This window comes from Manis javanica, chromosome 5 (genome assembly GCF_040802235.1).
Source record: "Manis javanica isolate MJ-LG chromosome 5, MJ_LKY, whole genome shotgun sequence".
Classification (NCBI taxonomy): domain Eukaryota; kingdom Metazoa; phylum Chordata; class Mammalia; order Pholidota; family Manidae; genus Manis; species Manis javanica.
This window is the reverse complement of record NC_133160.1, coordinates 65,832,265-65,976,443: the sequence shown is the minus strand read 5'-3', so window position 1 is coordinate 65,976,443 and position 144,179 is coordinate 65,832,265. Positions and strand designations below refer to the sequence as shown.

Here is a 144,179-nt window from a genome sequence, read left to right as displayed (position 1 = left end):
AAAATATCAAGTAACCCCCAGAATCATCCAGAAGGCTGGAAGATCAGATACGGAAGCCAAACAGGAATCAAGAAGGGATGGACAATACAAAAAACACAGCCAACTTAAGATAAAGCATAATCTGGTAGGTTCTCTTCCCCATTGCTACTGCCTCTGGTTATTTAAAAATTCATGTGCTAAACTCCTAAAACACGTTGAGTTCTAGATGCTTCCACATTGTCATAAACATTTTTCCAATTCTTCCTACGTCTGTACATCATTCTCTTCCCATTCAAACTCCAAATGTGTGAACTTAGTCATATTCCTATATTGAAACTTCCAAAGGATGAGAGAGAAAGAACCTGGCCCCTTTGGTTTCACAGTGAAAACCAGGGTAGTGCCACCAGTCAATTCCCACATGGTAGAGAATTCCTTAAAACTGATGGGGGACTACCCAGCATTTCCCTATGTAAATGTCAATAGAAGGAAGCTACTTCTGGTGTCTCAGTGGGACATGGAGGGGCCTTGACCTGGGCTTGGAAAAGAGTATAATGGAATATTTGAGTGTGGCTGTGGAAAGAGATTGTCAAACCTTTTCTTTACCATTTGTTCTGTGTAATATTGAGCAACTTACTTGATCCCTCATTTCCTTAGATTCTGTATCATTTCCAAAGAAATACTAGCATTGGCTATTAGAGATAATGGGAGGATTGTAATTATTATTCGTGTATGTGCTTAGTGTTGGGTGTAGCGCTTAGAAGTAAGCACATTACAAATCTTAGCTACCATTTTTATAGTGGCAAAAGTGAGTATAGAGAGACGTAATGAATAGAATAATAAATATTGGAAAGAGAGTTTGCAGGAATCACTTATTGGTTGACATGAGATGAAGGGAAGGGGATCACGAATGCCTCTAAATTAAATGGTTTCGGCAAGCATGTGTATTGAGCAAGTGCTGCAGTACCATTTACTGAGACTATACAAATCTCCATCCCACCAGTTTCCCAGAGTTTGACCCTAGTGAACTTATGAACATTTGTATAAAAACTCTCTGGGTTCTACCCAGCCCTAGGGATACTCCAACATACTTCCCAAACTTGAGGGCATTTCACACCTGCCCCAACACACATACAGGACACAAAATTGCTGATTTTATATCTGTTCATCTAATATTTATATCCACCTTGTATCAATATCTATAATAGCAACTCAGAAAATATTGGCCTTTCAGGAACTTTCAGCAGAGTTCTATGACTACCATCTGGCTCTTTCCAAAATAGAAAGGGGTTAACTAATATTTAATACATATAATCTAATAGAATCTATCTCAAGCTTTTAATCTTTCTGACTTTTGCTGTATAATGTTAAATATTCACAGGTTCCATTAATAAGGATGTAGACATCTTTGGGAGACTATTCTAACTACCATGTCTTCCAAGAAGCAATATAATAAAACATGACTAAACAAAGCAAAAAATGACTAGTAAGATTTCAGAATGCTCCTTTTAAAAGGTCTCTGTAGTAAAATAGGATGCCATATGCAAGGTAATATATTTCTTTGTAGTTTATACAATTCCATTGTAAATATTATACCATCTTAAATACTGTATTATGAGCAAGTTTATAATGTGAGAAAAGACAAGAAAAAATTTACTAGAAGAAACTTTTATAGATTGTGCCTTAGACAAATGTGGCATAAATACTGAAAAAAGAAAGAACAACTTTCTTAAAAACTAGGCTATCCAGTAAAAGTTTTAAAAAATAAATACATGAAAAACAAGAAGAGCTGATTTAAAGAAAATTGTTTTTTAATCAAATGTGTAAATCTAAACAAAGATAAAATACTGTAAAATCTTTAAAATTTAGACTACAGAAAATATGAATAAATTTCAGGAAAGCTTCTCTCTCTTTTCCTTTGGTTTTTAATTGAAGACTTTTTTTTCACAATGCATATCTGCCAAATGAAAACAGGAAAAGCAATGGAAATAGCCCAAACAGTCCCAAGCTTCACGATACAAAATTAGGTTGATAAAAGTTACTGTAAAAACAAGACCAACCCAGAATATCAAAACTAAGTAGGACTCGCTTTGATTTCCCTAAGTTACATTTTCTTTTCTGATTTAATATCTAATGAAAATTGGATAGCACTAAGTTTTGGCATTTGTCACGTGAGGACATTTGGTGAAAAGTCATGTATTAAATGATTAATTCTTCCACTGAAGTAGTGAAGGAAATATTGAACCATCATTAATCATATCAAAGTAGTATATTATTCCAAAAGAGAAAAGAATACTCTTATAAAGGCAATATGAAGGCAATATTAAGAGTCAAAGTCTAATTATAATAGCTTTGAAGTATAAAAACAGCAACAAAGGACCTACATGATCTTATTGGAGACAATTTCAAAAAAGAAGCTACATTTTGAATAAATTAAAACTTTGCAGATATGTGTGTTTGTGTGTATATAAGGGCATTAAGGAACAGAAAGTTCTAAATAGTCATCTCAACTCATACCTTGTCACTAAGGAAGGAGTTAAGTGACCCCACTATAAAAATGTACTACTTTTTCTCCTAAAAAGTAAGTAGCAAAAGAGTCATATCTGTTCACAAACTCAAATTCAAAAATGAATATGGCAACATTGAAATAGGATCCATAAAGATTTGTTTATCACCTTACACAAATAGGCAATCAAAAATATTTGTTGAACAACCTAAGAAAAATTATCCATCAAAAATGATGGGTATGTATAACAAAATTTTTATAGTTAGTGTACCATCTTTCAGATAGAACAGTCAACGTCCCAGGAGAAGAGAGAAAAGGCTTTACTGGGGAGACCTTGTAGAGGGTACTATTTATAAAGATTATTTGCAGGGCAAAGGGAAGCCAAAACTTAGGGCTAACAACACTCCAAGATCTGATGGAATAAGGGAAGAATAGCAGCTACTGCATCCAGGGAAAGCTTAGCTTAGCTTAGCTATGAGAGAGGACTCCCACGAACAGATCCTGAAACTGTAGGTAAAGTCAATCTATAAGCCAATCCCAACTGGAAGCCTGAAGGAAAGAGAGGCTGCTTGGTGCAGTGGCTGCTATGGGAGCACAGCGCAGGAAGGAGAAAATAGGGAATGGATAGGGATGGCAGAGGCAAACAGAATATTCAGCATGTTTAGAGTTCCCCTAAATGTCTTCCTAATACCATCCCCTCAAAGACCCTTTCCTGAGCCACTAATCTAAAATAGCAATCGAATACATGGGTGCTTTATCATGCTACACCATTAGGATCACCCAAAAAGCAGCTGTTTCTTTTTTTATGTGCTCTACATGTTACTGAGAACATTTGGCTTTTTAACTAAAATTTCTAGACCACCTTGACAATGCACCTAAATATTATAATTATTACTATGGACAGTGTATTTTTCACACAACTGATAAAACTAAAAAAAGTAGACATTGGGAAATTTAACACTGGGCTTTTATGAAAGCAGCTTTAGGGCCTACAACACAATGAGGGTCAAGGTAGGCACTAAATAAATAAAATAAATGGCTGCTCTCAGTATTGGTTTATCTGGTAAAGACATTAAAAAGTTACAGACATAGGCTACTCTACAAGGCCATGGTGTTTTTTTATCATTGATGGGATTGTTGCTGTTCTCCTCAGCTCACAGAAATTAGTGAGATTTTTGAGGAATGCCCTCCCTTCCCCATCAAGGATCCTTTAATTTTCTGCCGTAAGAGTTGCCATCCAGGACTGCACAAATTAACTGACACCATGTCAATGACTATGGAGTCATGGATAACCATGGAGGATTCAAGATGAATGTTCTTGCAGATGGAGATTCTTGGGGTTGCAATACTGTTACCAGGCCTCCACTTAAGCAATGGCAGCAAGCCAATGCCTGAAATGGAGTTCATCAGATAGGAATGTTTTGGAAGCCAGCAGTCATCTACATAAACATCAAATATAGAACATGGGAGTTCTCTACCTATAGCAGGTAAACAAGATAAATAAAATAAAATAATACTCTTCAGTTTCTAATGCAACCGAATAATCCTGAGGAAATTTTTTATGGGAGGTAAGAAAAAAAAAACAGCAACCTGGATTTCCTTCTCATGAGAACAGATGAGATTTCAGAATTGCAGAAATTTGCAGTCTAAAGTAGAATCAGGAACCTGACTCCATTTTTTTATGTTTGCTGACAGCTGTTAAGCCTTACCACTCCCTCTTCCCCTTGTGTCCTGCATCTGGCATGATGGTTAAAAAAGCCTGGCTTCTCTGTCTTTTAGCACCTGATGGAGATTAAAAACAAGCAAGCCCATGTCCATCATGGAAACAGTCACTCTGGCGCCACTTCCCTGCAGCACCAGGCCAGGCAATTCCCCTGCTCTTACCCACAATCCTCAATTACGTAAGAGTAAAACCTTTCAAACTTTCTTGGGGTGTGTGTGAGGGCTTCATCAGTCTTAACAGGAACCGAATTTTGGGTGGGGGTCTGTCCTGCTTTTACAGATGACCATAACACAAAGGCGATCTGCCCTCATTTTCTATTTCTACTAGTGAAGAATTCATATAATCCTCAGCCTTCTCATTCTCTGAAGTGTAACCATTTTCTTCCCAGCCTCACCAGTTCCTCAAAAAACTTAAACTCCTGTCAATTATAGCATGTTTAGTTAGTCTTACTGTGAACAGAGTGATCACTACCAAGCCCTAAACAAAATTGAAGTGAGGAAAATGAAGTCACTGTGACCAAAACCAATGGATTTGCTTCAGTGTGTGAGATGTTCACAATAGTGAGGTGTCAAGTTTTCCACATTAATAATACACATGCAAATATCTTCCAACAACAATGTTCTCTAATTCAACCCATTCTAATTTCTCACCTCTCTCAAATGCCTGTTACTAATTTAACTGGAAATTGTTTAAAACTATATTCTGCCTGCCCAATGATGTTATGTACTTACCTAGTAGTACAGTATGGCTATGTTAAGCTTGATGTAGAGCTGAAGATTAACAATGATACATTTTCTCAAATAATAGCATCACCTATTGTGGCAATCTATACAAGATAATTCTATTTACTGAAAAACTTTCCTGTATAACCACAGTTTATTTCAGTTACTTAGAGATTCATTCACCTTTGAAGAAAATGGTAATTGAAGGAAAAGATGGACATCACAGCAACACATTTTGCTTTTTATTTTGTTGCTCAGAGATTTTGCAAAAAGTCCATGATATTGGATAAAGAAAATTAAGTATCTGGGGCTACTAGGTATATTGGGACAAGTGTGTAAAATGGAGGGGAAAGAAAGAATGGTGGTAGGATTCGTTCCTTTTAAATGATAAGTGGGTTTTTATTTTTAAAGGATGATTTTGTCAAACAGCAAATACTGTCAACTACACAAAAACCTCCTGGTTTCTCACCTCATCATTACCTCCATGATGATAGTCTTTCTTTTTAGATTTGTTTTAGGTACCAACATTTCCAGTTCATTTGGCTCTACCCCATGGTCCTTAGCAGACCCCAAAAGCCCTTAAGCACTTAAAATTCAAAGACAGCATAGATTTCTGCCTTGAGCCAGACCAGCCTAGAGCTAGTAATAGGTTGTTAAGATTTAACAAGGAAAAGTAAGGGACCTGTTAGGAGGTTAAAAAGGCTTGGCTAGGAAGGGGAAGGGAAAAGATGGAATCCACAGTTTAAAGAAACTGGAAATAGCAATGTTAAAAAACATTTTAACAATGGGGTTTAAAAATGTATTTTATTAAAATTCTTAATAAAGCATACTGCAGAAGTAAAAGTTTTAAATCCCAAATCATTAATTACATATTATAAAAAGTAAATTTGACATAAGGTAACTTTATACCACCTGGTTAATGCATATTCCCCATATTTAGGCATCTATGTGAAAGTCTGTGCATATATTCATGGAAAACAATTGGCTGTTCATGTCACAAGAATAGAACGTTTAAATAAAGTGTAAAATTTTTCAAGATTTTTGAAGATTGGAAGTGTCAACTCATCTGCCTTTTTAAATGGAGGTGAATCCAGCTTTTTGGAGGAACATGAAGAATAAAACTCAAGAAAGTTAAATCACAATGTACCATTTATATTACATGCTAAATTAAACTATTTGTATTGTTTTATTTTAATGTAATTTTCCTTAACTATTCTTAATCATAGCATTAATTTTATTAATTTTTAACATATTCCTTAAATATGTAATTCAATACATTATACAATTAATATTCTTTTGTGACAGTTAACTTCTGAGATGCTCAGAACAATGATATATCTAAGTAATCTAAAATATGTAGAGTAATGTTGTAACTGAGGTTTAATTTACCAGAGTAAAGTTCACCCATTTTAGAGTATTGCAAGTTTTGACAAAAGCAGTCATGTGATTAGTACCACAATTGAGATATAGAACTGTTCTAGCACTCCCCAAACTTCCCTATAACAATTTAATAACAGCTACTACTTAAAAGCCTGATTCATTACAAAAATTCAAAATCTTACCATGTTTACTTTACCTTTGATTAATAGAGGACATTCAATTATAGGATTATTAGGCATAAAATCAAATACAATTATTGGACAACTCAATTTTCTTGTCCATCAGAAGAGAGGACATATATTGTGTATATTTCTCTTTCTTTCCCTCTCTCCCTCCCTTTTAAACTGCCCCCACCCCTAACATATACCTTCTTTCCAATATAAATCAGGATGTTATATTTTTATTTTTGTTTCTCTTTGCTTCATACAGACAGCTACCCTTCTGATTTGTATTAACAGGAGAGAAAAGGCTCTCCAAAACGACATTACCTCATAAGCAAGAATGTAGCACTACATTAGTTTTTCAAGATTGGAGAAAGCATGTTTAGGTTAAATGTGGACATCAGCAATTTAAAAACCCAAATCTGATGCATCTGGCACTCTTTATTGTCTTTGAGGTTTCATCAGTGGATGCTTAAAATCTTTCTTCTGGCAGCAAAGTTTCCAGTGAGGTTTTTATGTGATTTGCTGAGAAATGCTGGGTTTCAGAAGTCATTCCTTTCAATCCTCAGGGATGCATGGCTGCTAGAGAAATTCTGCCCTTGAGCTACCTGCTAAATGACTTTGGAAAATCTTCTTATACAGAAACAATATTTGCATTAAAAAAACAGTTTGAAAACCTACTTTTACTTTGTGCATGGTAAGAGTTCAAACCTGGTTTTGCTAGCTGATAAGTATTTCAGATTTTTTGTTTTGTCTTGTTTTAACTTTTTTTTTCCCTTCATTAAGGATGGGTAAATAAAGAGAGTCCTTTGGGGAAGTAGTGAAGTGTTCCGTTTACCATAATAGTCTTGGAGTGGCTTCACATTCTCCTGATCCTTCAGTGCAGAGTGCTATTCATGAGGTGACGAAGGGTTAATGCAGGGAAGCTTACAGTGACTCAAACAGAACAGAAGCTTCTTGAGGCTCGAGCACTATGCGGGGGATGCATGAATTCTGAAGGGTGCCATGAAAATGGACTGGCCAGCCAGGTAGTTTGATCCTTTATTCATGCCCCACGTCCTATACACTTTTACACGGAGTCTCTCTATAAAAACTAGAATCATTTACAATGGTTCTTTTTAATACCTTTTTGTTTTAAGTGCCAACTCATTTGCAGTAACTCAGGTACTAAACTTCCTACTCGTATGCTAATACTCTGCAATATGCTAAATTCAGCTGGCTTTTTTCCTTTTAATCTCTCACCCCTACCCAGATATTCTTAGGTAAAATCTCAGTCATTTTAGCCTCTAGTAAGAGTTTATAAAGCTTCAAGTATTCTTCACTCTTCATAGAATCAAAGTAATATTCATGGAATGCTCCTTTCAGAAACTTTATACCAGTGGTTCGCAAAATTTAGTGTTTGTCAGAAATATATGGTGAGTTTATTAAAACACAGATTGCTAGGCTCCATTCCTGGAGTATGTGATTCACTTTGGGTGGCCCATGATTTTGCATTTCTGGAAATCCCCAGGTGATGTTATGCTGCTGATCCAGGAACCATACTTTAAGAACCAGTGACTTACATCATCCTTTCTGATAAGTGAGTAGGCCAATTAGTAGAATAAGAAACACCATTTTTGCTTTGCATCTTTTTTTTTTTTCCTTTTCTCCATCACTGGATGGCCATTCACTGCTCAATACCACTGTGTCCTTAGAGATTTCTACTTGTTACCTATAGAATTCAGATAAGCTAGGTATTGCTTGTTGACACTCTGGTTTAATCTCCATTCTTCTAAGTTTTCTCCTGGACTGGAAAGACTTAAAGCCCACAGGTATTTTACAGACTCACTCACCATCAGGTTTGTTTAGACTTGGCTAATGAGATGTGATCTTTGAAGATTTTAAAGGAAAAGACAAGAAAACACTATTATGTTCTGATGGCTGTTGTGGAAAGGCCTGTGAGCACTGAGAGACGGTAGATGTGGTGTCCTGCCCTCCGTCTGGGGAGTCTCGCCACACATACTCCGGGGCTGGGGTGTCCCATCTGCTAGTGCTGGCTTCCTGTGGTCCTCGCTCTTCCAAACACACTGAAGGTGGCCCTTCCCAACTTTTGATACCTCAGAATTCCTAAGTTTGGATATGTTGCTGCTTATTTCATTTTTAAACTAATTCCTTCAGAGTCTAACCATAGAAGGTATTATATCTAGACAAAAGATGCAATGGTTAGAGAGACATTTTCTGATATGGCTTCTTTAACCCCTTTCATGAAAGTAAGGAATATGGAGTAATGAGATTTCACCATTTTCCCTCTCCACAAAAGAAATATCAGACTTATGACTATGATGAAATCCCTGGAAGATTATTGACATTCATCCAGACTTGTGGGTTAATATTGCCAGAGAAGTTTGAAAACTAAAAACTACCTGAAATGTATCTTTTCAAGTGATTGAAAAAAAAAAGTGTTTGTGTTATAATAATACTTTCAGTGGGAAATTTTAAAAACCAAAGGCAGAAAGCAAGACCTTTAGCAAGCAGCTAAACCTGCTGGAGAAATGCTCAATATTCTCTCTCATTTTAGAGAGTTTCTTCACTAAGATTTTAGCATACTAAAGTCTCTGAAAAATTCTTTCAGTACCTATCCTGGGGTATTTACCCAATTTAGATCCTGAAAGAATCCTTCTATATAACACTCAACAACATTCTCAGACATATTGTTCAACCAAACCCCATTTCCACATTTTAGTACTCAAAAAAGAATTAAAAAAAATTGTTACTAGGGTTTAATAGGGAGGATGAGGCAATAAAGGAAGATCTCTAATCTAATCAATAGGAATTCTGAAGACATATTGAAATTCTTAATAATAAAGGTGTGATAATTATGCAAAAACTGTCAGCTCAGTTCTATTTATTAACACATTGTAGTAGCAAAATTAAAACTTTTATTAAAACTCTCAGCAATTTTATTATCTATCTCCTTGTGGTGCCCTCTGGATAAATTATTAGAATATCTACAAAAGGCTCTGTGGTCATTCTATAATCAGAAGTATGAGGATAAAAAATGGATTCTATCCCACAGTAAAATGGGGACTTCAAAGGAAAACAATCAGTATTTTCCATGGAAAGAAAATGGAGTTCATTACTTGAGAGAAAATAAGGAAGGAGAAATATAGCCAAAGAGCAGATTGTAAAAGAAACTCAAAGATTTTATATAAAGGGGGGAATCTGGATTTCCCAACAAATCCTCATTATGCCTCATGTCTAGTGCCACATGGATTCTCTATGATTTCTTCTTACTCTTTCGCCTCACCAGTATTTTTATTTTCCCTGCTATAATTTTACCCCAACTATACTAGCTACCAGTAGTGATTTGGAGCTAAGAGAATATGTGATTGTGGGATTTCTATATACAACTCATAAAAATCTTTAGTCTTTATCCTAAATTAAGGTATAATTTTAAGAAAATCTCTCTAAAAGTCAAAGTTCATAATATAAATCCTTAGCTCTTCATTAAAGCTCCTAAGTTTTAACTAAGCTTCCCATCTCATGTCCCATCATCATTTAATTTTTGCCTACATTACAGAAACTGTAAATAAACTTGTGACCAATCCTGCAGACACTTTGCCAAGAGCCCAAGGAAAAGAAAACAACAACAAAAGAAATCCAAAAGTCCTTCATGAAAGATCTGGTTGACTTTCCACAATGAAACATATATTAAAAGAGAGCCTCTTACAGCATTAAATTTAGGGGACCAGAACAAAGGAAATTGGGTGGTCCACAGTGGTTGGATCCTGGAAGCAACAGTTATATTACCATTCCATAAAAATAAGACTCTTCTTTTCTAGGCTTGTGCTACTCTGGGGCTAATTAAACTTAGAGGCTATAACTAAAAGGCAGGAAAACATGTTTCTTTTGCCAAAAGAAACATATTTGGCCAGTTCATCTCTACTGAGACCCATCTAAGTACAAAATTAAGGTCATTAGTTACAAAAGACAAAGTATGTGTTAACTGTTGTGAAAGGTTTGCAGCAAAAACGCCAAGTTCACATGCATGTTTGTTCATCTACTTACTCAACTAATTTGTCAATAAGAACTCATTAGATACCTACTATGAATCCTGGAATAGGAGCAGTCCCATGCATTGCTCAAATCCATAAAGCACATGTTTAGAACCACTTGATGATTCTTTGTTTATACTTTCCCATATTTCTTCCTAATGCTGACCAAGGACCTAAGTTTCACAGCCCATTGCTCAAAATTCCCACATTGTAGAACTCCTTTTGTGTCATTTGCTCTAGAATCCCTATATCTCTAAATACTCTACCCATTGTTATTCTCTCCATCCTTTAGCTACTCATTTAATAAATATTTGAGAACCTACAATATGCTGGATGTTAAACAATTATTAATAATAAATATAGCAATAGTAAGGAGACTATTCCTGTCTTTAATAAAACAGAGAAGTTAAAAAGCAACTATAAAATAGTTTAATAAGTATTTGGAAAATAAATTAATCTTATGTTGGTAAGATAGTGAATGAGGTCAGTGAATGTTTCCTAAGGACACGTTTCCTAGATTAGCTCTTGAAATAAGTGTTAACTCAAAGGAAGAACAGGTGAAAGACAATCAGACATCGAGAGAATATTGCAGAAGCCCAAGAGGAAGCAAAAATCAGGTGGCTTCTGCTACCAATACCACTACTGCCAGCCCACAGGCACAGGAGCAGGTGACCCGACATGGGATGTGGAGCCTGGTCAACACTCTCACCATGTCCAACCTTGCTTACCAGTTGCCACCAGAGAAAAAAGATAGCCTCAGCCTCACTCCCATGTTCAAATCCCATGCTAAGACATCTCTGGGTAATGTAAGTTTATCCCTTCAAAACTGAAATAAACAGAGAAAGGTTTAGGAATAGAAGTCACATTCCTAACAGGCTATACTAACCAATGTAGTGTCCATTGACCATACGTGGCTATTGAACACCGAAATGTGACTACTTTAAATTAAGATATGGTGTAAGTGTAAAATATACACCAGATTTCAAAGACTTAGTAGATAAAAAAGAATACAGAATATTTTGTAAATTGTACTTATATCAATTACATATTAAATAGGTAAGCAAAACAATACATAATCAGTCAGTACCTACTAAATGGTAATATTTGTATATATTGGGCTAAATAAAATATTAACATTAATTTTATCCACATTAACATTAACATATAATTAAAAAGTAAAATTGTTTTTACTTTTTAAAATGCAGTTACTAAAAACTTTTAAATTGTATATGTGGCTTAGAAATATTTCTCTTAGCACTGACATAGACCAATTTCAGTGCAGTGACGATGTATAAAGGGTTAGGCTAGAAATAAAGAGGTGCAGAGCATTATGGGTGACTGAAATGGCAAAAAATTAATGGCTGAAGGCTTACATTTTAGACATTGACTGATGAAAACAGGGATTGAAGAAACAGTAGACTTAACAGTCTTAGAGGAGGGCTAGACTCTGGGCCTGGTAGCAGAGAACTTGATGCACTTGTTTTACTGATGAGGGACCCAGAAGTTGGAATTTCACTAAGCTGTGCAGCATCCCAGGGGATGATTGGCAGAAGGAATGCTGGATTTTTTATTTCAAATCAAGGTTTTCGGCGCTAATAATAAAAACAAAAATATTGGTAAACTTTAAATAATTTCCTTCAAGGAAGCACATATTAATTTTTGTACAAGATAAAATCCTGAGTCTGAGTCTAAACCCTACAGAAACTCACAAAAATTTTAAATGACAAAACTTGCCTTTGGAAGATAAATGTAGTCCAATTAGACTACCAAATACGGAATTAGGCCTGGCTCAGTAAATTGCACAGCAGTCAGATAAATTAAAAAATAGAAATTAAAAAAAAATATGTCACAAATGAACTTACTCTTAATTGTAATCAGGAATCCAGAAATGTGACAGTTATTCACATGAATATATTTCAATAATAGTAAAATTAAATTATGTCTTTTGACACCTGATTCACTTTGCTACACCAATTCTGTTGAAAAAATTAGCCAAGGAAAAGTGAAGCTGGGGAAAATTGAAATAATTTCTATTCAGATTAACCATACAAGAAAATGGATAAAAAGCAAACAAAATCTTGAAGGTAATTAAGACTATAGATATTATTCCTTCAGGATTCTGAATAATAACATCCAGTAGGTCAAGAAGGACGTTACCTCTAGATCACTGGATTAGTAGATCAGAGTGCTGATGAGATTTGAGGAATGCTGAAGGTTATTTTGAGATGGATACCTAAGCAAGGAGAAACTGGATTTTGAAAATTCTCTCTCTATAATTAAATCATTCTCCTTCAACAGAATTCCCATACTTTCCTGAATGGTAGAAAAAACAGAATAGGGTTCAAAAGAAGAATCATTCAGAATCTTGAGATTACACTAAGTATACTACAAAAATCTCATTGTTAAATAAAATATATGCCACCTTTTATATTGGACTTGAAATAAGAAATCTGAATGGGACTAAACATTTCAGAAAGTCTAACATGGAAAGGGAGGAAGGGAGTGTGGGAGTGAGGGAGGAAGAAAGAGAAGGGAAGAAGGATGAAAAAATATATGGGGGCATTATTATAACTACAACAACCACAGAACAAAGGATTTTTAGTCCTACCTAAAAATAATCCCATAATCTATGATAAGAGCTCTGTACCCAATCTTCTAATATTACTCTACATGACCCACAATTGAGCCTAGGTATAATCTGAAATAATTTACATTTTGCTTGAAACAATGTTACTTTCCATATAGGTGGCTATAAAATTTTTTCATTAATCCTATCTTTCTACTTTAACATGTCTGCTCATTTTAAAATTTTTTTCCGCCAATGTCCAAACAAAAATCTTTCTGTATTAATTTTATTGATCTCTTTCATAGTTTTGAAAAACTCAGCAGCTCATAATTTCCAAGAATAATCACATAATCTGCTGATAAGAACACTATTTTACTTGCTATCCATCATATGTAATCATGACTCGCATATTGTATTACTGCTATCAATTTGCTTGCCTCAACAGAATGATTTTGTGTAAAAAGATTCCTGAGGGAGGAGAGAGAGTGAAAGTGATCATCCGGTAGGTGCTCTGCTTGTATGTCCGCAGCCCAGCATCTGGTCCTTTCATCTGTGACTCTTCATCCAGGGCTTTTGGCAAAGGGGCAGCTCATTGGGTGGGGAACTAAGTCCCTCCCAACCATGACAGCTTCAGCCACTGACAAATGGGAATTGAAGAATAAAAAATACCACAGTTTCTGCTTTCCTTAAGTGGGGATGATTCTGAGAAGTGCTCTACACTGTACTGGCTGTTGCCAACAGTTCTAAGCCTCATTTGCCCACAAAAGCACCATCTCACTGATACAGCATATCATGAATCCCCTCCTTGTCTCTCTCCTCTCTCCTGCTGGAGCTTCCTGGGGTAACTCCAAACTAACACTCACACTGCTGGAGAGAAAAAATGAAGATTAAGATAAAGAAAACTAAGGAATTTCCCTGTCCATCTGTAGTGGAGAACTGTTGAGGGAAATAAAGAGATACTATAGATCCCTTCATGCACATGATATTAAATATCAGAAACTATGTTCAGGTGGACAGGAAACCCAAAAGAGAAAGATTTTGCTCATCTTGAGCCATATTAAAAAAGAAAAATATATTTAACAGTTAAACATTTGCCTCTTCATTTCTTCCTCTTCTGGATTCAAGAATATTTTAAGAAAAATGTTTTTTATGATTTTTTTCATAGTTTCCTGATAATTAATTGTGTTTTATATAGTATATAATGTGCGGTATAGGAAGGAAAGCTTTTATTTTATATGTAAATAATTTATATGTTTCATTTATAATTCACAAATTTTCATTATGTTTTACTTTATCTCATTCTAGTTAACAGTGTCTTACAGTTGGTTCACATACTCCTCTCATATTTATTTGTAAAAGTATGAATGATACTCCATACAAAGGATATAATTTGTTAAAATCTAAAATCTGTTGATTTATATCATATTATAATTATATTCAAGGTAATTGAATTTCTTTGGGAGTTATATATTACTTCTTCTTGATCCAATAGTTGTATATGTGAGGCAGGTCCAAGATGGTGGTGCAGAAAGATGTAGAGCCCACCTCCTTGCATGTACACAGCAAATTTATGCATAGAGCAATTGATCCCAAGGAGGAATGGAGACCTGAGTAAACACCACCTGGGCAAAAAGAGATAAAAAAAGACCATATAAAAAAAGGCAGGAGAAATGGGGACATGGTAACTGAGAGAACCCCACGCCCAACATAACCCTGTAGTAGGGAAGGGTATCACTGGCCTATTAGAGCACAGACTCATTTGTCCTTGAGCACGGAAAAGATGTTGCAAAGTTAGAGGGTTTAAACCTAACTGCCAAAGGCATGGGCATTGCTAGAATTCTCTCCAGGATCAGAGGAGCTGGTAAGGACCATGGTTTACATTCCCACACCATACACTGATATCGCAAATGCAAGCAGGGTGAGTGTGATATTGGTTGCATCCCCCAAGCCGCCAACACACACTCTCCTAGCACAAACAGAGGCAGGATGAAGGCCACTGTTTACATTCTCCAAGCACACTGACAGTGTGGACAAGAGCATTGTCAGAGTGAACACCAGCTTCAGAAGTGACTGAGGTAGCCTCCTGGTCCCCACCACACCCAAACATGCCTGTTATAGATCCTAGAGTCCCACTAAGTGGTACTAGTGTGATTCTTATAGGGGTTCACTCTGCTCATGCCCCTTCCATCCCCAACCACCCTGTTTGCATGGCTCCAGTCAGGTGCCAACCCAGGAGACTCCCAGACTGCACCCAGCCACCCCATTAATGTGGTCCCAGCTGGCACCAACCTTAGAGATCCCCTAAGAGTGACCCTGCACACCAACCAACACACCAGAGAAGGCCAAGTGGTTGCCCACCTGGGAACTTCCCAGATATGTGCCTCTGACACCTTCTACCCTGCCAGTTCAGCCCCAGCTGGCAACAGAGAACACCCCTAGCACTGGCACATATCTGTCTCATGCTCATTCAACCTCCAAACAGCCAAAATCAGGCACACACAGTCTTCCCAGGGCATCTTCCTACACAAGGCCAACCCTTCAAGACTGAGAGAGGCAACCTTTTCTACTAACTCATAAAATCAAGCATAGGAAGTCAAGCAAAATGAGAGGCAGAGGAATATGCTCCTAATGACAGAACATGACAAAGCTTCAGAAAAGACAATATATTAGAATATATTAGAAAATATTCTAGAATAGAATATAGCAGTATTAAGCTAGATAGACCAATAATATTTTTTCATTGTGCATCAGAAAATGAAATGTGTTTCATTATGTGACATTAACCCAGAGGGTATGACAAACCTTACCATTTTCCAAAAAAGAAAGGTGTCATAGTTGGTTAATTATAGTGCCTGAAACAAGTTAGGAGACATTAATAATAAGGTCCTGAGTTTTCAAGGGTAAGAAGATTATATATATTTCTTTCAGACTCTATAATATGCCCCTTATTTTTCTTCTCTGTCCAAGTTACACTAAAATCCTTTTCTTACAGACTTTTCCCTCTCTTCCTTGGTTTAATAAAGCTGGGTGTCATACATGTAAAACCATATAAATTAGAAACATTATGAGAAAGTGGAAATGAGTTATTTATCAGAAATAGATTTTTAAAAGATAAGACATGTAAGGTGAGAAAAGAGAATTTATAAAGGAAACAAAAGATCCAAATTCTTTAGTTTCAACCCAATTAAAAAAGGATAGCATACATCACAGTTTGGGCTAATGAACAAAAGACTTTGGAAGGGAAAAACATAAGGTTCCTATGTTTTTCATGTGTTCTTTTGCTCAATTATTTTTGGAAATTCATGTTGATGTGTCATCTTTACCTTTAGGCTGGCTTAATCATAAAGCCTTCAGTTGTCTATTTAATATTTCCTATTTATGGTTCACAGGAAGCACAGTCATGGGTAATAAGAACACGTTTTCCATCATCTAGCTATTGTCCATATTGATATATGAAGACTGAAAACAACCTGACTTTCATAAGTTAACATAATCATGTAGGACTGATGATGGAGCACTGCTTTGACTACTAATGAGAAGTCACAGAATCACTAAATGATTATTTTTTAATCAATAACAAAAGTAATTTTGCTTCATACATACACATTTAACGATAGAATAAATAACATAATCTTATCTGCTTTAAAGTTAAAATATTTGCAGATGGGATGATTCAACTTGAAAGCATTATACATTTTATGTATAAATGACTAAAGATGTAAATATTGAAAGATGGTCAGTTAATGGTATCTTATAAGTGAGTTTCTATTGGGTATGCATATAGCAGTTAATTCAGTCCAGACTAAATAGTACTTAGAGAAAGTAAAATCAGCTTTCGTTTTAGTGTGCGCAACATAAATTCTCTTTGCCTTTTGCCTAACTAAAGCCATTTTGGGTGGCCTGCCATTTTGACAATGCTACTTTTACTCTTCTATGCAAAATTATTGAAAAGAGGGTCATTTCTTACACAAATAACTGTTTTTTAGAATTTAGGCCCCCTAGTCCAAGGTACAATAAGTGTTGAGAAAGAAGAAAAAACATTCTCCACACTATCAAGTCATTTGTCCAGCAGTCATATGTAATTTTCTCATTTCTTCTAATAAACTAACTTGTGCACCACTAAGATCTATAGTGAATCACGGTTAGTATAGTGACTTATCCAGGTAACACTGCAGGTTCACTGAACACAGATTCAACACTGCAAGCAAAAATAATAAAACTTTAACTCTTGAAATTACTTCTTAGCTTAAAAATGCAAAATAACAGAGACATTTTTCAAATACACTAAGGAATATTTCCCTGTTCACCTACTTTAAAACAAAAGTCTCTGTCAGTGAATTTCTGAAACTAATGTCATTAATGAGATATTGATGAATTAGTATTTTAGAGATAGGAGGGTGGTGGGAACTCAAATTAAGGTATCTACTCTCTGACTCAGCAGCAGAGCTCCAGACCATATACTGTCAACATATAAATTTACATTAACCTAGTTTCCTTGGTGAGATCATGGTGGACTGTCTCAAGTCTGCAACATTTTATAATAATTCATATAGACATTATAACACTCTACTATCATATGACATCATCTCCTGTGTGGCTAAAGGACACAAGTAAGTCCCGGTTCCAAAAACAAATAAAAGAAATGGAGGGAGATAATTTAGAGAGATTTATAAAAATGTTTTAGTAAAAATTTTTGTTATTTTTAAAGCTTTTTTATCACTCTGCACCTCTTGATCTATAATGACACCCTTAATTTGGCTTTCCTGCTGCTCATTCTAAATTCAAAATAAACAGTTATTGAAAAAAAATAATGAGGTTCAGATCAAAAGTCCACAGACAATAGCATAATTAAGTATATTAATAAAATCTTGAAAATAAGTCCTGACCCAGATGCAAAGGAGCATAAGGTAAATAGAATGAAGATCTAGGAAAATCAGGCACTGGATCATAGGAAATGCAAAACAACCCTGACTCTCTATGATGATCCTTATTTAATCTTCTTTAGAATTAGATCCCTAGGGTAATTTCAAGTATGTATTCTGAAGTTAATTGCCCTTCTTTTTTTTTATACAATGATTGGATGGTAGTGGGAAAAACAGAACATTAAAAAATATGTGGAAAATACTCAAATTATCCACATTTAAAGGTTGTTTTCATACACATTTAATGGTTTTAGTAAAATCACATTTGAACAACTAATCTATTGAATTCAATTTTTCTTCGAAAGCCATTATCCATGACAGTGATACCATTAGAGTTACAGTGTATGCTTCATTCTATAGAATGTTCCAAATTAATATTTAATTTTACCCAAGTTAATAATGCAAAGCTCGGGAAAGTCTTGGGGAGTACAATGTATAAATAAATACTAAAATTTCAATTCAATAAATAAATAATTTCACAATGACATACAATGTTAGAGAGCATATTTAGTAGCTTGAAAGAATCTACTAATCTAAAATCACAAACCAACTTGTATTTTCTAAATGATATTTTTCCATGCAAATAATTTCAATTAAAATTAGCACTGAATTATTTAAAGAAAGTTTAATTTTAAAACAGTGTATGAGACAAGTTAAGTAGATAAGATTGCTCATCATATTAACATTTTCAAATAGAAACAAGACTAGATCAGAGTCAAGCAATGGGTTCTAATGCTGCGGGCAAATTACTTAAGTGTCCTAACACACTTTTTTTTCTAAAAAATAAGATTTGGAATAGACGATTTTTAAGGCTGTTCTAGCTTTAAAAACGTTTAGGTATTAAAGAAAAATTCCCACACCACACCTATCAGATTGATGATAACAAAACTGCCAAGTGTTTGGAGAAGATTTCAGAAAACAGCTCTCACACACTGCTTATGAAAATGAAAATTTGTAAGACCATGTTAAAGAGGGATTTCTTAACATCAAGTATACAAATGTTATATGTACATTTTACATATATTATATGCATACATTTTATGTATATATAATTATTACATATATGTGTGCCTAAATGTGTTGTATAATTAAGACAGTGTTAGACTAAATAGACCAAATTATTTATTAAAATTAGATCCTCTGGAATAGTAGAATTTACTATATCTACAATGAGAAAACCTTTTCTAAATTTAAAAGCATATTCATAGTTATCTACCACTCTGTAACTCAATTTCCTCATCTGTAAAACATATATTCTTATGACTGATATAAAATATAAAACATGCCAAGTGCCTAGCAAATGACTCTATAAAGAGACAGCTACTTGGGGGGAAGAAAAAGAAGTTTCTTGGAAAGAATGTAGGTTCAGAACCATATAAAATTGTCAACAAGACCTTAAAACTATTAAACCAGTTAAGTCTCATCCATTTTTTTCTTTCTTCTTACTTATCTTTAAATATGATGTTTTTCATTCTTTGCTTCAAAGTAGGAATATCACAGCTAATTTTCCCCAATCTGCCATTGAACACCTGGCTTCTGATCTCAGAGGTCAGCCAGACGGATGCAGGAAGTGAGTGCCTCTTGTGAGCCCTCCTGCCTGTTAAGTATTTAGATATTTTGAGTAACATCCATTCTTGATCAATACTAGTATAACCAACTTTTTTTATTAGCTTGGGCAGACAAATTAGTTTATGGATAAGTCAGGGTAAAATGAAAAAAAATAATAAGCCATAAAAATTTCTGTAAGTCTGTGAAAATATCTATACATTAAAGGTCTTTACTTGGGGGTACACAGAATAAACCTCAGACACCCCATATGGGTATGATTCTCCCCTTACCTAAGACTAGTAGTCCAAAGAAACACTCCCATTCCCGCTCTGCCAGCCACCTCTTCTCAAGGAGGGGCTCAAAGACATGGAGCCCATTAAGGAAGGAGGAGAAGGGAGAAGGGGATTGCCGACAAAGTGGACAAATTCAGCTTAGAATGAGTAACTACTTATTTTTGTTGTTTTTAACATTTTTCTCAGAAATACAAACTTTTTACTCAAAATTCAACCTTAATACTCATAAACCTATACCTAGATGCACCTTTGGTTGATATTTTACCCCATTTGCTTTTTCATTCTCTACCTATTTATACATTTGTATGTGTTCATATGCTAGTGTACACACAAAAACATAATTTTTTCTGGACCACTGAGGAGTAATTTCCATTTATCATTGTCTTTTTCTCCTAAATACTTCAATGAGTATTTCCTATGGTAAGGGTATTCTCTTACATAGCCACAACTGTCACACTGTATTTATTGATAAAATTTTATTTAACAACACCTATAAAATACTTAGTCTTTATTAGGCATTCCCTGAAACCTGGTTCCACAAATTGTTGACTATATGACAAATGACTTAACTATCTGTATCTGAATTTGCTCATGTATAAAATTAGGATGATAATAGTATGTACTTTGAGTGGTTCCCAGAGCAGAGTAAGCATTATATAAGTGCTGCTAGATATGATTTAAATTATAAGAGTAGAGTTTTAACTATGCTTTCAATTAACAGTTATTTGGGTTGTCCGTGATCTTCTTCACCTTATTGTAAAATGCCAAAGCTCCTCTCCACTCTCACACTCCATGTCAGAAAGTATCACTGGAGAAAATATCCAAAATCCAGTGTTCCAAGGCTCATTCCATTCACTATGCCTCTGCCTCTAAATTCTGATAGTTTATTTATATTCTCTTTTAGCATTCATTCCCATGTTTTTATAACAGTGCAATGAATCACCTGCCACTTTTTAAGTAACTAGAATAAAACTACAAATGTGTTAAACATGTATGTCATTATAGAGATTGCAGTTATGAAGACAGCAAGGTATGGGAATTGATAAAAGCATCCTACAGCCTTGTTTTTGACCTCCAACTCCTGCCACACTACTATGTATTTCATTCAATGTTTTAATCATTATTTTTTCTGTTATTAGTTTATTTGATCTATAGATCCTTGCAGTTACCAAGTGTCCTGAAGAAAAGAAGAATGCCTTATTTATTATTAATCTAACTGAGGTGCCTTTCTACAATATTCTGTCATACAAAGATAAAAGAGGGACAGACAGCCTGATGAATGAACCCAGACTGAGGACGATCTTCAAATGAAAGGAGAGGCATGAAATTTTGTAGAATTTGGTAATGCATGGGATAAGCTAGGGAGTAAGAAATGGAATGGAAAACATGTTATATTGCAAGGGTTACTGATGATGCCTCAAAGGTCAGGAATATAAGTCATATATGACATTGCTTGAATAACTTGAGGCCCTTCTAAACAGATAAGTCCGACAAGGAGTTGGATGCAGATGCAGAAGCTGATGACAGGTATATAGATTTAGGAGTTCTCAGTATCTAAGAATTATACCAATCCAGGAATAATAGAAATACAGCAAGGCAAGACTAAAAGAAAAATGTCTGATATAAATGAAGACAGGCTAATAAAGAAGTGGAAAAGTTAGACAAAGGAAATAAGAAAGAAAGGCAGATTATAAAGGAACAAAGGTAAGTGCAAAGACCATTTTAGGAGAAAATGACCCAAGTTGACCAGCTAGAGAGTTGGCAGGGCAAAGGCCACTGTGTCAGGACCGGGGAGGAACAGATCAACCCCAAGACTATTTGTCCATTAAAAAAGAAATGCCACACATGAAACATGTTTATGTTTTTATAGTTTAGAGTGTCTGTAAAACATTTCTCATTATATTAATTTCCAGTGGAAACAGTAATATACTTTTCAAAACACTAGATTTGTAAATGCTTAGGAAAATCTAATTTCTGCTACCCTCATAATGTCTTGTAATAAAAGATGAAAAAGAGGCTTTTACAAGATGTTTAGAAATAAAATAAGCATTGAGGAGAAAATTTCCTTTCCTTTTAAATAAATTTGAAATTGGGCGTACTTCCAACTAATAGAAGAATGTTTACTTCTCCTAGGACTATCAAGAAAACCATGGTTGCAGCCATCGGCAAGCTTACCAGTACAATTCCTTGTCTCAGGAATATTTCATGTCAATCCCTGCTACTGATAAGATACACAGGAAAACATGCATGCAGATAAACACCTGACACTCAAAAAGAACATGACCAAGAATGGGTATGTGTCCCATTTCCATTATTATCCCAAGAAGAGCCACTTCTACTCATGAGAATTAAACTTATCAAAAGCAGCCTGATTCATGTCAGTGATTCATCCACAGTTAAGAATTAGGGATACCATGAAGAAAAGGGCCAGGGCTTACTTCTAATTCATTACCAAATATGTCACAAGTCATCCACACTGTATCAGTTAGAACTAGCCATGAATTTAGGGGACTAAAAGAGAGAATCGAATAAGCACAAACGATTAAGCATGCCTTCTGTATTGCAGCCTAACACATTTTGTTAATTAAAGAGCTGATACCCATGGGTATTGACTGCACTGTAGGAGGGTGTGGTAGTTTAAAGGACATGAGCTAGAAAACAATCCATCCAGGTATGCAGCCTGGTTCTGTTGTAATCTGTGTATAACCCTGAGCTAAGCCCTCTGTGTATACAATGTTTTTAATGGTAAAATGAGCAGAATGGACTCACTTGTCTTCTCCTATAAAAAGTAGCATTTTTTCAAGGAAATCTTATATGGAGACCAAATTACTGAAACAGTGACTCTGTCCTCCTCAGGTGGACATAGGGAGACCTGACCACGGAGCTCCCTCTCTCCAGCAGCCTACCACGGCGACCCCAAAAGCTCCCCCATGAGATGTGAAGGGTTCATTAGAAAGCAATTTTAAAAGTTGCTCATTTACTCAAGAAATCTTATGAGCAAACCATTTGTTAACTGCAAGGAACACAGTGATGGCGAGAACACTCATCTTGACCTTAGACATCACTGGGTTATATGATGGCTAAGTTCTAACTGGCCATTGACTTGCCGATGTTACTCAAGTACCAAAACAGTCAGAGGCTGGTGGAAGTAGGTGATAGGCTCAGAGTCTTGGTGCTTTTCCTTTGATGGAGAAAAATGGCTCTGCAAACAAGTAAGCATTGTTTCTCTAAACTTAACTGTAGGGCTCCTCTCATTACACCTAACTCTAAAGTATTGTCCAGATTGCTATAAATTTATTGAAATTTTGTTCATTAAATTTCATTTAGAACCAGTATGCAATTGGCAATTTTAAGATTCAAGTTTTTCTTCAATTCCTCTTTACTTTTTTTCCAGATTTCGAAAACTTGGTCCCCTCTTCCTACTTCCAGATACTGAGATTGCTGTTATTGCTCCCCACCTGAGCCTGCCTGTTTGCAATCTCCCAGTTTCCTACACCTGCTTCTATCACATAGAATATATGTGTTCTGATTCTTGTTTCCTCTCAGTCCTGTTATCTCTTGGATGTTGACTAAGCTGACAGACTAACTGAAGCTAATGAATTCATGTATACTCAGGGAAATAGGACAGCACTGTACGATGAGCTTCAAGATCCCAATGAAACTCAAAGAGGTGACTAAAAATGTGACAATTTCTGGAATCCTAGAAATCCAGTTACATAGGTACTTTGAGCCATCAATGACTTTGGGACCTCACTCAAATTCTGTCACATATTCAATCATTAGTTTTGCTTAAGACTTTTTTCCCTTTGGAGTGAAGTTTATAATATAACAATCCTTTTCTTGGTATTTTTTGCAAGGGAATGTAACCACTGTCAAGGGGGATTTCTTGTTTTCTTGATACTACTAAATATGTAGAATCTTAATTTCATCCTTAAGTGGACTTTTATATGTCTATAATTCTCTTTTGTCTTCTTATGACAATTCACTATTAACTAGGTTTGCCTAATTGCTGGTCACATTAAACTAAGAGAAGAACCAATTAAGAAGAGAACATATTAATACTAAAATTGTCTCTACCTAGTGATAAATCACCTATATCAAAGTCAACCTGGAATTTTAAGTGACCATAGCTATCACATATTATATTAATTTACAGGATAAAACAAGATCATCCATCCTAATGTCTAATTAATACTAACCTGTAGACTTGACCAAAATGATGCAGAGCCTTTAAACATTAACCACACGCTTTTAAATTCTTTGATAGCCATAAAAGACTAAGATTTCCAATCACTGTGCAGTTCTCTGCCATATGCCCAAATGTGACAATCTCATTCTCCTATTTAAAACTCATTAACACAAATAATGAAAATTTTTCATGATCTAGACTCTGCCTATTTCTACAGCTGTATCACTTTATATGCCCTCCTTCCATTTCCTCTAGCCATTTGTTCTCCTGCGTCTTGGCCCTCAGATACACTGCTCCTTCTGCTCTGCTTTGCCTCCTCACTTTCTTCTCATCTCCCACTTTTCTTGTCTAGCTAAAAATGATTCAAGTTTGCAGGACTCAGTAGATAGCACTTCCTCAAGGAAGTCTTCTGTGCCTCCTCAAATGGCTTAAGTGTCTTTTCTAGTACCCTCTGCTTACTCCACCAGCAGTTCTCACAAGCTATTGCAATGGCCTATTTACTACTCTGTAAACTGCCCTAATAGAGTAAGTAACCTGAAAACAAGACCATGTTCTAATAGGCCACTTGGTATCTTGGTGGTTAGTGATGACTAGCATGCATTAGGGAATCAAAAACAAATGTTGAATAAATAAATGAATGAGACAAATTACATTCTACTTATCTTTTCCTGAATTTTAGCCATTTTCAGGTTCACACACATATATATGCACATACATATATACATGCATATATAGACAAACATACATACATGTTGATAAATAATATAAATATATGCATGATGTGTACACAAACACATATATAAACACATGCATGTGCAATCAATGCCTGTATGTAGACAATGATAAGTAATTTGCACATGAATTTACATGTATGCATGCACACACATATGATAAATGCCATTTTCTTACCCTAGGTGTTACAAAAGTTTCTGTTTATTTTTCATATAGCTGTAGCCTTTTTGTTTTATAGTTTAGGAGCAAAATGAAACTATAAACAGTCTTCGATATATTTTTATAGGGGAAAAGTTTTAATTAAGAAACACAACTTGCCTCAAAGAATGGAAATACAGTTTTATTGAAGTTGGTTCGCATGATGTATTTTAAATTAAAAGTTAGTTTGCATACATCCATTTAAAAATTGTTAGATTCCCCTAAGCTAGGAAAGAGATGATGTAGAAATGTCTAACAGGCCAAGGAGAAAATGAACCACAGCCTACCCAAAGTACCTTATTTTGGAGCTCTTCGTGAAGAGGAGAAGACAAAGAAAGAGGCAGTACCTGCAAAGCTGTTATGTTGTTTCAGTGTGAAGATCCCTAGATCACCGGAAAGCCAGCTTTGGAAATTACTCGTCAGTGCCAAAAGAGCACTGTTCCAAAATTAATAAAAAATTGCTTAATATTTCTTCCTTCTATAAATTTACGTTCATCCTGTAAGTGTAGACCTATTTTTGAAATATTCCTACAAAGAAAAGTTCCCACCCCCACAACTGTTTGTGAGCGTGTCACGTGAAGTGCCAATTGAAACAGGAATGCAATAACATTGTGCAATCGCATTATCTGTCAAGTTTGAAAGCTTATTCAGGTGCTTATTTAAACCTCTGCAGCCCACAGGGAAATGAACAGCGGATGGCTTTTCATTCAGGTTGCCACAACATTTCAGTAGTGAAACTCCATAGTGCTCTATCAGACACCAAAATTAAAGTTTCAGCAGTAAAACAAGTGTCAACAAACCTCACGCTCCTGTGCAGAAATAGCAGCTACTAATAAGGTAACATCAGTACAGTATAAATAATCCCTGGGACAGTCTCAAAAGGGGTCTACAGTATCAAACACAGGCAGCAGAAATAGAGTAAAGGCACCTCCGAGGCCATCCAGGAAAGGCAAAACAGAGCAGTTTATAGCACAAGTTGTCTGAAATATGCCTGTCAGCTCCAAGTGCCAACATCCACACTTTGGAGGAAATCACCAGGACCTTTCATTATTTGATGGAACAAGCAGACAACAGGAATGTCTCAGTGTCAGAGCATTTAGTAAAAGAAATTAATATTCATCAACACATCTTAACTCGGTCGACAGTTTAAAAGTTGGAATGAAGCATGTCATTCAGGCTAGGAGGTCCTTGGTCCAAGTTAAACAAACTCAAGGAGAATGTCTGGTTTTAATACTTGTTCTATACCCTAGTAGGACTATGCTTTCAACATTAGAAATACCCAGGTGCTAACTTAACTTTGTTATTTTATTTTGAATGACTTAGTTACTGGGTAAATTTATTCAGATTAGACAAATGTGATGTCAATATTTAGTGGCAAACATATAAAAATGATCACACTATTTAGGTGCTTGTTTGCTGCACCAGACTTTGAGTTACTCCATTGTATATACTGTGTCTGGTAAGATATGTACCTCACATATACTATGCATTCAGTTAATGTTTGGAGAGTAAATAGAGGTTGGACCAAAAAAAAAGTTGTCATCAATTAAAAAAAACTTAAGAAAATAAGACTACTAATTTGTGATCTATAAAAAGAGTAAAGATTTTCTTTTGTAAAAATCAGCATAAGGCAATGTCATCACAATGCAAAAACGTCAGGATAAGGAATGGAAAACTCTGCTTCTCCATACAGCGATTTTTTAAATGGGCAAAAACCATCAGAATCAACTTTTCAGAACTCAACCAAAGGCTTGAAGAAACCCAGGAACACTTATTCAAAACAAAAACAGAGAAGCTGATTCTTGCGAGAACAGTGCACTTCACAGCTTTGTAGCCTACCCCAGTCTCATCTTCCACTCCCCAGCTCGGGCACAGGTTATAGTCACGGCCTGCATTCCCAGTACCAGAGGGGGCAGAATGGACCTCATTCACAAGGGACTATAGTTAATTATTTGTTCTGATCTGTCTGATGACTCCTAGAAGACTAGCATGAATGATTTCTCTTTTTCTCACCTACTAGAACTGACTAACTTATTTTTTTGCTATTTCTGAGGGAAACTGTTAAAAAGATTTACAATGTGCTGATAACACCTGAGGCAAACAATGGTCTGAGCAAAAAGCTTGGGAGGAACGTCTGGTGAATGAGACGTCCGTTAAGGGCTTTGAAAAGTTTTAACATTTTCCTGGGAACCTAGACGTCTAGTGAATGAGACGTCCGTTAAGGGCTTTGAAAAGTTTTAACATTTTCCTGGGAACCTAGAAGTTCATGCACATGCTCATAGCTGTGCAGGTGCTCAGGAAAGACCTGAGAAGTCTTTCACCTAAACTGCCATCTCCTGAAACTTCAAGACTCTAAAGAAGGAGGAAGTGAAGGCTAAGGCATGATTTTAGACTGCCTAGATGAGTGCTCATGGTGTGACCAGAGCACACAGAGCTCCCTGGGAACTAAAGGAAGATTTTTTGGGTTTCAGATGTTTAATGAACTCTCAGACATAATAAAGTATTTAGAAATAAAATTAACCTAAAAAATGCAAGACTTGTGCAGTAAAATTACAAAGCATTATTTGAAGAAATTAAAGTCAATCTAAGTAAGTGGAAAGAGCTTCGATATTCATGGACTGGAAGAGTTAATATTGTTAAAATGGCAATACTCTCCAAATTGCAAGATTTGCAGGTCCAAGGAAACCCACACCAAAATTCCAACTGCACTTTAGTCATAAATGGATTAGCTGATCCTAAAATGCATATGGTAAAAGACATAGAATAGCCAAAACAATCTGTAAAAAGAAATCACTGTAAATGAGTTAGCCTTATACTGTGTTTTCAAAATATGTTACCTGAGTCAGTTGGGAATAAGAATAACATGCAACGGTTAAAAAGTTTACATTATTGTTTTCTATAAGCAGATTTTGCCCTCCCTTCTAAATGAAAAAATGCTATGAAGTTATAAACTTCAATTCTATTGAGTAAAGTTGATCTATTCAAAAACCTCATTATCCCCCTTCTTCCTTTTGAAAATACTACAAATGTTATTGCATTTGGTACATCTGTGTCCCCTGCATGGTGCTATTTTCTTAATATTTCTTCATAAAAATACAAATGCTCATAGATTTTCAAGATGAAAGTAGAGGGTACAGATGATTCCCTCCATTAGGCTGGCCAAAATTAGAAATGAAAGCTTCATATATTTCTGTTTTCAAAACACAATTAGATAATTGTGGGGTGTTTCTTTTTGTTTTTGTCTTTTTGTCTTTTTTCCCCTATAAAAACAAAGCAAAATGAAAATATGGATGTTTACCTATGGCACTAGGAAAGGCAGCTGTGCTTATGAAAAAATTTCAATAAATAAATATTGGCATTTCACAACCAAATTGAAAGAAAATTGTAGTTACTGTGAAGTTAATGTCTATTTATTCTAAAAGTTAGGACACATAAGTAGTAAGTTCTTATACTCCAATGACGATGTCATATCATTTTGTAAAGTACAAAGAAACAGAAATTAAGTGCTTAAAAGTCAAGAACACCAATTATGAATTCAATGTGTCCATATATGTTTACTTTTCCCTTGGTCAGGGCCTTAAAGATTCAGTTGCAAATGGACTTCAGTTGTCTATATCCTCACTTACCCAGGTTGTTTTTTATAAAGCTGAGATTACATCTCTCTTGGACCCAGTCTGTTACCATTTATGAGGAGTACATTTGGCAATATCTTTTGTGTAATATATACATCTAAAATAACATCTACTCTGGGAACTGCCAAAATGGGTATAGATGGCATTTTTCATGCCTACCAAGCTAAACATATCATGATATTAAGGAATCAGGCAATGGTTTTAGGTTGGCAGAAATTTCTGTTTTTAGTCACATCATCTAAAAGCTTTCAAAATTATCAACTTGTATACCTCTATCTGGGCTCTGCTTATTTCCAAACTCCCATCAGTAGACATCCTGTCAGGTAAGATGAAGCAGAAGTATGGAAAACTGGGCAATGAAAGTTAGAAAAATATTGTAAGAAGTACACCATATTTCTTTCTCAACTCCCTTTATATGCTCTACTCACCACCTCTCTTCACCCACACTCCAGACACACTAGATTTTAATTTTACACAGTAGAAGTTTCTCCTTCTGGAAAAGTAGCCTGGTTTTGGTTTGGTTTGTTTTTTGATAATATGAAGATTTTGTTGAAACCATGCAAAGTAAGTAAAGGATGAATATTCTAATAAAATATCTAGAATTAGTTTCAATAGTAGATTGAGAGTACAGAAGAAGTAAACCTGTGTCATAACCTTGGAGAAAGCAAATGAAGAACATATCTGCAACATGAAGAATTCATTCTGATTTCTAGTAAACAACTAGTTAAAAGGTCGAACATTTCCTAGGGAATGCTTAGTGCCTGGGTAGAAATTTTGATAAGAACAAAGAGTCGTTTTGTTCAAGCTTTAGCTTCAATAAGTCAGTGAGAATAACCACAACAATTGAGAAAAATTCAAATACACATTGTATTAATTTTTGAATCCTTTTAAAACATCTTTTGCTTTAAAACCTCTTGTGAATTCAGTCAAGTATCCTATAGATTTCAAATGAATTGCACATATTGGATAAATGAAATGGCAAAGTCAGTCTTCAGTGTGCTATTTTTCCTTGCAAAGTGTGACTGTAAGTTATGGTCATAGCATAATGATTTAATTATTAATTAACAGACCAAAGCCTAGCAGCTTATTTGTTCAGAATCATCTGCTGCCTGAGCTTGCTTTCCCCTAAATCACAGGTTTATGCACCATGACACATCTCCCTTGAAGCCCTTGCCAGCAGAGTTTCGATTTAGATTCAGCCAGTGGGAAAATGTGAGTGAGATTTTGAAAGTGGAATGGAAGTCAAAGCTATTACTTCCTCATTTTCTGCCTGCATTCTCCTGGTATCACCCCCACTGGGTTGTGCCAGGGCCTCTGGGTGTTCTAAAAAGCATCCACATCCACGCACTTACTTGCTTCAGACAGCTTTGGGTAACATTAGCTATTGCCTCCAGGAACAGACTGGAAGAGCACCATCTTCCTGATTACCTGGAAACTGAGCAAACCTGACAAATGCCTGTTGTCTTCCTTTATTTGCTCTCCAGTGGCCCCCATCAACTTTAGAAACACGTAATTCTCCATATTAAATCTCCTGCTTCTTGAAACACTATAGTATTCCATGTTATAATGACTGAAACTTTACTAGTAATCACATGTCAAATGAATGATTATAGGTTGCATTAAGGAAAGACAATAATGTGTAGGTAAACTTGAACTATTTTGGAAGGAATAACATACATTTAAATGCCATTACACAAAATTTATTTTTAAAGTCCTATTATACCATTTTAGGTTTGTATGAAGAATATATCCATGTAAAGAAGGTTTAGATATTTATCTATTTATCTTTTGAGATTTTTGCCTTTATTCTAACGAGATGGCACAGTTCAAAATAACTTTTAGAATGATAGCCTAAATGAGCCTCTCAATCTTTGAATAACCTTGATCAGAGTGTCAAAATTTCATAATTTGAGGGTGGACTTGATTTTTGGAAACAACTGGAAGCTGCATTAATTTAAAAGTGTTAAGTATCCTAAAGGACTAAATTGTGTACCCCCACAACCCAAAACTCATATATTGAAGTCCTAACCTCCAATATCTCAAAATATAACTGTATTTAGAGATAAGGTCTTTAAGAAGGTAATTTAATTAAAATGAGGGCATTTGGGAAGACTCTAATGCAATGACTGGTGTCCTTATTAGAAGAGAGTTGGACGGACTACATCAAAAGAGGAGATGATTGCCATCGACCAGCCAAGGAGAGAAATCTCAGAAGATACCTCCCTTGCCAACACCTTAAGCTCAGTATTCTAGTCTCCAGAATTGTGAGAAAATAAATTTGTGTTTAAGCCATTCACTGTGTGCTACCCTGTTACAACAGCTGTAGTAAAAAAAAAAAAAATCAGTCATCAGCCAAATACTACCTCTTTGAGTGTGAAAATATGTATAACTGTATGCTAAACTTCACTTTTAGAAGAGTCTCATAAAATTTCTCTAAGGATAATTCTAAAAGAGAATTATAGGTTGCATTAAGGTAAGACAATAATGTGTATGTAAACTTGGACTATTTTGGAAGAAATAACATACATTTAAATGCCATTACACAAAATTTATTTTTAAAGTCCTATTATACCATTTTAGATTTGTATGAAGAATATATCCATGTAAAGAATGTTTACATATTTATCTACATATGTATAATATAAATTACTATATCACTATTTATGGAATACAGGGAAAAAATAAAGAAGCATTTTAAAATTAGCTAATTCATATTAAAGAGCTGGAAAGAAGAATGGACATAGCCTAACTGAGAGCTGCTACATAATTGCAAGAATGTAATTTGAGGGTCATTGCCATCTTTGTTTTTCATTTCATGATGAAAAAATTTGGCATGCTGTCATCCAATATAAAATTTGATACTGCACTAAGGACAGACTACTGAAAAGGCAGTGTTCTAACCATGCTTATTCTTTCTTGAAAAGAAAAATCAGAGAACATGGTCTTTGTAGTAAGGAATTTGATCAATATTGTCATTTGTGAGATACAAATATATCTTTATAACAAGATACATAATCCACCAAATCAGAGAGAATGAAAAATAACTAAAACTTTGGCACAACTCAAAATCAGTCTAAGTATTGATGCTTTCCTTTATGCTTGCAGTTTGAATATTATTTTTGGATAATTCAAAAAGAAAGTATAAAAAGTTATGCAAAGCCTGTCTCCCATTCCTGTGCCACCTGCCCCTTTTCCCTGGCAAGCCACTCTCCTGAGCTTCTAATTCTTCTTCCATAGTTTTTCTATACACACATGAACCGTTACGCTTTTGCAAGTTAATGAAAACCAGTGTTTTCCATTTGGTCTTGAAGTTAGCATATACAATAAAAGCAAAAAAAAAAAAGTGTTCCAATGTAATCATTTTGTGTGGGAAATAGAGCCCTTGGTACAAAAAGCATGTACTTATATAGTAGTCCCCCTTATCCATGGTTTCAGTTACCACTGGCTAACCATGATCCAGAGCAGTTGGTGCTCCTTTTGATGTATTATCAGAAGGTCAGTAGTAGCCTAACACTTCCTCATATGCCTCTGTCACACACCTCACTCCATCTCATCACATAGGCATTTTATCACCTCACATCACACAAGACAAAGAAGCGTGAATACAGTACAATAAGATATTTTGAGAGAGAGAGACTATATTCACATAATTTTTATTACAGTATATTGTTATAATTATTCTACTTTATTATCACTTATTGTTATTAATCTCTGTGACAAATTTATAAATTAAACTCTATTATAGGTATGTATGCATAGGAAAATGCATGGCATAAATAGGGATCAGTATTAGCCACAATGTTGGACCTCCACTGGGAGTCTGTATCCCCTGCCAGATAAGAGGGACCTACTGTATGCCACTATGACAATCCCAAGTGACCAACACTTTCAATTCCTGGCCTCATCCTATTCTTCATGAAGATAAGATTATTTGGTCCATTCTGACTTGAAAATAGAGCCAATGGTGTATATCATTATGCTTCATTTCCGTAATGTCCCAGATATCACAGGGGCTAGGTTACTTCATTGTCATATAGCCATTTCTTAGGTTGCAAACTTTATTCTTCAACCAGCCACAAGTGAGAGTTCATATTCCCTCAGTTTAAACAACTGAGTTGCAACTACATTTTAACATACTCTCAAAACTTTACCAAAGAGAATAAAGAATCCAGTAAATTTATTTGTAGTTAAGTTTAATGTAACAGTCTTCCTAGTGTAAGCAATGAGCAGCCTTTTAGATCATAGTTGGCCTACACAGCAACTCTCTCCCTTCCCTTTGTGAAGCACTACTTGATGAAGTAACTATGTGACCTATGCCTTCCTAGATGCAGGAATTTCCAATGAGGACAGTTTATGTCTCTGCTCCAGTGCAGTTAATCTCAAAGTCCCTCAAGTCTTAGGTGTGAGTGATGGCAAAACCCCATATTAGATCATCCAGACCATCCCTTGACAAGGCTCATTTCTGCAGTATTTGATGTCTGTTTTTCCCTATGGTGTCCAGTCGTATTCATTGACTTCAACATTCTAAAAGTTGAAAAATACACCAGGGAAACCCCCAAATTTTCTTCTTCAAAGAAAATCAGATTATAAAAACTTGAAAAAAATGTAAGAACCTTATTTTCTAAATCTCAAGTGACAAAAATATTCTGTTTTAAGTAGAATGTTTATTTATTTATATTTCTCCTAGAGATTTTAATCTAATATATTTAATTGCAGACTATTTTTGTGCTGACTGTAATATCTGTTACTTGTTTATGTATTAATTGACAGCAGTATTCTAGAAATTTTTATGGTGATAAACATTTTTGAAATTGCTCTTTTGACACGGAGAAGGTGGTTGACACACTAGACATGGAACAATGAGACCAAAGCATCTGAGGCAGAGCACTTTACGGCCGGAAGAGCGGGCATTTAATAGCAGTAACACTTACAGGGGTCGCAGACCCAGTATCAAGCGCATGTTGTAAAAGACCGGTAGAAGTTGAGTAAGAATTCCTGAGAAAGCTGAAAATCCTGACCACCCATTTTTTGTTAGTGCTGATATTTTACAAAGGGTACCTGTAAATTAAGTTCTAATTCAGAGATTCTACATTTACATCTACAGGCTTACAATAATGAAAGCTAAGTTCATGAGTCTGTTTAACAATTTAGAAATGGATATGTGACATAGCATACATGATATCACTTTAAGGTTTCTGCTTCTGATAAAGGCTGTTTAGTGTATTATAGACCGATCCTCTGCCAAGGTAACTAGAAAACCTGGGAAACATTTTAAATCTGTTTGGAAGTATTGGACCACCATTAATGCAGTAGCAATTTGAATGTCATGATTGTAGGGAAAAAAAAGGAAAGCTCAGAGGAGTCAAGGTTGAGATTTGGGGCCATTCTCAAAAGTTTTCATGAATTTCTCAGATTAGAATGATGTGTCACAGAGTATTTATATTTTTGGTTTGGTAAATAATGCCAAAATTTTCAAGAATATGCATATAAGTTTACATTCTGACCAACAATGTAAGGGAGTTCTGTTTGTTCTATATTCAGCTAAGACTTGGCATTTAGAAACTTTTATGAAAAGACAGCAGTAAGAGAAAAAAAAATTACCAAAGAATAGAAGATAGTTACATTGCATATATCTGACAAAAGATTTGCACCCAGAATATACAAAGTGTTCTTATAAACCAATATGAAAATGTGACAAAATGTTAAAAATTGGACAACCTAGGTAAAACCTATATATTTCCTTATACTATTCTTTCAAAATTTCTATAGATTTGAGTATTTTCAAAATGAAAGTTGGAAAAGAAATGAAGAGGGAAAAGACTAATAACAGGAACAACCTGAGCAGATTCAGTACCAAAAGATATGCATTAAAGGAAATATTAAAAGAAGTTCTAAAAGCAGGTAGAGCGAAATTAATCACAGTTGGAAGCACAAAGATGAAGAAAGGAATGAAAAAAACAAAAAGGGCAAATATTTGGTGATTGCAAATTAATATTGACCATAAAAACCATGCTAATGAGTTGTGAGGTTTAAAATACTACAGAAAATAAAATACATTTAAAAAGTCCACACAAGGGGGGCAGAGCCAACATGGCAGCATGAGTAGGATAGTGGGAATCTCCTCCCAAAAACATATATATTTATGAAAATAAAACAAATACAACTAAACCTAAAAGAGAGACCAGAAGACACAGGACAACAGCCAGACTACATCCACATGTGCGAGAGACCAACACCTGGTGAAAGGGGTAAGATACAAGCCCCGACCCGGCGGAACCCGAGCATCCCTCACTCCAGCGCCCGGCGGCAGGAGAGGAGTCAGAGCAGGGAGGGAGAGGGAACCAAGGACTGCTAAACACCCAGCCCTAGCCATCTGCACCAGAGCGCAGACACAGTGCATGCATGGAGGGATGGAAACTAGGGAAACAGAGCAGCAAGACCTCTGAGCGGATCCCGAAGCTGATGCCCCTGTGACAAAGAAAAGCGAGTGCTTTTTGAAAGTCTTAAAGGGACAGGGATGCAACAGCTGAATGGAAAAAACCCAGGTCACAGTCCAGCAGCTGGAAATTCCAAGGAATCCCGGGAGCACTAACCCCCTGGGCAACAGCTCTGAGACCCCTCATAGAGGTAAACAGCCAAACAGGCCCCCATCCATTACCCCTCCGGGGTGCGGCCATAGCAGAGAAGTAGCCTAAGGCTGGCCATGCCCTCAGCAAGGGAGCTTCCTCCATACCAGCCAGGCAGGACACAAAGACCCAGTCTACACAAAAATGCCCAACACAAGCCACTAGGGGGTCGCAGTTGTCCCAGTAAAGATAGACCAGTAGCAAGTGGAAAGTATGGCTCTCCCAGCTGACAGTCAATAGCACATATCAACATGAAAAGGCAAAAAAATCTGATGCAGACAAGACTAACCCAGACAGCTTCGGCATCTGCTACATCTACCCCTGAGGAGGAACCTGGGAAAATAGATTTAACCAGTCTTTCTGCAAAAGAATTCAAAACAGAAGTCATAAACATGCTGATGGACATGCAGAGAAATATGCAAGAACTAAGGAAGGAGAATACAGAAATAAAACAAGCTCTGGAAGGACATCAAAACAGAATGGATGAGATGCAAGAGACCATTAATGGACTAGAAAACAGAGAACAGGAATGCAGAGAAGCTGATGCAGAGAGAGATAAAAGGATCTCCAGGAATGAAAGAATTCTAAGAGAGCTGAGTGACCAATCAAAATGGAACAATATCCGCATTATAGGGGTACCAGAAGAAGAAGAGAGAGAAAAAGGGATGGAAAGTGTCTTTGAAGAAATAATTGCTGAAAAATTCCCCAAACTAGGGGAGGAAATGGCCTCTCAGACCATAGAGGTACACAGAACTCCCTGACAAGGGATCCAAGGAGGGCAACACCAAGACACATAATAATTAAAATGGCAAAGATCAAAGACAAGGACAAACTATTAAAGGAAGCCAGAAGGAAAAAAAAGGTCACCTACAAAGGAAAAACCCATCAGGCTATCATCAGACTTCTCAACAGAAACACTACAGGCCAGAAGAGAATGGCATGATATACTAAATGCAATGAAACAGAAGGGCCTCGAACCAAGACTACTGTATTCAGCACGAATATCATTAAAATATGAAGGAGGGATGAAACAATTCCCAGACAAGCAAAAGGTGAAGGAATTTGCCTCCCACAAACCACCTCTACAGGGTACCTTACAGGGGCCTCTCTAGATGGGAGCACTCTTAAAAAGAGCACAGAAAAAAAGACCCAACATATGAAGAAGGGAGGAGGAGGAATAAGAAGGGAGAGAAATAAAGAATCATCAGACCGTGTTTATAATAGCTCAACAAGCAAGTAAAGTTAATCAGTAAGATAGTAAAGAAGCTAACCTTGGACCATTGGTAACCACAAACTTAAAGCCTGCAATGGCAATAAGTACATACCTTTCAATAATCACCCTAAATGTAAATGGACTGAATGCACCAATCAAAAGACACAGAGAAATAGAATGGATAAGAAAAGCAAGATCCATCCATATGCTGCTTACAAGAGACTCACCACAAACCCAAAGACATGCACAGACTTAAAGTCAAAGTATGGAAAAAGATATTTCATGCAAACAACAGAGAGAAAAAAGCAGGTGTTGCAATACTAGTATTAGACAAAACAGACTTCAAGATAAAGAAACTAACAAAAGATAAAGAAGGACATTACATAATGATAAAGGGCTCAGTCCAACAAGAGTGTATAACCATTAGAAATATATATGCACCAAATACAGGAGCACCAACATATGTGAAACAAATAATAACAGAACTAAAGGAGGAAATATAATGCAATGCATTCATTCTGTGAGACTTCAACACACCACTCACTCCGAAGGACAGATCCACCAGACAGAAACTAAGTAAGGAAACAGAGGCACTGAACAACACACTAGAACAGATGGACCTAATAGACATCTACAGAGCTCTACATCCAAAAGCAAGAGGATACACATTCTTTTCAAGTACACATGGAACATTCTCCAGAAGAGACCACATACTAGGCCACAAAAAGAGCCTCAGTAAATTCCAAAAGATTGAAATCCTACCAACCAACTTTTCAGACCACAAAGGCATAAAACTAGAAATAAACTGTACAAAGAAAGCAAAAAGGCTCACAAACACATGGAGGCTTAACAACACGCTCCTAAATAATCAATGGATCAATGACCAAATCAAAATGGAGATCCAGCAATTTATGGAAACAAACGACAACAACAACACAAAGCCCCAACTACTCTGGGATACAGCAAAAGCAGTCTTAAGAGGAAAGTATATAGCAATCCAGGAATATTTAAAGAAGGAAGAACACTCCCAATTGAATGGTCTAATGTCACAATTATCGAAATTGGAAAAAGAAGAACAAATGAGGCCTAAGGTCAGCAGAAGGAGGGACATAACAAAGATCAGAGAACAAATAAGTAAAATTGAGAAGAATAAATCAATAGCAAAAAATCAATGAAACCAACAGCTGGCTCTTCGAGAAAATAAACAAAATAGATAAGCCTCTAGCCAGACTTATTAAGAGGAAAGAAAAGTCAACACAAATCAACAGAATCAGAAACAAGAAAGGAGAAATCACGATGGAACCCACAGAAATACAAAGAATTATTAGAGAGTACTATGAAAATCTATATGCTAACAAGCTGGGAAACCTAGGAGAAATGGACAACTGCCTAGACTGACCCAGAAAGAAACAGAAAATCTAAACAGACCAATTACCACCAATGAAATTGAAACGGTAATCAAAGAACTACCGGAGAACAAAACCCCCGGGCCAGATGGATTCACCTCGGAATTTTATCAGACATACAAGGAAGATATAATAGCCATTCTCCTTAAAGTTTTCCAAAAAATAGAAGAGGAGAGAATACTCCCAAACTCATTCTATGAAGCCAACATCACCCTAATACCAAAACCAGGCAAAGACCCCACCAAAAAGAAAAGAAAACTACAGACCAATATCCCTGATGAACGTAGATGCAAAAATACTCAACAAAATATTAGCAAACCGAATTCAAAAATACAGCAAAAGGATCGTACACCATGACCAAGTGGGATTCATCCAAGGGATGCAGGGATGGTACAACATTCGAAAATCCATCAACATCATCCACCACTTCAACAAAAAGAAAGACAAAAACCACATGATCATCTCCATAGATGCTGAAAAAGCATTTGACAAAATTCAACAACCATGCATGATAAAAACTCTCAGCAAAATGGGAATTGAAGGCAAGTACCTCAACATAATAAAGGCCATATATGATAAACCCACAGCCAACATTATACTGAACAGCGAGAAGCTGAAAGCTTTTCCTCTGAGATCGGGAACTAGACAGGGATGCCCACTCTCCCCACTGTTATTTAACATAGTACTGAAGGTCCTAGCCACGGTAATCAGACAAAACAAAGAAATACAAGGAATCCAGATTGGTAAAGAAGAAGGTAAACTGTCACTATTTGCAGATGACATGATAGTGTACTTAAAAAACCCTAGAGACTCCACCCCAAAACTACTGGAACTGATATCGAAATTCAGCAAAGTTGCAGGATACAAAATTAACACACAGAAATCTGTGGCTTTCCTATACACTAACAATGAGCCAATAGAAAGAGAAATCAGGAAAACAATTCCATTCACAATTGCATGAAAAAGAATAAAATACCTAGGAATAAACCTTACCAAAGAAGTGAAAGGCCTATACCCTGAAAACTAAAAGTCAGTCTTAAGAGAAATTAAAGGGGACACTAACAAATGGAAACTCATCCCATGCTCATGGCTAGGAAGAATTAATATCGTCAAAATGGCCATCCTGCCCAAAGCAATATACAGATTTGATGCAATCCCTCTCAAATTACCAGCAACATTCTTCAATGAATGGGAACAAATAATTCAAAAATTCATATGGAAACCAGAAAGACACCAAACAGCAACAGCAATCCTGAGAAAGAAGAATAAAGTTGGGGGGATCTCACTCCCCCAACTTCAAGCTCTACTTAAAGCCATAGTAATCAAGACAATTTGGTACTGGCATAAGAACAGAGCCACAGACCAGTGGAACAGACTAGAGACTCCAGACATTAATCCAAACATATATGGTCAATTAATATTTGATAAAGGATCCATGGACATACAATGGCGAAGTGACCGTCACTTCAACAGATGGTGCTGGCCAAACTGGACAGCTACATGTAGGAGAATGAAGCTGGACCATTGTCTAACCCCATATACAAAAGTAAATTCAAAATGGATCAAAGACCTGAATGTAAATCATGAAACCATTAAACTCTTGGAAAAAAACATAGGCAAAAACCTCTTAGACATAAACATGAGTGACCTCTTCTTGAACATATCTCCCCAGGCAAGGAAAACAATAGCAAAAATGAACAAGTGGGACTATATTAAGCTGAAATGTTTCTGTACAGCAAAAGACACCATCAGTAGAACAAAAAGGAACCCTACAGTATGGGAGAATATATTTGTAAATGGCAGATCCGATAAAGGCATGACGTCCAAATATATAAGGAGGTCACATGCCTCAACAAACCAAAAACAAATAACCCAATTAAAAAGTGGTCAGAGGAACTGAACAGTTCTCTAAAAAAGAAATACAGATGGCCAACAGACACATGAAAAGATGCTCCACATCACTAATTATCAGAGAAATGCAAATTAAAACTACAATGAGGTATCACCTCACACCAGTAAGGATGGCTGCCATCCAAAAGACAAACAACAACAAATGTTGACGAGGTTGTGGAGAAAGGGGAACCCTCCTACACTGCTGGTGGGAATGTAAATTAGTTCAACCATTGTGGAAAGCAGTATGGAGGTTCATCAAAATGCTCAAAACAGACCTACCATTTGACCCAGGAATTCCACTCCTAGGAATTTACCCTAAGAACACAGCAGTCAAGTTTGAAAAAAGACAGATGCACCCCTATGTTTATCACAGCACTATTTACATTAGCCAGGAATTGGAAGCAACCTAAGTGTCCATCAGTAGATGAATGGATAAAGATGTGGTACATATACACAATGGAATATTACTCAGCCATAAGAAGAGAGCAAATCCTACCATTTGCAGCAACATGTATGGAGCTGGAGGATATTATGCTCAGTGAAATAAGCCAAGCAGAGAAAGTGAAATATCAAATGATTTCACTCATCTGTGAACTATAAGAACAAAGGAAAAACTGAAGGAACAGAACAGCAGCAGAATCACAGAACCCAAGGATGGACTAACAGGTACCAAAGGGAAAGGGACTGGGGAGGATAGGTGGGTAGGGAGGGATAAATGGGGGGGAAGAAGAAGGGGGTATTAAGATTAGCATGCATAATGGGGGGGTGGGAGAAAGGGGAGGACTGGTCAGCACAGAGAGGACAAGTAGTGATTCTGCAGCATTTTTCTATGCTGATGGACGGTGACTGTAGGGGGGTTTGTGGGGGGACCTGGTATAGGGGAGAGCATAGTAGACATAGTATTCTTCATGTAAGTGTAGATTAATGATAACAAAAAAAAAAGACAGAAACGGTGGTTACTCCCTGATAGGATAAAACTAACTGTTAATCAATGATTAATGCATGCTTTTAATATCCTTAATTTTGATAATTTAAAGGGTGTCAGATGATCGGCTATGGAGGTACATTTTTCTGATAATATTCCTTTCTCTTAAAAAAAGAAAAAAAACAGTTCCTGTGTGATGACCTCCAATGAGTTCTACACAATTGTATAAAGGGCATATCAAAGTGTGGGCAAAGGGTCTGTTTGTGTTTATACAGAGGATCAAAGCCTAATTTGGCTACACAGAAAATGAACTAAGATATGATATGAAGAAGAACTTCCAACATCAGCACTCTCTGGAAGATTCATACAAGAAGATGATCATCAAAAAACCTCAACAAAGATAGAGGTGCTGCTACATTTGTAGCTGCATTCATCCCATCGGTTCCTGGACTTTCCATGGGAATGAAGAAGGAGATATCTAAGCTGGTCTGTGCATACAGTAAAACAACAAATTTGACTGGATCTATACTGTTGGAACTCAACCAAGAATTAGGAGAAGTGGAAGTTGTAGTGCTCCAAAATATTACAACTACAGACTATCTACTGTTAAAAGAACATATGGGATGTGAACAGTCCCCAGGAATGGGTTGTTTTAATTTGTCTGATTTCTCTCAGACTGTTCAAGTTCAGTTGGACAATATCCATCATATCATAGATAAATTTTCACAAATGCCTAGGGTGCCTAACTGGTTTTCTTGGCTTCACTGGAGATGGCTGGCAATTATAGGTCTGCTTTGGTTATGTAACTGTATTCCTATTATGTTAATGTGTGTGCACAATTTAATTAGTAGTTTAAAACCTATACATGGTGAAGTTACTCTACAAGAAGATATGTCAAAGAAATAATCAACTTCCCATGTTTTCTTCAGTCTGCTACTTCTATAGCTTTTCCTTTTCCTTCCTAATTACAACCCTTAAATAGTATTCGTGCCTCATACCGAATTTACCAAGTATCATAATTCTTCCAAGTGGTAAAGATACCTCAAGAAAAATGCTGGGCATAGAAGCCACAGGGCATAAATCTGCAAAGAAGTAAAAAGCTAACCTTTTCAAACAATATTGCTTCTCTCTCACTTATTACCAACTTTACATTTCCCTGTATGGCCCCGGAAGATGACTGGTTAGCCAGAGATGGGTAAGATTCCTCAAGGGAGGAACAACCTAAGACAGGCACAGTCGTAGGGGGGCCATCAGGTGAGAAATTGGGGATCAACAGAGGTGAGGCTTAGAACCTCACCCCCCACCCTGTTTTGAGAGAAATCTTCTGCATCCGTGGATGTTTTATTGCCCTTGTCTAGCTTGGATTAACACTTAGTCTACAGGCACACACCTGATCATCTACCTTTGCTCTCTTACAACACTAAACTATGCTTTCTACCTTTATCTACTTACCACTTCAGCATTTTATTATAAAATAAAAATAATAATAATAATAATAAGGGAGAAATGTGGGATTCACATATAAATCAGTTATAAAAATCAAACGAACAGTCATATTTTACCTGATTGTTTATAGTTCATGATGCGTGATCAAAACCAAAAGTTTCTGTGATGACTGCCCTTGCACTGTTCACCATGTAAGAACTTATTCACTATGTAAGAACTTGTTCACCATGTTAAAACTTGTTCGCTAAGCTTCAGAAGATTGGAGACTGACGAGAATTAGGCTTGGGGTGGATTAATGATTGTGCATTGAGCATTGGGTCCCCTATACAGAATTTTATTATTGTTAACAACCATTTGATCAATAAATATGAGAGATGCCCTCTCAAAAAAAAAAAAAGTTCCACACAAGGCAAAAGATGAAAATGGATTTCAAGTATTCTTAAGTCCTATCACTGTCCAGAAAGTGTTACATCCTTAATTTATACAAATGTGTTTCTTGTGCACTCATTGGTAACCCCCTACCAAAAAAATAGCTAGAGAATGTGTGATGTAAGCTACATAATAGGACATAATGGAATAATAACAAGAACAACAGTAAAAAAATAATCTAATAAGAAGGGGAAAAGGGAAAGAAAAAAATTAAAAATATTAGAGGAGTCAAACAGAAAACAAATAATCATACTAATTACACAGTTGGTTTCAACTCAAATTACTTTCAAGGTAAACAGACTAAGGACTAAATACTTGAAATAAAAGACCAGGATTGTCAATCTGGATAATCAGTTTTAGAAAGTCCTATATGGAAAACCAAAGCCTAATTTTCAGACTTTTCCTATAGTACTCAAAGCACCAATGAAAGAAAAGATACCGGATAGTCAGAAGAAGGTGTTTAATATTTCTTATAATAGATTTTGTAATGACATTTTTACAATTATATAACTTTCTAGAATGATGAATAGGTCTGCTTACATGTCCTGAGTTGTAATAAAAACCAGAAAGACAATTTATTTTCATCTCTGTCTTGTGAATTTGGAAATGGCACACATTTCTTTGTAGAAAATCAGGTCTTCCAATAGGAATCTAGGGAGGGTTTTTAAAAAATATTTGTTTAAAATGCTCAATACTTTTCATGCTTTTATACTGATAACATTCTAATTATATTTAAACAGTACAAATATGGTGAAGTTTAATAAAATATTGCAATTTAGTAAAAGTTTTATGAACTACCCACCTAGGAAATTGCTCTTAAAATAAAATAAGAATATAATCCAGAATGAAATTGCTATTGACCACAATTCCACATTTTCTGTTATAGATATATGTGAAATAAAGTTTTAGAATTATTTTTAGAAACTATGACCATTGAGTTAGATAATGAAGAATTATTTTACTTCAAAACTTCCAAGCTTAGTCTCAAATTTATGTTACAAAGCACAATTTTCATTTCAAACCATTTTGCTTATAAATTTTTAAATGTTACAGTTAAGAAACTACATATTAGAAGGCATCAGGGATTAAAATGTAATTTCTTGGTCTTGTTTTCAAATTAGGCAAACTATTCTATTTAGTCCCATACAGACCTACCTTCAGTAGAAATAATATTTTTTCTTATAAGAATGATAATGATAATAATTAGTTGTGTAACACTTGACAATTTTCAAAGTGTTTCTCACTGTTTTATTTATTCCTCCCAGCAACCTCATGATTCAGAAGAAGAAAACAAAGACAGTTCTCATCATTTGATAGATAAATTAAGTAAACCCAAGTTGGATGGTTATTTATGGATAAACTAGAAGACAATTTATTTATTATTCAACATGTATTAAGGACGTCCAGTGCTCAAACTCTGTTTACATTGTTTGGAAATACTACGTATTGCCCCTGAGCTTTCTTGGTGCTATTGTTGATGGTGACAGTGATGGTAATAATGGAGTATGGTGTGTGTTGCACATACGCCCACAAAGAAAGAGAAATGAAGGGAATTGAAATTAGGTAAAGATGCTAAAATTAGATACTAACTACAGAAAGATTTTCAGAAGGAAGAAATCCAATTACCATAACCAAGAATAGCTAGGTGTCCTTGAAGAAATAAACAGAGTAATTGGAATAAAAAAAAATTAGAAGGAAGACCATTTATGGTTTGCTAAGTTTGCTGAATTATGAAAAAAACAGAATTTTGCTACTAATAAAAATATTTTTGTAGCTAATCAATTACTATGAATGGGAAATGCAAAACCAATGATTTTAATATTGTAAATGGAATATTAGGTTGGATTTTTGAGGTAGATATGAAAAGCGGTCATAAAATTCTTTACAGCAAATAAAAGAGAACTGAACAGCATGATGCGTTATGCCAAAAGAGTAACAACTTAGAAGCGCTACTAGACTCTTAGTTTCCTTTTATCTTCTATGGCACCTGCAGTTTTTTGGCTCTCCCCTTAGACGTTTCAAGGTATTGCTTAGAAATTCATTGTGCGCTGTTGCATGTATATGGGCTTTTATCTAAATACATTAGGAGGTATTTTTTGCCTGTATATGGGCTTGTGTCTAAATATTCAACATCCTTCCTACTTTTTGACTCAGAGGTTGCTGATTCCAACCTCCCACATCTCTTTATTAATTCTATTATCCTTCTTTCAATTCCCTAGCCTTTGCCTTTATAAATCCCACTTAAGATATGTCTCATTTACTTCCTTTTTTCACAAACTGGGAATTATGTTCCTTTATTTTTCATATATTTCATAAGGCTTGATTCCAAATAACCCTGTACTATTCTATGATTTTCTTTGTACCTCTGAGCTCATTTCCTCTCTTGCTAATTACTTCCAATGTAAATGATTCCTATAATGTGATTATAATACAGCAGTGGAAATTGAAAGGGGTGCAGCCAAAGTAAAAGGGGCTGCGGGGCTGTTGCAAAGCTTAGGGTGGACAACCAATGATCATTCGGCTTAAGAAAGGAAAGACAGAAGAGTAGAGAGGAAAAACAGGACAGCATACTGGTCTTAGCGAAATGCAGCTTTCTTACTTTCAGTGGTTTCATAAACTGATTTGGTCATTTGTCCAACTCAGGGAGAGACTAGACAAGAGGCATAAAGCCAAAATTATCCCTAATTCTCTTGTGACATTATCCCTTGATTACTTTCCATGTGGGACAATGAAGTTAAGCCAAGAAAATATTACTGATGCTAATGTATTTGGTCTCTGCTGTGTAGGTTCTTATTATTAAAATGGATTGTTACCAGGAACCAAATTCAACTTTGCAAGATCCAGTTAAAGGATTATATCATGCAATGGTGATTTAATCATTTTGATATAATTAACATAAAAAAAAGACATAATTTCGAGGGTAGAAAAATTCAAATGCATGGATAAAAATACTGATAGGGATAATATTAAAATAGCACCTAACTCCTTTCAGTAATTTTAGACCCTATTCTATCATTTTAGCAAGTCTGATAATCCTTTACCAAAAGGTTCAGGTAGGACACTACCCCCTCACATTTTATTTAATGTTCTCTATTTGGTTTCTCTGCCTCATGGCCGTAGGCATTACCATGCTTCTCATTGATGGCAACTTTTTTTTCTATCATTACTATACTCATATAAACTATACAATATTTTTCCAGAGAGCAAAGAGTTATATAATTAATGGTGCCTTTAAGCTAAATGTACCTAAAAATTGTGTCTACATTATATATCTTTCTCGATTTATATCTAAATTCAGGCTATAAGTATGTGTCACTTAATAAATGATTTTTAATCAGAATAAGTCTCTCTTTTAAACATGGGGTCTTTGTCCAACAGAAAAAGCAAGTGTGTGAATAAGGACACATATTGTAAGGAAGAGAGGAAAAAGTCATAAAGGAATTATCCACCTGAGATAATAAATACTGGAAACTTCATCTATTAGAGAGCCAGCTCTAAGGTGTTACCTTTCAGCATCTTGAGTGTCTGTTCTTTGAGTGTGAATATGATTTAAACAAATATCAAATGGTATGTCATATCAAAAAACAACAGTGATCATTATTGAAGGATCTATGAAAAAGGAAAAATTATATAGATCTGATTTATTTTACAGTACCATCAATTTTCTCTATGTCAATGATGAACATTTAATTTCAAAATTATGATTATTACATGTCATATTAAAATGTGTATATTTCATTTAACTTGTGTGTCCTATATTGATATATATATGGGTGTATATATATATGTGTGTGTATATATATATGTATATATATATATATGTATATATATATATATAGCGTGATCTATAATTCACAACTTTCAGTTATAGCATGACCCCTGCCAGTGTCCAAAGTTCATTTATTGGACACTCTTGAGTTATTTTCCTTTTTGTTTCACTGTTTTTGAGAATTTTTTCATAATGCAACAATTTTAATCCAGTTAAATTTAAATGATTGTTGTTTTTGTTTTGTTCCTTCTCAAGGATTCTCTATAGAATATGAAATAAGAACACTAATTAAAGTGTAAAATATAACTGTACCTTTTAATCATTGATTACTGAAATTCTGAGGTTATACTATCAAGTCTTACTTTAAAAGGGAGAACCATATTGATAATAGAATGAAAGAAATAGTAGAATGTTAACTAGTCACTGAAGAAAGAATGAACAAAATAGTCATCATTTGGCAGCATTCATAGTGGTAGCCAGTGGAAGCTAAATCCAGTGGGTGAAAGTCTGATGAGATACAGGATATTAGAAAATTTTGGAAAATCACCTGCCAAAATATTACTCAAACCAAAAGGGAAAATTGTGACTTTATACTGGAGAAAAAGAACAGATAGCAATTAGGTAATACAAGTTAATATCACAAGTAGTGGGACAGGCTGACATCATGTGCCTCTGTCATGTCTGGGATATTCTTGTGATATTTCTGTGAAGAAAGTATGGCCTAAGTCTGGTCATGAGGAAACATCAGGTGGATGCTGGCTGAGGGAAGGACCCTGACAGAATTAAAGGATTATATTCTTCAAGACACTCAAGGACAGGAGACACAAAGAAAGAGTGGGGAACAATTCAAAGAAAATTGCTGAGACCTGACAGCTAAGTGTAGCCTGTGCTTCTGCAAAGGATCCTGGACCAGAAAGAAAAAGAGAAATAGTGGGAGAGTTGGTGAAATGTGAATGATAATGTTCTATCAATGTTGATCTCTTGATTGGATATGTGCATGATGGTCATGTAGGAGAATTTTGTTTTGTGGGGAAAGAGGGAGAAAGAACAAAAACACATTGTGTTAGGCGGGAGCCAAGATGGCGGCGTGAGTAGAGCAGTGGAAATCTCCTCCCAAAAACACATAGAGCTATGAAAATATAACAAAGAAAAATCTTCCTAAAATAGAGACCACAGGACACAGGACAACATCCAGACCACATCCACACCTGCAAGAACCCAGCGCCTTGTGAAGGGGGTAAGATACAAGCCCCAGCCCGGCGGGACCCGAGCGCCCCTCCCCCCGGCTCCCGGCGGGTGGAGAGAAACCGGAGCAGTTTTTTTTTTTTGGCGAGCGCTTTTTGGAAGCCTTAGAGGGACGGGCCCCCGTTGCTGGGGAGGCAGGGTGGCGGGACCGGTGAGGAGGTGCCTGGGAACAGCGCCGGAGGACAAAGAATATCCCGCGTTTCTCCCTGCGAGACCTGGGGGCGGGTGCCTGAGACCGGTGCCTGAGGACGGAGGAGGTCGCACGTTTTTCCCCTTTTTTTTTTTCTCTTTATGGCAAGCGCTTTTTGGAAGCCTTGAAGGGACGGGGACCCCAGTGCTAGGGAGGCACGGTGGCGGGACTGGTGAGCGGGTGGCTGGGACCGGCGCCTGAGGACAAAGAATATCCCCCGTTTTTCCCTGCGGGACCGGTGGGCGGGTGCCTGAGACCGGCACTTGAGGACAGAGGAAATCGCGCGTTTTTCCCCTTTTTTTTTTCTCTTTTCTGCGAGTGCTTTTTGGAAGCCTAAAAGGGACAGGGACCCCGGTGCTAGGGAGGCAGGGCGGCGGGACTGGTGAGCGGGTGCCTGGGACCGGCACCTGAGGACAAAGAATATCCCGCATTTTTCCCTGTGGGACCGGTGGGTGGGTGCCTGAGACCAGCACCTGAGGACGGAAGAAATCGCGCATTTTTCCCCTTTTTTTTCTCTCTTTTTGCCAAGTGCTTTTTGGAAGCCTTGAAGGGACAGGGACCCCGGTGCTAGGGAGGCAGGGCGGCAGGACTGGTGAGCGGGTGCGTGGGACCAGTGCCTGAGGACAAAGAATATTGAGCGTTCCTTCCCTGCGGGACCGGTGGGTGGGTGCTTTTTGGAAGCCTTGAAAGGACAGGGACCCTGGTGCTAGGGAGACAGGGCAGCAGGACCAGTGCGCGGGTGCCTGGGACCGGCACCTGAGGAAAAAAAAAAAAAAATCGCGTGTTTTTTCTTTTTTTTTTCCTTTCTGTTCCCTCTCTCATTGTTGCTGTTGTTGTTTTGGTTTGGAGAGTGCTTTTTGGAAATCTTAAAGGGGCAGGACAGGTCACTTAGACCAGAAGCAGGGAATCTGGGGATCTCTGGGCACTCTAACCCCCTGGGCAGCAGGGAGCACAGAGGCCCCTTACGGAGATAAATAGTCTCCTGGCTGCTCCCCCTCTAACGGGGCTCCACCATTTTGGAGGAACAGCCCCAGCCAGGCCAAGCCCACAGCAACAGTGGAGATAAACCCCAAAGCAATTGGGCAGGAAGCAGAAGCCCTGTCTGCGCACAGCTGCCCAGCACAAGCCACTAGAGGTCGCTATTCTCCCAGGAAAAGGCTACAAACCAACAAGAAGGGAAGCTCTTCCAGCGGTCACTTGTACCAGCTCTGCAGACTATCTCTATCACCATGAAAAGGCAAAACTACAGGCAGACAAAGATCACAGAGACAACACCTGAGAAGGAGACAGACCTAACTAGTCCTCCTGAAAAAGAATTCAAAATAAAAATCATGAACATGCTGACAGAGATGCAGAAAAAAATGCAAGAGCAATGGGATGAGATGCAGAGAAAAATGCAAGAGCAGTGGGATGAGATGCAGAGAAAAATGCAAGAGCAGTGGGATGAAGTCTGGAAGGAGATCACAGATGTCAGGAAAGAGATCACAGAAGTGAAACAATCCCTGGAAGGATTTATAAGCAGAATGGATAAGATGCAAGAGGCCATTGAAGGAATAGAAGCCAGAGAACAGGAACGTATAGAAGCTGACATAGAGAGAGATAAAAGGATCTCCAGGAATGAAACAACACTAAGAGAAATATGTGACCAATACAAAAGGAAAAACATTCGTATTATAGGGATACCAGAAGAGGAAGAAAGAGGAAAAGGGATAGAAAGGGTCTTTGAAGAAATAATTGCTGAAAACTTCCCCAAACTGGGGGAGGAAATAATCGAACAGACCATGGAATTATACAGAACCCCCAACAGAAAGGATCCAAGGAGGACAACACCAAGACACATAATAATTAAAATGGCAAGGATCAAGGACAAGGAAAGAGTTTTAAAGGCAGCTAGAGAGAAAAAGGTCACCTATAAAGGAAAACCAATCAGGCTAACATCAGACTTCTCAACAGAAACCCTACAGGCCAGAAGAGAATGGCATGATATACTTAATGCAATGAAACAGAAGGGTCTTGAACCAAGGATACTGTATCCAGCACGACTATCATTTAAATATGATGGTGGGATCAAACAATTCCCAGACAAGCAAAAGCTGAGGGAATTTGCTTCCCACAAACCACCTCTACAGGGCATCCTACAGGGACTGCTCTAGATGGGAGCACCCCTAAAAAGAGCACAGAACAAAACACACAACATATGAAGAAGGGAGGAGGAGGAATAAGAAGGGAGAGAAGAAAAGACTCTCCAGACAGTGTATATAACAGCTCAATAAGCGAGCTAAGTTAGGCAGTAAGATACTAAAGAAGCTAACCTTGAACCTTTGGTAACCACGAATCTAAAGCCTGCAATGGCAATAAGTACATATCTTTCAATAGTCACCCTAAATGTAAATGGACTTAATGCACCAATCAAAAGACATAGAGTAATAGAATGGATAAAAAAGCAAGACCCATCTATATGCTGCTTACAAGAAACTCACCTTAAACCCAAAGATAAGCATAGACTAAAAGTCAAGGGATGGAAAAACATATTTCAGGCAAACAACAGTGAGAAGAAAGCAGGGGTTGCAGTACTAATATCAGACAAAATAGACTTCAAAACAAAGAAAGTAACAAGAGATAAAGAAGGCCACTACATAATGATAAAGGGTTCAGTCCAACAAGAGGATATAACCATTCTAAATATATATGCACCCAATACAGGAGCACCAGCATATGTGAAGCAAATACTAACAGAACTAAAGAGGGAAATAGACTGCAATGCATTCATTGTAGGAGACTTCAACATACCACTCATCCCGAAGGATAGATCCACTGGGCAGAAAATAAGTAAGGACTCATAGGCACTGAACAACACACTAGAACAGATGGACCTAATAGACATCTATAGAACACTACATCCAAAAGCAACAGGATATACATTCTTCTCAAGTGCACATGGAACATTCTCTAGAATAGACCACATACTAGCTCACAAAAAGAGCCTCAGTAAATTCCACAATATTGAAATTCTACCAACCAATTTTTCAGACCACAAAGGTATGAAAGTAGAAATAAATTCTACAAAGAAAACAAAAAGGCTCACAAACACATGGAGGCTTAACAACATGCTACTAAATAATCAATGGATCAATGAACAAATCAAAATAGAGATCAAGGAATATATAGAAACAAATGACAACAACAACACTAAGCCCCAACTTCTGTGGGATGCAGCGAAAGCAGTCTTAAGAGGAAAGTATATAGCAATCCAGGCACACTTGAAGAAGGAAGAACAATCCCAAATGAATAGTCTAACATCACAATTATTAAAACTGGAAAAAGAAGAACAAATGAGGCCTAAAGTCAGCAGAAGGAGGGACATAATAAAGATCAGAGAAGAAATAAACAAAATTGAGAAGAATAAAACAATAGCAAAAATCAACAAAACCAAGAGCTGGTTCTTTGAGAAAATAAACAAAATAGATAAGCCTCTAGCCCAACTTATTAAGAGAAAAAGAGAGTCAACACAAATCAACATAATCAGAAATGAGAATGGAAAAATCACGACAGACTCCACAGAAATACAAAGAATTATTAAAGACTACTATGAAAACCTATATGCCAACAAGCTGGAAAACCTAGAAGAAATGGACAACTTCCTAGAAAAATCCAACCTCCCAAGACTGACCAAGGAAGAAACACAAAAGTTAAACAAACCAATTACAAGCAAAGAAATTGAAACAGTAATCAAAAAACTACCCAAGAACAAAACCCCGGGGCCGGACGGATTTACCTCGGAATTTTATCAGACACACAGAGAAGACATAATACCCATTCTCCTTAAAGTGTTCCACAAAATAGAAGAAGAGGGAATACTCCCAAACTCATTCTATGAAGCCAACATCACCCTAATACCAAAACCAGGCAAAGACCCCACCAAAAAAGAAAATTACAGACCAATATCCCTGATGAACGTAGATGCAAAAATACTCAATAAAATATTAGCAAACAGAATTCAACAGTATATCAAAAGGATCATACACCATGACCAAGTGGGGTTCATCCCAGGGATGCAAGGATGGTACAACATTCGAAAATCCATCAACATCATCCACCACATCAACAAAAAGAAAGACAAAAACCACATGATCATCTCCATAGATGCTGAAAAAGCATTTGACAAAATTCAACATCCATTCATGATAAAAACTCTCAGCAAAATGGGAATAGAGGGCAAGTACCTCAACATAATAAAGGCCATATATGATAAACCCACAGCCAGCATTATACTGAACAGCGAGAAGCTGAAAGCATTTCCACTGAGATCGGGAACCAGACAGGGATGCCCACTCTCCCCACTGTTATTTAACATAGTACTGGAGGTCCTAGCCACGGCAATCAGACAAAACAAAGAAATACAAGGAATCCAGATTGGTAAAGAAGAAGTTAAACTGTCACTATTTGCAGATGATATGATACTGTACATAAAAAACCCTAAAGACTCCACTCCAAAACTACTAGAACTGATATCGGAATACAGCAAAGTTGCAGGATACAAAATCAACACACAGAAATCTGTAGCTTTCCTATACACTAACAACGAATCAATAGAAAGAGAAATCAGGAAAACAATTCCATTCACCATTGCATCAAAAAGAATAAAATACCTAGGAATAAACCTAACCAAGGAAGTGAAAGACTTATACTCTGAAAACTACAAGTCACTCTTAAGAGAAATTAAAGGGGACACTAATAAATGGAAACTCATCCCATGCTCATGGCTAGGAAGAATTAATATCGTCAAAATGGCCATCCTGCCAAAAGCAATATACAAATTTGATGCAATCCCTCTCAAATTACCAGCAACATTCTTCAATGAATTGGAACAAATAATTCAAAAATTCATATGGAAACACCAAAGACCCCGAATAGCCAAAGCAATCCTGAAAAAGAAGAATAAAGTAGGGGGGATCTCACTCCCCAACTTCAAGCTCTACTACAAAGCCATAGTAATCAAGACAATTTGGTACTGGCACAAGAACAGAGCCACAGACCAGTGGAACAGATTAGAGACCCCAGAAATTAACCCAAACATATATGGTCAATTAATATTTGATAAAGGAGCCATGGACATACAATGGCAAAATGACAGTCTCTTCAACAGATGGTGCTGGCAAAACTGGACAGCTACATGTAGGAGAATGAAACTGGACCATTGTCTAACCCCATATACAAAGGTAAACTCAAAATGGATCAAAGACCTGAATGTAAGTCACGAAACCATTAAACTCTTGGAAAAAAACATAGGCAAAAACCTCTTAGACATAAACATGAGTGATCTCTTCTTGAACATATCTCCCCGGGCAAGGAAAACAACAGCAAAAATGAGCAAGTGGGACTACATTAAGCTGAAAAGCTTCTGTACAGCGAAAGACACCATCAATAGAACAAAAAGGAACCCTACAGTATGGGAGAATATATTTGAAAATGACAGATCTGATAAAGGCTTGACGTCCAGAATATATAAAGAGCTCACACGCCTCAACAAACAAAAAACAAATAACCCAATTAAAAAATGGGCAGAGGAACTGAACAGACAGTTCTCCAAAAAAGAAATACAGATGGCCAAGAGACACATGAAAAGATGCTCCACATCGCTAATTATCAGAGAAATGCAAATTAAAACTACAATGAGGTATCACCTCACACCAGTAAGGATAGCTGCCATCCAAAAGACAAACAACAACAAATGTTGGCGAGGCTGTGGAGAAAGGGGAACCCTCCTACACTGCTGGTGGGAATGTAAATTAGTTCAACCATTGTGGAAAGCAGTATGGAGGTGCATCAAAATGCTCAAAACAGACCTACCATTTGACCCAGGAATTCCACTCCTAGGAATTTACCCTAAGAACGCAGCAATCAAGTTTGAGAAAGACAGATGCACTCCTATGTTTATCGCAGCACTATTTACAATAGCCAAGAATTGGAAGCAACCTAAATGTCCATCTGTAGATGAATGGATAAAGAAGATGTGGTACATATACACAATGGAATACTACTCAGCCATAAGAAGTGGAAAAATCCAACCATTTGCAGCAACATGGATGGAGCTGGAGAGTATTATGCTCAGTGAAATAAGCCAAGCGGAGAAAGAGAAATACCAAATGATTTCACTCATCTGAGGAGTATAGGAACAAAGGAAAAACTGAAGGAACAAAACAGCAGCAGAATTACAGAACCCAAAAATGGACTAACAGGTACCAAAGGGAAAGGAACTGGGGAGGATGGGTGGGCAGGGAGGGATAAGGGGGGGGAAGAAGAAGGGGGGTATTAAGATTAGCATGCATGGGGGGGAGGGAGAAAGGGGAGGGTGGGCTGCACAACACAGAGAGGACAAGTAGTGACTCTACAACATTTTGCTAAGCTGATGGACAGTAACCGTAATGTGGTTGTTAGGGGGGACCTGATATAGGGGAGAGCATAGTAAACATAGTATTCTTCAGGTAAGTGTAGATTAAAAATTTAAAAAAAAAAAAAAAAAGAAAGAAAGAAAGAAAAGGGGGATTACTCCTTAACAGGATAAAACTATTGGTAAATCAAAGATCAACGCATGCTTTAAATATCCTTAATGTTGATCACTTAAAGGGTGTCAGATGATCAGCTATGGAGGTACTCTTTTCTGATAATATTCCTTTCTCTTAATTAAAAAAAAAAAAAAAAAAAAGCAGTTACTGTGTGCTGACCTCCAATGAGTTCTGCACAGTGGTATAGAGGGCATGTCAAAGTGTGGGCAAAGGGTCTGTTTGTTTCTACGCAGAAGATCAAGGCCTAGCTTGGATACCCAGAAAATGAACTAAGATACGATATGAGGAGGAGCTTCCGGCATCAGCACTCTCTGGAGGACTCGTGCCGGGGGATGATCATCAAAAAGCCTCCACAGGGATCCGGACGATGCTGCGGTTGTGGCTGCATCCAGCCCACCATCTCCTGGACTTGCCATGAGAAGGAGGAGGGAGATGTCTAGGCTGGCATGTGCATACAGTGAGACAACGAATTTGACCGGATCTGTACTGTTGGAACTCAACCAGGAGTTGGGAGGGGTGCAAGTTGTAGCACCCCAAAATCTCATGACTATAGACTATCTATGGTTAAAAGAACATATGGGATGTGAACAGATCCCAGAAATGGGCTGCTTTAATTTGTCTAATGGTTCAAGTACAGTTGGAAAATATCCATCATATCATAGATAAATTTTCACAAATGCCTAGGGTGCCTAAATGGTTTTCTTGGCTTCACTGGAGATGGCTGGTAATTATAGATTTGCTTTGTTTATGTCACCGTATTCCTATTATGTCAATATGTGTGTGCAAATTAGTTAGTAGTTTAAAACCTATACATACTTAAGGTACTATACAAGAAGATATGTCAAAGAAATAATCAATCCTCCCAAGTTTCCTTCATATGCTACATCTATAGCTTTTCTTCTTCCTTCCTAATTACAAACTTTAAATAGAATTCGTGCCTCATATCGAATTTACCGAGTATCATAATTCCTCCAGGTGGTAAAGATACCTCGAGACAAGTGCTGGGCATAGAAGCCACAGGGCATAAATCTGCAAAGAAGTAAAAAGCTAACCTTTGCAAACAATATGGCTTCTCTCTCACTTACCAACTTTACATTTCCCTGTATGGCCCCGGAAGATGACTGGTTAGCCAGAGACGGGTAAGATTCCTCAAGGGAGGAACAACCTAAGACAGGCACAGTCGCAGGGGGGCCATCAGGTGAGAATTTGGGGATCAACAGAGGTGAGGCTCAGAACCTCACCCCCCCTGTTTTGAGAGAAATCTTCTGCATCCGTGGATGTTTTGCTGCCCTTGTCTAGCCTGGATTAATACTTAGTCCATAGGCACACACCCGATCATCTGATCATCTACATTTGCCTTCTTACAGCACTAAACTATGTTTTCTACCTTTATCTTGCATCTACCTACCACTTCAGCATTTTATTAAAAATAAAAATAATAATAATAATAGGAGAAATGTGGGATCTACATATAAATCAAGTACAAAAATCAAATGAATATTCATATTTGACCTGATGGTTTATAGGTCATATTGCATGATCAAAACCGAAAGTTTCTGTGATGACTGCCCTTGTACTGTTCACCATGTAAGAATTTATTCACTCTGTAAGAATTCGTTCACCATGTAAGAACTTGTTCGTTATGCTTCAGAAGATTGGAGACTGACGAGAATTAGGCTTGAGATGGATTAATGATTGTGCATTGAGCATTGACCCCCCTATACTGAATTTTATTGTTGTTAACAACCATTTGATCAATAAATATGAGAGATGCCCTCTCAAAAAAAAAAAAAAAAAAAAAAAAAAACACATTGTGTTAGAGACTCTATAATACACAATTACTTTGGGAGAGAAATCTAGTTCTTTGTACTGCCTGACAAATTGAATATAAACTATTTCAAAATATAAAGAAAAATACAGAAGAAAATTTAAAAAAATAACTAAAAACAATAAATGAACCATATGTTGTCCTGTGAAACTTAGAATATGACTGTACCATTATTGATCTGGATATTTGGTAAATAAAATAATGTCTTTGAATTTTATTTCATATTTTTATCTTCCCATGCAGATAAAAAGGACATAATTTTGCCACATATGTAATGCTCTTCAGAATTTGGCTCGAGAACACAGTGATAAGTTGAAAGGCCCACTACAAGTTTAGGAAGAATCTCCTGAGATGGAACTGAGTAGAACAAGGCTGACTGAGGCTCAGTAGCTGAGTTCATTTGTTTATCAAATGTTGGCTGACTGATGCCTGACCTCCTGGAACCAGCTGAGTCCCCCCTGGCTGTCTAGTTGGCTGAACTCGTCTCTCTTCCCTCGACCCTCCCCAACTCCTGTTTCTGCCTTTGCTCTTTTTGCTGGTTGGCTGCCCTCCCCGAGGTTACTGAGATGTTGCCAAAAAGATGGAGAATACCAATAATGATAATAAAATCGACTCAGTACAGACAGAAACCTCAGATAAAAGAAAAGCTCAAAGTAAAAAAGCATTACTGCAGTTAAATGTGTAGCAGTAAGTCTTGTTGATTATTTGAATAACTGACCATGTTCCACTTACCATGAAGTAGGAGAGCAGTGGCATAATTTCATATAAAAATCTTTTTACCAATGCCATTATTACTTTAAATCAAGTAGTACATTAACAAAATGTAGTAAAAGTAGAATCAACAGGTAAGATAGTATTTAAATGTAATAAGCATTTCTAGGTCTAAGCATTATCCTGGCTAGGCTTTTGAAATAATCTTAGCCTTAGGTCTCCTTTATATCAGCAAGGAAACTAAGGACCATAGAACAGCCCAAATTGTGCCTGGTGTGTTCAGACTGAAAGGGCTGCACCTAGCTACACCACTTGGCAAACTGAACTCTCCTAAGCCAATCTACTTATGATACATTTCATATTGGGCCAAAATGTTGCTACTAATCAGTCAATCCTAGACACACATACCTTCCATGCTGAACAATCAGTTATACTTTTTACTTCATTCATTTGAGATTATTAATATTTTTATATAATCCTTAAGTTATTCAATGCTATATGACTACCCTCATCCATAGTATATATGTGTATGTGTTTGTGATGTGGAGAGAATCAGGGTTTTACATAATTACTGCCTTACTACCACACCTAAGTAGATATTTCCACAGTTCATTTTCCTTAAAACCTTAAGTAGTTGTTTATCTACTCAATGTACAGTTATTATGATAATAGCATACTATTATCATATCACATGCTAATAAATAGCAGAGTAATTGATCATTCTTTCCTAATGACAAAATTGTATTTTAATGAATTTACTGGAAAACTCAAAAAGATTGTACTCATTCTAAGCATTTGGGTTAAAATGAAAAGCAAAAGTTCTTTCTGACAAAAAGTCTCCTTAAATCACCATATGTCAGCCATACTAGCTCCTTTCAGTGTAGAACAATTCAGACACTTGGTTGCCAAGCAGGTCAGCCACTCTGATGATGACAGAGACAAATATCCTGAAGGGGACTGTGAAAATCAGGAAACTTCATGGAAGTCACAAATTTATATGTTAAGATTGAAGTAAGTTGTATATTATAACACGTAAGTGATTAAGATTAAAATTATTCACTCTTTTATTATACAACTAGCACTGAAGATATACCATGGTTACTCAGTGCTTCTCCTATTTTACCATACACCGTGCCACCTGCTAAGTTCATGCTCTTCTTTGGGAGGAGGAGCTGTTTACAAGAGGAAAGTTCAAATAATTAGGAAATATTTGAAGAACAAATGTGATTTAGCACCTACCCAGTCATTGCATAGAGGACTACCTTTCTGCTTCTGCAGAAACTTCTCCCTTTTACTGACTCATGCTTTGAAGACCATAAACTTCAAGTATATGTATATGCTATATGTATATATGTATGATTCCCATACATATGTATGTAGTGAATATTTGAGTTGACTCACCCATTTCTCCCTAAAATTCCATTTTGTATCAAAGACTTGACTTTGCCAGACCTAGGGAAAGCTAAATAATTCAGTTTAGACTATGAAACAGAAAAATAATCTATATCCATCAGTTCTGAAGATATTCTAAATATGGAATGCCTTTAAAATGAAGAATGGTTTATGTCTTCCACAATTTTTAGAAATCTTGTCTTTTGGTATTATTAATAAATACAGAGAAAGCCACTGCTGAATTAAAGAATCATTCAGTAGACTTGAGTAGAAGTCTAAACCAAATCACATAAAATAGGTCAACCAGAAGAGCAAGTTCAGAAAATTAAGAGTGCACTTTTCAGTATTAATTTTATATATGTCCACACCATATATATACAGTAATTTTCAACAACCAGTTGTAAAAACTGTTAACAGAATGAACTGAGCCAATAGAAATAATCTTTCTATATAGTCCAAGAAGTTGAAAGATGTGACATTTCATGAAAACCATTTCCAGTGTTGTCTTAATTGTTGTAAAACAAAGAAATGTCATTCTTAAGTTAGCACAGTGCTGATAAAGTTATCAGTCAATACTATTTGATGCAAATTCCCTTAATCATCCTCAAAAAGGTTACTGACTTATTTTGGATAGCTAATACTTAAAATTGAGAAGTATGAGGCCAGCTAAAAGGAATATCTTGTGAGAAGGGTGGGAGACCCTCATCCTATCCTGTTAAGGAAAGTTGTAGTACAGAACCCTGTAAGTAAATCAAAAGTGTGTAAATATACAGGTAAAAAAATTATCTGCTTTACATTGCCTTATAAAAATACTAGATGACACTTATATTGGGTCATAACTCTAAAATGTTCCCAATAAATCATAGAGAGACAGTGATGAGTGGAGTGTTTATAGAAAGAGTTATCTCTGCATGAGGATGGAGAAGAGATGCTTGCTTGGACTGGAGAGATGATGGAAGTACCTGGCTGTACCCACATCAGTTTACAAATGGTCTCAGTAAAGATAAAAGAATGAACACAGTGAAAAGGGCAAGGTACCCACAGAAACAAGAAGGGTTTATTTGAGCCCAGTAAAGGAGACAAATGTCAGTGGTTGTCAGTAAAGTAAATGGATTTTTCAAAATGAGTGTGATGTTAGCTATATACTCATTGATACATACATTCTACAGTGTCTTGATTTCTTAATGTAACTTAGTGTTGTCCAGTATTTTAGCTATTCCTAGGAATACTATGAAAGGAAAAGATATATTGGACACCCTTTATGTAATTTTCTGGCTTCACATCTTATTTGCTAGTATTCTTTTGGTACCATTTCTTGAAGAAAATCAAAAGCCAGAGACAGTATTTTAAATTAGTGAAATACTTGTCAAGTCAACTGAATTTTCTTCTTATATTGCCTATGTAAGCAAAGAATTCAGTAGCAGGAGACACTTGGATGTCCATCATCACAGTATATGGAGTTACACCAAAGAAAGGCAGCAAAGTATGTGGTGTTAGTACTCTTCCAAGTAAGAAGTTCTATTTACTCTAGTTTTTAGCAAAATAGATAGAATAAATTATTTTTAAAATAAATGTATTTCATTATTGAACTGGAAATTCTGTGCTGTAACTGAATCCAGGTGTTCATAAGACATCATTCACACCTCAGTTTCTCCATCTCTCAGGCAGGTTTTCACCAGGTGATAGGCAAGTAGCTGGCTGAAACTCAAGATAAATAAGATATCTACATATTTGCAGCTTTGCAACATTAGGGATAAAAGCAGGTTTTATAAGACTTTCTAACTAGCAAAAGAAGAGCCTGCCTGGACTCATGAGCCCGTACCTGAAGCACACTGCAGAAAATGAGCACCGCACAAGAATGATGGGTTCGTCTGTTACCAGCAGAAAATAAAAGAACAAAACACATTCACTCCGGCAGATGAGAGTTTGATACAAACTTAGACCTTGAGAGTATTACCCTAGTCCCACAAAAGGGATTTTTTTGAACTTCCTAAACAAACGGTCAGTTACACCTGAGTGTATCCGAATGTGAAGAGGATTACAAGTGTTGAGGGATATAGATGTATTCCAAAAATGTAAATCAAGAGGCCAAAAATGTGTGTTAATTTTTAATATCCCTAGGTTTTGTAATAAATTTTATATGGTGAGATGACTTTTTTTTCTTTTTTAATGTATGTGAGATTTTTCTCTTTAAAACCAAAATTAGCCTCTGTAATTTAATATTTAATGGCTGTGGACTATAAGTGGTAGGGTTTGAAAATTAATTGATTACGTTTCATGTCCTTTGGGTATTATACTTTCAATTATTAGCAGTGTACAATATTGCCTACTCCTCTCATTAACACATTCCACCAAAAATGCAAAATAGAGACTATTGTTAAATTCTATAAAGTGACAAACTGAAATTTTTCTTGCCAATCTTTCTACAACCAATCAGAATACCAGAATTTTTAGAATCTGTTTAAAATGTAAACACCAAAGTTAAACATATTGAGGTACAAAGAGTTAACATTTACACCTTCATTAAAACTAAAATTATCCCAACATTCTAAAATAAATTTTTGGGGCAATTTCTATATTACCCATAATATTACCCACAGTAGAGATAAGCCACCTTGGTAATCCACTGAAATTTCTATTCCTTGTTATTCATATGTAAAATAAGAATTAAAAGAGTATACCACAATCATAAAAGTACTTTGCAAATACACACCAATAAGAAGAGGGTTACTTTAAAAAATTATATTTTCAAAACATTTCTGTTTTATAAATACCTGTTTAGTCTACCTAAGTTCAAAACTTTTTTTAGTTCAACATTTTATTAAACATTTGCATTTTAACACATGAATTAATTCGCAATCAGTATATGCATATTTAATGTTTAATGTTGATTTAATGTTGTAAGTTAAGCATCTATCCACAACTGTTTTGATTTCAAACACCTAAAAAGCTAGATCTATTTGAAACCTATAAAATTAGATATTTTTGGTACAGGTTTACACTGCCCATTAGAGAAAAGAAAAGAAGAACAAAATGTTTGAATATTGTAGAGATTATAAATAGTGATGGCAGTATCATCACCAAATATTATTTCTACATAAAGCTCTACAATAGTGCCTATAATTTCATCTTGCTTTCTTTTTAGTTAAAATTCTTTTTTTTCTTCCTCCTTTGTATATTGTCATCTTTATACTTTTAGTTCCAGGAAAACTTATTTTGGTTTGGCTTTGTAGGATTTAGAAAATCTAAGTCAGGATGCATTACCTGGAGAAAAAAAAACCCTACAATTACAAGAACACAGAATGTACATTGTCATCCCATAATAGCATGTGTCCACTAGAATTCATTATCTCTAAAGCAGTAAATAGATGGTATTGTCTTTTTCTGAAGACATGTATGCTAGATATATGCTAACCAGAGAGCTCCTTTCTATTTATTTTTTCTTTAAAATTTGTAGTCTGATTACTTTCGCTAAGTGAACTCAAAACTGCCTAATCTATGACTCAAATTACAGCCAGTTTTAAGTAAACAATTTCATCACAAAACAGAAGGTTTATAGCTGAATCAGTGAAGGACACTATATGGTAAGATGACTGTGTGGTAGTGTGTGTTCTTCCTTAAATATTTTGGATTTTGCATTAAATAAACTAAGAAAGACTACTAATTCCACAATTCAGACTTAAGAGCCACATAATATGAAGCAGAGTTTTGTTTCATTTTGTATTTTGGTCTCATGTACTCAGTAGTAATAAGTACTTGGGTACATTGAAATATATAAAATCACAATTCAATTCTTGATAGAGAAAAATAAGAGATCCTCAAGAAAATGCCTCTGCTGTCATAACTTAAATCAACTCAGAAAGCAATTTGTGAACACAGTTCTATGGAGGGGTCATTCAAAGAAACTTGAAAATAAAATCAGTCACTGTACTCTGCATAGTTCATTCATCATTTATTCTTTCATTCCTCTATTCAACTGGTAAATTATTCAGTGCTACCAAGTGTCCGGTTCTGTGATAAGAAACACATATACAGTAGTGGGAAAAGAAATGCTGTCTCTGCCATCCAAGAGCTTACAGTCTAATAAGGGAGATAGATATTAAATAAATAATGCTAAAAATCAGTACACACCTGTTAGGAAGACTGTGGGGGTAAATATTGGCTATATGAAAGAATACTGATAGGGAACCTAAACAATTTCCTGATTCTTTGACTAACAAGTCCAGCAAGGCCGGCCTGAGGAAGCAGCATTCAAGCTAGGGCACGACAGAAACACAGAAAGTACTTAGATAGCAATAGAGAAGGAAGAATTTCAGATAAATAACAACTTAAGAAAAAGCCCTACTGCCTAAGGAGCTTGAAATCTTTAAGCAACATCAAGACGCTGTGTAGAATACTAACCTGTAGAGCACAGGAGGCTGGAAGTAAAGCAGAAAATAAACCTGGAGGAATAAAAAAAGGGGCATGGGGAAATAGTAGGAGGCATCAAACTTGGCACAATGCCATAGGACCTGTTAGGGATCTTGAGTATTATCCTCCTTTGTCAAAGGCAACTAATGCCAGATTTTCAGAGGGGATGGGGAGATTTGCATTTGAAATAAATCATTCTGTTTGTTCTGCAGAGAATGGATTATAGGCAGAGATTGTGAAGAAGAAAGGAGACTAATTAGAAAGCTTCTGCAGTACTCAGTCATTAAGTAATAATGACCAAGACTAATAATGTCAACAGAGAGAAGGAATTTGAGACACATTATGGATGTAGACTTGTCAGGAACTGCTAATTTAATGGACATGAGGGGAAAAGAGAAAATGAGGCCAAGATTCAACCCATCTCAGTTTGAATGAAGTTCAAAGATAGCAGACACTGGAAGAAAAGCAAATCTGAGGTAGAAAATCCAACACTGTATTTTTAACATGCTTAATGGACTGAATGTTTGTGTCTCCCTGAAATTCATATGTTGGAATCCTAACCTCCAATGTGATGGTACTGGGAAGTGGGGACTTTGGAGGTAATCAGGTCATAAAACAGAGTCCTCTTGAATGAGATTAGTGCTCTTAAAAAGGGTCCTGAGAGAGAGCTCTCTCAACCCTTCCATCAAGTGAGAATATGAAAGAATATGAGAAGAGCAGTCTGTAACACAGAAGGGACAGCACCCAAACTTGACTATGTTGGCACTCTGATCTCAGACTTCCAGTCTTCAGATCAATGAGAAATACATTTTGGTTGTTTATAAGACACCCAGTCTGAGACACTTTGTTACAGCAGCCTGAAATGTGACAGAGATGGTTGTGAGACAACCAGTTAGAGAATTTGGTCTGGAAATAAAAACAGAGGTTTATGCTGTCGTGGTAAATGAACAAGTTGTGAAAGCCATGACAGTGGCTGTGAGCATCAGTATTCTCACCTGGAGCCAACAGAGGAACGGACCTGAGGTCACCTTCATTTAGCCCAGTGTGATCCATTTTATATTTCTGACCTCCAGATCTGTAAGATAATAAGTTTGTGTTGTTTAAGCCACTAAGTTTGTAACAGTTTGTTATAGCAGCAAAACTAATACAATCCCCAGTCACCACAAACACAATAAATGCTACTTCTCTTTATCCTTCAAGCAGAGGGAGGGAATGAGCGCAAGGAGGATAGGGCTGTGAGTAACATAAACAATAACCACAGAAGAGGTGGTTACTGCCTATAAGATATGGAACAGTTCTGTCTCTAACCATTGAACCCAGTAATTTTATCCTAATGCTTATTAAATTGGCTGCACACACAGATCACACACACACATACACACACACATCTACCTTTCTTAAAAAGGATTTGACCCAGTTTTAATTTAATGGATTAAGATTTCAGTAGGAGATAATGAAAAGAGTCAGCAGGACCAGTGAATCTTACAAGAATTTGAGTAATGATGGAGAGAAAAAGGCAGGTGTAGCTAGTGAAGAAAGAACTATTGTGAGAAATAATCTCTTTAGAGGGAGAAAGCCTTGGTGAGGAAGGAGCTAGCAAAGAGAAGGCAAGAGTTCAAAAACACAGGGAAGAGGCGAGGAAGAAGAGATGTGAGAGAGAAAGGTCCAGAGGATAGGCTCACACCACAGCTACAAAAACTTCCTTGTGAAAGGGAAGGGGAATATCTCCCTCTGCATCAGACAGGAAAGAAGAGAGATAAAGTGGAGGTTTCAGAGTCGTTTCACACTCAATAAAACTAGTTCTCTTATTGGCTTCAGACACAACAAGATTTGACCAGGGACTGTGGTAATAAAAGAGCACAAATTGGGAATGGGAGGGATTTTTAACAGAAAATATATGAAATGTAAAGAAGAGTGAGTAAATAAACATTGAGAATCACTGGGGAAAAACTTGGGGCTGAAGATCTACACTAAAATCAATTAGACTAACCTGGTTATGGTTTTCTCATACTTTCATTCTTCTCTTCAAAATCTCTTGACATACAATGTTCTTCAGCATTTGCCTACTTCAAATGTTTACTCAAGGTTTGATGTTCACTTTTTTAGGTTTAGTTGTTTTAATTTTTAGGCGTAAGAGCAATTTTAGGTTCACAGCATAGTGAGCATATGGTACAGAGGTTTCCCACATACTCCCTTCACCCGCACATGCACAGGCTACCCCCACTGTAACAGGTATGTGTTATGACAGACACATGCCATTATAAATTTGTCCAAAGCCAAATTTATAATTGTAGATGGAAATTGTAGATTTGGGTGATAATGATGCATCGATCGAGGTTCATTAATTGTAACAGAGGTTTCAGTTTTTTAAAGGAAATTATTTCTAAAATATTCTCCCATTGAAAGATCATGGGAATCTGCCCCCACCCCTGCATCCCAGACCTACTGAACCAGAAGCCTCAGGTCAGAGGGCCTGAGAAATGCCAGATGCATCTTGATCAGACAATTATGAAACACATTCTGCCCCAAAAGGATTTTGTAAAAAAGTCTCAAACTTCTTTGCAACACTCAAAATGCTTAAGGACAGAATTATAAAACTTAGAATATTTCCCGTGGTTAAGAATTTTTGCTTGCCACCAGTGGGTAAAAGAAAACTTTGATAAATTATTAATAACACAACCCCTACAGGCAATTTCTAAATGTCTTTAGCAAATAGTAGACAGAGCTCTAGTCCTGGACAGTCTTTCACTGTCAATTTCCTTTATTTTATCTTAGGTTGTACACAAACGCACCATGGAGTTTAACCCTGTGGTTAGGTATGTGCTGTAGCCACAGAAATTGCAGTATGCTAAATGAGGTAAGTTGGACCAAGTACTGGATAATATCACTTATATATGGAATATAAAAAAGTGTAACTTGTAAAATAAAGAGTAAAATGGTTATTACCAGGGACTATGGGGAGGGAAGAACAGGACAGATGTTCTTTAAGGCTATAAACTTGCAAGGATTAGTAAATAAGTTCCAGAGAGCCAATGCACAGGATAATGAATTAGACAACAATATTGTATTACAATCATCAGGTTTGCTAACAGACTAGAACTCACTTATTCTGACCACTTAAAGGAAATGATCATTTTTTATGTAATTGAGGTGCTAATTATTACTACAATGCAGTTGTATTACACAATGCTATGTGTCAAATGTATTTCAACAATTTTTTTTTAAAAAAGAAAATGTTGGGAAACAATTTATAATTATAAACATAATGTGTATTGATTTAAATATACTACATAATTTTAGATACTGTTATTATATATTTTTTCCCTCTTAGGTTCTGAAATACCCCACTTTGTAGATATGGATTTTGAAAAACCTATAATATGGACAAATATATATATATATACTTTCTTATGTGGTAATGTGCAACTCACAGCCCAACTTCTAGTCTGTGATGTTTTTATATGGTTCATCTATGAAAATTATTAGCATCTGAAACTAGTTATTGCCCACAATATTTTTCAGTATGACTGAATTTAGGTTCCTGAGTTACTTTTTAAGATACATAAACCTATCGAAGGAATACATCTAGGTAAAACCTGTCACCACAACTTCAGAATTTTAGAAGATTCTCTTTTAGCATGAACAATACAATATGGAGAGGGAGAGTATCTAGAAAGTACGAATACAAAAAACAAGCAGGGTGGCTTTGAAAATTCTGTTTCATTTAATCTGTTCAAATCTGAATTCTTATGAAAATGGTTGTAGTTTTAAAATATTAAGTTTATGTAAAAGTGAAGATAAAACTCCTGTTTTTAATCCAGATTGCATTATTTGAAATTATAAAAATTCATTTTAAATTACAACTACAGAAAATTAAATAATGTCTACATTTGGATTATTATCAATAATCAACATCATTTCTTTAAGGGTAAGGAAATCTGGGTTTGGTTATCTGAATTCTTGCAGCCATAGTTGCCTAAGTGATAAAAGATATACATAATGCATTTAGAGGATGCACCAATCACATTCACAAATGTAACCAAGTGGGTCTTTGGTCACACACTTCTTTGCTCTCTTATCTCCTGCTGAACTGGAGCTAGCATAAGGGCTTAGGGAGAAGTCTCCAAGTTCTTCATATGTAGTAGTAAAGTAGTAATAGCTAAGCATTCTGAGTGTTTGCATATTTTGTTCATCTGGTAGACATTTTTACTTGATTTTTACACTTGTTCTTTGCTCATTTTTATATTGTTTTCATATTCTCATTAATTGATAAGATCCCTAATTATTAGTTTTACTATCCCTATGTTCATTAATTGTCTTTTAATTTTAACATTTTTATGTACTCAAATTTATGAATCCTTTTTACATATTAAGTTTAAGAAAAACCCTTTCTCATTCTGAATATATAAATATTCACTTATATTTTGTTCCAGTAGATTTACAAGCTCAGTTTTTCCATATAAATATTTAACTTATCTGGAATTCTGTTTGGTATAAGGTGTGAGGATTTTTCCAACTGGCTTTAACGCCATTTATACAATTACCCATTCTTCCTCACTAGTTTGAAATGTCGTCTCTACCAAATACAAAATTCCATATATAGTTGTTCTGTTTCTGCATTTTTTTCTGTTTGATAGATCTTTCTGTCTAGTCTGGCAAAACCGTACAGCATATATTTTTATGGTTTAATAGTACTTTTTACAATCTGGTCGGGACATTGTTCTTCTTTAAAAATAAAAGTTTCTGACTATTCATTAACATATTTTTCCAGTTAAACTTCAGAATCATTTCACAAGTTCCAAAAAATTCCACTGGGAGTTTGATTAGAAATGTGTTAAGTTTATAGATTAACTCGGAGAGAGTTGAACTTCTTCCTCTCCAGAAGCATCCCTCTAACCACTTACTCAAAACCTTATACATGCCTCTAAGTAAAATACAGCCATTTTCTTCAAATAAGGCATGCATTCTTCTTGTTAACTTTATCCATGTATACTATATATTGTTACTATTCTTAAAGGCTATTCCCCTAAAATATTTCCTGACTATTTACTTTGTATATTTTGTAACAGACATGTTAAAATGGAAAGAACACCACTTCTCAGTAGTTCTTGTTTTTATTCTTGTCTTTGCCCTTTGGTGGCCCCATGAACTTTGGCAAATTTCTAACTCTATCTGGCTTTTCATTTACTATGGGTAAAGAAACTACCTTGCTCATGTTCCAGGTTTATTGTGAGGTTCAAGTAAGACACTGTGCTTAATAGCATGCTCTTATACAATACTAAGTTATGTAAATGCCATGGTATATTGTGCATAAAGAAACATCAACTGGGGGAGGGTGGGTGTGGAGGGTGGAAGAGGGTACTGAGGGGTATTATGATTAGTACACATGGTGTGGGGGGGCGTCACGGGGAAGACCGTGTAGTGCAAAGACAAGTAGTGATTCTGTGGCATCTTAGAACACTAATGGACCATGACTTCAATGGGGTCCCCATATTCAAAGATAATATGGGTGAATGTAGTAACCGCAATGTTCTTCATGTGAAACCTTCATAAGAGTGTATGTCAATGATACCTTAATAAAAATAAAAAATAATAAATTTGAAAAAAACTGGTTAAGGAAAAAAATATCAATAGCATCTTCAAAAATTAAAATGAAGAATCAAGATTTAAAACATTTAAATAATTGAAGCCAATATTGGAATTACCCAGATGAATGTTTATGAACCCTACTTTTCCTTTACATCTAATGTTTTTTAAAACAAATAACCTAAGAACTATGAAATAAAAGAAAATAATCTGATTAATATTTCACTCTAATATATAATCTCATTTTGTATTCATATAAAGCTAAAATCATATCATAAGAATAAAACACCTATGAATTCTTCAACTCTTTCTAAAATAGAGCCAAAAATGGCATCAAAAATACTAATTCTTTTGTTTTTATATAATTTGAAAATTCATAGATAAGCTTCTTTTCCCATTTAATTTATATTATAGAGAGTATATAAAGATAAAAGAGAAATACGTCTCATTTAATGTCATTTTGTCATAGGCTTGTCATAGGCACAGTGTCATAAGTTAATTTTTTAAATGGATATGATGAGCAACACTTTGATATTTCACATAAGTGGTGTAAGCATTCTGAGTATTTGCAAATACATACTTATAAATATATAAATACAAATATAAAAACTCCAAACAACCATATATTAAATTTATAGAGCAAATTGGGTACTAAAACCTTTTTAAACACATTGTAATGGTGCGAAATATTCAGAGGCTCTTTGTTAACACTAGTTTAACTGACCTAGAGTTTATCAGAAAGACTAAGGGTCAATTTGCAAAGAAGGAAATGAGCCAAAATAATGTAAAAGAAAAAAAAATAGCCCTGCATTTGATTCTTGTGAACTTTGGAACTTCGGAAATTTGTGAAAATTTTAGTTTTTTTCACTCTCCTTCAAAATAAAAATACACATTCTTTCTGTCTGTACACATACAAAAAATATATTTGTATGAATAATAAAGCTTCTACTCTCATTTCAGTTAAACAAAAAAATATTAAATTCCATCCCCAGGTTATTCAAGCTTCTTCAATACTAAGAAAGCCACCAAGTACACACAATGAACATAAAAGTCCTGTGTATCTTCATTGGCAACCTCACGTTGACTATATAATGTGTGTGTTATTGCCATAATTTTTAAATAGTGATCAGACTCTAAATGGTGATCACCATTAAATCTTTATTTTTTTTGAAGAACATTACATTTATTAGACTCCCCCCTTCACCAAATTCCCCCCACAAACCCCATTACGTCACTGTCCATCAGCATAGTAAGATGCTGTAGAATCACTACTTGTCTTCTCTGTGCTGCACAACCGTCCCCGTGCACCCACACACACACATTATACTTGCTAATCATAATGCCCCCTTTCTTTTTCCCTACCCTTATCCCTCCCTTCCTACCCATCCTTCTCAGTCCCTTTTCCTTTGGTAAATGTTAGTCCATTCTTGGGTTCTGTGATTCTGCTGCTGTTTTGTTCCTTCAGTTCTTCTTTGTTCTTATACTCCACAGATGAGGAAATCATGTGGTACTTGTCTTTCTCTGCCTGGCTTATTTCACTGAGCATGATACCCTCTAGCTCCATCCATGCTGTTGCAAATGGTAGGATTTGTTTTCCTCTTATGGCTGAATAATATTCCATTGCGTATATGTACCACATGTGTATGTACTACATGTTCTTTATCCATTCATCTACTGATGGACACTTAGGCTGCTTCCATTTCTTGGCTATTGTAAATAGCACTGCAATAAACATAGGGGTGCATCTGTCTTTTTCAAACTAGAGTGCTGCATTCATAGGGTAAACTCCCAAAAGTATAATTCCTGGGTCAAATGGCATTACTATTTTGAGCTTTTTGAGGAAAGTCCATATTGCTTTCCACAATGGTTGAACTAATTTACATTCCCACCAGCAGTGTAGGAGGGTTCCCCTTTCTCCACAACATCATCAACATTTGTTGTTGTTTGTCTTTTGGATGGTGGCAATCCTTACTGGTGTGAGGAGATATCTCATTGTGGTTTTGGTTTGCATTTCTCTGATGACAATGATGTGGAGTACCTTTTCATGTGTCTGTTGGCCATCTGAATTTCTTCCTTGGAGAACTGTCTTTTCAGCTCCTCTGCCCATTTCTTAATTGGGTTATTTGCTTTTTATTTGTTGAGGTGTGTGAGCTCTTTATATATTTTGGAAGTCAACCCTTTATCGGATCTGTCATTTACGAATATATTCTCCCATACTGTAGGGTACCTTTTTATTCTATTGATGGTATACTTTGCTGTACAGAAGCTTTTCTGCTGGATATAGTCCCACTTGTTCATTTTTGCTTTTGTTTCCCTTGCCTGGGGAGATATGTTCATGAAGAAGTCGCTCATGTGTCCAAGAGGTTTTTGCCTATGTTTTTTTCTAAGAGTTTTATGGTTTCATGACTTACATTCAGGTCTTTCACCTATTTCAAATTTCCTTTTGTGTATGGGGTTAGACAATGACCCAGTTTCATTCTTTTATATGTAGCTGTCCACTTTTGCCAGCCCCAACTGTTGAAGAGGATGTCATTTCCCCATTGTATATCCATGGCTCCTTTATTGTATATTAATTGACCATATATGTTTGGGTTAATGTCTGGAGTCTCATTCTGTTCCACTGGTCTCTGGCTCTGTTCTTGTGACAGTACAAAATTGTCTTGATTACTGTGGCTTTGTAGTAGAGCTTGAAGTTGCAGAGTGAGATCCTCCCCCCCCCCACTTTATTCTTCCTTCTCAGGATTGCTTTGGCTATTCGGGGTCTTTGGAGGTTCCATATGAATTTTTGAACTATTTGTTCCAGTTCGTTGAAGAATGCTATCTGTAATTTGATAGGTATTGCATTGAAACTGTATACTGCTTTGGGCAGGATGGCCATTTTGACTATATTAATTCTTCATAACCAAGAGCATGGGATGAGTTTCCATTTGGTAGTGTCTTCTTTAATTTCTCTTAAAAGTGTCCTGTAGATTTGAGGGTATAGGTCTTTCACTTGCTTGGTTAGGTTTATTCCTAGGTATTTTATTATTTTTGATGCTATTGTGAATGGAATTGTTTTCCTGATTTCTCTTTCTGTTAGTTCATTGTTATTGTGTAGGAAAACCACAGATTTCTGTGTGTTAATTTTGTATCATACTCCTTTACTGAATTTGGGTATTAGTTCTAGTAGTTTTGGAGTGGAATCTTTAGGGTTTTTTATGTACAATATCAAGTCATCTGCAAATAGTGACAGTTTGATTTCTTCTTTACCAATCTTGATTCCTTGTATTTCTTTGTTTTGTCTACTTGCAGTGGCTAGGACCTCCAGTACTATGTCGAATAACAGTGTGGACATTGGGGCATTCCTGTCTTGTTCCCAATCTCAGAGGAAAATCTCAGCTTCTCACTGTTAAGTATGATGTTGGCTGTGGGTTTATCATACATGACCTTTATTATGTTGATGTACTTTCCCTCTATACCCATTTTATTGAGAGTTTTTATCATGAATGAATGTTGAATTTTCTCGAATGCTTTTAGAGCATCTATGGAGATGATCATGTGGTTTTGTCCTTCTTTTTGTTGATGTAGTGGATGATGTTGATGGATTTTTGAATGTTGTAACATTCTTGCATCCCTGGGATGAATCCCAGTTGGTCATGATGTATGATCCTCTTGATGTATTTTTGAATTCGGTTTGCTAATATTTTCTTGAGTATTTTTGCATCTATGTTCATCAGGGATATTGTCTGTAATCTTTTTTCGTGGTATCTTTGCTTGGTTTTGGTATTAGGGTGATGTTGGCTTCATAGAATAAGTTTGTGAGTACTCCCTCCTTTTCTATTTTTTTTTTGAGAGGGCATCTCTCATATTTATTGATCAAATGGTTGTTAACAACAATAAAATTCAGTATAGGGGGCTCAATGCTCAATGCACAATCATTAATCCATCTCAAGCCCAACTCTCGTCAGTCTCCAATCTTCTGAAGCATAACAAACAAGTTCTTACATGGTGAACTAATTCTTACATAGTGAATAAATTCTTACATGGTGAACAGTACAAGGGCATTCATCACAGAAACTTTCAGTTTCGATCACGCATTATGAACTATAAACAATCAGGTCAAATATGAATATTCGTTTGATTTTTATACTTGATTTATATGTGGATCCCACATTTCTCCCTTTATTATTATTATTACTTTTATTTTTAATAAAATGCTGAAGTGGCAGGTAGATGCAACAAGATAAAGGTAGAAAACATAGTTTAGTGCTGTAAGAGGGCAAATGTAGATGATCAGCTGTGTGCCTATGGACTAAGTATTAATCCAAGCTAGACAAGGGCAGCAAAACATTCACGGATGCAGAAGATTTCTCTCAAAGCAGGGGGGGGGGTGAGGTACTGAGCCTCACCTCTGTTGATCCCCAAATCCTCACCTAATGGCCCCCCCTGTGACTGTGCCTGTCTTAGGTTGTTCCTCCCTTGAGGAATCTTACCCGTCTCTGGCTAACCAGTCATCTTCCGGGGCCATACAGGGAAATGTAAAGTTGGTAAGTGAGAGAGAAGCCATATTGTTTGAAAAGGTTAGCTTTTTACTTCTTTGCAGATTTATGCCCTGTGGCTTCTATGCCCAGCACTTGTCTCGAGGTATCTTTACCACCTGGAGGAATTATGATACTCGGTAAATTCGATATGAGGCACGAATTCTATTTAAGGGTTGTAATTAGGAAGGAAGAAGAAAAGCTATAGAGGTAGCATATGGAAGAAAACATGGGAGGATTGATTATTTCTTTGACATATCTTCTTGTAGAGTACCTTAAGTATGTATATGTTTTAAACTACTAATTTGCACACACATATTAACATAATAGGAATACGGTGACATAAACAAAGAAAATCTATAATTACCAACCATCTCCAGTGAAGCCAAGAAAACGATTTAGGCACCCTAGGGATTTGTGAAAATTTGTCTATGATATGATGGATATTGTCCAACTGTACTTGAACTGTCTGAGAGAAATCAGACAAATTAAAGCAGCCCATTTCTGGGATCTATTCACATCCCATATGTTCTTTTAACCGTAGATAGTCTATAGTCATAAGATTTTGGAGTGCTACAACTTGCACCCCTCCCAACTCCTGGTTGAGTTCCAACACTACAGATCTGCTCAAATTCGTTGTCTCACTGTATGTGCATGCCAGCCTAGACATCTCCCTCCTCATTCCAATGGCAAGTCCAGGAAACGGTGGGGTGGATGCAGCCACAACCGCAGCATCGCCCAGATCCCTGTGGAGGCTTTTTGATGATCATCCCCCGGCACGAGTCCTCCAGAGAGTGCTGATGCCAGAAGCTCCTCCTCATATCGTATCTTAGTTCATTTTCTGGGTACCCAAGCTAGGCCTTGATCTTCTGCATAGAAACAAACAGACCCTTTGCCCACACTTTGACATGCCCTCTATACCACTGTGCAGAACTCATTGGAGGTCAGCACACAGAAACTGCTTTTCTGTTGTTGTTTATTAAGAGAAAGGAATATTATCAGAAAAGAGTACCTCCATAGCTGATCATCTGACACTTTAAGTGATCAACATTAAGGATATTTAAAGCATGCGTTGATCTTTGATTTACCAATAGTTTTATCCTATCAAGCAGTAATCCCCCTTTTCTTTCTTTCTTTCTTTTTTTTTTAATCTTTAATCTTCACTTACATGAAGAATACTATGTTTACTATGCTCTCCCCTATATCACGTCTCCCCTAACAACCACATTACGATTACTGTCCATCAGCTTAGCAAAATGTTGTAGAATCACTACTTGATCCTCTCTGTGTTGTGCAGCCCACCCTCCCCTTTCTCCCTCCCCCCCATGCATGCTAATCTTAATATCCCCTTTCTTCTTCCCCCCCCTTATCCCTCCCTGCCAACCCATCCTCCCCTGTTCCTTTGCCTTTGGTACCTGTTAGTCCATTTTTGGGTTCTGTAATTCTGCTGCTGTTTTGTTCCTTCAGTTTTTCCTTTGTTCTTATACTCCTCAGATGAGTGAAATCATTTGGTATTTCTCTTTCTACGCTTGGCTTATTTCACTGAGCATAATACTCTCCAGCTCCATCCATGTTGCTGCAAATGGTTGGATTTTTCCACTTCTTATGGCTGAGTAGAATTCCATTGTGTATATGTACCACATCTTCTTTATCCATGCATCTACCGATGGACATTTAGGTTGCTTCCAATTCTTGGCTATTGTAAATAGTGCTGCAATAAACATAGGGGCGCATCTGTCTTTCTCAAACTTGATTGCTGCATTCTTAGGGTAAATTCCTAGGAGTGGAATTCTTGGGTCAAATGGTAGGTCTGTTTTGAGCATTTTGATGGACCTCCATACTGCTTTCCACAATGGTTGAACTAATTTACATTCCCACCAGCAGTGTAAGAGGGTTCCCTTTCTCCACAGCCTCGCCAACATTTGTTGTTGTTTGTCTTTTGGATGGCAGCTATCCTTACTGGTGTGAGGTGATACCTCATTGTAGTTTTAATTTGCATTTCTCTGATAATTAGCGATGTGGAGCATCTTTTCATGTGTCTCTTGGCCATCTGTATTTCTTTTTCAGAGAACTGTCTGTTCAGTTCCTCTACCCATTTTTTAATTGGGTTATTTGTTTTTTGTTTGTTGAGGGGTGTGAGCTCTTTACATATTCTGGACATCAAGCCTTTATCGGATCTGTCATTTTCAAATATATTCTCCCATACTGTAGGGTTCCTTTTTGTTCTATTGATGGCGTCTTTCGCTGTACGGAAGCTTTTCAGCTTAATGTAGTCCCACTTGCTCATTTTTGCTGTTGTTTTCCTTACCCAGGGAGATATATTCAAGAAGAGGTCACTCATGTTTATGTCTAAGAGGTTTTTGCCTATGTTTTTTTCCAAGAGTTTAATGGTTTCATGACTTACATTCAGGTCTTTGATCCATTTTGAGTTTTCCTTTGTATATTATGGGTTAGACAATGGTCCAGTTTCATTCTCCTACATGTAGCTGTCCAGTTTTGCCAGCACCATCTGTTGAAGAGACTGTCATTTTGCCATTGTATGTCCATGGCTCCTTTATCAAATATTAATTGACCATATATGTTTGGGTTAATTTCTGGAGCCCCTAATCTGTTCCACTGGTCTGTGGCTCTGTTCTTGTACCAGTACCAGATTGTCTTGATTACTATGGCTTTGTAGTAGAGCTTGATGTTGGGGAGTGAGATCCCCCCTACTTTATTCTTCTTTTTCAGAATTGCTTTGTCTATAAGGGATCTTTGGTGTTTCCATATGAATTTTTGAACGATTTGTTCCAGTTCATTGAAGAATGTTGCTGGTAATTTGATAGGGATTGCATCAAATCTGTATATTGCTTTGGGCAGGATGGCCATTTTGACGATATTAATTCTTCCTAGCCATGAGCATGGGATGAGTTTCCATTTATTAGTGTCCCCTTTAATTTCTCTTAAGACTGACTTGTAGTTTTCAGGGTATAGGTCTTTCACTTCTTTGGTAAGTTTTATTCCTAGGTATTTTATTCTTTTTCATGCAATTGAGAATGGAATTGTTTTCCTGATTTCTCTTTCTATTGGCTCATTGTTAGTGTATAGGAAAGCCACAGATTTCTGTGTGTTGATTTTGTATCCTGCAACTTTGCTGAATTTTGATATCAGTTCTACTAGTTTTGGAGTGGAGTCTTTAGGGTTTTTTAAGTACCCTATCATGTCATCTGCAAATAGTGACAGTTTACCTTCTTCTTTACCAATCTGGATTCCTTGTATTTCTTTGTTTTGTCTGATTGCCGTGGCTAGGACCTCAGTACTATGATAAATGACAGTGGGGAAAGAGGGCATCCCTGACTTGTTCCCGATCTCAGAGGAAATGCTTTCAGCTTCTCGCTGTTCAGTATAATGCTGGCTGTGGGTTTATCATATATGGCCTTTATTATGTTGAGGTACTTGCCCTCTATTCCCATTTTGTGGAGAGTTTTTATCATGAATGAATGTTGAATTTTGTCACATGTTTTTTCAGCATCTATGGAGATGATCATGTGGTTTTTGTCTTTCTTTTTGTTGATGTGGTGGATGATGTTGATGGATTTTCGAATGTTGTACCATCTTTGCATCCCTGGGATGAATCCCACTTTGTCATGATGTATGATCCTTTTGATATACTTTTGAATTCGGTTTGCTAATATTTTATTGAATATTTTTGCATCTACATTCATCAGGGATATTGGTCTGTAATTTTCTTTTTTGGTGGGGTCTTTGCCTGGTTTTGGTATTAGGGTGATGTTGGCTTCATAGAATGAGTTTGGAAGTATTCCCTCCTCTTCTATTTTTTGGAACACTTTAAGGAGAATGGGTATTATGTCTTCTATGTGCATCTGATAAAATTCCGAGATAAATCCGTCCGGCTCCGGGGTTTTGTTCTTGGGTAATTTTTTGATTACCATTTCATTTTCTTTGCTCGTAATTGATTTGTTTAACTTTTGTGTTTCTTCTTTGGTCAGTCTTGGGAGGTTGTATTTTTCTGGGAAGTTGTCCATTTCTTCTAGGTTTTCCTGCTTGTTGGCATATAGGTTTTCATAGTAGTCTTTAATAATTCTTTGTATTTCTGTGGAGTCTATTGTGATTATTCTGTTCTCATTTCTGATTCTGTTGATTTGTGTTGATTCTCTTTTTCTCTTAATAAGTTTGGCTAGAGGATTATCTATTTTGTTTATTTTCTCAAAGAACCAGCTCTTGGATTCATTGATTTTTGCTATTGTTTAATTCTTCTCAATTTTGTTTATTTCTTCTCTGATCTTTATTATGTCCCTCCTTCTGCTGACTTTAGGCCTCATTTGTTCTTCTTTTTGCAGTTTTGATAATTGTGATGTTAGACTATTCATTTGGGATTGTTCTTCCTTCTTCAAGTGTGCCTGGATTGCTATATACTTTCCTCTTAAGACTGCTTTCACTGTGTCCCACAGAAGTTGGGGCTTAGTGTTGTTGTTGTCATTTGTTTCTATGTATTTCTTGATCTCTATTTTGATTTGCTCATTGATCCATTGATTATTTAGTAGCATGTTGTTAAGCCTCCATGTGTTTGTGAGCCTTTTTGTTTTCTTTGTAGAATTTATTTCTACTTTTATACTTTTGTGGTCTGAAAAATTGGTTGGTAGAATTTCAATATTTTGGAATTTACTGAGGCTCTTTTTGTGAGCTAGTATGTGGTCTATTCTGGAGAATGTTCCATGTGCACTTGAGAAGAATGTATATCCTGTTGCTTTTGGATGTAGTGTTCTATAGATGTCTATTAGGTCCATCTGTTCTAGTGTGTTGTTCAGCGCCTGTGTGTCCTTACTTATTTTCTGCCCGGTGGATCTATCCTTTGGGGTGAGTGGTGTGTTGAAGTCTCCTAAAATGAATGCATTACAGTCTATTTCCCTCTTTAGTTCTGTTAGTATTTGCTTCACATATGCTGGTGCTCCTGTATTGGGTGTATATATATATTTAGAATGGTTATATCCTCTTGTTGGACTGAGCCCTTTATCATTATGTAGTATCCTTCTTTATCTCTTGTTACTTTCTTTGTTTTGAAGTCTATTTTGTCAGATATTAGTACTGCAACCCCTGCTTTCTTCTCACTGTTGTTTGCCTGAAATATGTTTTTCCATCCCTTGACTTTTAGTCTATGCTTGTCTTTGGGTTTAAGGTGTGTTTCTTGTAAGCAGCATATAGATGGGTCTTGCTTTTTTATGCATTCTATTACTCTGTGTCTTTTGATTGGTGCATTAAGTCCATTTACATTTAGGGTGACTATTGAGAGATATGTACTTATTGCCATTGTAGGCTTTAGATTCGTGGTTATCAAAGGTTCAAGGTTAGCTTCTTTAGTATCTTACTGCCTAACTTAGCTTGCTTATTGAGCTGTTATATATACTGTCTGGAGATTCTTTTCTTCTCTCCCTTCTTATTCCTCCTCCTCCATTCTTCATATGTTGTGAGTTTTGTTCTGTGCTCTTTTTAGGAGTGCTCCCATCTAGAGCAGTCCCTGTAGGATGCACTGTAGAGGTGGTTTGTGGGAAGAAAATTCCCTCAGCTTTTGCTTGTCTGGGAATTGTTTAATCCCGCCATCATATTTAAATGATAGTCGTGCTGGATACAGTATCCTTGGTTCAAGGCCCTTCTGTTTCATTGCATTAAGTATATCATGCCATTCTTTTCTGGCCTGTAGGGTTTCTGTCAAGAAGTCTGATGTTTGCCTGATGGGTTTTCTTTTATAGGTGACCTTTTTCTCTCTAGCTGCCTTTAAAACTCTTTCCTTGTCCTTGATCCTTGCCATTTTAATGTGTTTTGGTGTTGCCCTCCTTGGATCCTTTCTGTTGGGGGTTCTGTTTACTTCCATGGCCTCTTCGATTATTTCCTCCCCCAGTTTGGGGAAGTTTTCAGCAATTATTTCTTCAAAGAGACTTTCTATCCCTTTTCCTCTTTCTTCTTCTGGTATCCCTATAATACGAATATTATTCCTTTTGGATTGGTCACACAGTTCTCTTAGTGTTGTTTCATTCCTGGAGATCCTTTTATCTCTCTCTATGTCAGCTTCTATACGTTCCTGTTCTCTGGTTTCTATTCCTTCAATGGCCTCTTGCATCTTATCCATTCTGCTTATAAATCCTTCCAGGGATTATTTCACTTCTGTGATCTCCTTCCTGGCATCTGTGATCTCCCTCTGGACTTCATCCCATTGCTCTTGCATTTTTCTCTGCATCTCTGTCAGCATGTTCTTGATTTTTATTTTGAATTCTCTTTCAGGAGGACTGGTTAGGACTGTCTCCTTCTCAGGTGTTGTCTCTGTGATCTTTGTCTGCCTGTAGTTTTGCCTTTTCATGGTGATAGAGATAGTTTGCAGACCTGGTACGAGTGACCGCTGGAAGAGCTTCCTTTCTTGTTGGTTTGTGGCCTTCCTCTCCTGGGAGAATAGGGACCTCTAGTGGCTTATGCTTGTCAGCTGTGCGCAGACAGGGCTTCTGCTACCTGCCTGTTTGCTATGGAGTTTATCTCCGCTGTCGCTGTGGGCGTGGCCTGGCTGGGGTTGCTCCTCCAATGTGGTGGAGCCCCGTTGGAGGGGGAGTGGCCGGGAGGCTATTTATCTCCATAAGGGGCCTCTGTGCTCCCTGTTGCACAGGGGGTTAGAGTGCCCAGAGATCCCCAGATTCCCTGCCTCTCATCTAAGTGTCCTGTCCTGCCCCTTTAAGACTTCCAAAAAGCACTCTCCAAACCAAAACAACAACAGCAGCAATGGAGAGGAAACAGAAAAAAAAAAAAAAAAAAATGGAAAAACCATGTGATTTTTTTTTTCCTTGAAGGGATCCCTGTACCTTCAAGGCTTCCAAAAAGCACCCGCCCACCGGTCCTGCAGGGAAAAACACGCGATATTCTTTGTCCTCAGGCGCCGGTCCCAGGCACCCGCTCACTGGTCCTGCTACTCTGCCTCCCTAGCACCGGGGTCCCTGTCCCTTTAAGGCTTCCAAAAACCACTCGCCAAAAAAAAAAAAAAAAAAAACCGCTCCGGTTTCTTTCCACCCGCCGGGAGCCAGGGGGAGGGGCGCTCAGGTCCCGCCGGGCCAGGGCTTGTATCTTACCCCCTTCACAAGGCGCTGGGTTCTTGCAGGTGTGGATGTGGTCTGGATGTTGTCCTGTGTCCTCTGGTCTCTATTTTAGGAAGAGTTTTCTTTGGTATATTTTCATACCTCAATGTGTTTTGGGGAGGAGATTTCCACTGCTCTACTCATGCCGCCATCCTGGCTCTGCCCTTCCTTTTCTATTTTTTGGAAAACTTTTTTGGAAAACTCTGTATGTCTGATAAAATTCTGAAGTAAATCCATATGGCCCAGGGATTTTGTATTCGGTAGTTTTTTGATTATCACTTCAATTTCGTTGCTGGTAATTGGTCTGTTCAGATTTTCTGTTTCTTTCTTGGTCAGGCATGGAAGGTTGTATTTTTCTAGGAAGTTGTCCATTTCTTGCTGGTTTTCCACCTTTTTAGTAAATAGGTTTTCATAGTGTTCTCTAATAATTCTTTGTATTTCTGTGGGATCCATCATGATTTTTCCTTTCTCATTTCTGATCCTGTTGATGTTTGTTGATTCTCCTTTTATCTTAATAAGTCTGGCTAGAGGCTTATCTATTTGTTTATTTTCTCAAAGAACCAGCTCTTGGTTTTATTGATTTTTTCTATTGTTTTATTCTTCTCAATTTTATTTATTTCTTCTTTGATCTTTATTATGTCGCTCGTTCTGCTGACCTTAGGCCTCATTTGTTCTTCTTTTTTGATTTTTGATAATTGTGACTTTAGACTATTCATTTTGGATTGTTCTTCCTTCTTTAAATATGCCTGGATTGCTACATACTTTCTGCATAAGACTTCTTTCACTGTGTCCCACAGAAGTTGGGGCTTTGTGTTGTTGTTGTCATTTGTTTCCATATATTGCTTGTTCTCTATTTAATTTGGTTGTTGATCCATTGATTATTTAGGAGCGTGTTGTTAAGCCTCCATGTGTTTGTGAGCCTTTTTGCTTTCGTTGTACGATTTAATTCTAGTTTTATACCTTTGTGGTCTGAAATGCTGGTTGGTAGAATTTCAATATTTTGGAATTTACTGAGGCTTCTTGTTGTCCAGTATGTGGTCTATTCTGGAGAATGTTCCATGTGCACTTGAGAAGAATGTGTATCCTGTTGCTTTTGCATGTAGAGTTCTATAGATGTCTATTATGTCCATCTGTTCTAGTTTGTTGCTCAGTGCCTCTGTGTCCTTACTTATTTTCTGTCCGGTGGATCAGTCCTTTGGAGTGAGTGGTGTGTTGAAGTCTCCCAGAATGAATGCATTGCATTCTATTTCCTCCTTTAGTTCTGTTAGTATTTGTTTCCCATATGCTGGTGCTCCTGTGTTGGGTGCATATATATGTATAATGGTTATATCCTCTTGTTGGACTGAGTCCTTTATCATTATGTAATATCCTTCTTTATCTCTTGTTACTTTCTTTCTTTTGAAGTCTATTTTGTCTGATACTAGCACTGCAACACCTTCTATTTTCTCCCTGTTGTTTGCATGAAATATCTTTTTCCATCCCTTGACTGTTAGTCTGTTTATGTCTTTGGGTTTGATGTGAGTCTCTTGTAAGCAGCATATAGATGGGTCTTGCTTTTTTATCCATTCAGTGACTCTATGTCTTTTGATTGGTGCATTCAGTCCATTTACATTTATGGTGATTATTGAAAGATATGTGCCTATTGCCATTTCAGGCTTTAGATTTGTGGTTACCAAAGGTTCAAGGTTAGCTTCTTTACTATCTTACTGTCTAACTTAACTTGCTTATTGAGCTATTATAAACACTGTCTCATATTTATTTATTTCTCTCCCTTCTTATTCCTCCTCCTCCATTCTTTATATGTTGGGTGTTTTATTCTGTGCTGTTTTGTGTTTCCTTTGACTGCTTTTTTGGGTAGTTGAGTTTACTTTTTGCCTTTTGTTAGTATTTGATTCTTTCACTTTCTCTGCTGTGATTTTATTTTCTCTGGTGATATCTGTTTAGCCTTAGGAGTGCTCCCATTTAGAGCAGTCCCTCTAAAATACCCTGTAGAAGTGGTTTGTGGGAGGAAAATTCCCTCAACTTTTGCTTGTCTGGGAAATGTTTAATCCCTCCTTCATATATAAATGATAATCATGCTGGATACAGTATTCTTGGTTTCAGGCCCTTCTGTTTCATTGCATTGAATATATCATGCCATTGTCTTCTGCCCTGTAAGGTTTCTGTTGAGAAGTCTGATGATAGCCTGATGGGTTTTCCTTTCTAGGTGACCTTTTTCCTCTCTCCAGCTGCCTTGTCCTTGATCTTTGCCATTTTAATTATTATGTGCTTTTGTGTTGTCCTCCTTGGGTCCCTTCCGTTGAGAGTTCTGTGTGCTTCCATTTTCTGAGCGACTCTTCTCCCCCAGTTTGGGGAAGTTTTCAGAAATTATTTCTTCAAATACACTTTCTATCCCTTTTTCTCTCTCTTCTTCTTCTGGTACCCCTATAATGTGGATATTGTTCCTTTTGGATTGGTCACACAGTTCTCTTAATATTGTTTCATTCCTGGGGATCATGTTATCTCTCTCTGCATCAGTTTCTATGCATTCCTGTTTGCTGGTTTGTATTCTGTTAATGGTGTCTTTCATCTCGTCCATACTGCTTTTAAGTCCTTCCAGAGATTGATTTATTTCTGTAGTCTCCCTCCCTACTTTGTCGGTTAGTTCTTGCATATCTCTCTGCAGCTCCATCAGCATGGTTATGACCTTTATTTTGAATTCTTTTTCAGGAAGATTGATTAGGTCTATCTCCCCAAGCTCTTTCTCAGGGTTCATTTCTGTTAGTCTGGTCTGGATCAATTTTTCCTGCCTTTTTTGGCAAAAGAGGTAGTTGTGGAGATTTGGTGCATGTGTAAGCTGGGAGAATGTCCCTACTTGCTAGTTTCTGGCCTTACTCTCCTGTGAGAATGTCAAACCCTAGCAGCTTGTGCTCGGCAGCTCCACACAGACGGTGTCTCTGATTCTTGCCTGGGCTACTGTGGGTGTGGCCAGCCTCAGGCTGCTGCTCCACTATGGCGGGTCTGTGCCAGAGGAGGAACAGGCGGGAGGCGGTTTATTGCCTTGAGGGGCTCTGAGCTGTGCAGCTGCCCAGAAGGTTAGGGCACCCGGAGTTCCCCGGGATTCCCTGCTGCTGGGCTGTGTGTCCCTGGATGCTCCATTCAGCTGTGAGACCCCTGTCCATTTAAGAATTTCATAAAGCACTCGCTTTTCTTTTGTCCTGGGTGTGCCGGCTGTAGTGACCTGCTTGCAGATTTTACTGTCCTGTTTACCTAGTATCCAGCACACCACTCACTGTGTGTCTGGCTCCTGTTGCGGATGGCTAGGGCTGGCTATTTAGCAGTTCTGGGCTCCCTCTCCCTCCTCATTCTGAGTCCTCTCCTCCCGCTTGGAACTGGGATGAGGGCTGCAGCTTGTTCTTACCCCCTTCACGAGGTGCTGGGTTCTCACAAATGTAGATGTGATCTGGCTGCTGTACTGTATCTTCTGGTTTGTCTTTTAGGAATAGTTGTATTTGTTGTATTTTCAAAAATACATATGGTTTTGGGATGAGATTTCTGCTGCTCTACTCATGCCGCCATCTTGGCTCCTCTCCTGCTTTTCTCACCATTAATTCTTTTAGGACAGAATGATAAGAAGTCCTTTCCTTTCCTCTTTGTTGTACAACCCAAAGACAAACAAGGTAGGTTTGATCTTTTTAACTTGAGTGGCACACTGTAAAAGTGAACTATAAAAGGGAGGTCTGCAGAGCACAGGCAGTTTCACAAGCATCTCCTACCCAGCAGTCCCAACTCTGATGCATTTATGTCTAAGCATATTCCTACTCTGAAGACTTTCCATATACAAATTTCATACCTTTCAAATCAGATTGAAAGGGATATTTTCCCATTTTTTAAGTTAATTAAATCAGTGAGGAAAATTTTTCCATGTGAGGGAGAAAATTATTTTATTTAAATACCTAATACACACCTATTTGTTATGATTATTTTGATTTAGATGTTTAGAGTAATAAAACTTACAATTTTATTTTATTTGCCCAATCAGAAACATTTTGAATATCCCCAGATCTGTTCCCTTCATCTGACTATAGAAAAGCCATTACTACTGAGCACTTCCTTAAAGGTATAAGGAATTACAGCACTGAATCCAACAATCTTACATAATTGAATCTTATGTACAATATATTCTGTTTTTCACATAAAGGTGAATTGTCCTCATGTCTCACCACATAATCAATGTGCTTCTGCCCTTTGTAAAATTTTACTATGGTGTCTTCAAAGGAGTCATTAAGCTTGGTCTGATACCAAAATACTTATTTATATTCATTATGGGCTTTCACCCTAATAGTTCTCTGGTCTCAGCAGGGTTCAAAGAATGGTTTTACTTATTGAATTTTAACTCTGAACATTGTCAAAATTTCAGTTTCTCATGATTCTTGTAAGTTGTAAGTCACTGAGAATTTTTAAGTGAAAAAGTAAAAAATAAAAAGTGTTGCAAGATGCAATAATATATCTAATTTAAAAAGGATTAATCATTACCAATTTAGCATCAAAAGAGCTGACAAACAAAAGGATTCCATATGGGCCATGTCATGAAAGTCTAAACATGATGCACCATTCACATCCCCTCTAACCAACTGCAGAGGAAAAAGTATAAGTAAATAAATTTGAGTGCCAGAAGAACATGTGATTTCTTTTAGACCATGCTTTTACAAGTAGCATCCACACTATCAGAGTCCTGAAAAGCATTAGGGGTTCATCTTTAATCCATGTTTTCACCATAGAACACTGGGGAAGTCACTTTCAACACGTCCATGCTGCTATCCACTTGTGCTTACTCTTCAGAATATACTGGATTGGTCTGATCTGCTCCAGTAGCAACTCTGTCCATTGCAAAGCAGAATTAATCCTCCATTCTGTCCCACTTTCTTATCTACTTCCCTTACAAAGGGTGTACTATGTTAGACTAAAACACAATTCTTATTCACAGGTGAGAAAACACTGAGAAGAAGACAGGGATTGGAGAATCATGGAACTTGAAAATTCAATGAGTAAACTAAGTGACTCTAGAGTCACACAGCCCTAGGTTTCAAACACCCCTGGCGCTACTTCATAGTTGTGTGGTATTGGGTAGGAGACCAAATCTAGCTAAATATCAATTGTCTATCTAATTGAAAAGCTGTACCTATCTATTAGGAGAGTTAGGAGGGCTTTAATGCAATAAAACCCTTGCCACATAGTAAGTTTTCAATTAATAATAGTCCTCCATGAAGCATTTTGGTGATGGGGTTGCAAAATAGGAGGATAAAGATTTATCTAGTTATAAAACCAGCCAAAACCAAACATTTAAGAATAGTTTAGGTGTAATATTAAGACATAATAGCATATAATGGAACTTTATCCATCTATATTACTCATTTTAAAGTACATATAAAATGCTTAAAGTTCTTAATTTTCATATTGGGTGTAGGATAGAAAATAGTTAGTCTTCTATTTGTAAAACATTCTCATGCTCAGAAGATATAAAAAAATACAGATAAATCAGAAGAAGCATAGAAGATTAAAACTTAAAATATTTGATATTATTGATATTTATTTCATTTTATGCCTGGACTTTATACAAACAGCCTTTGGATATTTAATTCATTAAAATAATTTGTTTCACAGAAAGATGGTCTAGATGTGATAGATAAAAGTAATAAATAAAAATAAGTGATCAGATGAAGTTGAGGAGGAGGTTAGAACTGACAAAGCAGGGTCAAAGTAAATGTACTATAATGTTAATTTATTGAATTTTAAACAGCCTAAAGCTTTGTTATTCCCAGTTATACTTATCTGCTTCAGTACTTTAAAATCCTGGTAACAGAAAACTCAACCCAAAGGAACTTAATCAAAAAAGGGGATTTATTGCAGCACATCACAATAACATCAGGTAGAATGACATAAAGATTCTTGGTCCACATCTCTGACACTTCTAACCTCTGCTTTCATATATGAACTATGTCTTCAGATTAACTTATCTCAGGGTCACAATATGGATGTCCTCAACAATGGGGGTTGAAGTTAACTCACTTAGTCCAAGAGAAAGAGGGGTTAAAATCCCCATGATAATCTAAAAAATGTCCTGAATGCTGCACTGATCAGTCCACTGCTGCAACCAAGGGAATACCACATTCTGGATGGTCAAAGTCTGTGTTGCTTGGACTGACCTCTGAGGGTCAGATACGTCAAGCATCACAACTGAAGTCTGGGATGGGATCAACTGCTACCAAATTACTTGGCTCCTACACATGAGAGGAATATCAAAAAGGATGTTGGAGAGACAAATAGAGTATCCACTATGTGTATATGCCACAACTGAATTTCTTTTTTTTTAAATTTTATTTTGATATCATTAATCTACAATTACATGGACATTATGTTTACTAGGCTCCCCCCTTCACCAAGACCCCCCACATCCCCATTCACAGTCACTGTCCATCAACATAGTAAGATGCTGTAAAATCACTACTTGTCTTCTCTGTGTTGCACAGCCCTCCCCGTGCCCCCCAACACACTATATATGCTAATTGTAATGCCCCCTTTATTTTTTTCCCACCCTTATCCCTTCCTTCCCACAAATCCTCGCAGTCCCTTTCCCTTTGGTAACTATTAGTCCATTCTTGGGTCTGTGCTTCTGCTGCTGCTTTGTTCCTTCACTTCTCTTTTGTTCTTATACTCCACATATGAGTGAAATCATTTGGTACTTGTCTTTCTCTTCCTGCCTTATTTCACAGAGCATAATACCCTCTAGCTCCATCTATATTGTTGCGAATGGAATGATTTGATTTTTTCTTATGGCTGAGTAATATTCCATTGTGTATATGTACCACATCTTCTTTATCCATTCATATGCTGATGGACATTTAGGTTGCTTCCATTCCATGGCTATTGTAAATAGTGCAGCAATAAATATAGGGGTGCATCTGTCTTTTACAAACTTGAGGGTGCATTCTTGGGGTAAATTCCTAGAGGTGGATATCCTGGGCCAAATGGTATTTCTATTTTGAGCATTTTGAGGAACCTCCATACTGCTTTCCACAAAGGTTGAACTAATTTACATTCCCACCAGCAGTGTAGGAGGGTTCCCCTTTCTCCAGAACATTGCCAACATTTGTTGTTGTTTGTCTTTTGGATGGTAGCCATTCTTACTGGTGTGAGATGATATATAATTGTGGTTTTAATTTGCATTTCTCTGATGAAAAGTGATGTGGAGCATCCTTTCATGTATCTGTTGGCCATCTGAATTTCTTCCTTGGAGAACTGTCTATTCAGCTCCTCTGCCCATTTTTTAATTGGATTATTTGCTTTTTATTTGTTGAAGTGTGTGAGCTCTTTACATATTTTGGATGTCAACCCTTTATCAGATCTGTCATTTATGAAAATATTCTCCCATACTGTAGGATACCTTCTTGTTCTATTGATGGTGTCCTTTCCTGTACAGAAGCTTTTCAGCTTGATATAGTCCCATTTGTTCACTTTTGTGTTTGTTTCCCTTGCCCGGGGAGATATGTTCAAGAAGAGGTCACTCATGTTTATATCTAAGAGATTTTTGCCTACGTTTTTTTCTAAGAGTTTTATGGTTTTATGACTTGATCAAGTCTTTGATCCATTTCGAATTTACTTTTGTGTATGAGGTTAGACAGTGATCTAGTTTCATTCTCTTACATGTAGCAGTCCAGTTTTGCCAGCACCATCTGTTGAAGAGCCTGTCATTTCCCCATTGTATGTCCATGGCTCCTTTATCGAGTATTAGTTGACCATAGATGTTTGGGTTAATGTTTGGTGTCTCTATTCTGTTCCATTGGTCTGTGGCTCTGTTCTTGTGCCAGTACCAAATTGTCTTGATTACTGTGGCTTTGTAGTAGAGCTTGAAGTTGGGGAGTGAGATCCCCCCAACTTTATTCTTCCTTCTCAGGATTGCTTTAGCTCTTCGGGGTCTTTGGTGTTTCCATATGAATTTTTGAACGATTTGTTCCAGTTCATTGAAGAATGATGTTGGTAGTTTGATAGGGATAGCATCGAATCTGTATATTGCTTTGGGCAGGATGGCCATTTTGATTATATTAATTCTTCCTAGCCAGGAGCATGGGATGAGTTTTCATTTGTTACTGACCTCTTTAATTTCTCTTAAGAGTGTCTTGTAGTGTTCATGGTATGGGTCTTTCACTTCTTTGGTTAGGTTTATTCCTAGGTATTTTATTCTTTTTCATGCAATTGAAAATGGAATTGTTTTCCTGATTTCTCTTTCTATTGGCTCATTGTTAGTGTATAGGAAAGCCACAGATTTCTGTGTGTTAATTTTGTATCCTGCAACTTTGCTGAATTTCGGTATCAGTTCTAGTAGTTTTGGGGTGGAGTCTTTAGGGTTTTTTAAGTACACTATCATGTCATCTGCAAATAGTGACAGTTTGACTTCTTCTTTACCAATCTGGATTCCTTGTATTTCTTTGTTTTGTCTGATTGCCGTGGCTAGGACATCCAGTACTATGTTAAATAACAGTGGGGAGAGTGGGCATCCCTGTCTAGTTCCCAACCTCATAGGAAAAGCTTTCAGCTTCTCGCTCTTCACTATGTTGTTGGCTGTGGGTTTATGATATATGACCTTTATAATGTTGAGGTACTTGTCCTCTATACCCATTTTGTGGAGAGTTTTTACCATGAATGGATGTTGAATTTTATCGAATGCTTTTTCAGCATCTATGGAGATGATCATGTGGTTTTTATCTTTCTTTTTGTTGAAGTGGTGGATGATGTTGATAGATTTTCAAATGTTGTACCATCCCTGCATCCCTGGGATGAATCCCACTTGGTCATGGTGTATGATCCTTTTGCTGTATTTTTGAATTTGGTTTGCTAATATTTTGTTGAGTATTTTTGCATCTACGTTCATCAGGGATATTTGTCTTTAGTTTTCTTTTTGGTGGGGTCTTTGCTTGGTTTTGGTATTAGGGTGATGTTGGCCTCATAGAATGAGTTGGGGAGTATTCCCTCCTCTTCTATTTTTTGGAAAACTTTAAGGAGAATAGGTATTATGTCTTCTCTGTATGTCTGATAAAATTACAAGGTAAATCAATCTGGCCCGGGGTTTTGTTCTTTGGTAGTTTTTTTTATTACTGCTTCAATTTCATTGGTGGTAATTGGTCTGTTTATATTTTCTGTTTCTTTCTGGGTCAGTCTTGGAAGGTTGTATTTTTCTAGGGAGTTTTCCATTATTCCTAGGTTACCCAGCTTATTAGCATATAGATTTTCATAGTACTCTCTAATAATTCTTTGTATTTCTGTGGGGTCCATTGTGATTTTTCCTTTCTTGTTTCTGATTCTGTTGATTTGTGGTGACTCTCTTTTCCTCTTAATAAGTCTGGCTAGAGGCTTATCTATTTTGTTTATTTTCTCAAAGAACCAGCTCTTTATTTCATTGATTTTTGCTATTGTTTTATTCTTCTCAATTTTACTTATTTCTTCTCTGATCTTTATTATGTCCCTCCTTCTGCTGACTTTAGGCCTCATTTGTTCTTCTTTTTCTAATTTCGATAATTGTGACATTGGACCATTCATTTGGGATTGTTCTTCCTTCTTTAAATATGCCTGGATTGCTATATAATTTCCCCTTAAGACTGCTTTTGCTGTATCCCACAGTAGTTGGGGCTTTGTGTTGTGTTGTCGTTTGTTTCCATATATTGCTGGATCTCCATTTTGATTTGGTCATTGATCCATTGATTATTTAGAAGCATGTTGTTAAGCCTCCATGTGTTTGTGAGCCTTTTTGCTTTCTTTGTACAATTTATTTCTAGTTTTATGCCTTTGTGATCTGAAAAGTTGGTTGGTAGGATTTCAATCTTTTGAAATTTACTGAGGCTCTTTCTGTGGACTTGTATATGGTCTATTCTGGAGAATGTTCCATGTGCACTTGAGAAGAATGTGTACCCTGTTGCTTTTGGATATAGAGTTCTATAGATGTCTATTTGGCCCATCTGTTCTAGTGTGTTGTTCAGTACCTCTGGGTCCTTACTTATTTTCTGTCTGGTGGATCTGTCCGTTGGAGTGAGTGGTGTGTTGAAGTCTCCCAGAATGAATGCATTGCATTCTATTTCCTCCTTTAATTCTGTTAGTATTTGTTTCACACATGTTGGTACTCCTGTATTGGGTGCATATATATGTATAATGGTTATATCCTCTTGTTGGATGGAGCCTTTTTATCATTATGTAATGTTATCCTTTATCTTTTGTTACTTTCTTTATTTTGAAGTCTATTTTGTCTGATGCTAGTATTGCAACACCTGCTTTTTTCTCCCTGTTGTTTGCATGAAATATCTTTCTCCATCCCTTGACTTAAGTCTGTGCATGTCTTTGGGTTTGACGTGAGTCTCTTCTAAGCAGCATATAGATTGGTCTTGCTTTTTTATCCATTCTATTACTCTATGTCTTTTGATTGGTGCATTCAGTTCATTTACATTTAGGGTGATTATTGAAAGGTATGTATTTACTTCCATTGCAGGCTTTAAGTTTGTGGTTACAAAAGGTCCAGGGTTAGCTTTTTTACTATCTTACTGTCTAACTTAACTCACTTGTTGAGCTATTATAAACATGGTCTGATGATTCTTTATTTCTCTCCCTTCTTATTCCTCCTCCTCCCTTCTTCAAATGTTGAGTGTTTTGTTCTGTGCTTTTTTTAGGAGTGCTCCCATCTAGAGCAGTCCCTGTAGGATGCCCTGTAGAGGTGGTTTGTGGGAGGCAAATTCCCTCGACTTTTGCTTGTCTGGGAATTGTTTAATCCCTCCTTCATATTTAAATGATAATCGTGCTGGATACAGTATTCTTGGTTCAAGGCCCTTCTGTTTCATTGCATTAAGTATATCATGCCATTCTCTTCTGGCCTGCAGGGTTTCTGTTGAGAAGTCTGATGATAGCCTGATGGGTTTTTCCTTTGTAGGTGACCTTTTTTTTTTTCCTCTGGCTGCCTTTAATAGTTTGTCCTTGTCTTTGATCTTTGCCATTTTAATTATTATGTGTCTTGGTGTTGCCCTCCTTGGATCCCTTGTCAGGGAGTTCTGTGTACCTCTGTGGTCTGAGAGCCATTTCCTCCCCTAGTTTGGGGAAGTTTTCAGCAATTCTTTCTTCAAATACAGTTTCTATCCCTTTTTTTCTCTCTTCTTCTTCTGGCACCCCTATAATGCGGATATTATTCTGTTTCAATTGGTCACACAGTTCTCTTAACATTCTTTCATTCCTGGAGATCCTTTTGTCTCTCTCTGAATCAGCTTCTCTGCATTTCTGTTTTCTGTTTTCTAGTCCATTAATGGTCTCTTGCATCTTGTCCATTCTGTTTTGAAGTCCTTCCAGAGTTTGTTTTATTTCTGTATTCTCCCTCATTAGTTCTCCCTCATTAGCACATTTCTCTGCAAGTCCATCAGCATGGTTATGACTTTTGTTTTGAATTCTTTTTCAGGAAGACTGGTTAAATCTATTTCCCCAGGTTCCTTCTCAGGGAAGATGTAGATGTGAAAGCTGTCTGGGTTAGTCTTCTCTGGATCAAGTTTTTTTGCCTTTTCTTGGTGACAGGTGCAATGTGAGCTATTGACTCATCTGTCAGCTGGGAGAGCCAAGACTTTCCACTTGCTCCTGGCCTTTCTTTACTTGAACAACTGCGACCCCTAGTGGCTTGTGTTGGTTAATTGCATGTAGACTGGGTCTCTGTATCTTGCCCGGCCAGTATGGAGGAAGCTCCCTCGGTGGGGGCATGGCTAATCTCAGGCTGTGACTCTGCTATGGCGGGGCCCCAGAGGGGTAACAGATGGGGCGCTGTTTTGTTTGCCTCTGTGAGGTGTCTCAGAGCTGTTGCCCAGGGGATTAGTGCGCCCAGAGTCCCTGGTATTTCCAGCTGCTGGACTGTGACCCGGGATGCTTCCATCCAGCTGTGGGGTCCCTGTCCCTTTAAGACTCAAAAAGCATTCACTTTTCTTCACAGGGGTGCCGGCTTTGGGACCTGCTCAAATGTCTTACTGTCCTGTTTCCTTAGTATCCAGGACCCCACACATCCATTGTGTGTGCGCTCTGGTGCGGATGGCTGGGGCTGGGTGTTTAGCAGTCCTGGGCTCCCTCTCCCTCCCCACTCTGCCTCCTCTCCTCCCCCCGGGAGCTGGGGTGAGGGGCCTCGGGTCCCGCCGGGCTGCGGCTTGTATCTTATCCCTTTCACCAGGCACTGGCTTCTCGTAGGTGTGGATGTAGTTTGGCTGTTGTCCTGTGTCTTCTGCTCTGTCTTTTAGGATTACTTGTATTTGTTGTATTTTCAAAAATATATATGTTTTTGGGAGGAGATTCCCACTGTCCTACTCACACCACCATCTTGGCTCCACCTCACAACTGAATTTCTTAATGGAAATCAAAACTTCATGACATAACTAAGAGACTGTTTATCACATGGCATAGTTCAAGTTGTATTGACTGTGCCAGATCCATAAGTGGTTATTATAATTAAAATTAGGTACTCATAAGGGAAAACCTTTTTACTTTGTTGGCACAATTGAATCAAGATAAACAGGGAATATGAAAATTATTATTTGCATCATTAAAGAACAAAGTTCTTGGTACTACTGTCCCATGGTGTTTCTGCACAAAGTACACATAATAGAAAACAGGGCTGTCCAGGAATACAAAATATGCAGTTACTCACTCATCCTGGTGAAAATAGGGAAACTATGGACTCAGAAATGTCACATATAAGGAGGCTCATAATGGATTAAATAATAAGAAGTCAAGGAGAATAAAGGAAAGAGCCAATAGCACTCCCTAGGCTAGTATATTTAGTCAGTGGTCTATAAATTTGTATTGTTAAAATGGATCGTCAAGGATAAGGGAAAGAGGAGAGTGAGGTTTCTCACTGTTCAAGTGGGAGATTACAGAAAATTAAGAGGAGGAGGCTAGAGTGATCCAAGTGGTAATATATTAGACTTGAAGATATAAGTATGAACTTTTATTTAGCTTAATATAAATACAAAGGGTAATATAAATATTTATAGATATGTATATGTATATGGATTAGTATACACATATGTATTTACTTGCTTTATTAGCTAAGATGGTGGAGAAGCAATGATACATTAAGTAGCAACAAACACATTGAGTGCTGAGACCTTGGTTTTTACTATGACTTTTTAATAAAAAGCAAGGATCCTTGGAGAAATGGTTCTATGAATGGGGAAGAAAATATACAAGATTAATCTGGATCATTGTGCAGTGCCAGAAAATAAGGAAGCTCTGAGGCAAAAGCACAATAATGGGGCATGTCAAAGGGACCCAAGGGCCAACTGAAAGAGTTCACAATGGCCAAGGCAGCAAAATAAAGTAATATTGGATTATAAACCAAGCATGAAATAAATATCCATGATTCCTGGTACAAATAAATGACTGAATAAATAAATAGCTGGGGGAGAACAGGCAAATATCCAAAGCAGAAGAATTCCAAATTATTCATAGAGATACTTTGCTCCCAGGAGATAGAACATAACTTTCCACTCTTGAAGTGTGGCCTGCACAGTGTGTTGTTCCAGAGTGATAAAGAGTAACATACAGTGGAGAAACATTACTAACCTCCACCATGTTGTCAAGATTAATATCAGTAGTAATAAATCATGTTAATAGTATGAATCTTGATATGGTATGATGAGAATGCCTTATCTCTGTGGTCTTCCTCCTCAAAATACATAACTTCAGTCTAATCATGAGGAAATAACATAAAAATACCAGTGATGAATCCACAAAATACCTAACTAGTACTACCACTACCCCCTGAACCTCCTCCAAAAAATATCAGGGTCATAGATATCAAGTAAAGTCTGGGAAATTCAAAGCTAAGTGTAGCTGAAGATAATATGATGATTGAATATTACATGGTATCCTGGATGGGATCCAAGAGCAGAAAAAGTACAAGAGATAAAAATTAAAGAAATCTGAATAAAGTATGGATTTTAATCAATGACATTGTATCAGTATTATTTTGTTAGTTGGGACAAATATACCATAATGTAAAATGGGTGTGGAGTATATGTATTATTTTTATTTTTTTTCCTGCAAATCTAAAGCTATTCCAAAATTAATACTTTTTTTTTTAAACTCCCATTGAAGTTGGTGGAGAGGCCAAGATGGCAGCAAGAGAAGAACAGTGGAAATCTCCTCCTAAAACCATATATATTTTTGAAAATACAATACAACTATCCCTAAAAAAGAGACCAGAAGATACAGGACAACAGCCAGACTATATCTACACCTGCAAGAACCCAGGACCTCGTGAAGGGGGTAAGATACAAGCCGAGGCCTGGCAGGACCCGATCACCCCTCACCCCAGCTCCCAGCGGGAGGAGAGGAGTCAGAGCAGGGAGGGAGAGGGAGCCCAGGACTGCAAAATACCCAGCCATAGCCATCTGCACCAGGAGCACAGACACACAGTGTGTGGTGTGCTGGATATTAGTGAAACAGGAGAGTAAAATCTGCGAGCAGGTCCCTGCAGCTGGTGACCCTGGGACAAAAGAAAAGCGAGTGCTTTTTGAAAGTCTTAAAGGGACAGGGACCCCGCAGCTGGATGGAAGCATCCCCGGATACTCAGCCTAGCTGCTGGAAATCCTGGGGAACTCTGGGTGCCCTAACACCCTGGGTGACAGAGCAGCTCGAGGTCTCTCATGGCAATAAACAGCCTCCCATCCACTCCCCCTCTGGTGCAGCCCCACCATAGCAGTGCAGCAGCGTGAAAGTGCCCACACCCACAGTAGCCATGCAGAGTTTCTTCAACAGTGGCCGGGCAAGAATCAGAGACACTGTGTGCAACCACCCAGCAGAACCCACTAAAGGTTTCTGTTCTCACAGGAGAGGAAGGCCACAAACTAGCAAAAAGAGACGTTCTCCCAACTGACACACATGCAAACTCCCCACAACTACCTCTATCACCATGAAAAAGCAAAAGAATTTGATCCAGAACAGAATCACACAGACATCCTCCCCTGAGAGGGAACCTGGGGAGATAGGAGATAGATCTAACCAATCTTACTGAAAAAGAATTCAAAATAAAGGTCATAACCATGCTGATGGAGCTGCAGAGAGATATGCAAGAACTAACCGACAAAGTAGGGAGGGAGACTACAGAAATAAATCAATCTCTGGAAGGACTTAAAAGCAGTATGGACGAGATGAAAGACACCATTAACAGAATACAAACCAGCAAACAGGAATGCATAGAAACTGATGCAGAGAGAGATAACATGATCCCCAGGAATGAAACAATATTAAGAGAACTGTGTGACCAATCCAAAAGGAACAATATCCACATTATAGGGGTACCAGAAGAAGAAGAGAGAGAAAAAGGGATAGAAAGTGTATTTGAAGAAATAATTTCTGAAAACTTCCCCAAACTGGGGGAGAAGAGTCGCTCAGAAAATGGAAGCACACAGAACTCTCAACGGAAGGGACCCAAGGAGGACAACACAAAAGCACATAATAATTAAAATGGCAAAGATCAAGGACAAGGCAGCTGGAGAGAGGAAAAAGGTCACCTAGAAAGGAAAACCCATCAGGCTATCATCAGACTTCTCAACAGAAACCTTACAGGGCAGAAGACAATGGCATGATATATTCAATGCAATGAAACAGAAGGGCCTGGAACCAAGAATACTGTATCCAGCATGATTATCATTTATATATGAAGGAGGGATTAAACATTTCCCAGACAAGCAAAAGTTGAGGGAATTTTCCTCCCACAAACCACTTCTACAGGGTATTTTAGAGGGACTGCTCTAAATGGGAGCACTCCTAAGGCTAAACAGATATCACCAGAGAAAATAAAATCACAGCAGAGAAAGTGAAAGAATCAAATACTAACAAAAGGCAAAAAGTAAACTCAACTACCCAAAAAAGCAGTCAAAGGAAACACAAAACAGCACAGAATAAAACACCCAACATATAAAGAATGGAGGAGGAGGAATAAGAAGGGAGAGAAATAAATAAATATGAGACAGTGTTTATAATAGCTCAATAAGCAAGTTAAGTTAGACAGTAAGATAGTAAAGAAGCTAACCTTGAACCTTTGGTAACCACAAATCTAAAGCCTGAAATGGCAATAGGCACATATCTTTCAATAATCACCATAAATGTAAATGGACTGAATGCACCAATCAAAAGACATAGAGTCACTGAATGGATAAAAAAGCAAGACCCATCTATATGCTGCTTACAAGAGACTCACGTCAAACCCAAAGACATACACAGACTAAAAGTCAAGGGATGGAAAAGGATATTTCATGCAAACAACAGGGAGAAAATAGCAGGTGTTGCAGTGCCAGTATCAGAAAAAATAGACTTCAAAAGAAAGAAAGTAACAAGAGATAAAGAAGGATATTACATAATGATAAAGGACTCAGTCCAACAAGAGGATATAACCATTATACATATATATGCACCCAACACAGGAGCACCAGCATATGTGAAACAAATACTAACAGAACTAAAGGAGGAAATAGAATGCAATGCATTCATTCTGGGAGACTTCAACACACCACTCACTCCAAAGGACTGATCCACCAGACAGAAAATAAGTAAGGACACAGAGGCACTGAACAACAAACTAGAACAGATGGACCTAATAGACATCTATAGAACTCTACATGCAAAAGCAACAGGATACACATATACACATTCTTCTCAAGTGCACATGGAACATTCTCCAGAATAGACCACATACTAGGCCACAAAAAGCCTCAGTAAATTCCAAAATATTGAAATTCTACCAACCAACATTTCAGACCACAAAGGTATAAAACTAGAATTAAATCATACAACGAAAGCAAAACGGCTCACAAACACATGGATGCTTAATAATACACTCCTAAATAATCAGTGGATCAACAACCAAATTAAATAGAGAACAAGCAATATATGGAAACAAATGACAACAACAACACAAAGCCCCAACTTCTGTGGGACACAGTGAAAGAAGTCTTATGCAGAAAGTATGTAGCAATCCAGGCATATTTAAAGAAGGAAGAACAATCCCAAATGAATAGTCTAAAGTCACAATTATCAAAAATTGAAAAAGAGGAAAAAATTAGGCCTAAAGTCAGCAGAAGGAGGGACACAATAAAGATCAGAGAAGAAATAAATAAAATTGAGAAGAATAAAACAATAGAAAAAATCAATAAAACCAAGAGCTGGTTCTTTGAGAAAATAAACAAAATAGATAAGCCTCTAGCCAGACTTATTAAGAGAAAAAGAGAATTAACACACATCAACAGAATCAGAAACAAGAATGGAAAAATCACGACCCACCCTACAGAAATACATAGAATTATCAGAGAATACTATGAAAATCTATATGCTAACAAGATGCAAAACCTAGAAGTAATGGACAATTTCCTAGAAATATACAACCTTCCAAGATTGACCCAGTAAGAAACAGAATATTTAAACAGACTGATTATGAGCAACAATATTGAAGCGGTAATCAAAAACTACCAAAGAACAAAATCCCTGGGCCAGATGGATTTACCTCAGAATTTTATCAGACATACAGATAAGACATAATATGCATTCTCCTTAGTTTTCAAAAAAATAGAAGAGGAGGGAATACTCCCAAACTCATTCTATGAAGACAACATTACCCTAATACCAAAACCAGGCAGACTGCATGAAAACAGAAATTTACAGACCAATATCATTGATAAATGTAGATGCAAAAACACTCAACAAAATATTAGCGAACCAAATTCAAAAGTACATCAAGAGGATCATACACCATGACCAAGTGGGATTCATCTCAGGGATGCAAGGATGTTACAACATTCAAAAATCCATCAACATCATCCACCACATCAACAAAAAGAAGGACAAAAACCACATGATCATCTCCATAGATGCTGAAAAAGCATTCGACAAAATTCAACATCCATTCATGATAAAAACTCTCAACAAAATGGGTGTAGAGGGCAAGTACCTCAACATAATAAAGGCCATATATTATAAACCCACAGCCAACATTACACTGAACAGTGAGAATGTGAAAGCTTTTCCTGTGAGATCGGGAACAAGACAGGGATATCTACTCTCCCCACTGTTATTCAGCATAGTACTGGAGGTCCAAGCCACAGCAATTAGACAAAACAAAGAAACACAAGAAATCCAGATTGATAAAGAAGAAGTTAAACTGTCACTATTTGCAGATGACATGACATTGTATATTAAAAACCCTAAAGATTCCACTCCAAAACTACTAGAACTAATATTGAAATTCAGCAATGTTGCAGGATACAAAATTAATACACAGAAATCTGTGGCTTTCCTATACACTAACAATGAACTAATACAAAAAGAAATCAGGAAAACAATTCCATTCACAAATGCATCAAAAGTAATAAAATACCTAGGAATAAACCTAATCAAGGAAGTGAAAGAACTATACTCTCAAATCTACAGGACACTATTAAAGGGAATTAAAGTGGACACTAACAAATTGAAACTCATCCCATGCTCTTGGCTATGAAGAATTAATATAGTCAAAATGGCCATACTGCCCAAAGCAATGTACAGATTCAATACAATCCCTATCAAATTACAAACAGCATTCTTCAAAAAATTCATATGGAACCTCCAAAGACCCCGAATAGCCAAAGCAATCCTGAGAAGGAAGCATAAAGTGGGGGGGGATTTCACTCTGCAACTTCAAGCTCTAATACAAAGACACAGTAATCAAGACAATTTTGTACTGGCACAAGAACAGAGCCACAGACCAGTGGAACATAATGAGACTCCAGACATTAACCCAAACATATATGGTCAATTAATATACAATAAAGGAGCCATGGACATACAATGGAGAAATGACAGCCTCTTCAACAGTTTGTACTGGCAAAAGTGGACAGCTACATGTAAGAGAATGAAACTGGATCAATGTCTAACCCCATACACAAAGGGAAATTTGAAATGGATCAAAGACCTGAATGTAAGTCATAAAAACATAAAACTCTTAGGAAAAAAACATAGGCAAAAATCTCTTGTACATAAACATGAGCAACTTCTACATGAACATATCTCCCCGGGCAAGGGAAACTTAAGCAAAAATGAACAAGTGGGACAATATCCAGCTGAAAATCTTATGTACAGCAAAGGACACCATCAATAGAACAAAAAGGTACCCTACAGTATGGGAGAATATATTCATAAATCACAGATCCGATAAAGGGTTGACATCCAAAATATATAAAAAGCTCACACACCTCAACAAACAAAAAGCAAACAATCCAATTAAAAAATGGGCAGAGGATATGAACAGACAGTTCTCCAAAGAAGAAATTCAGATGGCCAACACAGACACATGAAAAGATGCCCCACATCACTAGTCATCAGAGAAATGCAAATTAAAACCACAATAAGATATCACTTCACAACAGTAAGAATCGCCACTATCCAAAAGACAAACAACCACAAATGTTGGCAAGGATGTGGAGAAAGGGGTATCCTCCTACACTACTGATGGGAATGTAAATTAGTTCAACCATTGTGGAAAGCAATATGGACGTTCCTCAAAAAGCTCAAAATAGAAATACCATTTGACCCAGGATTTCCAATTCTAGGAATTTACCCTAAGAATACACCATCCCAGTTTGAAAAAGACAGATGCACCTCTATGTTTATCGCAGCACTATTTACAATAGCCATGGAATGGAAGCAACCCAAGTGTCCATCAGTAGATGAATGGATACAGAAGATGTGGTACATATATACAATGGAATATTCTTCAGCCATAAGAAGAAAACAAATCCTACCATTTGCAGCAAAATGGATGGAGCTAGAGGGTATTATGCTCAGTGAAATAAGCCAGGCAGAGAAAGACAAGTACCACATGATTTCACTCATCTGTGGAGTATAAGAACAAAGAAAAACTGAAGGAAGAAAACAGCAGCAGAATCACAGAACCCAAGAACGGACTAACAGGTACCAAAGGGAAAGAGTCTGGGGAGGATGGATGGGAAGGGAGGGATAAGGGTGGGGAAAAAGAAAGGGGGATTACGATTACCATGTACAATGTAGGGGGAGGGCACGGGGAGGACAGTGCAACACAGAGAAGAGAAGTAGTGATTCTACACCATCTTACTCCTCTGATGGACAGTGAGTGTAATGGGATTTGTTGGGGGGGACTTGGTGAAGGGAGAAGCCTAGTAAACATGATGTTCTTCATGTAATTGTAGACTAATGATACCAAAAGAAAAAGTCCCACTGAAATAAGAATAAAAAGGAACTTCATTATATTTATGAAAGCTATCAATAAAAAACCTACACAGAAGATAATTGCGAAATGTCAGATTCAATGCCTTTAAAATTAGAAAGGAGAGAAAAAAAAATGCCCCATCCTGCTTCAAGATTCCGTGGAAGGTGTAATTAATATATTATAAGGTTTAATAAATAATATATATATATATGTGAATCACAAAGCAAGAATAAAATCATTCTTGTTCCCTAAAAAGTGGGGAGGAATTGTTAGCAGGTGGCATGTTCAATATTAGAAGGCCTATTTGATAGCTTAGATCATAAACAGTGGTTATGAGGTTTATTTTTATTTAGAGCAACATAAGCTAACACATAATGAGATAGATTACCCATGTTTTGATTGCAGGAAAAAAAGAGAAACTTTTCATATTTAATTGTTCAAGGTGAATCAATGAATACTTTCACTCTCTGTAAGTGATTAAACCCCATAATAATGAAAACTATTAAAGCAAGCCCTGGGAAAAATTCCCAACTAAATTGTGATTTTAACTGCTTTTCATTACTAAATAAGTGGTTCTTGATATAATAGTCAACTTCTAATTTACCTGAATATTTAAGACAAGAAACACAGTAGAAGTTATTGTATTGTGTATTTAAATTAGCACACACAAAAATAGAGTAACACTTCATTTATTAATATTGTTGGAACATGACCAACAAAAGAAAGAGAATTTTATTGCTTTGACCACTGACATGTTATGTTAATGATTTTAAATATTTTTCTGAAAGGTAAAAATTCTCCACATTTTATTAAAGTATTCAGCATGATTTAATCTTTTTCTATCCAGGATCTTCATTCAGAAGATCACATGTTATATATTGTTTTATGCACCTACCTACAAATGTGTATTATTGCCATCAATTGTTCTCAATGACATCCATGGCTATTTTTGTATTAGTTGTTCCTGTATGTTTTTTTCATGCCAAATTGTTATTTCACTCAAAAACATTCAACAAATATTGTGATATGTTCACAAATTACCAGAAATATTCTGGTACTGAGGATACAACAGTGAACAAAATAGACAAAATTCCTGTCCTCATGAAACTTATTCCAGTCATTTCATAGCATTGTCAGGGTTTCCATTTCTGTTACTTTCTCTCCCCTCCAATGGCAATTATTTGTTATCCATTTTAAATTCATAAGATTTATTTTAAACTTGATAAGAAATCAGATTAGTGACCTCCCTAGATCATCAGCCTTAATCTGATGCATAAAAATTCTAAATCAATGCTCTCAATAGCAAATAGCTATATATGTTTCTTTGAAGCTAAATGTTTTCTTCACTAATTTCTCACGGTGCCAGCCAGTGTTTAAATATGAAAGGAATTGGAACTCTGTAAGTACGCTGTGATTAAACCTCAGACTACCAAGGAGACAGGAAAATATGAGGCAACTCAACTTCCTGTTCAAATAAAATTATTTTGTGGTATTAACACCTGTAAGCCTTCCCCCATTCTGTTTACTCATCTGTGGGGTTCTGCTTACCACTTCATCCAGAAGTTTTCTACTGGTCGTTTAAGATCCGGCACAGATACTACTTCCTCTGGGATGCCTTCTTCAGTTTCAGCAGGCAAATCCACTGCTCCCTCTTCTGGCCTCCTGTGGACATTGGTAAGGACATTCATTGTAATATACATCACACTGTTTTAATTGTTTACTTGAATATTTGACCACACCTGCCCACTATGAACTCCAAAAGAATGGGATGGCATAATATTCTTGTTTCTATTCTCTAGGCATTTAGAAATAGGACACAGAATAGGTTTCCAAAATCCCTGCTGGAGTAGTATAGCCTAGTGGGAAGGAACGCAAGCTCTGCAGGTCAGTCTCTCATCGTAGCTCCACCACTCTAACCAAGGGAGCTGTGCAGCCTCCAGTGAGGCTTTTGTATTTCCTTACTTCAATGTTAGAGTCTATAAACCTTAGATAATAAGAGCTCCTATCTCATAGAATTATTTTATAACAAAAGAAATAGTTGATCAAAAATATAGAGTGCTTTGTAGAGCTTCACTAATGTTAACTTAATAGTATTCTCAAATTTATTTTAACTAAACTTACCATATTTGGCATGTAGCTATTAAGACAATAATACTTATTGACTACAATTGTAGACAGAGAAATAATTTCCACTGAGAAAAAATAAAAGACCCAATTCCTATCTAGATGAGTTCATAAACCTCTAGTCAACTACATGCAATTGCAAATGCTATGTACATATCTCTTGGTAGTTACACAGACATATTAATTTATGAACAATATATATACAGTATATAATATTATAAAATCTTACAAGCAAACTATAGTATGTGCAAGTATTTTCTGGAATATGTTTAAATTAGAGGCATGTGTTTTGCCAGGGAGAATTGGGAAAAGGCACTCTCCATTTTCCAAGTGTTCCCATTTAATAGGTGAGATTTACATTTACTCTAAGGATCAGCTATTAAGTTAAATAAGAAAATTCCTCACCTTAAGATCATATGTATTTGCTAGAATGAAGAGAATAGCTAAGGACATTAACACCTTATACGAAATAAAAGTACAGAAACGAATGTAAACTTTTTTATTTGAATTATCACCTGACATACTCTAAACTTCATTTTTACTTAGTGAAGGAACTAATGGAGAGACAAGCTCTTTAATATCAGGCCGATCATGTTGACTAGTAGAGCAAGTGTTAAAAAGCAAGGACCTTTGGCCATGCAGTTAATGCTTAAATGTTTAACACTGAAAATTTAATATTCTTGTGCCAAACCTTCTGTACAAATACTGTGAAACTATGCTATGGTGCTGAGAGCTCTTCGATTTAAAATAATAAAGTATGAAAGATTTTAATTTATTGTTGAATCCAGTGTGCCAGCTTAATTTATCATAAACTCTTCAAAAAACGAAATAATGGTTTGCAGTTGCACTTTCCCAAATGATGAAGCAGGTTTATGGCAAGAACCAGAAGTTGATCTCCCATCAGTCCTGATCAAGCTAAATCAGCCAGGGATGAGCAAAGGCTGCCTGCAGCTCAGCTTTTAAAGCAATGTGACAGTGTAATAATTCCTTCCATTACAATGTTTCCTATCAGAAAAAAAAAGCTGATTCCCAGATAATAATTGATCCCAGCATTCAAAAGCACAAGCCAGCCAAAACTTGTCTGATCTTTTTATGCAAAATCACTACAAATCATGAAATCACATCCAGTTGTCTAGGGCTTTAAAATAATGTGCAAAACATACTATAGCCATTGTGTTACAGTCCATCCTCTGTTTGGCTGGCTGAGGATTTGGAAATCCCTGGTCATGTTTGTCTATTTCTAGTATCCCATCAGGAGTTCAGTAATCTGGAGTTCTCTGCAACTTGCCAACCAATCAGGGCTCAGGGAGTGTCATACATTTGATGAAAATTTTGTGGAGAAAATCCCAGACTCATGTCTCTCTCCCTAAAAAGCTGGGGAGAGTACATACTTTTCAACACGTTCCTTTCTCCCCTCAACAGATAGCTTGGGCAAATATGACACTGATGAGGAATAAGAGAAGCATTGTCGTCAGGGGACCTGTACACCCAGAGAAAATTTTGGAACTCCCACAAACAGCCAGAGAGGGCAGGTTCATTACTCAATTACAGGGAGGCTTGAAGGATAACGAAGACAGAAAAAAATATCATTAGCATGAGCAGCAAAGAGAGAATGAAAGAGCAGCTGTGTTGTTTTCCCCAGATTTTCAAATTTTCTGCTATTTATAATTAAAACTTCTGATGATATTTAATTGCACTTGAATAAATTTAAAAAGCTAAATAAAGGTAAAAACATAGACTGTAGGTCTAGAAGAAAATAATCTAAGAGTCCTATTGCCCTTATAGCTTCATTTTTTCACTCTGTATGATAGAACTATTATAGCATGTGAATCCATTTGAATCCATATTTTTCTTTTTTCATTAACTTAGCAACCGATGAAAAACTACCTTCATTTTCTACACTGTACCAGAGTATGTGTCACTATGTGCATATTAACCACCACAAACTGTAAAATGACAGAATAAATTCTGCATACTAACATGAAGATGGTTTTAAATGCTGATTTTCATTCAAAATGTGTATCAGATGTTCTTTATGGATGAATGATATATCTTTTCTATGTTATAGTCTATATTTTAAATAGAGCTTTTTTTGTAAGTTTTGCCTATTGCTATAGTAACCCTGATAAAAAAGACTAGATGGGGCTTAGCATATTATAGTAAACTCATCAGGAGAAAATGTTTTTGGAAACACACTTTTGAAAAACAAAGGGACATACATAAAATAATATGGCATTTGAATATGTTAAAATACTAATATGAAAACTCACTAGTCTAGAACCTGTATTTTTAAGAAAGCCTGAGTGTCTTGAAAAGCTAAAAATGGTGCAGACAAGAATTTTGATTGGCCATTTGCTATTGATTTACCAAAATGTTCTTAGATAGCATCACCACCAAATTTTCTTTCCAAATCATTGTAAATCTTATCTTTTACCATTGCTCAGAAAACTTTGAAACAGCTCTAAAGATACTGAATAGAATTCTAGCTTTAAAAATAATACACTGTGTATGAACTCATAGTGACCTGTTTATTGTAGGAATAAATTCTGACTGACAAATATTAATGACCTTTCACCCCATACATGCGAAGCAGAGTGTAGGCCCTCAGCTTCTGTGGAACCCATCTGGCACTAGCCACAGTCTAACGGTCCAAAGGACTCATCCTAGGCATTTAGTCTGGCACTGCAGTCAAATCCTTCTGTCCAGGCTTGTCAGTGAAACAATTACATCACAGGGAAAGAATTTAAAATCAAATACTGAATTTAGTATATGACACTTTTTCTAAAGCACTTTTTCAAGAAACAGTTTTATCACAATGAATATTATTAAGTCAACCAAGCTTAAACTAAAATACTTTTAAATAGATTCATAATTTATACCATATCAGTTTGGAATCATACCATAATAATAATATTTGTTCTTAATTTATTTCTTTCAGGGAGTGTGAAAATATCCAGCTGAAATGATGAGTAAACAAATTAGCTTTGAGTTTAGAGGCTGGAAAGTATGTGGCGCAGTTGTGCTGGGACTAAAGCAACAAGGAAGAAACATGGGCACTTCTCAGTTCAGCTTCAGAGTGCTATGACTGCAGATTAATATCATTCAAAAAAGTGACTCATTTCTAGAGTACAGTTGAAAGCCACTCGATATCCCCTCTTCCTAAGAAATATCTTATCCACAGAGTGTGCGTATGTGAAGTCATCATCAAGTGTTCACAGCTTTCATTAATAACTTACAATGATTTTCTAGGTAATAAGGTAATAAACTGCATAAATAGAACAGATGAAGTGCATGAAGTCTTTCAAGCTTAGGGACCCTGGTTTGTTGCTTACAGTTTCCATTTTGCCTCCTTGCTTTTGCTCTTATTTTAATCTTGAACTATCATTATTAGTAATATTATCCACTTGTATAACATTTCCTTATTTTCAAAGTGGTTCTGGAAACAGCACTATACTGGAAGAGCAAGAAAGTAAGTTTACAAGTGTTCAAGTGTGTTCATTTCATCAATTATGAATTTTTGTGATAGTGACTCATGTAGCTGAGCTGTCTGACTTTGCTTCATTCCAGCTAAGTGCTAAAACAGGTGAAAGCATGAGAGAAATCTATTTCACTCCACATATCCTACTATTGCTTGTGTTCTGTTAGTCTTACTTTATTCTCCCTGGTAATACATTTATACAAGGAAAGTAGTCTTGATCAGAAATATTGAAATCATAAATTAAAGATTACAGTGTAGGAATGTGTGAGTTTAGAACTCTTATATGATACATTCAGTTAATTTTATATATCATTAATCAATGTTTAAAAAAATTTTGCAATCAGGGGACAGCAAAAATGTAAATATAATCAAATAAAGAATAAAGGATTTCCTAGTTCTACTGTTTTCAAGACTTCTATTTTGTGCTTCCCAAAGAGCTAGCAGATGTATATGCAGGTATATTTTTGAGAAGATAGGTTTCAGAGCAAAATTATAGTCATAAGTTAAAGTTCATACATTATATTATTAATCTGGCAACCTTAAAAAATACAATTTCTGCAGTCGGTTGTACACCATAAAAGAAAACTTAAAGAGTTAGACATAAAATAGCTTTATATTTTACCTTGTACTTCACAATAATAGCATTCACAATGTATTCATTAAATATGTGACATTTCTCTCATTGAAAAAACACCTGATACTAAGCATCATTAATGTGCCATACTACATGGCCACCTTAAATACTAAAATTATAACAATAAAACCATCATCAATACATAACAATAATAAAGGGCTTATTACCTGCCAGATACTGAACAAAGCCATTTATGTAGATTATGTCATACAATCTCCATTAGAGCCCTTGAAGTTAAGCCCATAATTTTTCTCTTTATAAATGAAGAATCTGAGGCATTGAGAGGTAAGCAATTTGTTGGAGACAACAATTTCCAAGTGGTGGAATCAAATTAAAACTCAAACAGTTCTACTCTAAAGCAATTAGCCTATCCATCACTACTTCATATATATTCTTACAATGTGCTTACAAAGTAGAATTAACAAGAAAAAAACATAATAAAATGTGGTAAGTGCTGTAGAGAGGCTTATACAAATTGCCATGTGAGTACTAAGAAGTTGTAAAGTCATGTAAAACTTTACAGAGAATCTAATTCTTCAAACAACTTCTGAGAGATGAACAAAGGGTACAAAAAAAAAGACAGAGAAATGCACACTCCATAATGTAAAAATATAAGGAGTCATGAAGGACTATTTATGGATAAGCCAGTATTTCTTATGTTATAAAATATTACTATAAGTTCAAGCACATATGTCTTAATGCCCAACTAGTCACTGATTACAAAAGATTTTACAAAGGAATTTGTATCAATATAGTTTATTTAATGTATCCAGAGCTCAATTTTGAAACAGAACCCTGAATTATGACATAACTATACTGTCCCCTTTATATACATTTTCTTATTTGGTCTCAAAACAACTCTCTGGAGTATATATCAATATTATTACATTTTATAGATGAGAAAAATAAAGATTTGAATGCTGTCAGTTTCCCAAGACCACAGAGCTTGTGGTTTGACTGTACTATACCAAGACTCTACTCTTCACCACTGTGCTATGTAAAAAAATAAAAGAGAAAGTAAAGGTATCTGTGTTTATGTCAATGCAAAGGCTGTGTTATTTAGTCCTCCTACTTAGTTTTCCATAAACCTGAGGAAGCTTCTCTTCCTTTCTGAGCAGTCTTATGGTTCAGAGGTCAGCAAACTATAATCAAAAAGCCAAATTCAGTCAGTCACCTATTTTTGTAAATAAAGTTTTTTTGAAACACAGTTCCACTCATCCTTTCATAATCTATGGCTGACTTCGTGCTACAAAAGCAGTTAAGTAGTTGTAACAGACACTGTTTGTTCTGCAGAGCCTAAAATACCATCTGACTCTTTACAGAAAATATTACCCAACCTCTAAATTAGTTGATGGACAAATATAGGGAGGTGGTGATATAAGTGTTTTGATGGGTAGACAGACAGTCTTCTGCCATATCAGCTTATAGTTAGAAAGCATGCCAAGAAGAATGAGATTTATGGAACAGATATGCATGTAGCAAGAGAATTAGGAAGGATGGAAACAAGACTAAGGTGAGGATAATTCATCCCCCAAATACTCACAAGAGCAACTTCAACAGGTCAACTACCTTTTGACTATTAATCTACTGAATGGAATAAAGACTCTAATGTGATCCTGTTGACCAACTCTGTAGGCAGATCTATGAAATCACTCTGAATAAGGCCCTGCAGTTGTTACTCTGCAGTTATTCTTACTGTTCATGTAACCCTGAATTGCAGATACAGAGTATCAAGAAAGGAAAGGTTTACATATCACTGGAGAGCTGAATATTTTCCAATTTTAAACAACGGAGTGCTCTTGTCTGAAAAATTTTCAGGTAGGCTTAGAATTATGTCCGTCTCTATTGTTAATGCAATCAGATGATTCTGATCATTAGTTCTAATCACTAATTAGAAGCAGCAGTCAGCCCCTAGAAGTAACTCTAAAAGTGAAAGCCCAGTGGAACATCGATTTGCCCTAGAACAGTATATACACCAGGGGAATTTAAACATTTTCAGTTTGAGAGAGTACTTAAGCTTAGATAATGAATGTGCACATACATACACACACACACACACACACCCTCCCCACACACATATACAACATCACACTACCAAGACACTCTTCAGAAATTTTTAGCATCCTACATTATTGGCACATTTCCAGTGAATTTTAAAAAGCAGCAAAATTCCTAGTTGATGATAAAGTTTCCCAAATCACTTCCCAGTCTTTCCCTCAGCCACTAGTTCTTAAAACATGAAAGAAGACAGGGCACTTTTAATTTGAAAAATAGCCTATAAAGTTCATATGGGAGGGAGAGAGAATTTGCCAAAGTGATTAAGTCCATGTGTGAAGGACTAAGCAAAACCTGCAGGCATTCTGTCGCACGTTATTTTCACTTTTTTTTCAATTTGCACAACCATGTGGGTGGCCACATGTCTATTTGTTTTTCTTGTTTTTCAACAAGTGAAACTGGAGGTTGAGAAGGGGAGGCTAGAGGGGCAATGTTTTTAACTCATGGAAGTCATGGTTTTATTATTTTCAGATTGAGTCAATGCTCAACTGAACAAAGTTCTCTCATTAGCTGAGCCCAGAAACATATCGTAATTAAGCTGTTATAACTGTTGCTTCTAAAAAGCACTCACATAACTTTTTAAATATACATTATTTGAGAAACAGTAAATTTTAAGTTAGATACTATGAATGGTTTTGCATTTTAAGTGTTACTAGCAATGAACAGTCTGTAAAAGAAAATTTTAAGAAGTTAATTGCTCTCAGTATACCTGGTTAAACTCCTATGATATACTTGGTGAAAGAAAATGCCTAAGAATCCTCCAACTGGAAAAAAATGTATGATAAGTTATTAATAAACTAGTATTCAGTGTCAGTATGTTTCTCATTTTAAAGATCACATTTCAATAGAATTCTTACATGACTTTAGTAATCCATTCTGGCAAGGGACTCCAACCAAGGATTTCCACTATTTCATGCAACTCAATTTCACTTTTACATCTATATGAAAAAGGATAAAATGGAGTAGGGGAAACTAACCAAAAGTAAAAACCTGACATCCCACAATGTAAAAATGGTGCCATGTGATTTATCTGAATGTAATTTTTCCTTCTGCAGATAAACTTTTTTTTTTGATCCTACCAAGTTTTTCATAACTTCTCTGCTTATGGAACAGTATCATGTTCAGTCCTGCCAAGAGCCCTCTTTTTTGTTGTTTTACGTTATTTTCCTCTTTTGCTTTTTAATCACAACTTCTCTCTCTTCTCCATCCTATATATACCTTTAAATGTCCTTTATCAATTTTCCTGCATATTCTCGGTAGGTTCTTGGGTGTGTGATATGTATTTTAATAGACACACATGGTACTTTGCTATCATTATGTTGGTTTTTAAATTTTTACTCAGAAAAGAACTTTGAACATCAACCCTAGGTATTTTTATATTTATATTTCAATTACTTTTAATGGCTCATCACATTTTGTATAAATGCCCACTATATTTAATCTCTGTGTTCCCCTACTGATAAATAACCTGGGTCATCACTAACTGCTTACTATCCCAAAAATGCTGCATTGACATCCTTTATGCTTTTGATTTGATGCACCTGTGCAAGAAATTCTCTAGTATATATATGCTTAGGATTGCCAGATAAATGCACAATTTGATTACAGTCTGCCAATTGTTCTTCAGAATGTTTTGTTTCAGTCTCCTATAGTAGATCATGAGGCTTTCTGTTTCCACACATACACACATTCACTTGGTATTATCTGACCCTCTCATAGTTGTCAATCTGATGGATTTAACTGTCTAAAAAAAAGCCCTTCTTTTTTCCCTCTTGTATTACTAGTGAGATTGATAATCATCTACTTTTTATGATCATTAGCCAATTCATATTTTTTCTTCTGGGAATTATCCATTCACATACTTTGTGTATTTTTTCTTTGGGGTTTCTTAACTTTTTTCTTGATTTGCATATGTTCTCTGTGCTTTTTAGATATTAAGTCTATGTTCATTTTAAATAATCTCTAAATCCATCATTTATGTTCTCAGAAATACATTAACATGGCCACATCCATCACTTTTCTTTTAATTTATGGCTATAACATTTTGTTTCATGTCTGTCCCCACATCATAATTACATTCTCCTCCTGTCTCTATGAGTATGTGTGTACATGTATGTGTGAATATACACACATGTGTCTCATTATATTACTTTTCATGTTTAAGGCTTACTTAGATTCCTTGTATGCTCTGAGGTATAGATTCAACTTTTTTATTTTTTGTTTTTTAGTTAGTAGGCCATTTTTCCCAAGCAGTCACATAGCTCATCTTTACCATCTTTGCTCATTGATTTGTGGTGCTATCTTTGCACCAGTCAATTCCTCCTCCACATAGGACTCTGCATATCAGCTCGGTAATATTTTCCTTTAGTCTAGTACATGTTCTATTCATATACCCATGCTTTTATTTTTAATGAAGTATATATAGCACATATAAAAAAAGGACATAAACATAAGAGTACAGCTAAGTGAGATTAAGAAATAAAATATTACTAGCACCTTCCCAAAGAACAGACCATTCCTCCTGCCCCAAAATAATAACTGTCCTGATCTTTAACACAATGATTATGTAGAAATGTACAAACATTATGTAGGTTTTAATTACTAGTATTTATTTATGGCTTAACTCTACTGTGGTTAGAGAACATAGTATGTATGATTTCACTCTTTTGAACTTTGTTGACACATACTTTATTCCCCAGCTATGGATAAAGGGAAGGTTCCTGTGGTCAGGATTCTCACCTGGCCCTGGTTGGCTGGCTCACTACACACGTGTGGGCAGTACGTTGTTATTGACTCTATATAAAGAGCTCCGCCCAGTGCTCTGGGCAAGGCTGTGGCATGGCTGCAAGGCTACAGGAGAGCAGAGCAGAGGCTGGAATGGTGGCAGCGCCAAGGATAGAGGCCCAGAGGCAGAGACCAGCTTGCTGCATGCAGACTCGCTCTGAGTGGACGGGATTCTAGTGATTGACCTGCCACAGTGGAAATAAAGTTGGGTATAACCCTTTCACCCCAGGAATGTTCTACTGTCATTTCTTTGGTCACACTGAGTCCATAGTGAACTTGCCTGGAGCTGAAACCCATTGGCAAGATACCAGCCTAAAGTCAAATTTCATAAATGTTTCATGTATACTTAAAAAAATGTCTTCTTAGCATTCTTAATATATTTACCTAGTCCTTTCGGCCTGTCAAAAATCTATTTCATGACTTCTTTCTCTTTCTCACACCCCACAGCCACCGCAGCTACTGACTTAACTTAGAAACAATTAGAAGACAACCGCAGTAAGTTCTCATCAGCATGTCTGACCATTTACTAGCCCAATGGCGAAATAATCTGTCTTCCTTTTTACAATTGTGGTTAAATTTTCCCTGTTCCTGTATATGTTAATCCTCTCCATTTATGTATTACCTTCTTGTCTACTGAATCTATTGCTCTTGCAACCCTCCCGGTCTCTCGAACATCATTAGATTTCCCTCTCTCAATTGTATTATTCCGATCAGAATTATGAACATGCTTCCATTTCTCCCATCTTAAAAAAATACCTCTCTCTACCTATTTTTCCTTCCATTAACTACCCCATTTCCCTTTTTCCCTTTACAGCAATACTCTTTGAAAGAGCTGTCTGTTTTCATTGTCTCCAGTTCCTCTCCTGGTTTTCTCTGAAACTCATTACAATCCGGTTTTAAGCCACCACTCCACAGAAACTGCTCCTGTCAAAATCATCAAATATTTCTAACGTGCTAAATCCAATGGCCCTTATCCAGTCATCATCATATTCAATCTATCACCAGCAATTTTTATGGTTGATCACCCAGAAAAGATTTTCTTCACATTGTCTCCAAGACATTCCACTTTCCTGGGTTTTCTTCTATCTTACTGGCCAGTTCTTTCCAGTTCCTTTTCCTGGTTCTTTTTCATCCTCTGAGGTCTTAATGGAGAGATACTCAAGGACTCACTACTTTTCTTTTGTATTGAGACTGACATGCATGGTAAACTCCTCTATGTGCTTTGAAATCCTCTCTATATACTAAATCCTAGAATTTGACTTCTAATATAAGCTTCCCATTAGACATCAGATCTTTATACTCAACTGCCTCCTTAACATCTCATTAGATCTCCAAAATCAAACTCGTTTCTTCTCCATAATTGCTTCTTCTGAAATTCTACCCATGCAGGTTACAGGAATGCCATTAGTTCAGTTATTCAGACAGAAATATCTGACATTTTGCTGAACTCCTCTTTTTCTCAAACCCCACATCCAATCCATCAATAAATTCTCTTAACTCTATTTTTAAACTGTATTTTGGAATCTGACAATGTCCCATATTACTCTTACTCTACCATCTTCATATAAGCCACCATTATATCATTCCTAGATTATGTCATTAGCCCCTAATTGTTTCCATGTTGCTCCTCTTTGCCTATCCAGTCTGTTCTCAATTCAGGCATAAATGGTATTATTCAGAAAAAAAGAACATTTTTTTCCTCATAATTTCCCATATCCTTAGAGATCAGGCCTTCTGTTTCCTCTCTGACCTCATTTCCTACTACTCTGTCTTTAGTTCCTTCTTAGCTCCAGCCACATTGATGAACACTTCATTATTCCTCAACTGCACCAGCTCTAGCGCCTTTGTATTTGCTATTTTCTGTGCATACGTTCCTCTCCACCTGTCTCTATGACTCATATTCTCATCTTTCCATCTTTTTTATAATCACTTTGCAGTCTTTTCCTGATCTGTTTACAGTAACCCATCCAAACACCTTACTTCCTATCTCCCTTTCCCTGCTATGTTTTTTTCATGGAACTTATCCACATTATAATATACTATATAATTTAGTTACTAGTTTTATGTCTATTTTCTGTCAGTAGAATGTAAGCCCAATGAGCACCAAAGTTTTCTAATTTCTTTCACTGCAGTATCACAGATTCTAAAATAATACCTTGAATATAGTAGGTGCTCAATAAATATTTGAACAAAAGAATGAATGAAGTGTGACCAGAAACTTCAGTGCTATTTTGAACAGTCCTATCAGGCATCTTTTTTATTGTTTCCATATGTTAAACAGAATGCATCTGAAGCTTCTTTGACCACCATGCATGATTTATGTGATAGCTTTCCAGTATATAGAATGAATTAAATTCAAAACCTTTGCTTCAATTTCTAACAGTTTTTTTGTTGTGGTGGTTAGTCATCAGTGTGCTGACTTGTTATTGGTTAAGTTTTAAAATGTTGAACTTTCTTTGCATTCCTGAAATAAATAACTTAATGGTGTACATTAATAAAATGTTAGATGTATCTGGCTCAAATTTATTTAAGATTTCTCTAAGAATTTTCATCCAGTCGCACTGCCTATAATTATTTTACATAAAGTTTATTTGGTCTTAGAATCAAGATTTTACTAGCCTTATAAGGCACAGTCTGCAGCTAACCCTGATATGCTATTTTCAATAGCATCTTGAAGAAGATGGATATTATCTATCCTTTAAAAGGTTCTTAGAGCTCACATTAAACCATTTGGATCAGTGAATTTGTGTGTGTATATCTTTGATTACATTTTAATTTCCTAAAACTTATTGATCTTTTCAATTTGTAGATTTATATTTATTTTTAAAAATCTATCCATTTAATCTAGATTTCAAATTTGGGGGCACTGATTTGTTATAGTACTCATGTATTTTAAGACACATTTTTGGTTATTATATTATTAAAATTCATACTTTATTTTTGTTGTCTAACTTTTTAAAAATGTAATACTTTTATTTTTCTCATATCCTATGTACTCTGTTCTTATATGCCCAATTTCTTCAGTAGGATCCTTTATTTGCTTTTATATTCTTCTTCTATTTTTTAAAAACATTTTTAAAGCTAAATTTTCCTCCAACTACTGCTTTAAATGTAGTTCACAGATTTTTATTTGTAGTATTTTAATGGACATCCCATTAAATGTATATCAAAATGTTATTTTTAATGCTCTATGTTTGCTTTGTTTCCTGATCTGAGGGAATATTTTAGCTACTATTTAGTAGTTGTTTGTTTCATTTTTATTGTGATATGATTAGATTGCATAATGCAAATAAAAAATGTTAATTCATCATAATGTAAATGTCAACATATCATCAAGGTTTTTTTTGCATATATACACTTTTTAATTCATAGAAAATATATACATAGGACAAAGTGTAGTTCTAGTACTTAATTTTTTCAGTCATTTTCATCATCATTGAATCATTAACAGAAATATTTTCTTAAAAACTGCTAAAATGAACAGACTGATTTATCTTGCCTGGATTAGTTCCACTGTTTTAAGTATAAATAGTCCTGAGAAAGAATTATGTTTTAACTGGTCTCCCAGACTATACTCTCATTCAAATTCTGCTTTAATCAATTCTTCCTACCATAGCCAGTGTCATCTTTGTAAAGTATAAATTTTGTAAAGTATAAATCAGTTTAAGTTACTTATATGCTAAAACCCCTCCACTATCATCCCATTGCACACTAAACCCAGATATCTACAAGGTCCTACCAAGCTTCTCTCACTTATCCCATATCCTCACTGAACAAACCAAGATCATACTGTCTCTGTGATATTCAATTTGTTGTTCTCTCTAGACAGGTCCATACAACTTGGCTTGGGAAGGTCTTTAGATCTTCTGGAGCTGGCCTCTTCTTACTACTCAGCTCTCAGCTAAGATGTCACTGTCTCAGAAGGCCCCACTACAGTCACATATTCTAAAACAGCTATCTGTACCTCCCACTAGTCACTCATTGCCATTAATTTATATTTAATCCTATGTACAGCACTATTTCACTATTTCAAATATGTTGATCCTTTGTAAGAACAAGTGATAGTTCTGTCTCATTCCATAACATATGTACTTTATCCATCACAGAAAATAGAGCTTGACATATAGTTGGGTTGTTTCCATATCTTGGCTATTATAAATAATGCTTCAATGAACTTAAGTGTGTAAATCTCCCTTCACAATATTGTTTTCAGTTCCTTTGGATATAAACAAATGTTAGATTCTTGAATCATATGATAGTCCTGCTTTAATATTTTTGAGGAAGTGCCATACTGTTATCCATATGGTGTGCCTACTTACATTCCCAAAAAGAGTGTATAGGGTTCCCTTTTGTCCAGATATTCAAGAATACTTGCTATCTCCTGTTTTCTTCATAATAACCATTGAAAGAGGTGTGAGGTGAGGCCTTAATTTGGCTTTAATTTGCACTTCCTTGATAATTAGAAATGTGCAGACTTTCATATACCTGGTGGTCATTTTAATTTTATTTGAGAAGTATTGATTGAGGTCCTTTGCCATTTATAAATTGGGTTATTTGCATTTTTGGTGTTCAGTTGTGTGAGTATTTTTTATATTGAGGATATTAACCCCTTATTAGATACATAGTTTGGAAATATTTTTCCCATTCTATAGGTTGCCTTTTCATTTTACTGTTTCCTTTGCTGTGCAGAAGCTTTTAGTTAAGTATAATCCCAGTTGTCTATTTTTGCTTTTGTTGCCTGTGCTTTTGGTGTCACGTCCAAAAAATCACTACCAAGACCAATGTAAAGAAAGTTTTCCCTTTGTTTTCCTGAGGAGTTTTATAGTTTAAAGTTTTAAATTTCTATCTTTATCCATTTTGAGTTGATTTTTGTAAATGGCGTAAGATAGGGGTCCAATTTCATTCTTTTGGATTTCAGTTTTCCCAGTAACACTTATTGAAGAGACTGTCATTTACCTATTATGTGTTCTTGCCACCTCTGTCAAAGACTAGTTGACTATAAATGTGTTGGTTTATTTCTGGGTTCTTTATTCTGTTTCATTGCTCTATTTTTATGCCATTACCATACTGTTTGATTTGATTACTATAGCTCTATAATATAGTCTGAAGTCAAGAAGTATGATGTCTCCAAGTTTTTTCTTCTTAATCAAGATTTCTTCAGCTCTTTGGAACTTTTACTGGCTCTATAAGAATTTTAGGACTTTTTCCTATTTCTGTAAAAAGTACCATAGGGTTTTGGTGGGGATTTCACTGAATCTATCGATAGCTTTGAGTAGAATGATTATTTTAACTATAATAATTCTTTCAATCCAGAACATGAGATGTCGTCCCATTTATCTGTGTCTTCTTAAATTTCTTCCATGAATGCCTATTTTCAGATTTTTATTTTAAGTTACTTATATGCTCCATTCTGTTTCAGATTTTTATGAAAAGATAAACATAACTGGCAAACCCTTAGTTAGACTAAGAGAAAAGAGAAAATTCAAATTAAAAAAACATAGAAATGAAACAAAATATTACAACTGATAACACAAAAATACTGAGGATTATAAAGAATTGTTATGAACAATTATTTGTTAACTAGTCCTAAAATTCCAACAATTCTTTCACTTCTTTGGCAACATTTATTCCTAATTATATTATTTTTTGTTGTTGATAATGTAAATGGAAATTTTGATTGCAGTATATTTGATATACTATATTATATTGGTTTCAAGTATAAAACACAGTGATTCAACAGTTACACACATCTACAAACAAAACAAAACAAAACAAAATGAACAGAACAGTAGTGGACTCATAAGACACTGAGAAGTGACTGGTGCTCACTATGGGGGAGGGACTGGGGTGAGTGGGGAGGGTGGGGGAATAAAGCACAAAATCTCAATCATAATATATTTGTCAAAGGGATGGAAATTCAACATGGAAAATATGCTCAATGGTTCTATAACATCTTTCCACGTTTTCAAATAGTAACTGCACTAGTTAGAATGAGGATTAAATGAAATCTCTTTCTTAACTTCTTAAAATTTCCATTTCAGATAGTTCTCTGTTGGTATATAGAAATGCCATTGATTTTTGTATGTTGATTTTATATTCTGCAACTTTACTGAATATTTTATTCTAACAGTTTTTGTTCTAGTTGAGTCTTTAGGATTTTCTACATATATAATCCTGTCATCTATAAACAAATATAATTTTACTTCCTATCTTTTATTACTTTTTCTTGCTTGATTACTTTGGCTAGGACATCCCGTACTATGTTTACCCATTGAAAATAATGTTATCTATGAGCTTTACATATATTGCCTTTATTGTATTCAGATGAATTACTTCTATATCTATTTTGTTGACATTTTTTGTAAGAGGATGTAGAATTTGTCAAATAATTTTTCTCCATCTAGTGAGATGATCATGTGGAATTTATATTTCATTCTAGTAATGTGCTGTACACATTAATGATTTTCATATATTGAACCATTCTTGTATCCCAGGGACAAATCCCACTTGGTCAAGCTGTATGATATTTTTATATGCTATTAAATTTGGCTTACTAGTACTTTATCAAAGATTTTTAAATCACTGTTTATCAGGGATATTGACCTGTTGGATTTTGTTTTCCTTTTTTGTCTTTGCGTGGCTTTGGAATTAGAGTAATGATGTGGATTTTATAAAATGAGTTTTGAAGTATTCCCTCATTCTATTTTTTGGATAAGTTGAAAAGGATTGGTATTAATTCTTCCACTCATGTTTAGTATTCACCTGTGCAGCTACTGGTTGTTCCTGGGCTTTTCTTTATTGTGAGGTTTTTGATAACTGATTTAATATCCTTGTTTGTTATTGGTCTGTTCAGGCTTCCTATTTCTTCTTAATTCAGTATTGGTAGATTGTATCTGTCTAGACATTTATCCATTTCTTCTAGGTTATCCAACTTGTTGACAAGTAATTGTTCATAACAGTTCTTTATAATCCTCAGTATTTTCTGTTTCATTTAAAATTATTTTTACATGAATATTCTTTTATCTCAGTCTAGCTAAGGGTTTCTCAATTATGTTTAACTTTTTATAAAAAATCAACTCTTGTTTTATTTTTTTCTATAGACTTTATAATCACTATTTACTTCAACTCTAATCTTTATTATTTCCTTCCATCTGCTAACTTTGGAATTAGTTGTTCTTCTAGTTCCTTGAGTTGAAAAGTTAGGTTATTTAACTGATATCTTCCCTCTTTTTTAATGTAGACATTTAATATTATAAACTTCCCTCTTAATACTACATTCGCTGCATCCTATAAATAATGTTAAGTTGTATTTCAATTTAATTTGTCCTAAGGCATTTTTAATTCCCTTTTGATTTCCTCTTTTACCCAATAGTTACTGAAAAGCATTTTACTTAGTTTCCATGTGTTCATGAATTTTCCTGTTTCCTTCTTACTGATTTCTAGTTTCATTCCACTCTGTTCTGAGATTTCAATTATCTTAAATTTATTGAGACTTACTTTGTGACCTAACATGTGATCTATCCTGCAGAATGTTCTGTGTGCATTTGAGAAGAATGTGTATTCTCCTACTCTTGGGTAGGAATTTCTGTATATATTTTTAGGTCCATAGACTCTATGTGTTGTTAAAATCAGCTGTTCCCTTACTGACTTTCTCCATGGGTGTTCTATTATTGAAAGTGGTGCTTTAAAGTCTCCCATTTTTGTGTTGCTAGCAATTCCTTCCTTAAACTCTGTCCAAATTTGTTCATATATGAGAATGTTGGATGCATATGACTTTTAATTGCTATGTGTCCGTTCTAAATTAACCCTTTTATCTTTATATGATTTTTATCTCTTACAACAGTTTTGTCTTAAAGTCTGTTTTATCTTATGTAAGTATAGCCAACTCTTCTTTTTGGATCACCATGTTTTTTGCATAGAATATCTTTTTCCAACCCTTAACTTTCAGTCTACCTGTATCCTTATCTCCAAAGTGAATCTCTTGTGGACAGCATTTCACTGGCTCTTGATTTTATTATCCATGAAGCCACCTATAAATTCTGATTATGAAGTTTAATCCATTTATATTTAAAGTGACTGTTGATAAGTCAGGACTTACTATTGCCATTTTGTTAACCATCTATTTGTAGTTCTTTTATTCCTGTCTTACTCTCATGCTGTCTTACTATTTGATGATATTTTTTAGGTTGTTTAGTTTGCTTGGTTTTATTCCTTTCTCTTTATCTTTTGTGTGTCTACTATGGTTTTCTTCCTTTATGGTTACTTGAGACTTGTGTAAATCTTCTTAAAAAATTATAACCATCTATTTTAATTTGATAAGAACTTGAGTTTAATTGCACACAAAAACTGCACTTTTACCATCATCACTAACACTCTTATGTATGTTCTTGACATCAGTTTGCTTTATGTCTTTGCAGCTGTTATCAAATCTCTGTGATTTTAGTTACTTTTAAACTTTTGCTTTTAACTTTTATATTAGGGATACAGGTAATTTGCATACCACATTACAGTGTTATATTACTCTTCATTTAACTATATAGTTCCCTTTAATGATGAAATTTATATTTTCACATGCTTTCATGTTGCTATTCAGTGTCTTGTATTTTATTTGAAAAACTCATTTAAGCATTTCTTGTATGGCAAGTCTAATGATGATAAACTCCTTTATTTTTTATCTGGGAAAGATTTTTACCTCTCTTTATTTTTAAATGATAGCTTTGCAGCGTATAGTATTTTTTTGTTAAGAATTTTTTTCTGTCAGTACTTTGAACATATCATTCTGCTCTCTTTTGACCTGTACAGTTAATATTGGAAAATCCATTGTCAGTCTTCTGGGGATTTCTTTGTATGTAACAAGTTGCTTTTTTCTTGCTGCTTTTAAAATTCTCTTTGACTTTTGACTATTTATAGTGTATCTTGATGTAGATCTCTTTATGTTTAACCTATTTGGGATCCTATGGACTTCTTGGGGTCTGGATATCTATTTCCTTCCCCAGATTTGGAAAGTTTTTGGTTATTTTTAAAAATAAGCTTTCTGTCCTTTCTCTCTCTTCTCTTTCTCTGACTCCCATAATGTGTGTATTGCTTCATTTGAATGTTTCCCATTAGTTCTGTAGGATTTCTTCATTCTTCTTCACTCTTATTTATCTCTGATTATTTCAAATGACCTGTATTTGAGTTTATTGATTCTTCTGTTTGATCGAGTCTGTTTTAGAAGCACCCATTACATTACTTACTTCAGGCATTATATTCTTCAGCTCCAGAATTTGTGTTTGATTGTTTTTATAAGTTTTCTGTCTCTCTGTTGAACTTCTATTTTGATCCTGTATTCTTTTCCTGGTTTCACTGTATTGTTTATCTGTGTTCTCTTATAACTCACTGACCCTCTTTAGAACAATTATTTTAAAATCTTTATCAGGCAACATATGGATTTCCATTTCTCTGCATCTATTACCACAAGTTTATGTGCTCTTTTGGTAGTGTCATGTTGCCCTGATTTATCATGTTCCTGGTGTCCTTGCATTGGTGTTTGCACATTTGAAGAAGATGTTACCTCCCCCAGACTTTATGGGCTGGCTTCAGTAACAAAACACCTTCACCTGAATGGAGGGAGCTACAGAAGCATCCACTAGTATGCTGTGGCTACAGAAGCATCCACTAGTATGCTGTGGCATCATGTCTAATGGCATGAAGGTATGTGTGCAGGTTGGACACCAACAGCTAGTTCACTTGGTACTACAGCCGGCCACAGGCACACACACAGCAGTGGGAGCCAGGGCTTGCAGCAGGGACTGAGGCAGGATGGGAGTGGACACATGGCAGCCACACTGTTTCCAGGAACCAGGGCACCGTCAGCGGCAGTACCTAGACTGGCTACTGTGAGGTAGAGGTCAGGCACTTGCAGTCTGCAAAGGCAAAAATTGTGAAAACCACAGGGGCGAAACTGCAGGGAGTCCATGGTAGCTGCAACAGCTGTTTGATTTCCTCACTGGCAAAAGCTACTGGGGTCTTTGCAGAACAGGCCACTGGGGGCTGCCTAGGTGCACACTACAGAGTCCTCGGCAATGAAAGTTGCTGGGTGTCCATAACAGCCGCCAGGGTTGTTGAGGCCTTCAGAGGCAAAAACTGCTAGTGTCCTCTGCAGAGATGGCCCCTAGGGACTACGGTCATACCTACCCATGGCTGATGCGACAGCCTTCACCCTTCCTTGTTCCTAGCAGTCCCCAGACAGCACAGCTATGCTGATTTCCTCATCTGTCTGGGTGAGGAAAATCAAAGCAGATCCTTCAGGCAGTGCCCCCAGAAGGCTGAGGAAGCTGCCCATTCATGCTGCTTTCCTTTTCCCTTTTAAGGGGAACTTATGGTGCTAGATGTCTGCCTGGGGGAGGGATGATGCAGGCAAAGCAAACTGTCCTTTTCACAAAACCTCTTTATGTAGTTATTCTCAAGTGTTTTTTGTTGTTGTTTTATTTTTGCTGCTCTGTGTTGCTGCAACATAAAAGGACTCCTGAGCTTTCCAGGAGCAATTTTCATTTTGAATAGCTATCTAATTATTTTTAAGGGGAAGTGAAGGCTGGGATCTCTACTCTGCTATCTTGCTGCTGTCACTCTCTTCTCTCTGGATTCGCTTTTTGTTTTTGTTTTAAAGTAATTCAAGTGAAATTGAATTTGCGGTTTAGCAACTATTTCCCATTCTTCTGTTGGTACCCTGCTAACAAGAAGTGGTTTTTGCTAACTGTAATCACACTGAAATCTGTTTAGTCTGATCGACAAAAGAAAGTTCAAATCTAGTAGCATTTCCAGTATACTTATATTTAAAGAACAAACCAAAATATCTATATTAGAAGACTATGGAATTAGCTTCTGTTTATTTCAGGAAAAGAGCCATTTTCTACCATATTCTCATGATATAAAATCAAACAAAACATTAACTACTTTACTGCAGAAAACAAATTTTTGCATTTTGTGTTCAACATGGAGCAAATTTTACATTTTTTCAATATGGAACACATCTGAATTAAAAAATAAACTAAAAAAAAACAGGTAACCTTTCCAGTATTTCCAAATATCTGCATATTTTATGTTCTTTAGACGTCTGAGTTTGCTAACCATGTGTTTTATGTCATGCAACATAATGTTTAGGTATTTACTAACTTGTACTACTTTAGACCTAAAGACCATTGTGTTGATTCTATTTGTATTATTTCCACTTAAGATTTGCCACTCCATGAGCCTTAGCACTTGCAAAAAAAATAATTTTAAAACGTAAGAAAAAAATTCAGCACTTTAATTTTGGGAAATTAAATTATTAAAAGTAAGATAATAGTGCTCTTTCCTAATACATATATTAATATTTAATTTCTCAAATGATTGCATTACTCAGGAATGCTTCTCTTTGTTTCAGCAAGTCAAAGTGCCTCAGGAATCATTTGATGCACTAGCGTCTTCTCTGGATACCTTCGGTTACTTTGATCTCTTTAATGAAAACATACTGAATCTAGTATTCCTCTACACTGACGAGAGAGAAGTAGAGAAACACAGAAATAGATAAGGTGAAAGGAACTAGAATGAGACATATATTGAAAGGATGACAAAGGGAACAGTCATAGTTGAGTATATATACATGTGGGATTTTAATCTTCTTCAAAGTAACTACTGAATTTCTTGAATATTATTTTGACATCCCTCTGTGGTTTATTTATCATTAGATAGTATGTTCCTGTATAGTAAGTACCTTTTGATGAAAACTTTCTGTTTGTGTTTCTTTTGTAATTTTCAGCTACTCAGTTTCACATATGCTAGGCAGTGTGGCTGGATACAGACTCATGAAATCATAGCAGCTTACAGACTGATTCCAAGCTCCATGCCTCTTTGCATGCCTCAGGATGTGCTACAGAACAAAGTCAGTAACACATGCATGACAGTCTCAAGGACAGATGCTCAGTGGGAAAACCTGTTCAACATCCAAGTCCATCACTCTGCCCTGAGGCACTTTTACATAAAAAAGAGTGTTATGAGATTGGTGAAAGAAATGGATCAGCAGGATTTCATCAGCTGTGACATGTGGCATCAGGAGATGACTGTTTTTCACTGTTGGGCTGGGCTCCTGACACTGTTTTCTGCTTTGGGTTGATAAATTTGATCTCTATAAATCCCAGATTTTTCCAATAAGCAAGGGGTTTTCAAAACAACACTGCCAGATATTTTTGTGAGAAAATGCTGAGGATTTTCAAATGATCTTGTCCTTAAGGGCAAACTGACCTGAGGAAAGCTTTTGTAAATATGTCATGGGAAAAAAGTGAACTGCCAGGGAAAGATGTTTTTCTTTATTACCCCTTGCCCTATAGTGATAGTGACAGAGTTTTCATGGTGATATTACCTCTAGCATAGGTTAGACTCAAAATTATCTTTGGAGAAAAATTTGAATTATAACATTATTTGGGGAGCAATGGGGAGCTATTAAATTTATATTTTATTGGGAGTTATGATTACTTATCACTATACTTGTATATCAGTATACAAGTACAAATATGACTGATTCTTTAATAAGTGCATATTTATATTAGTAAGTGGGATCTCTTGATATTGCTCTAGATTTAATACATGATGTGCTTCTTATAGAAATATCTAATAAGTGCATTAAGTGAGAAAATAACAAATATAAATCTCAATTCCTATATATATAGCCTTCTACTAATAAAAGACTGTGCTTAATTTACAATTATTCAGGATTTTGTAGCTAATAAGTTGGTGGCACTGAATTAGATTTAAATTGAACACACCCCTAAATCAGAGTATTTTATATACTTTCTACTTATCATTTTTTCCATATGTCTTACTATTTTAATAAACTCTTTACAATCAAAATAATTTGAAAGACCAAATAACTTTAGTGAAAGATGATGGAATCTCATAAATTAAGAAAGTACAAATGAGGACACAGAAGGAAAATAAAAATCAGAACACAGGAGGAAAAAAATGAAACAAAAGTAGACAAGCAAAAAACAAGATCCGAGATGGTACATAGTTTCCATATAGCCTACAGATATCTTACAAAAGTAATTGTTGATAACATATATACACCCATCCTTAAAAAATTACATTGAAAAATGTTTAAATATTCTATGCTTCTAATTAATTTTTATTTCAAACCACTAAATAAGATGATACTAAACCTATGAAATCAATAGAATATTTTCAGTATTATCATCATCATAAGGCAAATCCTAGAATTCATGCAATTCAATAACTTGTAATGAGTAATTTAATATAAATGAATTGGCAAACACATACTTTTAGCCTGATACAAACTAAAATTTTTTCTCAAAGATAATGGCAGTTAGGAACATACGGATATCATTAAAGAAAATGTGTATATTTAAACATTAGGCTAAATAAAAATTACACAATAATTTACATTTACTGATAAATGTTTATACTTCAACTACAACTGGTAGATTATATCCAAAGTGTAATAATGTGAGCTCAGAACCCCTATGTGACAGAAACTCATACACTAACAATAAAATATTCAAAATGAAAGTTCAAAACAAAATAGTTTTAGATGGAAGATTAATACTATCATCAATAATCTCTTTCTTAAATCCATATTGTTATTTTATAAGTTAGGAAATAAAGTAAATTATATAATAATATCTTTCTTATACATATATATATATATACAAAGTACACATACTTTGTATATATATATATACATATATAACACATATATGTATACATATACATATATATATATATGAAAAGGGTTGCAAGGAGACAAAGTACTATTAGTTACAGCACCTAATAAAAGATTAACTCATACATGCTTTCCTAACAAAATCTCAGATGCTAAAATTGTCCTATATTCAACTAGACAGAAATATACCAAAAATAAAAGTCCTCTAGCTCCATCCAAAAGTTGGTTATTATTAGATTTAACAAGGAAAATCTGCACTGTGACAAAGTTTATTTGAGATCGTCTTACATACTGTGTCTTTGTTGAATTAAGTAATTAAAGGAACATAGCAGCTTATTATATATTACATGATAAATCTGGTGCCCAGAGACTCAACATTTAACACACCAGGAACCTTCTTTCAAATGCTGTAATTATAATTATATAACTGCAGAAAGAATTCAGTGAAAAGTGAAAATCTGGATGACAAACTTTCTGTTCCTTAGGATTTTTTAAAAGATTTCTCCAAACTTTTAAACTTAAGCAAGAGTTAGTAAAATTCATAGTGTGATAACTTTTTATATGATTATTCCTGATATCTTTAGCATAGAAGTGTGATCACAAGAGTAATGAATTTAGCATGAGAAAATATGGGATCAAATCCCACCTCCAAACAGCAGAGGAAAAAATACTTAACTAGACTGAAACTAAGTTTATGTAAAATGAGTAATATCTGCCAAATCTCCATTAAGACTTTTCTAAAGATCAAATAAACTGATCCTATGGAAGCACTATGTGAACTGCCAAATAAATGAGTTTTTATTTTATTATTGTATTCACTAATAATGTAATAAAAGGTTTATGTTGCTATAAACTCTGACATACACCTCAAAGCTAATATCTTTATACAACTTTTCAGTGCCTGAAGGCACAGATCATTGAAATTATTTTCCTAACAGCATAATTAAAACTCCCTCCCTCAAAATTATGGAGCACACAACTTTGAAGTAAATATTTTAATACAGCATAGCAAATCAGTATTTATAGTACTTTAATCATTTATAAATCTTCTTTTCCCATATTATCACTCAGAATTCTCAGATAACTATTATAACTTTAAAAAAAGAAATTATACATAATTTTCACAGTTTATCAGTGTAGTGTTCCCCCACTAGGCCATTTACTATGGACTATAGAGTATAGTGTAAAGAGATGTTTAGTCATGGATCTACTATGGCATATGACAGATTTTAAAATTTGTATTTTTTGTTTGAATGGAAACCCTGGAAGCTAAGAAATTAATAATAAAATAGAACCCTGGCAAAAGTAAATCAAATCCTCTTTGAAGATTCACAGGATTCCCATAGCTAAAGGTGTGCTAAAAAGAAGTTCACAATTCCAAAATTTTAGAATACTATAAGCAAAAGTTAGCAGGCATAATATCAACAGTATTAGACCAACAAGAACTTCAACTAATAATCCTCTCAGGTGAAATAAATATATTTAAAATAATTAATACAAAATCAGTTAAAGACATGAGAAAATAAAACTTCATTAACATGATTGGATATATTTGGGGTAAAATACAAGCATAGATTTAGAACAAAGGGAAATAAATAGGTAATAGGAAAGAAGGTGTAAAAGCATGTAGTATAGAATAAGGAAATACAACTTTTGAAAAATGGGATTTCTAAAATGACAGGCAAAATAAAGAGAGGCAAAACTGAAAAGATAATGATTTAGACACATATTTAAGGGACTACTTAACCATTATTTCATGATGTAACAAGACTGAATGAAAAAACTTAAAAATAATCTAAACCAAAATTTATAGTAGTAAAAATTATAGAACCCCAAGAGAAAGGAGAACTTAAAAGCAACTGAAGAGAAGACAAATTACTAGGAACTAACCATAAAAAACAAAATGACTCTGATAGCAGATTTCTCTAAAGAATAGTAAAAGCCAGAAAAAAAATTGAGTAATATATTCAAAGTGCTAAAAAAATAATTCTGAGCAATTAATATATGACCAGAAAAAAATCAGTCAAGATGAGACTGAAATTCGGTACAGTCAGGCAAACAAAAACTGAGACAATTTGTTTTTAACATACTGTTACTCAAAGAACTGCTAAAGAATGTACTTAGAAATAAGAAAACACAAAAATGATTGTATTAAAAAGGTAAAATTAAAAATCCATATTACTCATTAATGTAAATGTACAAATCCAAAATAGCAATTCAGATTCCACACTGTATTAAAAAATAAAACTTGGTAAACCTATAATAATATTATTCACAGTAAGCAACATTAGAAACTATCTGCTTAAATTAGGAATAAAAGGTTGTCCACACTCACCATTTGTATTCAACATTGTTGTTTGCTGAAGGGATGAAGGTATAAAGCTCCACCTAGAAGAAAACTTGAATCTAAAAGAAAGAATAAAGCAATAAAAAATGACAATTACATAGACAAACATGAGACACATATTTTCCCTTTTTTCAAAATCTGCAACATATACTATAACTTTTTTAAACTTTTAAAATCTGTAACATATACTATAACTTTTTAAAACTTTTTAAATTTAATATTTTGGAGGGCAGTTTTATGTTATTTTTCCTTTTTAATTGAAGTATAGTTGACATACAATATTATATTGGTTACAAATATACAACATAGTGACTTGACCATTAACTAGATTTCTAAATGCTTACCCCACCTACTATAGTTACTGTGAATATAGAAAGATGTTATAGAATTACTGATGATATGCTCTATGCTGTATTTTCATCCCCATTACTAATTCATATTATGATTGAGAATTTTGTGCCTCTTCATTTCCTTCACCTATTTCACCTAACCTCAACCCCTTCTCCATTGTAACCACCAGTCACTTCTCAGTGTCTGTGGGTCTATTTCTAATTTGTTCACTTTTTAAATTTTTTTAGAATCCATATATAAGTGAGATCATATGTTATTTGTCTTTCTCTGCTTGGCTTAGTTCACTTAACATTATTCCCTCTAGGTCCATCCATGTTGTAAATGACAAGAATTCTTTTTTATGGCTGAATAATATTCTATTGTATATATGTACCTCATCTTCTTTATCCATTCACCTGTTGACAGACAATTTGGTTGCTTCCATATCTTGGCTACTGTAAATAATGTGGCAATAAACATGATGCATATATCTTTCCAAATCAGTGATTACGCTTTCTTCAGGTAAATTCCCAGAAGTGGAATTACTGGGTCATATGGTATTTCTATCTTTAATTTTTTTGAGGAACTCTATATTGCTTTCTATATTGCTTTCTATAGTGGCTGGACCAATTTACATTCCCACCAACAATATAGAAGTGTTCCTTTCACCACACCCTTGCCAACACTTATTGTTTCATGTCTTTTGGATAGTGGTCATCCTGATTGGTGTAAAGTATTATTTCATTGTGATTTTGATTTGCATTTCCCTGATGATTACTGATGTGGAGCATTTTTTTTAAGTGCCTGTTAGCCGTCTATATGTCTTTTCCCCTTCTCTTTAATTCTTTAAGAAAAGTGACTGTCCAAAACAAAAGAATTATGCTTTACTGTTGAATATTTAATACAGATGAATCTAATATATATGACAATATATCAGAAGGATATGTTACAAGCATCTTACACTTTACATAAAGTAGTACATTAGAAACACTAATTGGACTGTGATAAACTACAGACACATTTTATAATCTCAAGAAAATACTTTAAAATAATGCAAAAAGTTATAGTAATATAAAGTGAAGTGAAACATTTAAAATAATATAAATTAAGATAGAAAAAGATCAAAGAAGCTAAAAATTAGAATACAGAACAAATTATAAAGTGATATACCTATATCCAACCACATTAGTAATTACATTAAATAACAATAGACTAAGTTATCCAAGTAAAAAAGCAGATTAGATTACCAAACTGAATTTAAAAGCAAGACCCAACTACATACTATGTTCCTTTCAATATATAGGCACAAATAGGTTGAAAATAAAATAGAGAAAGATAAACTATATAAACAATAAAGCTAAGAAGTCTGGATTGGCTATATAAACTCAGAATAAAATAGAATTTCTTATAAGAAGTATTGCCAGAATTATAAAGGGATATTTCATAGTGACAAAAAGGCAAAATGCACATAATTACAACAAGCAAACACACAAAGCAATGTTATTACTTCTAGATACATAAACATATGTATCTAGATATATATGGTAAAAGTATATATAGTTTGACTAGCTATAACAACATTTAGGATGGTGTTCATGTCCAGGAAGAACAGAAAGGATAGCACTTTTTACTTGAAATGATTACTTTACTGACCAAAGAAGATATGAGGCAAACACAACTCCTTTTTTCATATTAGCTAAATCTGAAATGCAATGTTGGATGAGAATAAATAAGAATTTTAAAAAATAAGCAAGTTTTAAAAGGATACATGGAATATGATATAATTCATGTGAAGTTATAAAACTTTCAAAAAATGGAACATGTTCTTTTTGAAATACACATATGCACAAAAAGTAAAACACATTTTTGTGGGAAATAAATACCAAATCCAAAACAGTATTCCCTTTTGGACAGGATAGACTTCAGAATAGTGAAAGGCACATAGGTAATGTCAACCATAAAAATACTTGTTTATTTCTTAAAAATAACCTCCCCCCACCCAAAAAAAATACCATTCACTACTCTTATGTCACTAGCCTAGATAAAAATGCATTATCCTCTATACTCGTCCATTGCTTGAGGTGTAAGTGCGCGTGTGTGTTTTTATATTAGAAAGAAAAGTAAAAACTGAGTTTCACATTTTAGTGGAGTCAGGTCTTCACCAGGAATACTGTAAGATAAATCAACCATTATTTTCTAGCTTCTGGGAGGCTTTGTCTTTCTGTTTTACCAGCATCATAACTGAACAAAGCATTGTTAAGACTGAGAATAAAATGTAAAAAAATATAAAATAAAATTACTCCCCCAAGGTCCACCATTGCTCTAGATAAAAGTTTGGTCATTTAATAATACATCTGTTTCTGGTTCCACATTCTTTAAGCATCATAACTGTTACTATATCTGATGTAGTTATTAACTTTAAAGTAATAATTACCTACAAGTGTGACTTCTCAAGCAAATGATTTAATGCCGTCCAATTGTTTCCAAAGTAAAAATAGTTTGTTGGTCAGTTCATACTGCTAATTGTCATCCTCATGTAATGAAATAATCACATTACAGAAGAAAGGAAATCCGAGAATCACCATCATTCCATATAATCACATTAGATGAAAATCAAACATGCTGCTAAATCAAGGAAGATTTTGACCATAATATCATTAAAACATTTCAACTTTTCAATACAACATATAATTTATTGTCATTTGCTTCTTTACCATCTGGAGATAAATGCTCATGTTCCAATCTGTGAGCACTCAGATAGGTGTGGTATTCATGCCTTTCTTAAACCCCATCATAGTCTCCTTTTTTATTTTGTTTTGTTAGATAAAAGACAGTAGGACCACATATGTCTGTACTGTAAATTAGCTATTTCATTTCTGTATCTTGGAGTGGACAGTGTATCCACGGGTGAATATATAGGTAAAAATCACCAGGCTGGACAGTTGAATTCATAAAACTAAATATGTGAATATATGTGTATTTGTGTCTTATATGATAAAAACATATTGCCAGAACGTGGTTTTTGCTTAAATATTTTACTAATATTCATTACTCAGATAATACATGATGCAAAATACACAAAAATACAAAACAATGAAGAAGTAACAATACAGATAAAGGCAACACAGTCAAGTTCTCCTTGACTATCAACTGCCAACCCAGATTTCTCTCCCAGAAGTAACTATGGTCATCAATTCACTATGCACACTTCTAAATCATCTCATACACACATGCGTGCTGCCCTCCCCCTTCCTCTCTTCCGCCCCTCGTTGCCTGAGTGATATGTTGCACATAGGCTGCAGTTTACAATTTTCACTACAATTTCACTACATAATGCCCTGAAGATATTTAACTGTTAATAGTATTTCATTTCATTTAGCCTTTCCTTTTTTGACTTGGTTATTCTTGCATTACCTCATGACAAATAGTATTCCAATACCTTTGTTGTATATGGCTTCTTGGGTATACAGTGTTTCTCTTAGTAAGCATGAAAACCATTACTAGGTCTTGAGGTATGTGCATATTAATCTTGAATAGATACTGCCAAATTACCCTCCAAAGGAACTATGATAAATCATATCCCTTCTGACAGTGAAATTGCCTGTTTCCCTTACTCAGACACTCCTCTTCCTCCCTCCCTCCCTCCCTCCTTCCCTCCTTCCCTTTCTTCCTTTCTTCTTCCTTCCCTCCCTTCCTTTCCTTCCCTCCCTCCTTCCTTTTTTTCTCTTCTTTCCTTCCTTATTATTTAGCAAACTGAAAGACTAACAATAAAAAGCATGACTTTAATTTCCAGCAAGACTGAGCACATTTTAAATTTGTTACTGATGTTCTGTATTTCTATATATTTTGCTCATTTATATTACCTTATTTTTTTAATATGCCTTGGAAGTAAATTTGTGTATAGTCTAGATAAGAACCTTTGCTAGTTATTAGGGTAGGGTCATTCCATATTTCCAATAATACCTTAATATCGCCAGTAATAAGATGCATGTAATTTCTGCAGTACATCATTTATCATTTATTTTGTTCAACCATTTAAAAATGGTTATGTAATGACACATATCAATATTTTCTTTCTTTAAGAAGAAAACTTGTCACTTAAGAAGAACTTCCTTGCCACAAGGTCAAAACATTTCTGCTTTATTTTCTTTGAAAATATTTACAATGTAACTCATTACCTTATTTAACCATTTTTTACATTGTTTTCTTGGACTTTGGGGGTGTTCATATTTTGTATATATGGGGTAGTGTTGGGAAGCATTTCTCCAAAGGTGTCTCATATCTGCAAGTGCAAGCAAGCAGCACTGACATGTATCCTAGACCACCTTCAAGGATGCGAGTATAGTGGACAGTCACAGCACATAATGACAATGCTTCCTCCAGAGCAAAGGACATGAATACTTACTGCCCATTGTATTAAAAAGAAGTTCCCAAAGGAAAGGATCCCTCTCAGTAATGAAAACCCACTTGATGGAAAGTGGCCTCTGGCCCTCTTTGTGAAAACCTGTAGGAATTGGGCACTGGAGAGTTGACACAAAAATTACACTCTGCACACCACTGTTGCAATGAGTAGTAAGATGTGTTTCATCTCTTACACCAGTCTCATTTCTTCTACCAGGACTCATGAAACTAGCACACTATTATTATAACTTTTATGTAGGAGAAATTCACAGACACAATTAATGAGAGTTTGGAAACTAAGTTTTCCAAATCGATATGACTTTTCCTAAAATTATTACCTTCCAGCCTTTTCCTAGTGCGTCGAAATATCATCTTGATCATATATTAACTTTCTTGAACTATATTATTGGTTTTACTAGTATATCAGTTGATTCTCCTAGATCTTCTACATGGATTTAAAGGCAGCTATTAAAATGGTGATAGAGGCTAGAGAAATACAAGCTTATTGAATATCTATTTACCTTCTGCATTTTCTTCCTGAGAAAGCAATAAATCATAGAAATATGACAATTATAGGCCAAGATAAATGAGGAGATTTGGATAAAGAAATTTTAAGAATCTCAATGACTTCTAGGTTCTTAAAGTATACAATATCCAGTGTAGGCTGGTAAAATTTTAACCAACTCTCTGGAATAAAAAGGTGTGGGAAGCAACTCTGATTGCCAGCATTTTCCATCTTTGCAGTATAAATATTCTCATCACGGTCAATTTCAAACTACCACATGACATCACAGAAAATAGAGTGAAGAAGAGATGAACAGTAGCATACCATAAATGAAGTATTCTCAACCTGACCACTACAATAGATGTAAATAACCTCAAGAACATTTGGTAAAATAATTAGAAAAAAAATAGGTTTTGTTTTTAATATAGCTTATTATATGTTTACACATTTGTTTTTAAATAATAGCTATGTTTAGCAACTGCTCACAAAACCCTAAAAATTTAACAATTAGCTCTCATGAACCAGAATGAGCTGGTTCCAGCATGCTACTGGTTGTCCAGCAACGCTGAGGATAGTGATGGGACATCTCTAAACTACCATTTGTGATCTTTTAGAGAGCATGGAGGACAGAATTGAAGTCAGAAAAATAAATGATAGAAGATTGAATAAACAATTGTACATTAAAATAAAATGCATGCCTAAATGATATAATTTATATTGACTTTAAATTTAGTTCCAGAACAGAAGAAAAAAGGAAAACAGAATATGTAAATTTCCTTCTCAAAGTATCATCCATTACTCTGATCACATCTTTTTTTCTGATTACCGCTTCTAATAGGGCATTGGTGAAAGGCTTTGGAAAATTGCAATGGCTGTATCTTTCAGTTACATACCATTCTGCCTTGATTATACAGATGCTGCCTAATTCATTTTGATTTAAAGGGGACTAACATCCTTGTCTCTACCATGCTCCAATATGTGTTTCGATTCTGTCTTTGAAGATTGGAATGTGATACGATGAACAGTAACTGGACAGCATCTGACACCAAATATCCAAACATCCAATCCAACAAGGATTATTCTTGAGAAAGTTTTGAGTAAAGGCAGCATGTAGTAATGGAAAAAAGAGTAATAACCTTAATTCTAGTGTGTGCTACCACAAAAGCAGGAGTTCTTAGGACATCATAACTAATCTTGTTTTTAAAAAGAGAGAGGGAGCCAAAAGCCATTTTCATACATCAAATATTGATGGCTGACCATGAACTATGAAGCCAGGCAGAAAACATGGCAAAATCTGACCTAATTTTCTTCAAAGGAGAAATAGGATTTCTAAATGTTCCTTTTTAATCCTTTAACCACTGTCTTCCTGCACATCCCACTTCTTGGGAGTTGAGGAAGCTGAAACTTATTTTAACTGGGCAATGGCGTCAGGGGGGAATTTTATAGGAAGCTAATTAAAATTATAAGCTTATAGGAGAGAGTTGGGTATGACTGATTTTACACATCATAGCCAAACACAACAAGGAAAGCTAAGGAATTTTTTTCTTTAAGTGTAGGGAGAGAAGAAAGTTGAAACAAGAAACCTAATGGAGGCAAAAACAAGCATATGGAAAAAGTTACTCAAAACATAAATGCTAAACTCTACCAGAATGTTCAATAAGCAATTTATTTTTTGCAGTCAAAGGCATGAGAAAGAAGAACGTAAATGAAGAAAAAAATGAAGATGAGAAAAACACAATCAAATCAAATGGTTTTTTGGAGGCTTGGCTGACTCTTATATTTATGCAAAAGAAGATCTGACAACAAGAAATTGTATCTTCAATGATTTCAAAACCTCCTAGCTATCACAAAATCCACTGCACTAAAATATTTAAAGTGTGATTGCAAATACAGTGTCTTAAAGATCTGCATGGCTTATTAGATGAATTAAAAATAAATACAGCTTTGATCCCTAAATCTTCTTAAGAGTTTGTTAAGTGTTTTAACAAGCAAAAGGCTGCTTTTTAAAAATTCTCTAAGTTTTTAAGTGAGCTATGCTTTTAATGACAGCATTTTGCTGCAAACATCTAGACACAAAGTGACCTTTTTAAAAAGAGTTAATATAATGCACACCAAAAGCCTTCATTTGACTTGAGTACAATGTACTAGTATTTTTCACATAGATTGCTTATGCTGTGCAATTTGGATTATTCCCATTTCCTGATTGATTTTTAAAGTTTACATCAATAAAATTCACTCTTTATGGTGCACTTCATATAGATCTATGGCCTTTGACAAATGCAAAGTTGAGTATCCACCACTACAGTCATGACACAGAACATTTCCCTTACTCCAAAATTCCTTTATGCCATCCTTTTATAATCAACCTGGGGGTGTTCTTGAACTTTTTTTTATCAATCCAGCCCTGTAGTTGACCCTAACTGTAGATATTTCAGTTGTGAAGGAAAATAAAGTCCCTTTGAAAGTGTAAGCTTGGGTCATGTTTTGTCACTTGGATCTAAACGATCCCTAACTGATTTTTAATGCTGGGGAGAATAATTAATAAAATTAAGACTATTTAGCCTACAAAAGAAAGGTTTGAGTAAATGCAGTTTGTCTTTGAGTACTAAAAGAACAAACATTTGATAGGATAATCAAGAAAAAGTAGAACATATGTCCAGGGTTTTGTGGAAAAAAAATTTAAACATCCTTTGGGGTTTGGACTAAAGTATGTGCCATCTAAGATTAATAACCCATGATTTTATATTTTGATGAAGGGATGGTGAAAGAAGATATCAATGAAAAATTTAAAAGATTCAGTGATTAAGAAGTTATACAAAGAGCAAATATCAAGGTAACTGAAAGCTATGAAAAAATGTACAAAATACCAGAAAAAATAAAGATAAGGAGCCAATAAGGGAAGAATATGAGCACCTGATTTTGTGGCATGAACCAGACCTCAATTTCATTTTTCCTACAACCTATTAATATGTGTTTGTATAGCCATGACCAAATCATTAATATCCTCTGGTATCCTGACCTGAAAATGAATAACTAATAAAATCACTATTTATTTCATATAGTTGCTTTTAAGCACAAACAAGAATACCCGTTTGAAAGAATATTTTTGTATTATGAAGCTTTTTCATGAACATGTCATTATTTTTCCTTTTCCCATTATTATCATATGTGGAATTTAAAAAATGGCTAGGTAGAGATTCACAGTATTGAAGAAGAAATATGTACCAAGAGTTTTGGATAACTGTCAAGATAGAAGACAAAGTTTTGGGAGTTATGTATAGGAAGACAAAAGCATTTTTTAAACATAGAGCTGTCCTTATGTATACTGGGCTTTTCATGAAACCCAGGTTTGAGTGAAATTAATTATCATGTGATAATTAATTATCATATTTTCCAGTTCCTCCTTCTGCCATTCTCCCCAAATCCTCATGCGTCCCAGGAGTAATAGGTGGTTTTAACCATCTATTCACATCCATCTTCCTTGAGGCCCTGGGTAGATAGATATTCATGCAACAGCAGTGAACTCTCCAGTTAGAGGGGAATGTCCCCAGTAGTGAGAGGGCTTCACGGATGACTGACAAGGCCCAGAGCTGTATTTCAATGGCAGCTGTCTTAATCTTCTGTAAGGCAAGAAAAACTTGGATATTTGAAAGGAGAATTCCCAGCTACGGAACTTAATTGTCCATAAAGATGTTAATAAAAGCTCATTAGTAAACCAAGAAGAGGCTGAGAATTCTTCAGCTAGGATCATTTCCTACTCAGTGGCAAAATGAAAAGGGTGTTTTGTTAGAACTGGAGTCACATGAAACATGAACATCAGGAAAATCCATTAAAACTCTAGGTCTGAGAGTGTATACAGTACTACAGCTGAGCAACCAAGAAAGTTTATTTATCTGTGAAAAGGTAAATTGAGACAGGACATGTGATTGCAAATATATCTATATCCTAAACAGTTGTACACAGAGCCACTGGCAAGAACACAAAAAGAAACCCAGGCTGGTCTGGAATATATTTAGAAGAATGAGGATGTTATAAAGACAACTACCTGAAGGATCTAAAATAGGACTTTTCTGATTCATGCATCTCTCTAATTCTGACTTTGGAGTAACATACACAGTTTTTGATGGAGAAAATATAGAAGAAATCTATCAGTAATTGGCAAAGAAAGGTAAAATAGGGGGACACACAAAACGTAACTAAACAAATTAAAAAGATTAGTCAAACACGTAAATGCAGTCACCTCCTACCCTTCTAACCTGTTTCCAGCATTCTTCTCACACTGCACACACGTGCCCACACATGCAGGTATAGGGGCCATTAGCTTCACTTTGAGGAAGCGATGACATATTGCAAAGCACATCCAAACACAAATTTTGTTTTGTTGCGCTATTTGAGAGATTGTGTTGTATACTCACTTGAGATCACAACACATGTAGGCAACTTTACTGATTTGCTCAGATTCTACTTAAAAGTGTAATATCGGTTACTATTTATTGAAATTCTATTCAGTAGGCTTAGTCAGCCTTGAAGCCAAAGAATAGCTGTGCCCAGCCCGTGGATCTGTAGAAGGAATGGGAAGAAGCAGCCCTGGTTTCCTGGTCTCTGGCCAGAAAATGGCTAGAATTCAACTATCTCATCGTCAACAGACTGGGTGTACCCTGGAGGTTACTCTGGGGTACATGACAAATGCATTCATGATCAAGTTCTTTCAGCTGATACCGCTGCTGCTTCAGCAGTTATCTCTGCCTGTGTTTCTCCGAAGAACAAAGGAAAAGCTTCAGCTGCTACTGGCATCTGTGGGTGCTGACAGTCTTGGCACCAAAACTCCAGGCTTCTGCCAGAATGACTGGTGGAGATGAGGGTTAGTTCCATTACATGTTTCACTCATCATAGTGAAATGCACTTTTTAGGTTTTACTTCAGCCGCCTCTCTCACTGGGATCTAAGCATAGACCCTAGTTAAGGAAAAAGTCTATTCATGTCATTCTTCCCATTCGGCACCTAAGGTTTTTTTCCCAGTTTAAAATCATTGTGCCTGGCAAAGGATTCTGTACAGTTAGCTGTTGTCATCATCATCACTCTCGTTGTTGTGGTTTTTGGTTTTTGGTTTGTTTTTTTCCACAATAGTAGCATTCACAGCAATGTGATTCTTTTAGGGTTGCTGGACCTGATTTCAGTGCATATGTGTGAAGGAGGCCATCTTCCCACACACACCACCAAGCAATTCTCCAACACCAGCAGGGTGTCTGAGAACTCAACTCAATTCTGAAGCTACCTGCCTGGAGACAGCACCATATTCCCAGGTTAAGGGCTCCATCCTACAAGACTGCCCTCTTTCCCCCACTCCAGATGCTGTCTCAAGCCCCAGGCAGTTCCCTGTGCTTCGGACCTGCTGTCTGCAGATTAGAGGTTCCAACGACCTCCCCCTTAGGTTCGATTAATTTGCTAGAGTGGCTCACAAAACTCAGGAGAACACTTACATTTACCAGTTTAATAAACAAAACTGTAAAAAATACAAGTTAACAGCCAAATGAAGTGATGCATAGGGCAAGGTCTCAAATATAGGAGTTTCTATCCTGGTAGAGCTTGGGACCTGGCTGGGTGGCACATGGAGGCTTTCTTGTTCTCCAAGTATGGAAGCTCTCCCCAGCACAGAAGGATTCCAGAGAGCAGAGAGCAATAAGCTCTTCTCAGCAGATTTTGTGAGGGCTTCATTTCATAAGGATGATTGACTAAATTGTTGGCCATTGGCTGATACAACCACTAGACCCTGCCCTGGGTTAGGGTTCAAAATTCTCTCATTAACATGATGAGACACCCATTTCACCTTTAAAGCTCTAAAGTGTTTTCAGGAACTGTGGATGAAGACCAAATATACCTGGAACCTGGAAAATATATATTTGGTCACTTGAATGACCAAATATGTATTTCTCATATATTTCACTATATTGCACTGACAGATTTCCTTAAAATGACCTTCGTGCCACTTTATCAGTTTGCCAGATATGGCCAAAGCATGAAGTCTTTTCCAAGATGTTCCTCAACCCAGTGTAAATGACCTCCTTTTGGGGCCTGACCCACCTGTACACCAAATATGCCCAGATGTTTCTGAGCTGCAGCATTGGACTGAATGTTTGGACACAAGCTGAAATCTTAACATGCATATTTATGTTTTGGAGCAGATGATGGTACTCAATGTCTAAAAAAGCTTATCTTTACATATCCATTTCATACTAAAAACAGCCTCATGGCTAACTACTGATTGCATTAGTATTAATAAAGTACATTCCATAAGGGGTTCCATGAGAAAAAGTCAGATAATACTGAGAAGGGCTATATTTTATATTTCCATAATGGAATGTTCAAATTAGCATAATAAAACCTCTGCGTCTGTAGAGAGTTTCAAAATTTCTTCCAAAAATCAATCAAGTTTTACCTTCCTTAAATAATCTTTCACTGACAACCTCTTGACCAAATTATTTTCACATGCATAGGTACTAATTTTGAATAAACACATTCTGCTATCATTACATAAAACAATGCATGTTTTTCATTTTAAATATTTTCATACTTACAAAAGGTTATAAAAATAGTGCAAAGAATTCCCATTTACCCTTGCTTAAGCTTCACTAAAAGATAACATATTACACAACCATAGGAAAGTATCAGAATCAGAAAAGCAGCAGTGATACCATTAAATAATCTAGAGAAGCCACGTGTCCCACTGATGTTCTTTTATCATATGGGATCCAACTGAGAATCTCTTATTTCATTTAGATTTCAGGTCTCCTCAATTTTCTATAATCTGTTACATTGTTTCTTTCTTTGTTTAGGTTTCATCAAGACCATGACACTTTTGAAGGAATGGCCAGTTATTTTACAGAACAGCCCTCATTGTAAGTTTGACTAATTCACCATGACTAAATTCAGGTTTTGCAATTTTGGTAAAAAATTCCACTAAGTGATGTTGTGCTCCTCTCAGTGCATCAAATCAGGAGCAGATGATGGCAGTATGTCTGTTACTGGTGATGTTAACTTAGATCATTTGATTGAGATGGTGTCTACCTGGTTACTCTGCTGTAAAACATATTTTCCTTTGTAATAAGTATCTTTTAGGTAGATATTTTGAGACTACACAATAATCCTGGGTCCTATATTTTTTCCAACTAATTCTAGCATTCATTGATGCGACTACTATTATTATGGTGCTTGCTACATGGAATGAGGATGGAACATTGAATGGATGAAATAGGTATTTCTGTTTCCATCCTTCGTTCTCCATTTATTACTTGGAATTTTACTCTAAGAGAGAGTGTTCCTATTTTATTATTTATTCATTTATCAACCACTATAAACTTAAAGATTTTGATTTTATGAATTACATCCATTACTACAAGTATTATGTTGCTCTAATTATCCCAGATTAGACCACTGAGAGATTATTCGAGTTTGTTCCCAGGTCCTTTCAACATGCAGGCTTATCTTGAACTTAACTCTGACCCCAACCTGGATCAACCACATCTAAAAGTTGGTCTCATTCCTTTAATTGGAGAATGGTATTTAGAAACCAAGATTAGAAGCTAGCTGTGTTCACTGCTACTGGGGCTTTATTACTTCTCAGTGAGCAAAGTTAGGAAACAAAATGTGCATATATACTCAGAAAGGCCCTAATTTATAATGGTTTGACTTACAATTTTTCAACTTTACAATGATGTAAAAATGATATATATTCAATAGAAATCATACTATCAATTTTGATATTTTCCCTGCTAGCAATATGCAGTGTGATACAGCTACAGTCAGCCAACACTTCACAAGGATAAATGACCAATAACATTTACAACCATTCTGTTCTGTTTTTCACTTTTAGTAGAGTATTCAATAAATTCAACAAATTCAATGATGTATTCAACACTTTATTATAAAACAGTCTTTGTGTTAGATGATTTTTCCCAACTGTAGGCTAAATGTAAGTGTTCTGAACACTTTTAAGGGGGCTAGGCCAAGTTATGATGCTAGGTCTATTAGGGGTATTAAATACATTTTTTTACTTATTTTCAGCTTATGGTGGGTTTAGCCAGATGTTGAGGAAGATCTGTAAACATCCCTCTGTCTGTATTTCTATACACATATATCTGATCCCAATCAAACAACACACAGTTCATTCTACTCTTACTCCTTTCCATAACTGTAATTCTTTTCCCCGATGGCGAGAAACCTAGTTCTCATTATCTGCAATGTGTTTTCACATAACTTCACAATTGCTAACTGTAAGGAATTATTTACTATAGCACACATTTATGTACATTCACTTTTGTCTCTGTCTTTACATTATCAAGTCAAAATGCTATTTACGAAAGTTAGTTAGGTTAATTGTTTTCCTTCCTAACACCTTAGAATAGTCATGTTAACTGTAATACAATCATGTTTGTTTATTACTTACTATTTTTATTCTAGTTTGGATTCTCCCTATGTCCTGGTTGACATTAATTATGTATTTATATTTTATATATGTGAAATATTGCCTATTACCAATGCACTAAAAGTAAACTGAACAAAAATGTATGTTCAGAGAGTGATTCCTTCATTCCTTCTATACCATTCCCTTCTTCCCATCCTTTCTACCTGTTTTCACCCATCTCATGTAGCTCACCAACCTCATCAATTTCTGTAGCTCAATTTCAGCTTTCATATTTTATCTTTTGTGTTTTCTTTTGATTTACACTGTTTTTATTCTAGTTTTTTACTTGAATAATTAATTCATTTTTACTATTAATTTACCCCATATATTCTGATTGTTTTTAAGAAATTCTCTTTCTTTTTACCCTAAGAGTTAATAGATAATTCTTCAATTCCTAGTTAGCAAAGACTTTTTGATTTCTTTATAATATTTCTATTTTGTGGAACTTACTCAAGTTTCCATGTGTGCATGTGAGTGTGACCTAGTGTTTTTTAAAAATATTATAAAGACATGAGAAGATATATTCTCTCTTATAAGGGTATAAAGTTTGATATATATCCAAATAATTTACCTTATTGATATTTTTAGTTCTACCTTCTTACATATTTTGTGTGCATTTTGTCTATTTGAGACAGAGGAAAGCAGTCCCTGATATCTAGGAAATAGACTTCAATGTTGTTACAGCTGCTTAGAGTTCTCAACTAAGCCTATTGTTCTGTTGGGCATAACTACCTGATATCTGACAAGGTCACTTTTGGACTGTAATGAAATGAGACAAAAACAAGACCATTTCATAATTGTATCTGCACAGACTTAAAAACAAGGTCGCTGTAAACCATGAATCACTAAAAATTTCCCATTCTATGATGAGTGGCTTCCGACCCTCTAACAGTTACAGCTTTAGCCTCACTCTAACTGGTCTCTTACTAGATAGGTTTAATTATTATGTAAATAGAACTACCCCTACTTCCTGACAGCATTCTCCTATAAACTCTCCCCACATCTCCTTAATAAGCTCAAACCTTATAATAAGTCTCTTCTAACACCCTTTATTGTCACACTGCTTCCTCATGGAGTGCAGTTTCTCTCAGTGAAAAATGAGCATTAAACTCAACCTGTTCAGCTACAGATGGAATTGGTGGTCTTTGGCTGAAGTGTTTCATGTGTTTTATTACTGACAGTAGTATGTTAAAGTCTCCTATTAGCTATGTGTTTCTATCTATGCAGTTTGTTTCATAGAAGTGGTTGCTGTATTATTAAGTACATAAATATTTATAATTGTTATAAAATCGTTGTGATTTGTGAGGATTCAGCAGGAATGCCCTTATCATCTTAAATGATTTTTGGGTTGTATTCCACATTGGCTGACAACAGGCTGCTGTTCCTGCTATATAATTGTTTCCATTGTGCTGGTGTACTTTTGTTCAAGCCTTCATGTAAATATTCTTGAATCACTTTGTTAGAGGTGAAACTTTGGATAGTTATACAGTGGAGAATTGCTTCATGAGACAAATTTAAAACCTTTTTTCTTTCTTGAGTTAAGTATATATGACTGTCATATATTTTCATATTTAGGAAGGTTTAACATTTTATTCTACTGGATGTATTTGTACTTACATCTTTTTTATGTATTTAATTCATTATTGCCTTATTTAATTTTTTAATCTCTGGTTTCTCAGCTCTTAATGGCATCCTCAAATCCCATCTATTAAACAATAGATTTTAAATCTGTACTTTTCTATTGTCGCAAATAATACCTGATTATTTTTATTTCATCTTCATCTCTAATTTTGTTTTAAACTCTGAAGTGTCTGCACATGTCTGTGTGTGTATTTCTCACCATTAGTCCTTTCACTGTAGTATTACCACTCTTTTGCTGTTTCTCTCCTTCAGCACCCAGTTTCCCAAGGGTTCTTCTTCCTTCCTTTTGTATTTTTTTCTCATTAAAAGATATGCCTTTCAAACATTACTACTTCATACAATGAATATTTTAAACTCCCTTCTCTGTAGTTTTCTTTGATTTGCCAGAATATTTCAAAAGTATTTTTATACTGAGGGTGGACTAATTCTTTCGGTGATGGATTCAGATCAACTTGAGTCCTGTCTCTGGGCATTTCTTCGCTGTCCCTCACAATTAAACTCAGGCAGCCTTTGCTTGGCTCTCCACTACCATCACTCCAACATTAGTTCAATCACTGGGGTTTGGCTTTCTTTTATTTACAGTTATATTGGAGATGGACATTTCCTGCCTTCAAGCTATTCTGAAAGAAAGTGAAGTTTTGTGTAATTTTACTTTTTCCTAATAATATTCTGCATTATTTTTGGAGGAAATATTGAGAGATGCATAACTTGGTTGTGTTTATTTTCTTCAGCTATTTACACATGTATTATAATCCCTGCTGTGTACTTACATCTTTTTGATGTCCTTAATTCATTATTTCCTTATTTTATCGTTTACTCTCTGGTTTCTCAGCTTTTAATGGGATCCTTAATTCCCATGTATTATCTATACAACAATAAATGAGCTGTAATGGAGTACCAAAACTTTGTTCAAAGAGAAAAAGTTATAAAAATATCATCACAGGTTGCTGTGATGACTTGTATGAATATAGGAATCTTTGAGAAAGTGAATACATATTTATCAGAAGTTACTGGTTTTTAAAGGTATACTTAGCTAATGATAAATTAAAATGAAATATATTTCAATGTTTTTTAATGTTTTCTTTTTAGCTAAATATATGTGAGGGATTATTATTATTTTTGTTGTTCATGTTATTGCTAATTTCCATAGGCTAATTTCCTTGACACATGGGTTGATTCCTACCAGTAGCATACAGTGTGGGCTGCCTGTTCAACACTTTACTTTCTTCTCCCATGTCTGTAAGTTCTGGCTTTTGTTCTGGTCTTAACCTATACCCCATTAACACTGTAGAAATAATGACTGATTTAGGCTAAAGAGGATTATCCCATTCCTTTTGACTGCCTGCTGAAACTTGAAAAGAATTTTGCTGGAGAGACCCTGTAAAAGTTATTTTTTAATCATAAATATTAACACAAGGAAAAAAAATCCTTCTTTGTCTTTGCACATTAGAGTGTGAAGATGAGATATTTTGACCTACTCTGATCATGTTGCAACCATGAAGGGAGCTAATACATTTAGTGTTGAGTAAAAAGAACCTGGGATGTTGATGAGGTCACGGAACTGCTGCCTGGGAGTTTTAATCAACCCTGAGTCTGCCTTACATCCAGATTTTTCGTT

The 144,179-nt window shown here is 35.9% G+C and overlaps 1 long non-coding RNA gene across 1 annotated transcript; it reads right to left on the bottom strand.

Moving 5' to 3' along the window:
- Positions 1–63,623: 63,623 nt before the first annotated feature.
- LOC140849782 (uncharacterized) lies at positions 63,624–127,285 on the bottom strand. The gene is made up of 3 exons (XR_012131972.1): positions 127,213–127,285; positions 101,655–101,768; positions 63,624–63,706 (listed from the first exon to the last, which is right to left on the bottom strand). It is a non-coding gene; the product is annotated as an uncharacterized lncRNA (long non-coding RNA).
- Between the last annotated feature and the right edge of the window lie 16,894 nt (positions 127,286–144,179).